At 38.7% G+C, this 143,008-nt stretch overlaps 15 protein-coding genes across 20 annotated transcripts; 12 read left to right on the top strand and 3 right to left on the bottom strand.

Annotated features, from left to right (window-relative positions):
- Positions 1 to 1,991: 1,991 nt before the first annotated feature.
- Positions 1,992 to 8,179, top strand: tmem45b (transmembrane protein 45B). 3 transcript variants are annotated; one of them, XM_026938872.3, is made up of 7 exons: positions 1,992 to 2,099; positions 2,502 to 2,636; positions 4,421 to 4,649; positions 4,747 to 4,950; positions 6,422 to 6,606; positions 6,749 to 6,891; positions 7,205 to 8,179. In XM_026938872.3, exons 3-7 carry the CDS (start codon positions 4,460 to 4,462, stop codon positions 7,320 to 7,322), a joined length of 840 nt encoding a protein of 279 aa, XP_026794673.1. In that variant the 5' UTR covers positions 1,992 to 2,099; positions 2,502 to 2,636; positions 4,421 to 4,459; the 3' UTR covers positions 7,323 to 8,179. The 3 variants fall into 3 exon arrangements, with proteins under 3 accessions (XP_026794673.1, XP_026794671.1, XP_026794672.1); XM_026938870.3 differs by lacking the exon at positions 1,992 to 2,099 and adding an exon at positions 2,111 to 2,213; XM_026938871.3 differs by lacking the exon at positions 1,992 to 2,099 and adding an exon at positions 2,124 to 2,217.
- Positions 8,180 to 8,319: 140 nt separating this feature from the next.
- On the bottom strand, positions 8,320 to 25,431 carry nfrkb (nuclear factor related to kappaB binding protein). Of its 2 annotated transcripts, XM_026938859.3 has the most exons (27): positions 25,290 to 25,431; positions 24,529 to 24,665; positions 23,256 to 23,457; positions 22,082 to 22,209; positions 21,806 to 21,977; positions 21,254 to 21,358; positions 21,066 to 21,139; positions 20,717 to 20,801; positions 20,435 to 20,609; positions 20,225 to 20,336; positions 19,523 to 19,649; positions 19,346 to 19,423; positions 18,804 to 18,883; positions 18,603 to 18,649; positions 18,412 to 18,472; positions 18,100 to 18,274; positions 16,526 to 16,632; positions 16,307 to 16,430; positions 15,422 to 15,501; positions 14,398 to 14,609; positions 12,786 to 13,065; positions 11,428 to 11,637; positions 10,557 to 11,291; positions 9,869 to 9,975; positions 9,425 to 9,560; positions 9,137 to 9,311; positions 8,320 to 8,627 (listed from the first exon to the last, which is right to left on the bottom strand). In XM_026938859.3, the coding sequence occupies exons 2-26, from the start codon at positions 24,652 to 24,654 to the stop codon at positions 9,183 to 9,185; spliced, it is 3,867 nt and encodes a 1,288-aa protein (XP_026794660.2). In that variant the 5' UTR covers positions 24,655 to 24,665; positions 25,290 to 25,431; the 3' UTR covers positions 8,320 to 8,627; positions 9,137 to 9,182. The 2 variants fall into 2 exon arrangements, with proteins under 2 accessions (XP_026794660.2, XP_026794659.2); XM_026938858.3 differs by lacking the exon at positions 8,320 to 8,627 and having other exon boundaries at positions 8,799 to 9,311.
- A 145-nt stretch (positions 25,432 to 25,576) lies between these two features.
- On the bottom strand, positions 25,577 to 42,243 carry st14b (ST14 transmembrane serine protease matriptase b). 3 transcript variants are annotated; one of them, XM_026938862.3, is made up of 20 exons: positions 42,014 to 42,243; positions 41,766 to 41,835; positions 39,579 to 39,744; positions 39,358 to 39,488; positions 38,632 to 38,702; positions 37,763 to 37,950; positions 36,812 to 36,847; positions 36,493 to 36,721; positions 35,790 to 35,932; positions 35,603 to 35,700; positions 35,363 to 35,472; positions 34,028 to 34,161; positions 33,788 to 33,892; positions 33,132 to 33,239; positions 32,932 to 33,048; positions 31,579 to 31,701; positions 30,500 to 30,677; positions 29,233 to 29,510; positions 26,991 to 27,124; positions 25,577 to 26,899 (listed from the first exon to the last, which is right to left on the bottom strand). In XM_026938862.3, the coding sequence occupies exons 2-20, from the start codon at positions 41,811 to 41,813 to the stop codon at positions 26,735 to 26,737; spliced, it is 2,562 nt and encodes an 853-aa protein (XP_026794663.3). In that variant the 5' UTR covers positions 41,814 to 41,835; positions 42,014 to 42,243; the 3' UTR covers positions 25,577 to 26,734. The 3 variants fall into 3 exon arrangements, with proteins under 3 accessions (XP_026794663.3, XP_026794664.3, XP_053096206.1); XM_026938863.3 differs by having other exon boundaries at positions 41,766 to 41,821; XM_053240231.1 differs by lacking the exon at positions 42,014 to 42,243 and having other exon boundaries at positions 41,766 to 42,007.
- Positions 42,244 to 56,698: 14,455 nt separating this feature from the next.
- LOC113541430 (odorant receptor 131-2-like) lies at positions 56,699 to 57,734 on the top strand. Its single transcript, XM_026938393.2, has one exon. The coding sequence runs from the start codon at positions 56,699 to 56,701 to the stop codon at positions 57,668 to 57,670; it is 972 nt and encodes a 323-aa protein (XP_026794194.1). The 3' UTR covers positions 57,671 to 57,734.
- A 1,145-nt stretch (positions 57,735 to 58,879) lies between these two features.
- LOC113541429 (odorant receptor 131-2-like) lies at positions 58,880 to 59,894 on the top strand. The gene has a single exon (XM_026938392.3). It carries the CDS (start codon positions 58,880 to 58,882, stop codon positions 59,849 to 59,851), a length of 972 nt encoding a protein of 323 aa, XP_026794193.1. The 3' UTR covers positions 59,852 to 59,894.
- Positions 59,895 to 62,859: 2,965 nt separating this feature from the next.
- LOC113541428 (odorant receptor 131-2-like) lies at positions 62,860 to 64,233 on the top strand. The gene has a single exon (XM_026938391.3). It carries the CDS (start codon positions 62,980 to 62,982, stop codon positions 64,048 to 64,050), a length of 1,071 nt encoding a protein of 356 aa, XP_026794192.2. The 5' UTR covers positions 62,860 to 62,979; the 3' UTR covers positions 64,051 to 64,233.
- A 10,568-nt stretch (positions 64,234 to 74,801) lies between these two features.
- Positions 74,802 to 75,799, top strand: LOC113541427 (odorant receptor 131-2-like). The gene has a single exon (XM_026938390.3). It carries the CDS (start codon positions 74,831 to 74,833, stop codon positions 75,797 to 75,799), a length of 969 nt encoding a protein of 322 aa, XP_026794191.1. The 5' UTR covers positions 74,802 to 74,830.
- Positions 75,800 to 81,271: 5,472 nt separating this feature from the next.
- LOC113541426 (odorant receptor 131-2-like) lies at positions 81,272 to 82,240 on the top strand. Its single transcript, XM_026938389.3, has one exon. It carries the CDS (start codon positions 81,272 to 81,274, stop codon positions 82,238 to 82,240), a length of 969 nt encoding a protein of 322 aa, XP_026794190.3.
- A 6,079-nt stretch (positions 82,241 to 88,319) lies between these two features.
- Positions 88,320 to 89,357, top strand: LOC113541425 (odorant receptor 131-2-like). Its single transcript, XM_026938388.3, has one exon. The coding sequence runs from the start codon at positions 88,389 to 88,391 to the stop codon at positions 89,355 to 89,357; it is 969 nt and encodes a 322-aa protein (XP_026794189.3). The 5' UTR covers positions 88,320 to 88,388.
- Positions 89,358 to 99,231: 9,874 nt separating this feature from the next.
- LOC113541725 (odorant receptor 131-2-like) lies at positions 99,232 to 100,197 on the top strand. The gene has a single exon (XM_026938869.1). It carries the CDS (start codon positions 99,232 to 99,234, stop codon positions 100,195 to 100,197), a length of 966 nt encoding a protein of 321 aa, XP_026794670.1.
- A 9,039-nt stretch (positions 100,198 to 109,236) lies between these two features.
- On the top strand, positions 109,237 to 110,540 carry LOC113541424 (odorant receptor 131-2-like). The gene has a single exon (XM_026938386.3). It carries the CDS (start codon positions 109,306 to 109,308, stop codon positions 110,269 to 110,271), a length of 966 nt encoding a protein of 321 aa, XP_026794187.2. The 5' UTR covers positions 109,237 to 109,305; the 3' UTR covers positions 110,272 to 110,540.
- A 7,499-nt stretch (positions 110,541 to 118,039) lies between these two features.
- LOC113541421 (odorant receptor 131-2-like) lies at positions 118,040 to 119,451 on the top strand. Its single transcript, XM_026938375.3, has one exon. The coding sequence runs from the start codon at positions 118,245 to 118,247 to the stop codon at positions 119,208 to 119,210; it is 966 nt and encodes a 321-aa protein (XP_026794176.1). The 5' UTR covers positions 118,040 to 118,244; the 3' UTR covers positions 119,211 to 119,451.
- A 4,125-nt stretch (positions 119,452 to 123,576) lies between these two features.
- Positions 123,577 to 124,542, top strand: LOC113541420 (odorant receptor 131-2-like). The gene has a single exon (XM_026938374.3). It carries the CDS (start codon positions 123,577 to 123,579, stop codon positions 124,540 to 124,542), a length of 966 nt encoding a protein of 321 aa, XP_026794175.3.
- A 4,228-nt stretch (positions 124,543 to 128,770) lies between these two features.
- On the top strand, positions 128,771 to 131,644 carry LOC113541387 (odorant receptor 131-2-like). The gene has a single exon (XM_053240137.1). It carries the CDS (start codon positions 128,944 to 128,946, stop codon positions 129,907 to 129,909), a length of 966 nt encoding a protein of 321 aa, XP_053096112.1. The 5' UTR covers positions 128,771 to 128,943; the 3' UTR covers positions 129,910 to 131,644.
- A 409-nt stretch (positions 131,645 to 132,053) lies between these two features.
- ppme1 (protein phosphatase methylesterase 1) lies at positions 132,054 to 141,593 on the bottom strand. Its single transcript, XM_053240136.1, has 14 exons — positions 141,317 to 141,593; positions 139,963 to 140,054; positions 138,718 to 138,812; positions 138,500 to 138,557; positions 138,296 to 138,347; positions 138,055 to 138,209; positions 137,710 to 137,800; positions 136,875 to 136,940; positions 136,661 to 136,787; positions 134,785 to 134,914; positions 134,274 to 134,318; positions 134,096 to 134,160; positions 132,590 to 132,657; positions 132,054 to 132,480 (listed from the first exon to the last, which is right to left on the bottom strand). Coding segments are annotated over exons 1-14 (1,131 nt in total). The 5' UTR covers positions 141,403 to 141,593; the 3' UTR covers positions 132,054 to 132,479.
- Between the last annotated feature and the right edge of the window lie 1,415 nt (positions 141,594 to 143,008).

Raw genomic sequence — 143,008 nt, 5'->3', positions numbered from 1 at the left:
TTTTGCAGTGCAAACATGAGTGGCTGTACTGTGTTTGTATCAAATGTCTGCTCTAGAGGGTTCGTTTTTCACTTTCTGATCTTTCTTTCCTACATTTTTCAGTTCCTTATGCATACTTAATCATGAAATTAAATTAAGTCAGATGAGTATTGTTCCTATCAAAGATTTGTCTTCTAAAAATGATAACAGGATGTGTATTTTGGCCAGTGACGGAAAGTGTTACATCAGTGTCAAACTCTGACGTGGCATTACATCAGTGTGGGATGTAACACAGTCCAACAACTGAACTCACAGTAAAACACAATGTCAGTTTAGTTCATTTGTATTTGATTAACAGGTATAGGAAACTAGGCCTATATTTATTTTAAGAAACAAATGTCATGATGTAAAATGAAATTTTATATGAAATTTGAATATTAGCTTTTATTAGCTACACAAATGTTGTTACACACAAAAACATGGTATACTAATGTGTATGTCTCAGGAGATACAGGAACCTGACACAGTTAATGTTTTCACAAGGAATCAATGGCTAGTAACAAATACAAGTAGTTTAGAATATACGCTCTTAGAAAAAAAAGGAGGAAGGCTTCCTCAAGCTTCTCTGAATATTTAAGCATTCTCAGCTGATAGAGACACTCTGTTGTAGGGTTCTGTAAAGAACCTTTAAAGATGCCACTAGACATACAAACAAGAAAACACTTTCGGATTCTATATTTGACCTTTTTAAGAGTATATAAAAGTGCCAATACATATTTTACATCTGTTAATATAGCTTCGACTGGTATACAGAACAACAGATGAGTGATACAGCTGTCCTTTATACGAGGACAATCATCACAAATGTACACCATGAATTTTCACATACATAACATCAAAACTAATACTGTGTAAAATGGATTTAATAGCCACTTTAATAGGAACACCTGTATCCCTGCTCATTTATGCACTTATCCAATCAGCCAATTGTGTGGCAGGAGTGCAATGCATAAAATCATGCAGGTAGAGTTCAAGAGCTTCAGTTAAACAAAACTGGACAGTTGAAGATTGGAAAAAGATCAGTCGACATTTTTTTGATCTTCACCCATCCAATTTTGGTGAATCTGTGCCCACTAAATGCAAAAAAATATCCAAACTTGAGGTGGATGGGCTACAACGGAGTAGATCACATCATGTTCCACGCCTGTCAGCCAATAATTAAGGATTCCTACTCTTGGCTAACAGGAGTGAAACCTGATGAGGTCTTCTGCCTTTGTAGCCCATCCCCCTTGGGTTTGGACATTTTTTACATTCTGAGATGCTTTTCTTCTCACCACAGTTGTAAAGAGTGAGTTAGCACAGCCTTCCTGTCTGCTCGAACCAGGCTGGCCGTTCTCCTCTGATCTCTCTCATCATCAATATGTTTCCATCTGCAGAACTGCTGATCACTGGATGTTGCACCATTCTGTGTAAACTCTAGAGAATGTTGTGTGTGAAAATCCCAGGGGATCAGTAGTTTCTGAAATATTCAAACCAGCCCGACTGGTACCAACAACCATGAGTCACTGAGATCACTGAGATTTTTCCCCTTTATGATGGTTGATGTGATAAATAACTCAAGCTTTTGACCTGTATCTGCATGATTGTATGCTTTGCACTGCTGCTACATGATTGGCTGATTGGATTAAAGCATAAATGAGCAGGGACTCCAGGTCTTCCTATTTCTATTAAAGTGGCCATACTGCAAATTGCACATGATTCATTTATTTTTCACATTTAATGCATGAGATTTTATTTTTCACATATGATCGCATAATTTTATTATCAAATCTCACACCTGCAATTTCAGGGAGCTTACTGGTGAAATGCACCCTCATATGTTTGTCACGTGATCACATATTACTCTCCTTAGCGCATGTGAAAAACGTGATCGCATGTGATTTGTTTATTGAAGGGATATTTAAAAGAGAGAGAGAGAGAGAGAGAGAGAGAGGTTTTCCAACTGTCTTTGAAGAATCAAGAAGTAAAAGGCGTCGCAAATCTACTGAGGAGGAATTTATTCATCTATGCGGGAGGTGACCCAGGGTCAGAGAGGGCGGGCTCGATGAACAGGTACACAGGTAACTCGGTGTGTTTCCATCCCAGCACACACACACACACACACACACACACACGCACGCATAGGAGCCAGCTCCACTGGTTACTCCAGTGTGTCAACGTGGACCAGAGCACTTGTAGGTACAATTAACACACGCACTACTTTTTTCATTGTTGTTTGAGCGATTTAATGATTTGTAAATAAGAATTATAGTTAATATAACTGAAATATCTAATATAAACACGCGATTGTTTGATCACCAGGCTGCACTTAATCAAAGGGAAGGGTTTAGTTATTGATTAATCACGAGCCAGGGACTGTGAACGCGCGCGTCGTGAGCGCGCAATAGCAACAGTTAGGTTTAAGGAAACCTGTCGCGTCGGTTTGGGAACAGGAAAGAGCCTTGTTTTCTTTGTGTTTACAGAACAGACAGCCTTCTGAAAACAAGTTTCTGCGATCAGCATTAGCAAGTCATCACAGATCTTAAATTAAACTGAGGGAAAGGTTGTGTTGGTGATGCTGGAGATCTGCTGTTGAGGAAGTGCACAAGTGTACACAGGTAAGACTGTCATCATCATCATCATTATTATTATTATTATTATTATTATTATAAAAAGATAAAAAAGTATAGTGGGAAGTGTGTAGTTTCTGTCTAAAGCCAACCTTCATCATAAAACCAATGATGCAACTTTCAAAAAACACTGAAAAGTTTGGGCTGTAATAATAAAAACTTTTATACTTTAAACTTTTATACCACAATTTTTATACCAAATTATCCTTTCTATAGTAACATCTCATTCACAGGGAATTGAATAGCCAGTGCTCCACATAATCTAAATAATACATGAATTAAAAAACGTTATTTAACCAAAAAAACATATAATCTTTGACATAGTGAAGCGTTTGGTTCGGAGATGTTTATTTAATTATGGAAGGAGTCTCCAGTGTCAGTGCTTTGTAACAGTACGTAAGTGTTCTGCCTGAGAGTTTGACAGAAACGTTTGTGCTTTGTGGTTTCTCACAAGCGTTTTTGTCATATTGACTTCAAGAGACGAAAAGCAAGAGAAGCTTTTTTGAGAAGCTTTCTGTCATGTTTTATTCCTTATGTGTCATATGTTCATATGTAATCATATAAATGACTGATAGCTGAACATCACATGACATATGTAAACCAGTAGGATTGGGAAAATCTGAAAAATAAAGCCTAACCCAGGTATTCTCCTTAACTATTGTAAAATGGCCCAGATAAAGCTGGTGTGTCCTGGCTCTTTAAATGTGCATAGTCCATTGCTAAACCATCATAGGGTATTGTTGCCACAACAGCACATTACAGGTAGTAGATGAATTGACTGGTGTGGTATTGTTGATATGTACATGACTTTGCTTTTTGTTTAGCCACAGCGTGTAAACAGAACATAGTGACGTGCTAAATTTAACTACAGGGTTGATATATTAATAACATTGCAAATAACATTGCAAAGAAAATTGTCACATGATAAATATTTTGATGATGATGTTATATGAAAAAAAAGACAATTAACAGTATTTTTAGCTTAAAAAGTAGCCTTTCATTTTAGCTAAAGTAGGCCAATTTATGAATTTATATGTATTACTTTAAAAATCTATTAAAATTTTTTTAAAAGACTGAGAAGAATAGATAGGTCATTCATAGTACATAAAAAAAAAAAATAAAAAACACACTCACAACCCCACCCCCCCCCCCCCCCCCCCCCTTTACACATTCACACATTTTTCTCTTTTATATGTACACAAATTGGTCTTTTTTATGTAAGTGTTGAATTTTAACATGTTTATTGTATTTTAATGTAATTATACCTATAATACCTTCATTATTATTTTGAAATAGTAGCAAATTGTAAAAACGAAGAAACCCCTTCTATAAGCAAGTGTGTTTTTGGCTGATTTTGTACAGTATGTAATCTTTTGTATGTAATCAAATGATCTTTTACAGAATTGTCATTTTATAACTATCTTACCAAATAAATGCACATAGTTCAGAGTGTGGCAGTGGATAAATGGTGACCTGAGATTCTTATCACTTTGGAGAACTTTATCACTCTGCTGTATTAGTGAACAATTTTAATTCACCAAGATAAGAACTTTGACCTGTCTTGTGAAAGCTGATAAACAGCAATGTAAGTATGTATGTATGTATTTTAAGACAGTTAGGAGGGAAGTGAAGTGCAGATTGTGTTTTTCCATTGTGTGTCAATAATTAGGAAATGCCACAGACGTCTTTGATATTTGTGTGGTTTATATTTGTTCTTGATTTTGAATCATCTTTCATTCTCAAATGATTTTCTTTCTTCATGTTTCATGTAGTGTTGTGTTGAAGAAAGGACTAGAAGCAGATCATAAAAGATGGCCAACTTCAAAGGACATGCACTGCCTGGCACTTTCTTCTTGCTGTTTGGTTTCTGGTGGTCTGTGAAATATCCGCTGCGACACAGCTGGAAGAAGAGACAACATGGCACTAGGCAAAGTCTGCCTCTGTTCTTTAACAGGATAGACCTCATTGAGGGGAGCCTAAAGATCTTTTTCGCTTTTGTTGGTGAGTAATGAACTCACTCTCATGAACATTAGTGTTTGGGTTTTGATGTGTATTTTGAAGAAATGAGATCATGTTTTGGCGTTTACTTGTGTTCCAGGCATCATGGCCGAGCAGTTTGTACCTGACGGACCTCATGCTCACCTTTATAATGGGGAGTGGGTGAAACTAATGAACTGGCAACACAGCACCATGTACCTCTTCTTTGGCATCTCTGGCATTGCAGATGTTCTCAGCATGTCCTCACTTCCTGTCCCAGCTGGCCTTGACCGACTTGGCCTATCTGTCGCTCTCTTTGTAGAAGGTACAACTAGTCAAACAAACATCTCTCTCTCTCTCTCTCCTTCTCTCTGTCTGTCTAAGCTGTCAATTAAAAGTTTTTTAAAAATATTTCCATTTGACATATTTAATCTGATGTTCCATTGATTTGCTTGCCTTTCTTGATGTTGCACAATCTTGGGGCAACATGCTAACTGCTCCACAGAATTATTATTATTGCAGTGGCCTAGTGGTCAAAAATAAGAACTGCAGCAAACACTAACAGTGTGTTGGGGGCAGGAGTCATCCTAATAAAAATCTAAATCTAATAAAATTCCACAAACAAAGGCATTGTGTAAGTGCACACAGTGTGTCTATGGTGAGCAGAAACATTTCTATTGTAAGACATATTGCAAACACTGAGAGAGGGAAAGGGGGGTTATGGAGTGGATAATGTCTGTATATCAGAAATGCGTGTGCACCATGGTGACCTTGTTTCCCATTCAAAGACTGAGAAATAGAAGAAAAATGTGTCTCCAGCTTTCAGTGCATGAATCTTTGGGCTAGTTCCAGGTCTTTTGTGTGGTTTTTGAGATGTTTTGGGCTAGAAATTTTGCTGAAACCTCCAACCCTGGTCAATAATATTAGCTCTTTGAGACACACACCTGCTGTATCAAACACTCAAAACAAGCTGCTAGACCGTATGCTGGACGACTGTATGTTGTCATCTCTCTCAAATAAGTCAAGTGTGATAGGCTCTTAACTTAATGTTGTTTGAGGCTATGTTGTTATTAATGTCTTCCTGCTCCACCAAAATCTATGATCACAAGCTGCTGCTGCTTCAAAATTATTATGCTATATTATGCAAAATGAAGAGAAACTAATGTGAAAGGATAGTTTCTTCTGATTCATTTTCCTCCTCTGGTTCTCTGCTATCACTGAGGTTGACTTGTATGCACACTGCTAGTCTCCATTTGGTCTCTGAATGTTTTTCAATAATAGCACATCCTGAAATGTTTTATTTCTCTTATACCACAGCAATTTTCCAACAATTACATTTTTATTACACATCCGATTTGGATTCCATAAATTGTGGGTAAAGAACCATTTAGTATTTTGCAAACATTTTGAGGTGCAAATAATTATTTGGAACAGCAAAGAACCTTTGCAGGGTTCTTCAGGTAGAAGGTACCTGGAACTAAAATGCATCCAAATAACCCTTGATGAACCCTTCTCTCTCTCTCTCTCTCTCTCTCTCTCTGTGGCTATTTTGAAGAACCTAAGTCAATTTTCATGCATTTTTTTCCAGTACCTGCATAATGTTATTTTAAAATTTTGATGTCATCCCCTAAATATGGAAATTAGTACAATTGATAGGTATCTAAACTGGTAGTGAATATAATTAGTGTATATATAGATTATAGATGCCCATATGAACTGTTCTTACCTAGACTGGGAATATTGTCCATCAGTCATGAATGGAAGCTGTAATAGTTTCCCTGTCCTCTCTATTCCAGGGTTCCTTTTCTATTTCCATGTACACAATCGGCCTGCTCTAGACCAGCACATTCACTCGTTGCTGCTAGTGGCTGTATTCGGTGGGGCAGCCAGCACAATGCTTGAGGCCCTCCTGCAGGATAACGCTCTGCTTGAGGTGTTCAGGAGCAGCCTGGCTATTCTGCAAGGCACCTGGTTCTATCAGGTATGCTCAGTGTCAAAGCACAACTAATTCACTCTTCATTTTACCTTCTGGTCCAATGGAGTTGAATAGAGGAACTCTGATCACTGAGAATGTAGTTTATTACCTTTTAAGGCTCTGAGCTGACAGTTATTTCCTACGCCAGATTGGTTTTGTGTTGTATCCTCTAAATGGAGAAGAGTGGGATCTGGAAGACCATGGCAACATCATGTTTATTACTATGTGCTACTGTTGGCATTACGCAGTAGCATTGCTGATTGTGGGCGTGAATTACAGCACAGTGTGGTGGTGAGTGCAAATCATTCTCAAATCTGGCTCAAATCATTATGTGAAGTACAAAGATGTCAGGAAACAAAGAGCTTGACTGAATATCAATGCTCAACCTGGTGCTGGAGTTTCCCTGCCCTGCACACTTTTCTCTGCTCAAACACACCCTCGCCCACTCAGGATTGTCAGGTTAATTAGCTGAGTGGTTAGATAAGGTGTGTTAAAACCAGGAAAACACTACAGAATGTGAGGCAGAGGGCAGTTGGGAATCACAGCTGTAAATCATTAACCTGTATAACTGAAAGGAATAAATACTTTTTCCATCATCTTCCAGGATCACAAACAGGTACAGAGGGAGGCAGAGGACGGATTTAGAAATCTCCCTCAGGAAAACCACTCACTCGGACTCTAGTTCCCAGAAGGCTTTGCTCCAGGAATCAGATGAAGAATAGACTTCTGCTCACTAGCATGAGAAGATTTCAGTTGATATCAATGAGAATAGTAGAGATGTGAGCAGGAATTCTGACAAGTCCCACCTATTCCTGTAGGAATTTTGACCAATCCCGCTTGCTCTTGCATTTTTGTTTGTACCAGCCTGCAATATTTTCTGCCTAGTTGCGACCCTCACCAGGATAAAGCAGTTATTGTGGACAAATTAATAAATATTAATAATAAATACATATTTAAATTAGTACAATAATATTTAGGACTTTAGGATATTTAGGATTTTATTTTATTTATTGGCATCATAGAGCTTTTTATTCCTGAACTTTCCCCTGCACACATCAGGTCCAATTATTTATAGGTTGACATTTCTTTTTAAGTTATTGAGGTTCTGATTACTCATTCAAGTGACCAGCCAAATAGAGTACTAATTATAATAAGTCAGTAATTAAATAATGTTGATAATGGTGAGTTGTTTCTATCACTCTTTTAAAAAAAAAAAAAAAAAAAAAAAAAAAAAAAAAAAAAAAATTACACACCTCTGTAGCGACCACTGCTTTAGAGTACAGCACAAAATACATAGAAACAATGCATACCTAACACATAACTAATTAAAAATAGTTGAACTGCTTTATCCAGTTTCATTAGAATAGTATATATGTTCATAATGAACAAATCAAACATCAGGAAGTTTCCTATAAGCCAAATTAAAACCACAATAATGTGTTATCAAAAAACAGTTTTGAATCTGAAGTCAGAAAACTGTGTTGTCAGTGCCTAGAAGCCATCTTTTGTACTTACAGTCTTGCAAGAAAGCATTATTTCTTGAGTGTGAGAACCTGTGAATAAAGCAGTTTTTTTCTAAGTGGTGGTGAAGTGCTTTGTCTTATATTCAGCACCCAGAATAACTTGAATTTCAGGCTGATTTCTCATCAAGCTTCTAAAATAGATACAACACCTGCAGCAAATGAGACAGACCTGCTTCTCCCATGAGAATGTAATTGATAAGTCAATACCCAGGTGTACATGCACATAAGCATTCATGTGTGTTTACATTATTACAATAATCTATAGTCTTAGAACATGTAATGAATAAGGAGTGATTCATTAAAGGTATTGTCCTTCAGGTTAATGCAGTGTATATTCAGAAACATTGCTCATCTGTGTATTCTGTATAACATGAATGAACAGAATGAATGAACGTATGACATAAACAGAAGCTCAGGGTAAGCAGACCATCTATCGTCCAGATCAGGGCCATAACCAAGATCGAATTGTCAGTGAGGTCCAACCAAGGAAGTCTTGGCATCTTCCTGTTAAATATGGAACCAGCATAAGAAATATATATAGTATATGTATATAGTAGAAAATGTCAATTTCACCATGTGAAGGTTTTTGGCAGAGCTGAAGTTGATTCATGACATGGTTATAATTTTACTGGCAAACTGAATAAAGTGCCTTGTAGTTTTAGCACTGCAGAAATGTTAAACCAAATAAACATTATTTATTTAAGATGAAAAAATCCAAACTTCACAACAATAAAGTGTTTTTTTTTTTTTTAGTAGACAGGAAACATATTAAACACTATCTGTCTCTGTATACACAACTTATAAGAAGGAAGCCATTCAATTCACAAAACAGGAGGTCTCTTTACTAAGGATAGAGTCATGGTTCAAGGTGAACTTATATTTGTGGTGGTTTTCTACCTTTTCACCCAACATGGAACACAGAAACAGTGGACTCTATACTATACTGAACAGCAGCTCCTTGTCAGGTGGAAGCCAATATTTCAAACTTTCCCAGAGCTCCGGCAAACACTGACCTCCCACAGAATGGCCCTGGTACTCTGATTTAAGATGCTGGTGCCATCACTGTGGGTCAGGGGTTGTTTTGGCCGAGGGGGCAGTGGACACCACCACAGTGGACACTGTAGATTTAGGGGAGCTGGATGCTGAGTGCTGCTGCAGTTGCTGTGCTGGGACAGTCTGGATACGGACCTGTAGAGGAGAAGGGGGGGAATCACTTAAATGTTTTAACTCATTAGGAAGGTTCAGACAGGAGATGTCAGTGGAATGTTTGAGTAGTGTGGGTTAATTGCGAAGATACTGACCTGTGTGGCCTGGCCCTGTTGCTGCAGCTGCTGCAGCTGCTGAGCTGTAACGAAGCTGACAGGCTTATTCCCGGCGATGAGCTTGGTGCCTGCTGGCATGCTGGTCAGGATAATATTCCTGCCAAGATTACCAATACTGCATACAGAACACAGAGAGTGTTGCATCAGCCAGCCAGCCAGCTATGGGAACATTAAGCTGCATCATAGCTAAAAAACATATGACCAGCAGCTTTTTTTAAATTCATGTTAATGAATTAAAAAATTTCATCATTGACAAATATCTGTGGTACAAGAGGATTAAAACACTTATTGGAAAATAACTTCAGGGTGGTTACAATAACTCTGCTTTACACCACCCTGTCATTGATTATTTTCCCAGAACAGCACACCCCATCATGTTTTACTATTTATTTTACCCTAAGTGGGAATGGAAAAAAAGCTCACTTAGTACTGATGTTTCCTTTCAGTATTGGTGTATTGACTACACTTTTGCTCTTCAGAGGCTGACTAAGAACGGACAAAGGCACCGTGATCCTTGCAGGTAACTTCCCCTGAGGAGGAAAAGAGGCAGTTATACTAGCAAGTGATAATGGAATGTCTATAGCTTCCATTTTAACACTGTGCATCCTGCATGACTAAATCATCACACACCACTTCAAATCACTACACGTTTCCCAATCTCAAATCCAGTTGCTGAAGTGGTTTCTGAAAAAAAAGGTGCCATAGAGATGCCAGAGAGGTTAAAACAAAAGTCAACACAGACATCTTGAAGAGCTTCTTCCTCAGAAAATTTGGTGTCACTTTATGTGAGGCTCAGACTCAGGTTGGAAATGTAGCCCAGTTTGAATACACTATATATATATATATATATGTATACTCACATTTTCATTTTTAAAGATGGACTGTAAGATAGAGTATGTGATAATTTCGACATGCAGTCTGCACAGGGGTATATATATGCAAAGCTACTGAGCAGATGGTTGGGAATTCAAATCCCGGCATTGCCAAGTTGCCACTGTTGGGCCCTTTAGCAAAGCTCTTAACCCACAACTGCTCAGTTGTATCCTCTCGCAATTGTAAGTCGCTTTGGAAGCGTCAGCCAAATGACGTAAATGTAAATGTAAATGCTTACTGGTTGTGTGGCCACCACTGTAGCAGTGACAGGCACTTGTCTCACTGTGGCTGCAGCAGTGCCCAGAGAGAGCGGCGAACCCACAGCAGGAGTGCCTAGCGTCACCCCTTTAGCCCCTGCCACTCCACTGGTTGCTATGGTAACCGTGGCTGCCCCTGAAGAAGCAGTGCCAGGCTTGGCGCTTGTAGTGGTGGTGACCGTCTGACCCTGTTTCTGTGGTATTACACCCAGGCTGGGCACAATGCGAATGGTGGTCCCACCAGCTTTTGAGTCCGAGGAGGTGACGGTGGAGAAGGTACGGGCTTTGGGATCTGCCATGGTGACGGCCAGGGCGGGCATGAGGCGGATAGCAGTGTCACATGTGGCCTTCACCAGGGTAGCGGTGCCTGGTGCTGGCAGGGAAGAGGAAGCTTTGGCAGTCAGGGCCTCAGCGGTGGCTGGGGCAACAGGGTTAGATGAAACAGTGGGAGGGGCTTGCTGTGGGGTCACGTGCAGGGTGGCAGAAATGCCCTTAGCAGTGGTGCTGCTGGCACTGGCCAGCATGTCAGGGGTGAGTTTGAGAGTAGCCATCATGTCCGGTGTGATGCGCAGCACCGTCTGTCCCTTGGCGTCGGTGGTGATTGAAGAGGGCGGCAGGCGCAGCACATCTTTACCCTGAATTCGGAGGTTGGTGGCAGTCAGTGGGATGCCTGCTGGGTTCTGGGCTTTCACACCCAGCTGACCAGTAATTGCAACCTGGAGTTTTTGTAGGAACAAAGAAGATTTCTGAGTTGTTTTTATACATATAGGTGCGCACATTATTATAAGATACACACATCTACATAAAAGATATTGAAAAACAGCTCATGCTAGTTTGTGTGCAAGTTTGTACCTGTTTGATGATGTTCTGACTGGTGACCCCTTGCAGCACTGCAGGAGATGGGGTGTTTTGAGCAGGGCTTCCTGGCGAACTGCTCTGAGCTTTACTGACAGCAAGAGCAGAAGCCAGGCCTGGCACAGAGATGCCAGTTTGAGCTCTTGATGCCTGCACCTGGATAGGACTTCCTGTGGACTGGCTCCTCAAAGGCAGAGTCACCACAGCCTACACACATGACAAAATACCATATCATCATACAAGAGTAATGATCATAGGGATCTTTTGAGTTAGAAGAAGGTATTCTAACACATTGGCATGTTCTCAGAGTGGGTTCTACAAAATGTAACAGATTAAAATCTATCCTGACTATTTTAAACATATGTTTAAATTATATTCCTTGGCTAATGCACTTTATTACCTATACTGCCCCAGTGCACGACTATTGCACATGAAGTTTGCATTAAGTGTCATTTTTATGTAATCATACCATTGCAAATTTTAGTTGAATACCAATGTATAGTGGTGTAAAGATACATCGTAACACAATGCATCGTGATGCAAAAATGTGGTGATGTGCATCCTGGAAATGTGCAATTCACTTTGTGGAAATCAGCATTCTATTAATTATGCATGTAATGCAGCTGCACTGTCTAAACATCAGGGGTCCCAATCTGCACAACCCATAGAGTTAAAATATACAGACAGCACAGTGGTCACGTGATTGTGATTCTATTGTGAAAAGCCTCGCAGATCATCTGTGCTTGTGTCCAATAGCCCGATAACTCGGGCTAACAATGTCCAACACATAATACTCCTTGTACAGTTACCCGACCACTTTATAACAGTTAAAAAGAGCTCTTCAGTAGCTTTTAAACACCACCAAAGTTGCCGGACATCAGGCATTTTAGCCGACTTTGGAGCTCTATATATGATACGGAGCTCATTATGTTCCAGTCGATCATTTTCAAAGTCTCCAGGTCAGACACTTTGTTTATTCATTCAACATTTCTGGGATCATTTATGTGTTTATTTATTTTTAAGATATGGTGAACCTGTATTCATAGTATTTGATTTATTTATGCATATAAAAATGCACATTGTTTTGCATTGTTTATGATTCAGAATTGAAAAAGTAGTCTTTTCACTCATAATATTTCTTCATTCAATTTTGTTCAAAATATATTGAGAATCAAATCAAATCAAAAACATGAAGCCAGTATCGTAAATCGAAATGAATTGGGAACGGAGTGTATCGCTACACCCTACCCCTGTAGTAAATAGCGTACGTTTTGAGTGAGGAAGTGACTTTAGATACAGTGTTAAGCATTTACAACATTCCTAAAATGACAAAACCAATGCAGTGCTGATCTCACCTGGGCAATGCCCTTACTGTGGGCCACAGTGACAGGCAGTCTGATATGGTGAGGGGTCTGGTGGTGGATCAGCGTGGCTGCCTGGCCTGCAGAAACAGCAGGAAGGCCGGTCTGCGCAGTAACTACACGCACCTGCGGCAGAGACCCTGTCGAAGCCGAATGAGCTACCACTCGAGCTGCAGGCTGCACCGAGGCCTGCTGGGAGGCCTGAGGAGCGACCTGAGCGGCAGACGGCAAAGTGCCCAGCTGTGGCACGGAGGGAGGAGACACCAGCAGAACGCTGCAGAGAGCATGTGCAAATGATCAACACACTTATTATCTCTGCACAATAATGTAATTGTAGCAGATGGGGGTGTGGTTTAATGTGGATCTGCACTGGGAGGGAGGTGTGTGAGGATGAGCTAGAGGGATAATGACCAACGTGGCACACTCTTAACTCTCTGCTCAGGTAGATAGAAGGATCACAGAAATAAACATGGGACAACAACGCTCAGGTGTGCCATGTTAGTCATTACCCCTTTATTTAACCCTTTAGTCATTACCACCTTCCTCCCAGTGTAGACCTATACTGAACCACGCCCCCACCAGTAATACAACAGTAATATAATTAAAGGAATACTCCAGCAACTACAGCACATGAGCTTACCTATTTTTTAAGAACCAGTATTAAGACGTTATCTCGTCTTAAGACCCTTATTGTTAGCGTGTAATTGTATTTTAAGTAGAAGCTTTGAATTTGTATTTTTGAATATTTTTGACAATTTTCAACAATTGCCCTTCACTGCATCCATCTATTTATACACACACCATCCACTAATAGGAACACCGGTACACCTGCTCATTTATACAGTTATCCTATCTTTCAGTCATGTGGCAGCAGCACAATGCATAACATCATTCAGTTAATGTTCACATCAAAAAGAATGGCGAAAAAAATGTGATCTCTTTTACTTTAACCATGACGTGGTTGTTAATGCCAGATGGGACGGTTTGAGTATTTCAGAAACTGCACAGGATGGTGCGAAAAACAAAAAAACATCCTGTGAGCACCTTGTTGATGAGAGAGATCAGAGGAGAATGACCAGACCATTTTGAGCTGACAGGAAGTCTATATTGACTCAAATAAGCACGCTTTATAACCATGATGAGCAGAAAAAAATGTGGGTGAAAATCCCACGAGATCAGAAGTTTCTGAAATACTCAAACCAGCCCCTCTGGCACCAACAACCATGCCACAGTTAAAGTCACAGATCACATTGTTTCCCCAATTCTGATGAATGAACATTAATTGAAGCTCTTGACCTGCATCTGCATGATTTTATGCACTGTGCTGCTGCCACATGACTGAATGTTTGGATAACTGCATAAATAGGCAGGTGTACAGGTGTTCCTATTGAAGTCAATGGTGAATGTAAGTGAGTTTTGAGTAAATGTTCTTATCTTAGTACAGGGAAACCTGTCAAGTCTTGACTGTAGTAATAACCTGTGCACAACAGATGTGGTAGACAGAAATTAGATTTAAAGAAAGAGAAAGAAAATGTTAGAGTTCCCCTTTCAAACTAAATACATTTAGATAATCAGATTTAGTAAGATATTTGTAAGCATTAGCAACCTAGGACTGGTTTTGACTGGATCTGGCACCCCTGCTTTGGTTGGTGTAGACACTGTAGGGGGTAGTGGAGATTTTGGTGTGCCTGGGGTGCTTGGTGTTGGTGTGCTGGGGGGTTGAGGTAAGCTGACAGCAGGTATAGAAACCCCTTCAGGCGCTGAGCTCTGGCCCTCTGTAGCACTGCTCTTCACAGCTGCTTCCTTGTTTCCAGACTTCTGTCGCATACAAATATGAGAATATGCAAATCTTCAGCCCACTGATGTTTATGTGAATACTTTAAGATCATAATCTAAAAAGATATTATGACTGCAACATGTAGTTGCATAGCAAAGTGCTTGTACACTATGATACTCAGTTTACACCAACATAAAGCAACATACTCATATAAACATACTTTAAATGATTCATTATTCGACTGTGTCATGTAACATTCTTAGGTGAATGGATTTGTAATTACAGTTGGCAGATCGCTATGGAAAACACAAGCTTAGTAATGAGGGCAGGAGAGCAAAAAAGACTTAGCAATGTAAGGTCATATTTTGGCTTTTTTTTTTTTTTTGACAGTTATGATAAAACATTTATGTAGTTACACACTTGCGATGAGAAACAGATGAATGTAACTTGTAAATGGGAAAATTCGATCTGTGCGTGGTTGTTGGTGGGGGATTCTTGTGGCTACTGAACTAGACTTTATATGATTAATTATTAAACAATAAACAGTTAATATCTCTCTCGAAACAAAAAAGAAATCACTGGAAATGTAAGTTCACCTACACATAACTGATAATCAAATGCTGGAAACAGATTAATGTTGGTCTCTGGCATTATTTCTTTTGATTTAAAAAAAGCAAACAAAAACACTGTTTCTCTATTCCCACTGGTGCATCTACAGAATTGCAAGCATAATGAATTAGACAAAAGGATTTTTGAATTTGGACAAAAGGATCAAAGTATCGGCACTGAGTTCCTCAGTACAGGAACAAACCCCTGCATGAAAATATATATACTGGTGCGCAGTAGGACTTACGGGCTTGGGGGTTGGTTTGGGTTTCTGCTGCAGAGCTTTGCGTGCCTTAGCAGCGGCCGCTTGAGCCTGGTGGATCCTCTCTGCAAAGAAACAGCACGTCATCAGCAATAACAAGCTAATGAACCATGACAGTCAGACAAACTAGAAAGGAAATAAAGCAAGAACACTGCAGAGAAACAAAACGCTAATCGAAGGTCAAACATCAGCTACTGTCCCAACTCACATGTAGGCTTGACATTTTGATATGCCGAAAGGATGATATGAATACTTCTAAGACATTTATATGATACACAGTATGGATCATGATATTTAGGTTTACTAATAAAGTACCAGTAATACATTATAGCCACATGGGCATGAAGTTGGAAATCTTGGGCCTCACCCTTTTCAGGCTACCCCTCCTGTCACATATAAAAATACAATGAAAAATATCAGTGTTGTGGTCGCTATATGATTTTAATATACCAAATCATGTAAGGATTATTTTTCACATTCAATCAGTAATTGATTTGTTATTCTGAGTACCAGTGAAGATGGTCAGTGGCATAAATGATACCAGCGATGGAAATTATCACAGTATAAATATCATATTTTCATATTGCCTAACCTTAGTAACTGGTAATAACACTACACTATGCCACTATCATCATTTTAATCTTGTTGTTTGTGGCTACTTGCTTTTCCATTTAGTTGTTATACAACATCTATCTGCTCTGTAAATCTGACTGTCCCTCTGCAGGATGATTAATGCACACAGTCCTCTGCTCACAGTCTTCTATTCATTTACATTTGAGGCTCGGAGGGACATCCTGTTGTCACATTTCATCTGCACTCTCACATTGCCCTCGGTGCAAAAACATTGTTACATATGTTTTTAGGGATTACCAAACTCCTCCTGACTCCGGTCTCGGTGCAGGTAGATCCACAGCTTGCGCCCAATGTCGTATTTCACGCATGGGTCCTTCTCATAGTGCAGGCGGTCGAGTGCACCGCTAACAACTGTATTCACCTGTATGAAGCATAAAGTTGGATAATTTAGATCTATAATCAAAACAAGAAAAGAAGTATTGAGAGCAAGGGAGCAGTTTGGAGTAGGGTTGGGACCTGTGCACTGGTGACATCAGGAGCCAAGAACTGGGAGTCTTTTAGCAGCTCGCAGATCTCAGCCCGGGTGCCTTCACCATTAGGCAGTCTGGCAGCTGCGTCCCGCACTGACAACACAGAAGAGGCAGGGTCAACATAAATGAAAAACTAGAGGCATTTTTAATCTAGTTAATTGAACTTCCATGCAAGCGTAACATGGAGATGGATAGTACATTAGAGCTTTTGCTTTACTCTAGGGCTAGCTACTGAAGTTATGAATTTAGTTATGATCTGAGGTCTCATTTATCAATCATGCATATGCATAGTTTTGTGCATACACCATGCGTATGCACATTTCTATGCATTGAAAGGAATTTATCAAGTTTTGCCCATTCGTGAGGATGTGTATATATTTCCGCACACTCCTGACCATGCGTATGCAAGAACCCCTAGGGGTAGAAAAGTGTAATAGCATGTGAACTGACTATCCTGTGCTTCTATATCATGTACTGTCTATCAGCATAATAGAGAGAGTAATTACTGATTTCTGGGTGCTCACAAGATGCAGACAGATGACATAGATGGACTGTAAAGTAAACTCTTCTAAAAGGAACATTTAAAGATTGATTGAGATTATGCCTTGCTTGAAGATTTGGCTCATGCAGCTTGGGGAAGGAATGTGTTTTTAGCACCACTGGAAACTCAATGCTGTGAGTGAGGAATGGATCTTCAGTCAAGTTCGTTTGTCCAGAGCAGTTTTGGTTGATCTTTTCTTTAAGGCTTTTAGCTACAGTACATTTGAAAGAAAACTGGAGAGGAGATGTACTGGCATTTCCCAACCAACTATGAGTTGAATAATGACACATCTTACCTTCATTCGTGCCACTCACATAAGCACGTTACATGGAATACATTACATTTCCAAAACCAAGAGTGGAAAAGGCAGCAAAAATTATGAATTTTCATGCCATCACAGGGTTTCTAAATGTAATTGGGAAAATAGAATGCACACACATGCTCATAGATATATTTTTAAATCGTATTTATTTATTTATTAGACATACTACTATAAAACTGCCAAATAAACCATTTTTATTTTGCTCTTCTTCATGCAACAGTATCTTTGTCAGTGAAGTTCATATTCTTAGACCTTTTGGCATGTTCAGTGTCACCTGAAACAAGCAGCACTGCGAGCAGGCTACTGTGCTTTTTAAAGGGAAGCTGTTTACCATACAGTACATGGAGATCTGAGGGCGTTTCTTTATGCAAATGAGTGTGGCCGTGCATGAGCATCAATTTAGAATGTGTGGGATTTATGAATGGCCATTGTGTTCAGCTGTGTGTACATACATGTGATAAATATAAATTTTCTTGTGTGTATGGATGGGTCTTTATTACAAATTATAAATTATTATTAAAAATTTAGTATTTGTTTTACACTCACTCTGATAAATGAGGCCCCAGATATCCAGAGAACTAAAGAAATTTCTAGATGAAGGGGCAATATAGACTACATTCAGTAATTATGGTATGACATTTACTGATGTGACTAAAATTTTCAAAGCAATGAGTGTACAGTTTTTAAGCCATATTACCCAGAGAGAGGATGGTGACGTAGGCTGGACGGTCAGAGCGCAGCAGTGAGTGCTCACGGGCTTTGTTGAGGGAAGTTTCCTTATCAAAAACACCCTTGACTGGCCCCACCACAGACTCAAAGCCATGCATGCGGAAGGTGAAGGCCTTGTGAGGCTGATCATAGCGTTGCTGCTCCTTTGTCAGAGACATGAGTCAAGAGTCACATTCCAAACACTTTCAATTCATTGTTTTATTTGCATAGCTACATTCTTCAAGATTTTGAAGCACCACACCTTGAATAAGCAGAGGATAAATCACTCCTCAGTACATACCTGCTCTTGAAAGATGTGCCGCTCCTCTCCTGTGCTGGGCCTCACCACATAATCAGTCCATCTGGCATAAGATCAGAGTAGCCATTTAAAAAAAAGCAATACAAAAAGGTAATGAAATGTATTTTGTTTCAACACAATAAATCTACATGATAAAATAATAAAAAAGAGGCTGTTGCTGAAAGCTCACTCACACTCTGGGAGCTGGAGGAGTCAGTTCTGCTGCTTCTTCTCCTTCTTGCTGTTAAAAAATAAAATCACACACAGCAGATACAGTATACTGAGATTCCAGGGCCATTCCAATGTGTGTACCTGGACTGGTACCAAATGGAAAATGCAAATGTACAGTATTTGAGTGCCAAAAGTTCTGGTACTGGTGGTACACATAAAGATACCTTGACTACAACATGGTCCTTTGACTCTAGCCAAAGTATGCAAAGAGCATTGAGATCCTTTTCACTGTCCTGAGTGGGTCCTGAAAAGATGAGCAGAAAACCACAAAATAAAAAAAATCAGGAAGTGGATCTATGCCACGAAAAAATTTCACCCAATATGTCAGCCAAAAGTTTCAGTTGTTCTGATGTTTCATGACATAACAGAATATGTCTGCATTAAAAAAAATCAGTATATGAATAAAGTTGAAACTATATTATTAGCTAAATAACTTCCAACATATAATTTCACTTATAATTTCTTTGGAAACTTAGGAAACCAGACTCTGATGGTTGTGCGGAGTGATGCCAGGGAAAGAAAGTGAGTTCATTTTTAAGATTGCTGCATTGTAGCTACAATCAATATCTGAGATTATTGAATGACTCTTGCACAATGTAGTTTTAATATTTTAGTAAAACTATACCTAGAAACTTTTTGCCACTGTTACAATATTTTTAGTAGTTATTTATAATGAAAAACAAAAAAAAAAGAAAAATCATCTTACCAATCCATTTCCACTGCTGGGTGAGCTCTCTGAATTCCACATACGGAGTGAAGCCACTAGGTAGAGCCATAGAGCCAGCTGCAAGAGATCCAGCAAGAAGGGAAAAAATGCTAATTACCACCACCAGCAAGCTCATGAATTAATAGCTTAAAAACACAATCCTCTGTGTGACCTTACTTTTACTCTCCCCAGCTAAGAACTGTAGAGCGGGTGCTATTAGCTCTGACCAACAAGGGGCCATGGAGAACCAGGGGTTGAGTGCACTAGCAGCAGAGGCCTGCCACTGCTGGACCTTCTCCTCAATCTGCAAGACAAGACATCAAAGCGGGTTTTACACAACAACATAACACGTCTGTCAGGCATATGCTGTAATTAATGAGTCAATAATGAGCCTGATGGCATATATGGTACGTTTTTCCATCACTGTTTTTAATGTTTCAAGTCATGGATAAACAGACAGGTCAGGAAACTGGGGGGATGTTTCCTAATATTCAAATTAGCACACTTGATTGACAACTTCTGTTCGAGACTTCCAGACAGCCATGCCACTCAAGCATAAGTAAGCGCAAAAAAATTTATTTTATTTTTTAAAGATATCCACGATATCTCAGAAAAGCATATTGTGACATAATTTACCATGATTTTGATATTTAATTTCAGATTTGAGTGCGTAATGTCAGATTTGAGTGCGTAATTTTACTAAAAGCTTAAAATTATGACTAACCACTTTAGACTGAAATTATTTATACTTTGAACTGCATGCCCAGAAGACCAACCAGAAAGCAATGCCTGACTTTTCCACCCTGTATTGTTACCAGTGTAGTAACTGTGCTAATAAAAAGCAACAGCGGTTGCTCAAAGCATTTTTAGTGAGTATACCAGTGAAGAGGACACCAGATTGTCCTGTCTAAGGATGTCTTCCAGCAGATGAAAGAAGCTAGTGGTTATTTCCTCCACCATGTCAGGGCTGTTCTGGGACTCCTCCATAGCCCTGTAGTGAACACAAAACACATTAATCAGTCTGTAAACTTAGGCTGCAAACTCTGGTAATTGTGTGTATGTGTGTGTGTGTGTGGAGGACATGCTCACTCTTCCTTAACGCTCTGCAGGAGAGCAGGTGTGCTGTCGCTAATGGTGGCAGACAATGAGGCCGCTGGTGTCTGACCCTCACAGCAGTCGTCGGATTCGGTTTTAATGGGTCGCATCTTCTTCCTCCTTTTCTCTTCCCTCATCTTCTTCTTAGACAAGGCTAAGTCAATTAAGGCTACGTGCACGAGAAATAACACACATACAACCATTACAGAAATTGCCTCAATCCATGAGACTAAGAAAATTTTACATTTTACAAACAACTCTGCTCATAAATCTCACCCATACTGGATCCTTTTTTGCCTATATTTACTCGCGACATGATGTCACCAAGGTGCAAGTCCGATGTCATCAAGTCAGGATGATCCTAAATATTTTATTAAGTGGAGAAAATAATTACTGTAATGGAAGCTGCTTTGTGAATGTAGTAGGTGCTGATACTGCTTGACATTTAAAAGGAAATGTACCTAAATCAACTGAGATTTTTGCTAAATTAGGTGGTTTTCTCCATACTGGCTTTGTTAGATAAGATTGCCCACCTCTGCTACACAAGCTAACTAACAGAACATTTCAGATGATGTGTTCTAGCCATGGTGCAGATGTAGTGATTAAAAGGTTTAAATAAACTAACTGGTTGTCGTTTCCTCTTCTCTCTGTGTCTTCTCAGCATGGCCCTCAATTCCTTCTCTCCCAGCTCTGGCTTATCTGTATGGAGCAAAAAACAAACAAAAACAAACAAATAGATAAATAAATCACTTCCCTCAATCTGCCAATATTAGCTGATATGAGATGGGAGTGGATATAGGATATGACACTGACCTATAGTTTTCATGTCCTGGGTGGAGAGACTGGGCAGAACCCTGAGAGAGACTGTCGGTGTTGGAGAAGATGGGGATGGAGGCGTTGACAGCCAAGAAGCCGTGTCTAAAAGAATGACAAACAAATTTCTAGTGTTCTAATTCTTCTAATAAGTGTTCTAATCCTACCAAGGGTGTTCTATTTCTTCTAAGATGTATGATTCTTCTAAAAATTCTTCTAATGAGTGTTCTGATTCTTCTAATTAGTGTTGTGATTCTTGTAATGTGTGTACTAATTCTTGGAAAAAGTGTTCTAATTCTTCTAACAAATTCTACTACTAAGTAGCGTACAAGTTCTTCTAGCAATTCTTTTAATGGGTGTTCTGATCCTACTAATGAGGGTTCTGCTTCTACAAATGACTGTTCTGATCCTTCTAACTTGTTCTGATTCTTGTAACAAGTATTCTAATGCTTCTAACGAGTGTTCTGCTTCTTCTAATGTGCTCTGCTTCTTCAGACCCCTACCTGTAGCCTCTTAGCAAACACATGGTAGAGACTACTTTTGAAGACTCACCGTCTTCATCAGAGGACACGTTGCTGTCCCCACACTCGGTCTTCACCTCCCGCAGTATACGGTTCACTCTGCGCCTCACACGCTGCTCTCGCTCCTCTCCGTGGGAAGGAGGAGGGTAACGCCGTTTCACTGCCAGCTCGGGCCCACTGCGAACAGCCATATCCAACAACTCCTACCCAGAAATAAATCAATGACATCACACATAGAAGAAGGAATATTAATTTAAAATCAATTTCATTTAAATATCTTTTTCTATTGTCAGCTTGTTTAACATACCTTTCTGGAGATGAGGATTTGCTTGAGCAGTTTGTGGTAGTACTGCTGGAGAGAGTAGATTTGACGCTTTTTCTGGGACTTTGTGCAGAGTTGCCTGTACTTGACCACTTCTGGGTTAAAATAGCCATCTAAAGAGCAGATTTTTAAGCGATGTTATAATTTACTTTACATATGACTGGCTGTGTACAAAAATTTCTGTCAATTCAAATGAACAGGATGAGATTGCTTTACTCATATTTGTAAATTAGTGTGTGAATGTGAAAAATCATTTAATGGCACTAGTGAAAGTGATAAAAATCCCAGAACTACTAAATACCACAATTAGGATAAAAACTACACCTTCTACAGCTACCCTTGTGCACAAGTAATGTTTTGCACTACAGTTGGATGTTTTTGGCCTCTTTCCATCCAACTAAGAATGTGTGAAAAAGATTAGCAGTGATTAGTGGTAGCAGTGAATTTTTTTTTAATTATTTATTAAAGAACACACTTTTTTGAACATACTTTTTATCCATTTGCAGTTACATTTAATGTTGTGGGACATCCATGAAACAAGTTAGCTCCTGTTCCTGCTTATGTTAAACAATTACTCCAGAAAGCATAAACTCCTCTGTCTTGAAGACTCTCCTGTGGAAGAAAACCCACCGACTGCTACAAAGCACTGACGCTGGAGACTCCTTCCATAAATGTTCAATAAACATCACCTTACATAAAACTACAACATTTTAACAATTACAGGTTATTCTTCGTTAAATAACAACACTTTTTTAATCTGTTTATGTGGCGTGTGCCCGCTATACAAGTCCCTGTGTATGCTGTTACTATAGAAACGATAACGTGTTAGAACAAGGGCATTAATATAATCCTGTCAGTTGACAGAACTACTGTCAGAGCTGCTGTTATAAAAAATGAATCAACACGTTCAGATTTAAGAACCAGTGCTTTGGTATAATTTATATTAATATAAATTTAATTAACTAACTGTGCACACTAAACTGCAGTTTTTACTATTACTACATTTTATTGCCGAGGTATATGTGTATGATTTTTTCCCCCCATACATTTAATTAATGGCTGTTTATTTCTTGCCAGTTTTATTTTCTATCAAGCAACCTCAGCTATTGCCACTGGTCTGTGAAAGAGGAAGTCTTATCATATGAAAAGCATCCAGTACCTCTAAATAGCTTCTGGGCAAGGTGCACGGGGTTTCCAAAGCAGAAGTTCTGGCCGTTGAAGAGGTCACTAATGACTCTGTCCTGCTCTGAAACGTTATTCTCTGGAAAGTGTGGTAGGAGCTGACGGAGATGTTGTCTCTGTGCATCAGTCAGAACCTCAGACCAGGTGCTTTCACTCATCACAGAGAAGAAAATGTCTGGCTGCTCAGATACACAATATAACACAAACACACATGCTTTAATGACAAGAATAAATATTTTTTAAAATATATAAACATTACAATTCTACTGAGTATTGGTGGTGATTATTGGCCTGAAATGCTGAATCAGTAGTGGATTGGACTTCATATCCACAGCATACTTTCTAAACCAATGCACTGACATATTTATAGGAATCCTCCACCCTGAAACACATTAAATGTGTTTATATTGAAATATTTATGATGTGTTTAGTGATTCTACTTGTAATATGTTGGTTTATGATTTACTTTTATTATTCCCGTGAGAAGTTGTCTACCTGGCTGACATCACAGGGTGCCATTGCTAGTACAGTTACAATGGTATCTAATAGGTTTAAAAAATTTCAAGAACTTCAAACATGTGAGATAATGATCATTTTTCATTGTTACCTCATTAAAAGAAAAGAGCAAGAGCTTCTTGTCTCACTCACCATTTTCCAGCAATGCTCAATATCATATGAGAAATGCAACATAGAAGTAGCAGGGACAGCAACCACCGGACTCAAAGTTCCAGAGTGTAGTGCAGCTATACGATACAGTTGCAGAGTTACAGCAGAAACTCAGCCTGGTTAGTTGATGGCAGTATTAGCATGAAAGTTGAAGCTTTGGAAGCTGCTCTGTTTGAGTAGAGTGTACAGATGAGGAGGTGAGAGAGATGGACTGACTAAAGGACTAAAGCACTGCTGCATCAGTTCTTTCAGGTAGAGATGATGCGAAAGGTGAAATCCCACTGGCTCCACTATTTAGCAGGGAGTCAAACTGCATTGTGGGCAATGTAGGAAAGCATCTATAAAATATGTAAGTCTTTGACGGCATTGAAGATCACATTTAAGTTAATTATAAAGATTAATACGCAAGACTCTCAGGGTGGATTTTTCCTTTAATGCCACGAATGTATAATATTGGCAGGCAGGACACTGATCATACGAGTGAACACAGGACTTAATTTGTACTAAAGCACACCACTGTTGTGTCTCTCTATTGTGTTTGGTATATCCATGCATCTCAAACTCTGGGATATGATGTTACTCACATCTTCTAGAAAATCTTCTGGTATCCGAACTCTGCAGTTTCCCAACATGCACTCCTCCATCACACAGCCATCGTAGCCCATCCCTGAGTCTAAAGGGTCTGTTAACATATGATCTAAAGAATCCATCTTTCAGAAACCTTAAAAGGAAATACACAATGTGAGATTCTTCACTACTGGGAAAGTTACTCTAAACAATATACATATATACACACACACACACATATATATATATATATATATATATATATATATATATATATATATATATGACAATATATATTGACATATATATATATATATATATATATATATATATATATATATATATATATACATATGAAATGACAAGTTGCAGGGTGACACATTGACACATATTAATTCTAGTTATGTAGCTTATATTGGACAAACCTACTGCTAGTTAGATTCAGGAGCAAACAGTAAATGGGCAACATTAAACGTGATTCACATTATTCTTGCAAATATTTCTGTTGGCCAGCTAGCAGGCAAGCAAACCTCCAATGCAATCACATTTACAACAGTTAAACTTTACACTAAATATAAACTTTACACTTATACACAGAAACACACAGTTTATGAGTTTAACTATAAATATTCACTGAGCATACAGCAATTAGACAGCTCATTTAGCTTACTGCTGACTTCTTCTTTTAACTAGCTTAGCTTTTCAAAAACAACTTTAGTCAAAGTCGCATCATTTATTTCTTTACTCCACTTTATATTCGATGTTCACACCAACTTACCAGACGTAAAGAAAAGGAGAAAAAAGATGACAGCTAGCTAGGTTAGTTAGCTAGCTAGCTAGCTAGCCAAACCTCGAATTAGCATCATGAAAGACGGGTAGGAACAATAACACCGCTGCACCGTACTGCGTTTCCGGCTCTACTTCTAAATGGTGCCGACTTTGTTTTTATTCCCCTTCTCAAAAATATTGCTACCTCAGAAAAAATGTCTAATGTTTTGTAACTCAACACACTGATAAATGTAACTAAAAACAAGAACAACACGCACAAACAAGTACAAAACTATTAATACATTTATTCTGTAAACCAAGAGTCATAATAGAAATAAGGCACATTGTGGGAATGCAAACTGAGGTGAATGGAGTCTATACATCTTCAAAAAACAAAACAAACCATTTAAAAATAATTATATATTGGCTCCCAAACACACAGTACATCCTCTAAACTTATATATGTATATATCATATATATGTATGTATATATATCATATATATATATGTATGTATGTACACACACACACACACACACATATATATATATATATATATATATATATATATATATGCCTCTTGATGAGTATGAGCTTACTAGGTCCATCAACCATTTTTTCTCAAAATCCAGTGGTTTTAATGATTTCCTCTCATTCTTAATCCAGGATATATATAGTGTGTGTATTTCTATATTTGAATTGTAGTATCTTTTTAAGCCATTTGCCAGTTCAATCTACAGTAGCTATGCATTATACAAGCGTTTTCTTGTTGTCTTATAGATAAATACAGAGAAATACAGAATTGTTACTGATGTTATATCAAAGAAGTCCATCACCATTAAATCATCATATGCCTTTTACCACAAGATCACCTTCAGAGACCAGGACCTGTTTGACTTGCAATCTAGACCCATTAAACATATCACAAGTTAAACCATTAGGAGACTTCACAAAACTGCAATTGTTTCTATGACATTTTTCTTCACCAGTGAAAATTAATACCAAAATTACTAAACTAAAATTAACTAACTAAAATTAATAAGGTTTTTTTAGTAAGTTAAAGATGGAAATGAACATAAATGCACATAATACAGGAATTTACTCTTCTGTTACTTTTCACATAATCTACACATTGCATATTACATTGTACATTTTAAGACATGTAATCAGCACTAATTATAACATAGACCCTGAAAACATAACTCATTTGAAAAAATACAGTGCTATATAAAACATTTATCATCTTATCATTCAATAAGAAAAAAAAAACCCCAAAAAAACAAATAGCATTCATATATACAAATAAAACAACCAGATTAAGCGAGCAGATTAAAAACTCCTTGGGGAGCAGGTGGGATTGGTCTGAAATGTGTCTGTGGAAGTGGGCGAGATTCCTCCAGGAGCGGGCAGAGTGGGATTTAAAAAAACAGTCTCACACACACCTCAAATGTGCATTTTATACCCCACTCTCCTCTCGGATCCAGCTGCGGTACTTGGTGACCCGTGTGTAAATGCCAGGCTTTCCCTTTCGGCCACAGCCTTCACCCCAGCTCACGACCCCGACTAGAAACAACCGGCTGGTTGCTGGGTCTTCGAAGGACATGGGCCCGCCTGAGTCACCCTGAGGATGGAGAGAGGAATACTTTTATAATAAGAGCAGATTTAATGAACATAGAAAAAGCAGTAAGGGAGAAAGCAGTTGCTTTATCTACCTGACAGGCATCCACTCCTCCTGTCAGAATTCCTGCACAGATCATCTGTGGCGTGATCTCATCTTGTATCAGCTGACTACACACGGTTTCGTTGATGACACGCACCTCTGCTTCCTGCAGCACTGTCGCTAAACCTGAGCCAAGAACAAACACAAAGTACAAAATTTATTTGAAGCACAATCCCCCTAAACATAAACTTAATTTTCCCTTTAAAGTATAAATGCAACAGCTGTTCTTGTGTGCATTAAATGGAGCTAACATGGGAAGTTACTTAAGTTTGTACAGTGAGCAAATACAGCTGTGGAGAACAATACTGTAGTAAATAGAGTTGAGTGCGAAACTTAAGAAGACAAATACATTTAACTGATAAGATATTTAGTGTGTTAGGTTTCGCAACTATTACAATCATGGTCAAATAGTGTAAAGATCTTAATAGCATAAAAAATGATATCAGTTCAAAAGTTTGCATGTTCCTTTTTGAATATGATGCCCAACTTTTGCCTTTATAACTGTCTCCAACCTTATTAGTATCCTCTATTTTTGGGGATCCAAAGAAGCTTTTGGATCCTTTCTATTCCTTCATTACCTTGCTCATTCTTCCTGACAAACCTGTTTTACACTCCCTTTTTCGTATCAGTTCTGGAGAGGGAGAGGCTCAGTTGTTTTTTCCAAGCAATTTTGGGGTTTATTTTGCCTTAATTATGGGACTGTTTCCTTGTTGTATGTTTACAAGGAACAGGATTATCAGAATTATCTTGTTGCAGGACAACCGCAGTACAATCCTGATCAGGATCAGGGTGAATCCAGAGTTTTGCATGTTTCCTCTGGGTTTTCAGTTTCCTCCCACCTTCCAAAATAATGCAGGTAGGTGGAAGGTGACTCTAAATTGCCCATAAGTGTGAATGTGTGTCCATTGTGCCTTGTGATGTACTGGTGTCCCATCCAAGGTGTATTCTCGCCTCACATCCAGTATCTCCGGGATTCACTGCAACCCTAACCAGGGTAAAGTGGTTACTGAAGATAAATTAATGAATGAGATTTGGTCCTTCAACTTTTTACTCATGTGCTTGTCCACACAGTTTATTGGTTAATGTGATCATCATTGTTAAGGGTTTAAAGTAGGGATTCCCAAACTCGAGTTCACGACCCCTCACAATCTCTTTTGTTTTATTCATTTATTTTACAAATTATTATTAGAAACATCACTCTAACTACAAAGCTGGATTTTGTGTGCTAATATTTTAAATGAAGAGTTTTATACTATTTATTGAGTACTAACACTAGCCCGTTTTCTCATTACAGTTAGTGTTTTTAGTGAATTAACCTCTCATGTAGCCTTCAAACCTACATACTGAAAGGTCTGTTTAACATACCTGTCTTCTGTATTTTCTACATTAGTAAATACTTTTGAATGTAAGGTCAGAGTTTTCGATTTGAGGCATAGCTCATGGCAACAATCATGATGGCAGCACTAAGTTTTAAGAGAGACAGAGCTTGTCAGTGTGTTTATCTCTCTTGTTTAAATCTCTATGCATGATATCGCTAAATATTTTACAGTTTGACTTGGAAACCTGATCGACAGCAATGTTTTGACTATGACATGCCATCGAGTGATTGCCACATTTAATCCTCCAGATGTAGGTCAGATGTAGTGCACAACACCGGTTGCGCAGCCGCTGCTTCTGCACATGCACGCAAAGTCATGTGTCACGTATAAACAGGCTCCTTTACTTTGTGGGAGGCTGTATCACACCGGCCTGGCCTGGGTTATTTTCCTATAACAACATGCCCTGTCATGTTTTATTTCTTATGTATCATTCAAAGCTGGAACTGACAGCAGACAGAGATGCACCTATTCAAACACACCTCTTGACTTTTTGAAAAGGTGTGTTAAGAAATGCAAATTCACTATTCCCACTAGACTGGTAGATCAGTGTGAGGAATGTTCCTTTGGTTTTTAGTCAATTATGTTGCACAAATTTTACTGATAATAAAATGTTCAAATGTTCAAATGTACAGTAGTTTTAAATTATATATCTGGAATTAAGTGTAGGGTGGTGAAAGCTTGGGGTCACAGAAAATGCATAATGTCCATTTGGAGGTAATTTTACCCAAAATGTTCCTTAGTTTAATAAGAAATAAGACTCTAAGAATCTGTTCGCTCCATTGCGTGCATATCTTCCTTCACCTTATTAGTTTTCATAGACAATAAAATTCTTTCCCTTAATGTATTCATACTTACTTCCCTCCTCTCTGATTTTGCCCCAACCTGTGATCCAGACAGACTGGCCTGCAGGTAACACGTATGTGGCTGCAGGTAGGCAGATAGGCCAAATATACTGGCTGAGGGTCACAGGGCTGTCTAGCTCCATCAGAGCAATGTCATTATCATAGCTCAGGGGGTTGTACTCAGGATGACATATGATCTGCTTCACTTGCTTCAGCACTGTGTTGGCTGTGTTAATCTGATTCTGAGAGTGCAGCCCCAGGTAGACGTCCCACTCGTCTGGCCCAGAATATCTGCTCAGATGTACAGACATACAATAATGTTTGTTATATGTTAGCATTTACATAGTAATAGCTTATATACAGCAACTTGTATGGTAGATGCTCCACAAAACCAAATTTAAAAAATATGTGTAATTTTTGATATTGTGAGGAAATGTTTATTTGTAAATGTTTATTTAGCATTTTTGTAAGGAGTCTCCAGTGTCAGCACTTTAGTCAGAGGTAAAACTTTAACCATGTTTCCCTGCATGAGAAAGTCTTTAGAACAGAGGAATATCAAGCTGCATTTTTTTGTCTTATTAACTTCAAGAGAGAGAAAAAAGAGACACTGGTGAGAGACTGTTCATAGTGTCTATAATGTAAGTCATAACATTAAAAAAACATACATTTATGGCATTTGGCAGACATCCTTATCCAGAGCAAATTATATTTATCTCATTTATACAACTGAGCAGTTGAGAATTAAGTGCCCAGGGGTGGTAGCTTGGCAGTGCTGAGATTTAAAGTCACGACTTTCTCATCAGAAGCTCAATGTCTTAACCACTGAGCTACCACTGCTTTTTTTGGAGACATTCCACAACATTAAACACAACTATAACTGGATCAAAAAAATTATGCCATGTCACCTTTAACAAATAAAAATTGTTAGCGTTGGCAGATTGCTGTGTGTAAGAGGAATAAAACACAAGGCATGCTGTTATTTGAAAATTCAATAACTCCACTCAAGCTGCTTCACATCACCCTGTTCTTGATTATTTTCCTATAATATATCTTATCTATATAATAATAATTCCTCCATATCTCTATTCCTTACTTATTTAATTCTATTATTTATAATCATTTCTGCAACCCATTCTGATTTCTTCTTATTTTTTGTTAATATTTCAAAGCTCCTCTAAAAACAGGACTAATCTCATTAGGGCTTTGCTGCTTAACAACAAATAAACGAAATAAAATACAATTGAATCAGCAAAAATAAAAGCAAGATGAAGTATACGTACCTGTTAGTCTCTTGTATACAGTGTGCAGCGGTGACTAGCCAGAGGTTGCTGATTAGGGTGGCTCCACACACATGAGCCTTGCCATTTAAGTGAAGGCTAACCTGCCAGGGCCAATAGCCTTCCTCGGCCTCCTCACCACCCACAATCCGAGAGGACTGGTAAGGCCTCGTACCACATTCTGCAGAAAAATCAGCACAATCACATAACTATTCAAGGCACATGGTGAGGTACTACTTGACATGAACACAGCAGTATCCACAGACAGGCAATATTTCTGATATTTTGTTTTGTGTTCTGTTGAATTCTTGATTCTGATTGATTAATTTTCTGCTGCTGATTTATTTTCTATAACAGCAGCTCTGACAGTAGTGCTTTCTGTGAGGTTATGTTAATTTACAATTTATAGAAGGAGTCTCCAGTGTCAGTGCTTTATACCAAATATATACCAAAGGGAGGGAAAGGAGACTCCTTTCTATCCAGCATGTTGTTAAAACCAGTTAAATAATCAATATTGTCAATTGTTATGCATGATACATTTCTCTATCTAGCAAGCTGGATGCTAGCTAGCTAGCTAGCACAGTTGCTATGATAAAGATAGTATGTGAAGCTCTCGGTAACATACAGAAGAAAAATATAACATCTGATTAACATTATTTATACAGAAGTACTTTTTATATAAAATAGATATTATGAATGATTGTGCCTATAATTTAATACAGACCACCAGTGTGCTTTCTGAACAATACCTAGTCTTAGCATCAATGTGTAAGCATAGCCAATATATCTATTGGCTGTGGCTTTTGGGAAGTGGGAGGGAAACCAGAGAACATAGAGAAAGCCCATGCAGACACAGCGAGAACATGCATTGACATTAACCAGAGGTCAAGATCAAACCGGAGACCCCGGAGCTGTTTAGTACAGTACAGTATTTTTCAGGGCATTTGTTGCATTAACAACAATTTTTAACAATAATTTGGGGCATTTTATATACAGTATGTATAACAGTAACAAATGTGGGTGGCACTGGAGTAGTTATGAATTATTCAAGTTGCTTAGTAAAGCGATTAAACTAAGCTTACCGCAGCCTTCTTCATCTGAACCATCCTCACAATCTTTGTGCCCATCACATTGTGGGTTCTGCTTGCTGATGCACATGTTGTTCTTACACTTGAAGGTAAACTCAGAGCAGGTGAGGACTATAGCTAAACAGAAAATACAACAGGTAAAACCAGCTCCTTATTGTTTACCTGTAGACACTGAATCCTTGAGACATGCAAGCTGCAGACAGAATATATAATCACACAGTCTTAAAAATAAAGGTTAACTATTTACTATTTCTGGTTCCCTAAAGAACATTTTAGTTCATAGTTCTTTTTCTGGTCACAATAAACTGAATAATGTCCCCCACAAAGGTTCTTCCACATAGTGCCATTTTTTAGTTCTCTGTAGCACCAACAAAAATGTTCATGATCCTAACTAACCTTTCTGGCACCTTTGATTGTCTTGAGCTCATAAAATACATCTATGTTTTATTATTACATTTCTGAATAAGCTGCTCTGATAGAACATTAAACATGTCTAACGTGTCACGCTATACTGTCCCAAGTCCCACTGTAGAACAGGCAGCGGAACAACACATTCGTCCTTTCTACCAATCTATACAGTAGTTGATAAAAGAAAATGGCCACAATTGACAAACTGGGGCTTTTCTAACTCGTTCAATATCAAAAGCTTCATAGGAAACATACCAGAATTCTTTCATTAAAGAAATACTACTGTTTTGACCCATTTCTGCCAGAACTGTAGCATATATGTGTGATCACCAAGGACACTAATTTTGCTGAGAAAATGATCCTGTTTAGTGAAACATGTTCATTCACTCATTTGGTTTCCTTCCACATATCCTATTGGGGGTTGCATTGCCAACAGGCTGGGAAGGTCAGTCCAGACAACTCTATTCCTGGCCAAAGATTCTAGCTAGTCCTGGTAAATAGTTCTTCCCAAGCTAATTGTGAAATATAATCTCCAAAGGGTCCTGGGACTGCCCTGGGGTCTCCATTCAGTAAGATGTGCCTGATACTAATGGCAGTTGACCAGGGGGCATTCTTCTAAGGTGCCTGAATCATCTCAACTGGCTCCTCTAAATTCAGAGGAGGAGCAGCTCTACTCCAAATCTCTCCCTGAGCTCCTCACCCTATATCAAAAAAACCAAACCCTATAACCCTGTGGAGAAACCTCATTTCTATTGCCTGTCCACTTTGGAAGGTGCCAAGAGAACAAAATCATCTACACAAATAACAGCGAGGTTACCTCTAGTCCCCCATACTCGACGCTTCTGTAAATGCTTTAATGAATTCTCCAGTCAAAAAACAACAACAACAAAAGAAGCTAAAAGAGTCGAAAATGCTTATGGTTGTGTTGGGAGGACTCACATTTAGCGCACTTGGATTCATCTGTACCATCCTCACAGTCGTTATGGCCATCACACTTCTTCTGCTCAGAAATACAGCGGCCGTTTCGACAGGCTATTTCCCCAGCTTTACAATATCCTGCAGACAGGGCAAAGGTTTACTATTAATTCTCACCAAACTGTAAAGTTTGTGTAGAATCAATGTTTCAGTTCCATTCTTACCACAGTTCTCCTCGTCTGTATTGTCACCACAGTCATTCACCCCATCACAGTGCCAGTATTTGGGCTTGCAGAAACCATTCTTACATTTGATGTAAGACTCATTACAGACTGCGTGGATAAAAGGAGATGTCAGGTGACAAACGTCTTGCTGCATCATTACTAAACATGGTTTTGTATCATATATTGGTAATGCTGTACATTACATTTCCCTTAACTAGCATTATTTATTGCATTAGGTAACAGCAACAAATCATGAACTTCAGAATTAATAATTCATAAGTAATTTGGCCATTTTAAAGTAAGTCACTTTCTTTCTTAGCTCATGGTTTGTCTCTGTAAGGAGGTGTAGCCCAAACTTTGAAGGCAGAATTATATTTTAGAAGTGGTTCAAATTCTAACATAGTTACAATTAGTTCCTCATGTTATTACTGATAGATATTACACATGATCCATACAATGTCTTTTAAGAAAAGTGTGTGATTTAAGCAGTGTTAAACTGGTAGCTATAAAATATTGTTAAAAGATCAGCCTCATAGCTCCTGTGCTAAACTAAAGAAACAAACTTCAGATACCAAAGATGTCTTGGGTGATCATGAACATTTCATTTTTTGCCTCAACTCTTCCTTTAAATTTATAAGTGATGTATCTGAACGGACCGCAGTTCTTCTCGTCGCTCATGTCTCCACAGTCATCATAGCCATCACATCTCAGCTTCTGAGAAATGCAGGCATCATTTTCACAGTGGAATTTTTCAGAACAACCTACACATTAAAAGACAAGCCTATTTATATCATTATGACTATTACATTAGCATGTTCATATGTTTTTTTTCCCATGCATATTATTAAATGTCATTTCAGTCAAAAATACACATTTAGAATAATCAGTGAACATACGATCAAAAGATTCAAAGGCTTCAAACTCTGCAGCGAAGCCCTCGTCTACATAGGACATGTCAGAGTAGAATGTGATATCTGTCTTATTGGTCTTGATGACGAGACGTATTTCTTCATATTTTTTTCCACACATCCTTAAAAATAAAAAATGAAATACATTACCTCGCAGAATTGTGGAAATGTTTATGCCATTATGTTCATTGGAAAAATAATTTGTGAATGTGATGACATCACCATTTTAATGTGTTTAGATGAACTTCAGCATTAATACACGGTAAGTAACATTAACAAAGTAACTGACACTGGTGTTAATTGGTATTTTTCAACTAATAAACCAAATATGCCAAACAATAACCACTTGCATTAACATGTTCACGGCATCAGTGAGTAAATTTAAATCGACCTAAATTGTGGTTATTAACTGGCAAAATTTAGATCTGAGACTGAAAAGCAAATTTCAATATTTACACTTGAAAATCAGAGTTCAGGAAGTTTTAGGGCATTTAGTAACAGGAAAATGCTGTAATTTATATTTTGCTAATTTATTTTATTTTATACCATAGAGCTGTTGAATTCTACAACAGCAGCACTGACAGTAGTGCAAAGTACATTTTATATCAATGCACTAATTTTAATACATTAGTGTTTCTATAGTAACAACTTACATGGAGACTTATAACTGATTAAAAAAAACACGTATAATTGTGCATGTGTGAGTTTTCTGTGAGAAGTTTTCTGTGAGAAGATGATTTGTAACGATCAGACGTAAAGCTGTAACTTTAAGTTTAATTTGTAACTCTTAAGACTTCAGGACAGGGAGCTTTGCACTTTGCGATTACTCTGTAACATGACAAGGTGCATTTTTCTGCCTGATTAACTTCAGAAGAGAGAGAGATACTAGAGGCTGGTGAGGGAACAACTGTTTTATGGCTGCAAGTATGTAAGCCATAACAGTGAAAACCTGTTTCACAGATGTTCCACAACATTAACTGTAACTATAAATGGAAAAAAAGTATGATCTTTCATTCCTGAAAAAATTTAAATTGTTAGCGTTGGCAAACTGCTGTGGAATAAGAAGAATAAAACACGTTAGGATATGCTGTTATTAGAAAATAATCATCAAAATAAATTTACGGTGGTAATGCGCCACATCACACAACCCCATCATGTAACTTAATTTTTACTTTAACATTTATTATGTTTATTAATGCTGAAGTTCCTGGTTTGTTCATGTTAACTAATCCAGTTAATAATGCTCACTCACTCACTCACTCACTCATTTAATCACTTAATTAACCTATATAAAAATAACTTTGCCTTTCGTAAAGGTCTAACCTGTTGCCATTAACCTCCAGGTAATCTTTAGTACAGTTGTCTGGGCTCTGTCCTGGATTAGCCAGTGAAAACTTGCTGAAGTTTATTATGATGTGCTTTCCCTCTGGAACCTGAGAGAGGGCATACAGATGGATTAACAGAAAAATGTGGGGGAAAAACCAACAAAAATGTGTGTCATCCAGTGACCCAGCAAAATGTCACATCCCACTTAAAAAATTTTTTTACAAAGTAATTTGTTACTTTAATGTTCCAAACACATTGGATCTGGGGAGGATAACTGGAGGGAAAGCCTGGAGACCTAATGGTCCCTTTCATCCCTGTTAGTTTCCCACCACACCCTGGAAGAAGAGATGAAAGAGTTTCTACATTGTTAGGACTTTGCAATATAATCCAATGGCTCTAAGAGTTCTAGACTTTGTAACTGTACCTTGGATTTCTGCAGGTACCTGAGAGTATTTTGCACTGAAGCCTGTGGAACTGTGCTCTCCGTTTGTGACCAGAGTAACTAACATGACATTTCCAGAGGACAGGAAAACCAGCTGTTCATTTTGGGTATAGTGTCCACATTTCCTGCAAGTATATGTAAGGAGTGGTGACAGTGATGTTTCACAGAATTATTACAATTATTGTAATTACTAAATTAAACACAGTGCAGTCATAAGCAAACATTTAAACAGCCATATTCAAATTACATTTGATTGATTTTCCGAGTAGATACATTCTCTGCTAGATACATAAAAATGATGTTGCTGATGATTTCATGAAGTCATACAAGTAAAAAAAAAAAACTTGTAATAATCTGATACCTTATTTTAAAAAAAAACCCATGTGTTTTGCAATACTGCCATGCACTGACTTTGACGAGTTTCTTTATTTAAAACTTCTATTTATATTTTCCTGGCCCAGAAAGTAGCATTTGTAGTTTCAGCAGAGAGGGTGTGTTCGATTCGGGAAAAGGGAAGACTTGTCAAAGACTTCTTTAAAATTAACTAAGCAGGGAGCAGAAGGATCTAAAAATGACAAACTGCACCATTTCCTGATTAGGAAAACAAACATTTGGTGTGTGAAAAAGTTTTCATTCAGTATCTTTCATTCAGTTCTATTCCACTGAACACTGAAGGAGCACTTACTCTGCCATGACCTGAGTCTCACTGGGGACAAGAGAATCATACACTCTAATGAAGTCATTGTGGCAGTCATTCTCCAGGTGTATCACTGTAAACTCCAGCCGAATTCTGTGGTTGGGGTCGGCACGGAGCTGCCACTCAGTGTTGGCAGCTTTGGAAGAATTAGGAAAACCTGGAGACTGGATGATGCCCATCTCACCCGCACGAGAGTGACGGGATTCCTTATGGTGACCTGACATTAGTGACAATATTAGTACATACCCAAAATCATATGTGAAAGTTAAAAAAAAATGGAATAAAAAACAGAGTTTCAGTATATTACCTTTCTGGGTTGAAGTAACCAAGCGAGGATCTACAGCTGTGACAATGGATTTAACCCATTAATAAAAACAGCCCAAATTTCTTAGGACAATGTATTGTTATACACAGCAACCAACCACAAATTTAATTATTTTAAGGAAGAAACTTATGTGCGGTGGTCTGGAAAAACCCACAGGATGTGGCTGAATTCTGGAAAACAGTCAAAAAAGACAAAAAAAATGGGACCAATTGTGAGGAGGCATAACTCATTTCCCAGTGTAAACGTATAATTCTTTAAAATTTGGAAATAATATTGTTTTAGTATGCATAGATTAGGTTATTAATGTAGAGGTAGGTGGAGCATCTTTCATTAGAATAGGAATGAAATCTTTAAATGCATTTTAAAACTTTTCATTTTTGTAAACCAGAACATAAACTTCTGGTTGAGATACAGTCCCCTCCGAAAGTACTGGAACAACAAGGCCAAATCTTTTGCTTTTAAAAACTGAAAACATATAGATTTGAGATCAAAAGATGAATATATGATGATAGATCAGAATTTCAGCTTTCATTGCTTGACCTGTTGTAAGTGTTTTTATTTTAAGACTATCTGTTCTAATACTTTTGCTCTCCTATTAATTGGGTGGTCTGCCACCAAAAGTGCTATGTTCTAAGTTTTATAACACATCTTGTTGTAAACTGAAATTCTGATCTATCGTCTCATATTCATCTTTTTTGATCTCAAATCCAAATGTCTTCAGTGTATGGCCAAAAACAAAGAACTGACCTCGCCATTCCAATACTTTTGGAGGGAACTGTATATGCCAAAGAGAAATGTGATTTAGTTCAGGAAAGCCTGTAGTTTTTAGAAATATATATGTCAAAATTTGACCATGTGAAGGGTTTTCCCAGGAAACCACACATTTACGAAAAGGAATGAAAGTAAATTAAGTATTACTGATACCAGTTTTACCTGCAGACATCATATTGTTGATCAGCAGATCATTGGTGGGCTTGAGGTTCAGGCTCAGCCGCCGTGTTTGTCCTGGCCCCACAGTACGCATGAAGGACACAATGTCTTCATCCACAGCAGATACCTGAGCCTCTGGTACACTGAACTCAGACATGTAGTAGGCTATAACACTGCCATCACTGGACTCACTGAAACAGAAAGTAGCCTTTTGTTATTATTCTGAGGTTCAGTGTTTTGTAGGTGAGAAAATCTAAAAACCATTTGCATTGAGACAGTAAAGATAAAATTAATTATTGTTCCATAATTTGCTTCTAGTTAATGTTTTTCACTTTAATTGTGTCAGAACAATGTTACTTGTCCTTAGTCCCCCCAATTTCATCAAGACAAATAAATGTAAAGCAATTTTTTCCAATTTAGTTTTTTGCTCCAGTCTACCAGACCTTTAACAGCTTTATTCAAGTTTCTTCAATCCTTAAAAGCAGGTTATTTCAGTTGGTACTTTTATATGGGTTTTCCATATTTTCATTTTTTCCAATCAATGAAATACATGGCATACATGTAATAAGTGGAATTACAGGATGGGTTTATAAAAGGGGCAAATATGTTCCAGATGGGGGTAGAACTAATTTCTGAACCAGAAAGAAATAAACACGCCTTAGCTGAAATTTGAAATTATATGATTATCAGAGGTCTTGGAACACATTTAAACAATACAAACTGCATTTTTATTGTAGACTATACATATCGTTCTAAATCATGCCAGTTTAAAAATTGTGATATGGTAATACAATATGGTTCATTTCATAACTTGCTAATGAACTCAGTGTTCAATAATTAGTACTAAGAAGCAAGATATGTAATTTTCATACCTGAAGGCTTGAACACTGGAGCTGATGTAATATCTGGACAGTAATGGCACACTACTGTACATATTTTTCATCTGAAAGACATAAATATAGCTTGGATGTTAGAAGCATAGGATGGTGATGCAGTGGGTAGTGTTACAGCCTCACAACACAAGGATCCCTGGTTCAAGCCTGAGTTCGAGTTACTGTCTGTGCTTCACATGTCCTCCCCATACCCTTGCGAGTTTCCTCTGAGTTCTCCAGTTTCCTCACACCTCCAAAAAACATGCCAGTAGTTGGACTGGTGTACCCCTAGGGGTGAATGTGTGTGCATGGTCCCTTGCAATGGCCTAGGGTACCATTCAGGGTATACTCAAGCCTCACACCCAGTGTTCTCCGAGTTCACCATGACCCCAAACGGGATAAAGCAGTTAAAACTAACCGTTTTTGTTACAGCACTAACTCATTGTAGGAACTCCTCTGTGACTGAGCTCAACTTGATTGTATTCTTAGACCCTCACCAATTTGTACTAGCATGAGGATATGTTTTTTGATAATGACTACCAAGCACTTCTGCAAGTCACCTTAGATAAGGGTGATGTCTGCTAAATACTGTAAATGTAAATGTAAAAAAAAAAGGGTATCAGCACAATGAAATTGGTATCATATCAAAATGAATAATTTTAGGAGTCTGGTAGGTGCTTAAATAATACAGTAAAATGAAAAACTAAAATGTCATACATGACTCACTTGTTTTGAGAGTTGAGAGGCCAGCTCTTTAAACTGAGCACTGCCGCTATCCTCATAAGAGTCTATGAATCTCCGATTGGCAATCGTCAGAGAACCACTGAAGACCTTTTTTATTCTTACATCTTTTCTCACTGTATAAGACAGAGAGTCAAACTTTTGAAAAATACAGTACAATCAGTGATTTTGTATGGATCTGCAAATTGTCTAGAGTGACTACTCACAATGAAAGTTCCACACTAGAAGCCCTACTATCAGTGCAGTGATTGCTGCCAGGATGATCGGCACGATTACAAAGATGGTTCTCAAGAATAATTTCTTCTTCTTCTTCTTAGCCTTCTCAGCATCAGACTCTGGGAGAAATTGCAGTGATGGGTCCAAGAGGTCATCCTACAAAGGTGTAAAAATTGCAGAAATATTTTTTAAAAATAAAATAAAGAGTAGTTATGCAATTTATTTTTATGCAAGAAATTAAATAAATAACTAAAAAGATGCATTATGCAATTTAGTACTGAAACCAATGCATGGCAACATATTTACAATTAACTGCAATATAAATAAAAGACATCTCAGAAAAAACACACAACATCTTACAGAAATAATAAAAAAAACTTTCAGTTTCATAATTAGGAGGTCATCCTGTGCTCCCAGCCACAGCCATATAACATAATAGAAAACACACGTACAAGTTCACACACACACACACGTGCACACATCAAAAAAAAAATTACTGACAAGTATGTTTTGAATCCGCCCCCTGTTTCTTCATTCTTGTCATGTCAGTTTTGTTTTTTTCTCTTCTACGGGAAACATGTTCTACGTTGCATATTTTTGACTCTAAATTTATTGACAATTTATTTTGTGAACATAATCCAACTATTCAAATATTAGCCTCATTATTGAAAATATGTTCCATAATATTTTGCCTTTTTCATTAGAACCATAGAATTTTTTCCCTTCCTTACATTCCCACTTCATTTTTATTAAAATTGTAATTAGATTTAAGTTCATATTATTCATCGTTCTTGTTTTTAGTTATTGAGGTATGGATTGAACCATCAGTTCAAGTGACCAGTCAAATAAACTAATAACTCAATAATAAATATACTTAACATAATAGAAATATACTAAATGTAATAAACTTTGATAAAGCTGGCTTGTGATTTCTACCACTGTAACAAATTTAAAAATCACATATCCCTGGGGGTCCCTGCGCCACACTTTGATAACCCTGAGTGTATACAAGGTGATGGTTAATAACAAATGTATAATATACCAACAACAATGCTGACCAGAACTGGACACCAGTCGAATGTCATTGTTACGGTATTATCAAATAATATTATTCAAAACAATTAATACACAATACATCTGTAAGATCTGTACTGTGCAAACTATATCAAAGCTTACAATCTGTATTTGCTCGCAAACTGTATTTATCACATTTTAAGTGGCAAGGTTATAGAAGTTATAAGCCTATGAAATATAATTTACAGCTAAAATTATTGCTGGCTGAAAATAAACACTGTGTACTTGGAAACTTTACCCCTTGGATTAAAGCATGAAAATATCTTCCTATCATTCAGAAGCCTGCAATCCCAAAACACAGGATTTAGATGCATGAAGGCATCTTTAGGCTGGTCAGCCTTAATTTAACAAACTTTTTTTTTTTTTTTTTTATTGCTTACTCTCAGAAATATAGGGGTAATAAACTGTACCACTTCTTGTCACTGGGGTGTTACCCTCAAGGGTACATCTTCTGTTTATCTTTTACCTGGAAAGGTCCCTGTAGTGTACACCTTTAAATTATTATTCTAAAAGCTAAATAAAGGTACAAAAATAGTCCTCAATGTATGTCCAATGTATGGTGTTAATGGTGTGTATCTTTTACACTGTAATGTGAAATACAACCTAATAATCGACTACATAACAATGAATAAATTGTCTGCCTCAATCAAAAATAAAACTACCAAAGTTAACTCTATTTGGACACCACTCATCACCTACATACACCAGGGATTCACTTCACAATAGCTAACAATATAGTCCCTCCAGAGAAACCACACAACCAAAGCCATACCACACACCTCAAGCATAATGCCCACAAACACACACAGCTAAATTACACACACATGCACCCCACATTGACAGAAACCACACCTGGTGTTATGCATAGGCTATTAATGAACTCAACTGACATTCCAACTACTAAAAAAAGAGAAGCAAAAGAAAGAAAAGCTACACACTACAGGTACAAAAGATAATATTGAGGCTACTAGCCCGGTGACAATAACATAATGTCGTACTGTAAGCTGCTGAGTTTAGAAACAAAGCTGAAAGGGCTGGTCATTATCATGACAGTGTGTTAACTCTAGCATTAAATGAATTCGGTGCAGTTGAGTGAAGCATACCGTAGGTTTCAGGCTGTCATCAATTCCATTCAGTTCCAGAGACTCCATTCTATTCTCTGGATGCAGAAGGCTTTCAGTGTTATAACAAGCGATATTTCATAGAAAAAAAAGACAAGATATCAAAATAGTCAAAATAGTACAAAACTTGTTATGTAACACTACCGGTGGCGTAGGCTACTACTTTGGTACACTATTTAGTAGGCTAAATTGCGGTTTGAGTGTACCCCCGGTCTGTTGCGTCGACTTACTGTGAACAGGTGTCTGGAGTTAGCGAAGTCAAGGCACGACGAGAATCCAGTACAGCTTCAGACAGCTCCTCACAAAGCCGTCAGTGTGAACCCAGAGCAATTATAAAATCGAGTAAAACAAGAAGTTTCTAGTTAGTTCCGGTCTACAACTAGTTCTTTTCTGTTATGAACCTGTACAACAGGTGAAGGTGTTGCTGTAGCGCGTCTCTAATGAACCTGTACAGCAGGTGAAAGTGTTACTGTATGTGTTCTCTAATGAACCTGTACAGCAGGTGAAGGTGTTGTTGTAGCTGTTCTCTAATGAACCTGTAGAGCAGGTGGAGGTGTTGCTGTGGCTGTGTTGTTGTAGCTGTTCTCTAATGAACCTGTACAGCAGGTGAAGGTGTTGCTGTGGCTGTGTTGTTGTAGCTGTTCTCTGATGAACCTGTACAGCAGGTGAAAGTGTTGCTGTAGGTGTTCTCTAATGAACCTGTATAGCAGGTGAAGGTGTTGCTGTAGGTGTTCTCTAATGAACCTGTACAGCAGGTGGAGGTGTTGCTGTGGCTGTGTTGTTGTAGCTGTTCTCTAATGAACCTGTACAGCAGGTGAAGGTGTTGCTGTGGCTGTGTTGTTGTAGCTGTTCTCTGATGAACCTGTACAACAGGTGAAGGTGTTGCTGTAGCGCGTCTCTAATGAACCTGTATAGCAGGTGAAGGTGTTGCTGTATGTGTTCTCTAATGAACCTGTACAGCAGGTGAAGGTGTTGTTGTAGCTGTTCTCTAATGAACCTGTAGAGCAGGTGGAGGTGTTGCTGTGGCTGTGTTGTTGTAGCTGTTCTCTAATGAACCTGTACAGCAGGTGAAGGTGTTGCTGTGGCTGTGTTGTTGTAGCTGTTCTCTGATGAACCTGTACAGCAGGTGAAAGTGTTGCTGTAGGTGTTCTCTAATGAACCTGTATAGCAGGTGAAGGTGTTGCTGTAGGTGTTCTCTAATGAACCTGTACAGCAGGTGGAGGTGTTGCTGTGGCTGTGTTGTTGTAGCTGTTCTCTAATGAACCTGTACAGCAGATGAAGGTGTTGCTGTGGCTGTGTTGTTGTAGCTGTTCTCTAATGAACCTGTACAGCAGGTGGAGGTGTTGCTGTGGCTGTGTTGTTGTAGCTCTTCTCTAATGAACCTGTACAGCAGATGAAGGTGTTGCTGTGGCTGTGTTGTTGTAGCTGTTCTCTAATGAACCTGTACAGCAGGTGAAGGTGTTGCTGTAGGTGTTCTCTAATGAACCTGTACAGCAGGTGGAGGTGTTGCTGTGGCTGTGTTGTTGTAGCTCTTCTCTAATGAACCTGTACAGCAGGTGAAGGTGTTGTTGTAGCTGTTCTCTAATGAACCTGTACAGCAGGTGGAGGTGTTGCTGTGGCTGTGTTGTTGTAGCTGTTCTCTAATGAACCTGTACAGCAGATGAAAGTGTTGCTGTAGGTGTTCTCTAATGAACCTGTATAGCAGGTGAAGGTGTTGCTGTATGTGTTCTCTAATGAACCTGTACAGCAGGTGAAAGTGTTGCTGTAGGTGCTCTCTAATGAACCTGTATAGCAGGTGAAGGTGTTGCTGTAGGTGTTCTCTAATGAACCTGTACAGCAGGTGAAGGTGTTGCTGTAGGTGTTCTCTAATGAACCTGTACAGCAGGTGTAGGTGTTGCTGTGGCTGTGTTGTTGTAGCTGTTCTCTAATGAACCTGTACAGCAGGTGAAGGTGTTGCTGTAGGTGTTCTCTAATGAACCTGTACAGCAGGTGGAGGTGTTGCTGTGGCTGTGTTGTTGTAGCTCTTCTCTAATGAACCTGTACAGCAGGTGAAGGTGTTGTTGTAGCTGTTCTCTAATGAACCTGTACAGCAGGTGGAGGTGTTGCTGTGGCTGTGTTGTTGTAGCTGTTCTCTAATGAACCTGTACAGCAGATGAAAGTGTTGCTGTAGGTGTTCTCTAATGAACCTGTATAGCAGGTGAAGGTGTTGCTGTATGTGTTCTCTAATGAACCTGTAGAGCAGGTGGAGGTGTTGCTGTGGCTGTGTTGTTGTAGCTGTTCTCTAATGAACCTGTACAGCAGGTGAAGGTGTTGCTGTGGCTGTGTTGTTGTAGCTGTTCTCTAATGAACCTGTACAGCAGGTGAAAGTGTTGCTGTAGGTGTTCTCTAATGAACCTGTATAGCAGGTAAAGGTGTTGCTGTAGGTGTTCTCTAATGAACCTGTACAGCAGGTGGAGGTGTTGCTGTGGCTGTGTTGTTGTAGCTGTTCTCTAATGAACCTGTACAGCAGATGAAGGTGTTGCTGTGGCTGTGTTGTTGTAGCTGTTCTCTAATGAACCTGTACAGCAGGTGGAGGTGTTGCTGTGGCTGTGTTGTTGTAGCTGTTCTCTAATGAACCTGTACAGCAGATGAAGGTGTTGCTGTGGCTGTGTTGTTGTAGCTTTTCTCTAATGAACATGTACAGCAGGTGAAGGTGTTGCTGTAGGTGTTCTCTAATGAACCTGTACAGCAGGTGAAGGTGTTGTTGTAGCTGTGTTGATGTAGCTGTTCTCTAAATTACCCCTTACAGTGGGTGAAGGTGTTGCTAATGCTGTGTCGCTGTAGCTGTTCTCTAATGAGCCTGTACAGCAGATGAAGGTGTTGCTGTAGCTGTGTTGCTGTAGCCATTTTTTAATGAACCTGTACAGCAAGTGAAGGCATTGCTGTAGGTGTGTTGCTGTAGCTGTTCTCTAATGAACCTGTATAGCAAATGAAGGTGTTGCTGTAGTGCTTCTCTAATGAACCTGTACAGCAGGTGAAGGTGTTGCTGTAGCTGTGTTGCTGTAGCTCTTCTCTAATGAACCTGTACAGCGGGTGAAGTTGTTGCTGTAGCTGTGTTGCTGTAGCTGTTCTCTAATGTGAACCTGTACAGCAGGTGAAGGTGTTGCTGTAGCTGTGTTGCTGTAGCTGTTCTCTAATGAGCCTGTACAGCAGGTGAAGGTGTTGCTGTAGCTGTATTGCTGTAGCTGTTCTCTAATGAGCCTGTACAGCAGGTGAAGGTGTTGCTGTAGCTGTGTTGGCGTAGCCATTTTTTAATGAACCTGTAAAGCAGGTGAAGGTGTTGCTGTAGCTGTGTTGCTGTAGCTGTTCTCTAATGAACCTGTACAGCAGGTGAAGGTGTTGCTGTAGCTGTTCTCTAATGAGCCTGTACAGCAGATGAAGGTGTTGCTGTAGCTGTGTTGATGTAGCTGTTCTCTAATTTACCCCTTACAGTGGGTGAAGGTGTTGCTGTAGCTGTTCTCTAATGAGCCTGTACAGCAGGTGAAGGTGTTGCTGTAGCTGTATTGCTGTAGCTGTTCTCTAATGAGCCTGTACAGCAGGTGAAGGTGTTGCTGTAGCTGTGTTGGCGTAGCCATTTTTTTAATGAACCTGTACAGCAGGTGAAAGTGTTGCTGTAGCTGTGTTGGTGTAGCAATTCTCTAATCAACCTGTACAGCAGCTGGAGGTGTTGCTGTGGCTGTGTTGTTGTAGCTCTTCTCTAATGAACCTGTACAGCAGGTGAAGGTGTTGCTGTAGTTGTGTTGCTGTAGCTCTTCTCTAATGAACCTGTACAGCAGGTGAAGGTGTTGCTGTAGCTGTGTTGCTGTAGCTCTTCTCTAATGAACCTGTACAGCAGGTGAAAGTGTTGCTGTAGCTGTTCTCTACTTAACCACTACAGCAGTGTGGGCAACATGGGACCTACCGAAATGAAAGCCCAAAACCACATTTTTAATGGCACATTAAATAATTTATTTCCAGTTATACCACAGGCGTTACTTAATTTTCTATTACAGCAGTTCTGACAATACCACAGACTCCATGGCAAATGTTGCTGGCCACTTTATGTCGTCACCCCCAGGGTGCCCTCATGTCTGTGTTAACTTCCGGCTCTCGATTTTAGTTATGCTGTCATAGCTAGTCTTGCCGGAGTCTTACAAAGTATAAGCCTACATCTTCTTAAACCATTACAGGACATTAGCATACTTAATAATCTGTGTTCTCTCTCTCTCTCTCTCTCTCTGTGTAGAACTACACGTTACTCCTGCTGCCTGGTGAGATACCAGTGATCCTGACTCCTTCTGCATCTATTTCCACATACATCTTCACAAGCACAATAAACTGAGCAGTGTGTGTTTGTCAATCCCACTACCACCCTCTCCTGAAGAACTTCTGACCAATCCTAGAGACACTCTTCCCACAGAATCCCACAGAAAGTTTCACAAATCCCACCCACTCCCACAATTATTAACTGCCCACGATACAATATATATAAACAATATAAATATAACAAATTAGTAATTTAAACCACAACAACCCTGACCAGGATAATACAGTTATACATTTATGAAGATAGTCCCGATGCACACCTCTACTATAGACTGCAGATTCACATCCTCACTCAGACCATCCAGAGACAGAAAGAGAGATCAGCAAAACTAGAAGTCAACACCAAAAATTCCTCCCATGGCAAATATAGTGTGGAATTTTGTTCAACAGATTACATTTAAATTAGATTAACTTAGACTCAATTTTATTTAATACCATTAGAGGGCAGTGGATACCATTTTTTTGTCTACTGTATCTCACTTTCTACTTAGGATGTAATTCTGGAAAAGTTGCCTAAGAAGATGGTGTGTACGCAGGTGCAGATGTACAGGAACTTTGTAAGACGGACAGAGGATAATCAGAGCCTACTGCAGATGCTAACAAGCACTGAGGAGCAACTGGGAGAGCTGCTTGAATGCACTGAGACCAGTACCAAGGGATAAACTGCTGATTGTGCAATGTATCCGGTTAGGATTTGCAGAAAAACAAACCAACACTAGTGTAAACTGAGTTGGCAAGTTTAACCTGTAATATTGATTCACATCATGAATATTCAGTTACTGATCTCCTATCTGTTGCTATGCACAAGTTGTCAGCCCCTCCTCTACCTCCTCTACCCCCATCAATTCAAAGGGACCACCACTGGACCACAGCTGATCTAATATTATTTTGGTTTTTGGACCATTCTCAGCACAGCAGTGACTCTGAAGTTGTAGTGTGTGTGGTTCTGGAGCAAATATATCAAGCACAGCAGTACTGATTAATTTTTACACATCATGACCTCAGTATTATTGAGTATAATCTGGCATTTTGACCATCTACATAAAGTTCATCCTTGGGGGCTATTTTATTTATTTATTTAGTTAGTTATTTATTTACTTACCCACTTACTTACTTATTTATTTAAGTTTTTGGGTTCCAGGTTCCCAGTTTGATTTTGAGATATTGCCTCACTACTGTTTTTACCACCACCCCAGGTAGTCAACGTCCCCACAGCAGCATCTAGTCAGTGTATTAGTCAATAGTTTATGTACACTCACAAATCCAATTTGTATCAATTGTAAAATCCCACATAGTGAGATTTTAAAAATCTGTAAGCTTTATTTTATTTGGGAAAGAGACTAATGTGGCAGTCACATCCACAACTAAAATTGCAGAAGGTGAACAAGGAGGAAGCCGAACTTGAGAAGAAACTGACAAGTGCAGTCAGGAGCTAGCTTTGAAAGAAAAGAGATTTGAAGCCACAGAGTGATGTGTCATTTTTAAAACACAAAGGATTTTGTATAATAATATAATTGATACCTATGTTAAAAAAGCTTTTTGACATGTATCAGACATATATTATTGTAAGAATAATATATAATAATCTAAGAAATAAAAAAGTGTTTTTGGGAAATTGTTGACAGTAAGGGATACAAGGCCTAACTGCAACAAACAGAGTTATTACTAATAAATGATCTTTATAGAAAACCGACATAGAAATACCATCTAATATATGACAGTTGATTGTTAGGGCTGATCATTTTTCAAAATCTTCAGTATGTTCTTGCTTCACTGTTCCTGACGGTAGCTAAAGATGCGGACAGTGTGCGCAATGCAATTTTACAATGAAATTTTTTTTTTTAGCCGTCCTCATTCGGGACAACAGATCAAAGGAGTCATTTCATGCAATACTAAAAATGTTATTTATATGATTAAATGTCCTTGTGGTTTGGCCTATATAGGAAAAACTCAGAGATTAAAAACACGGATTGCTGAACATAGAAGCAACACATGCTTAAATGATCAAAAAATCCCCATTGCTATCCACTTTAATCAAATGAAACACAATTAGTATTTAATTTAGATTTTTTTGTGAAAACAGTATGCGACATCACAGCCTCACAATATACAGTCGTGTGCAACCCCACTACTGCCTCAGCAGCTACCCATGTCAACCCAGTATGCAACTCAGACATCACACTACGCAGCCCCACAGCTTTATCATTAAGAGTACACTGGGCTACCACAACCGTACCCTAATCGATTTTCCAAGCCTTGTCCTTCACGAGCAAGACAATTTTATTGCTAGATAAGCATTTTTTTTTAAAAATCATTGTGACATTACACCCACAGAGAGCAAATTGTTACCTATAAAATAGTTTTTCATAATAAAAGATATATTCACTATACAAATTTCCATGACTTTTCCCAGCCTGGGAATCCCAATTTTAAATGTCCTGCTATGTCCAGGTTTTCCATGACTGTGGGAACCCTGGTGCAGGCCCCAGCAGCCAGGCACCGGCTGCCAGCAGCCAGATCCCCAGTAGCCAGGCACCAGCTGCCAGCAGCCAGGCACCAGCCACCAGCAGCCAGATCCCCAGCACCCAGGCACCAGCCGCCAGTAGCCAGATCCCCAGCTCCCAGGCACCAGCCGTCTGCAGGCAGATCACCAGCAGCCAGATCCCCTGCAGCCAGGCATCAGCTGCCAGCAGCCAGATCCCCAGCAGCCAGGCACCAGCCGCCAGTAGCCAGATCCCCAGCAGCCAGGCACCAGCCACCAGTAGCGAGATCCCCAGCAGCCAGGCACCAGCCGCCAGTAGCCAGATCCCCAGCAGCTAGGCACCAGCTGCAAGTAGCCAGATCCCCAGCAGCCTGGCACCAGCTGCCAGTAGCCAGATTCCCAGCAGCCAGGCACCAGCAGCCAGGCACCAGCTGCCAGCAGCCAGATCCCCAGTAGCCAGGCACCAGCTGCCAGCAGCCAGGCACCAGCCACCAGTAGCCAGATCCCCAGCACCCAGGCACCAGCCGCCAGTAGCCAGATCCCCAGCTCCCAGGCACCAGCCGCCTGCAGGCAGATCACCAGCAGCCAGATCCCCTGCAGCCAGGCATCAGCTGCCAGCAGCCAGATCCCCAGCAGCCAGGCACCAGCCGCCAGTAGCCAGATCCCCAGCAGCCAGGCACCAGCCGCCAGTAGCGAGATCCCCAGCAGCCAGGCACCAGCCGCCAGTAGCCAGATCCCCAGCAGCTAGGCACCAGCTGCAAGTAGCCAGATCCCCAGCAGCCTGGCACCAGCTGCCAGTAGCCAGATTCCCAGCAGCCAGGCACCAGCAGCCAGGCACCAGCTGCCAGCAGCCAGATCCCCATAAGCCAGATCTCCAGTAGCCAGGCACCAGCCGCCAGCAGCCAGATCCCCAGAAGCCAGATACCCAGTAGCCAGGCACCAGCAGCCAGGTCGCAAGTCACCACATCCCTGTAGTGGGCACCAGCTACCAGGGCACCACCGCATCTAAAAAAAAAACGCAAAGAAATATTATCCATTGTAAAAGAAAAAAGAAAAGATGATGATCTAAGTAGCTTCCTTAACTGCATTCAACCAGCACTCTCATGTCTACCCAGGGAAACCAGAAGTTCACTGCAAATAAACATAATGCAACTGATACATGAGGCAGAGTACAGTTCCTAGGCACGTGATCCTTAGTGGGAATTATGTAGTTTTAAGTGCATTAAAAGAACAGTTCACCTGTAAAATTCTGTCATTTTTACTCATTTACTTTTTTACATTTTTACTCAGTTACCTTTACTCATTAATTTACTCACCCTCACATCCCAAATGGCGTGAAGGTAAGAGTAAGAGTAAACTATGACAGAATTTTCATTTTTGGGTGAACTATTCCTCAAAGATGTGGTTTACAAAAAAGTTCTAGTGACCGTTTTTATTTATCATTGTTCTGATCTTCACCTGCTGTTACCCTGAGAATGATTCTTTTTGGTGGTCACAGAAAATGTTAATGAAATTGATACAAACAGTAAAATTGGAAATTGAATGTTTTTGTGTTCTCCAAATTCAGAACTTTGTCTTGTTGCCTAGAATGTCACAGTGAGTACATGAAGAGGTGGAATAAAGGAATGCAGGAGGCCCATGAGATTGCCAGGGAACATGCGAAAAAGGCAGCTGAAAGAAACAAAAGGAATTACGATAACAATGTGAGATGCACAGACTTATACCCAGGAAGCAGAGTCCTTGTGAAAAATCTGACCCCCAAGGGGGGCCCTGGAAAACTCCAGAAATATTGGGAAGACCAAGCCCATGTGGTTATGTGCCAAGTTGCTGATGATGTGCCCATCTATGAAGCGAATCCTGAGCAGGGTAAAGGGAGATCAAGGGAGTTACATCGTACTCTTCTCCTGTCATGTGATCACTTAGCTCTTGATATCGAACCAACACAGAGCCCCAAAACACAGCAAAGGCATCAGTAGAGAAACACAAGAGCTCAGCCCACTGGAGAGAGAAACGAGTTTGAAGACAAGAATGACAGCGAGAGTTAAGATGAGGACTACTACCAGGTGGAACCCTACCAGGTGAGACCACAGCCAGACGGTTATAACCTTGGAGGAGTGGATCCTCCAGCACCCCCTGAGGATTTGTCACATCCTCCTGAGCTGATACCTGAGCCAACATCATAGCCACCTCCAGCTGAGTCAGAACTAGATCCATCAGAACCTATCCCTGCACCTGCAAAAGAGATTTACACGAACACCCCGAAACTGAATCAACATCAGATCCAGTCTTAACAGATTTACATCTTACCACAGATTGTTTTTTGTTTGCTGTTAATGGTAAAAGAGTGTTGCAAAAACAACAGACTGTTACCAGGCCAAAAAAGGGACTATAAAAAGGCACTGGAATAAAAATGGACTGTTGTTCAGCTTACAGAATATGGACTGTTATAAGGCCTAAAAACTGAGGACACTTTGAAACTATTTTTGAAACATTGCTTGGAGACTTTTTGAATCTTTGTGAATTTTGTTTAGAAGGCTATGGCCAGGACTGAATAGCCATATTTGCAGATTTTCGGCATCTTTGCATTTGAATGGATTGTTCTCCCAAATGGATACTTCGTGTGTAAAACCTATTCATCAGATTGCATGGTTTTATTGTGATGTTTTTATGTTCTTCTATGGGTTAAGATTGAAGATTGAATATAAACATGATTTGTCACAATATTGATGGTTATGGGTGTGTAAATGTTATTTTTATGCTTTTTATGTTTTATCAGTTCATTGCATTGGAGCACATAGTTACCATTGATGTCCCATGATTAGCGTGCTATGCTGAGATATGTGCAAAACGGTAAAGATGGATGTTTATTTTCATAAATTCAGTGTTCTTAGTGTATGTTTGGGGGATATATGTAGTCTTTAACCTGCAAATTAGGGGGCAGTTGTGGCCTAATGGATAGAGTCGGACTTGCTACCCAAAGGTGAACCTGAAGGTTGTGGGTTTGAGTCTCAGGTCCAGCAGGGATTGTAGGTGGGGGGAGTGAATGACCAGTGCTCTCTTCCACCCTCAACATCACAACTGAGGTGAGACCCTTGAGCAAGGCACCGAACCCCCAACTGCTCCCCGGGCGCCGCAGCAAAAAAAGGCTGCCCACTGCTCCGGGTGTGTGTTCACAGTGTGTGTTTGTGTTCACTACTGTGTGTGTGCACTTGGATGGGTTAAATGCAGAGCACAAATTCCAAGTATGGGTCACCATACTTGGCCACAAGTCACTTCACTTCACTTCAAATTTGGTGAGTTTAACCCAACTTATGTTTGTTAACCTGAGCTGTGATGAGTAACATACAATCTACTGAACTTCAGTGTTCAGGTACAGTGGATTGAATGTATTACTGGGTAAAGCAAATGTTTTATTTGACAATACTGATATAGTTCTCCAAATTATATTATTGAAAATATAGTTTAACCAGGAAAAATATTTTCATTGCTCATGTCTTCCAAATGACATGTTTATGCATCATACTTGATGGAAAGTCTTTAAATTTTAAAGTGCATCTGCCTGTTAAATTTCCCAGGTAAATGTCAGAAACAAGCACATAGCCCTAATGCTATTTTGAGTTTTGAGAAGACACAAATTATTAGCTTTTAATTATTTTTTATTTTTTTGGTCTCTTTTGGGGGCCATTCTAGTTTTAGGGCATCCACTGCCCTTTTGCACAGGAGCTACCATTAAGATAAAACGAGGACTAACACTAGGCTTCCTTCCTAACATGTGACCCCATCATATCTTTCCAACCTTCTGCTTTATAAAGTGTTATATGGCACTTTGATAAGAGTGCTAACTGCCCTCTTCCATATACACAAATTAACATGACCACGATTGGTTAGTGTCACTTAGAATAATGGTCTCAGTTACAGGTTGCTGGCAACTCTGGATCTCTGATGGCATGAACACAGTTTCTGGTAATGCCTCAGAAGCTGGTCTTCTGTTATTCAATCTTGCCACCAACAAAAATACATAAAGAGCTAAAGGTCATGGGCAATTAATGACTTCACCCACCTCTAACCCCTCAAACTATCAACTTTCTGGTTTCCTACCACTTCCACACCATTAATACCCGGTATGTTAGGCTTCTAACATTCATTATTCCACTCTAGTTTGATACTCTTGGGTGCAAAATGATGACACACTTCTGTAGAGTAAATATTTTTGTTTGTCAAGCATAAGTGAGTGAAATACAGCAGGGTTTTTTTAAAAACACCCAAAAGCATAATCAGTAATGCATTAATTATTCATACACTGTCTTACAGCAATTTATGGCTCCTGCATCATGCAGCTGAAAAACAAGAGTCCTCTGTGGGAAGACAATAATGATACACTTGAGACTGATGCCATGCTGCTCTTTCAAACTTATTAATCTTTAAAAGAGTAGTATAGAATAGAAAAGTGTACCATGACTCAGCGATGCATGGGATTTGGTCTCACCTTTGTTTCAAATTTGTGTCTAGCTATGCTTAGTGTTTGTGTATCAGGACAACATGTTCCAGAGGTTTTGTTTTTTAAAGATTTGTCCACAGGGTCTTAATACACCATAGTTTATGGCCCAGGAGACAGTGTGTTTTCCATAACTATGACAGGATAACATACATTATAGACAATTCACGGATAAATATTTCATAAATGTAGTGTAATGAGAGCACAAGGGAAGTGCTGGGATTTGAGAGATAGTTGATGCACCTATACCCATGAGATTTGGTCTATCCATCAAAGCTTTTTTAATCTTGCTGCTTTAACTGGGCAGTCTGCACTAGTGAATTAGAAGGGTTTTGAGTTCAAATCCCAGGGTTGTCAGAACGACATAGTTTTGCTCTTAAGCGAGGACCTTAACCTTCACCTGGCTGCCCCTACACTCTGACCGCAGCATCATTCCTAATTGGGTTATGCAAAGAAAGTGTTCTATTGTACTGTACAGACATGCGGCTATGCAGTGGTAGTGTTGCCACTTCACAGCTCCGGGATCCCTGGTTCAGTCCTGAGCATGAGTGCAAAGTTTCTCCCTGTGTTCTCCCTGTGTCTGCATGGGTTCCCTCTGGGTTCCCCAGTTTCCCCCATCCCCTCCCTGCTACTCCCATGCCAGCAGGTGAATTGGCTACTCTAAATTAAATGCATGTGCATGGTACCCTGCAGTGGACTGGCCTCCCATCCAGGGTGTATTTCTCTCTCTCACCCAGTGTTATTGGGATAAGTTTGGGATCCACTACAATCCTGACCAGAATAAAGAGGTAACTGAAGATGAATGAATGAATGAATGAATAAAGAATGAAGAAAGAAACCATATATACTAATTAGAAAATCTTCATTCCAATTCGATATTAAGCAAATGAACATTTTGGACACAATATGGAAAGTCATTTGTCCCTTGAATGGGTACTTGAGATTTAATTGGGCCTGTTCCAAATGCATTGTTGCCTTGGCGTGTTAAAATAAAGTATTTCCAAGAAAATAAAATGTAGGAAAATATTGAAGCGTTGGGGTGGCATATAGTACCTCATACAAGTGCAGGATTATCTTTTTCCATGGTGAAACAAATGAATGATAGGCTATCCTTATTAAACCTTTATTCCATTTCCCAACCAAAAGGTCAAAAGTAAAAAGTAAAAAAAAAACTGATGACAAAGTTGATATATTGAGCTTTAAATTAGCATACACTGAAGGTCACACACGCATTATATACAGTATATATGACTAATCTCAAACCATTTTCACAGTATACTTTGTGGCGTGTAATGTCCAATATTGTAGCTAGACTGAGAAAAATACTTTGTCGATTAGTGCCCCAAAACTAACTATTGTATAAGAATAAATGAAATAAGAACAAAAGAATACTCTAACTAACTAAATGATATTAGTTAAACTGGCTAGATATTGCTTCACTACACTATATATGTAACAGAGTGTTTCTCTATCAAAAAGGTTCAAAGAAGAGATTTAGTAAGAAGAGATTTAGTAAGTTAAGCGAGCTTAACTATACAAAGAACACCTTAAATACTGTTGCTAGGCTAGATGCTTTATTCTTTAGGATATTTATACTTTAAATATCATTATCATTAACAGTTGTGTGTACTTGCTCCTGCAGAATCCTCACATCACCTTCGGATAATGTAACCAACATCATTAACATTTTCAATAAAGCCGAAAACACCAAGTCATACCAAAAATAATGCTTACAGAATCCTCTTGGTTTTCCAGATGTCAGACATAATCCAAATTAGTCCCACATAAAGAAGAACTCTAGTCCCTTTAATATGTGCATTTCTTTAATGATTTAGTGTCTATTAGCAATTAGTGACTTAAATATTACAGATTTTAAGCAATAATACTTATGTATGTATTCAATGTCAGTATTACATAAAATATGGCATATGGACGTCCACAAAGACATATCTGGTTTTTACTGTTCTACCTTTATTATTTATTGAGACGTAAAAGTTCAAATATCTTTGTAAATTATCCATATTGTTATAAATAATAGCAATTCTTATAAATCGCTGACACACATACGCACACAAAACACACACGTCTCTCACTTTGCACTCCCATAAGGAATGATGAATGGTCCTGTGGATGCTACATAAGTCCAGAGATGCAAGGCTCCTTCCTGTTTTGTAGGAGACCAGCAGCTGGAGCACATGGAACCTTGACAGTCTGTGGTATTTTTTTCAACCTAAAACCCAGGTTCGTATCTTACACACGTCTAAAACATTTTCAAGATTGATATCTATCTCACAGACACATGAATATAAATATTATGAAAATAAATATAGGTGATTCCATGATTGAGGTTCCATTTAGCCATTGTAATTAAAGTTTATTTTTTTAAATCATTTTTTCAACATTAAATCTAGGAAAACATGCATTCAAACATTCAAAAAATGCTTTAACCCATTTCACATAACAGACGCTCTCTCTCTTTCTCTTTTTTTTCTTTTAAAGGGTTTTTTTGCTGACAGTGGCTACATTTTGCTCTTTAAAAGTAACAGCATTGAGGATTTGTTTATCTTTTTTTAATCAGAGAATTAGAAAATACACAAAATGTGAAGTAGCATCCATAATTATGGATGAATGGTTCACTAAATGATTTATTTAAAATGTATTATTATTTTTATAAATTAAAAATTTACATTTAATCTTTAATTTAGGTAACAGGGCTATACTTTGTAACCTCATCAGTCAATATCATATCAAGTGAAATTATCAGTATCAACTCAAAATAATGACTTGTGACTTGTGTGTATTCCAAATACGCTACATGGTCAAAAGTATGTGGACACCTGACTATCACACCCATATGTGGACCTTCCTCAAACTGTTGCCACAAAGTTGGAAGCACACATTTATCTCAAATGTCTTTGTATTCTGTAGCATTAAGATTTCTCTTCACTTAACTAAATGGCGTAAACCTGTTCCAACATAAATTGCTCCTGTGCACCAAGTGAATTCCATAGAGATATGGTTTGCCAAGGTTGATGTGGAAGATCTCAAGTGGACCAAGCCCTGACCTCAGCCCCACTGAACACCTTTGGGGTGAACTGGAAAGCTGACTGCACCAGGCCTTCTGAGTTGACATCAGGTCCCAACTGCTCTTGTGGCTGAATGAGCATATGATCTGGCAAAATGCTGTTTTCAAAGAGTTTTCAACCATTCAAAAAATGTATTACCCCATCTCAGATAACAATAGATAACAAAGGTTTCTTTGCTGACAGTGGCTGCATTTCACTCTTAAATGAGTAACAGAGTTGAAAGTAACAGTGTTGAGGGGTTTTCTCAAATCACAAAATTAGAAAATACACAAAAAGTGCTTTTGTTGGTTTTATTCATGTTTTACGTTATTCATCAGAAACGTGCACATACTGTGAAGGACAACCCTGCTTAAAATGTCTTTTATCTTTAATGAGCATACATATGTGTATATGTAATGTCATTGGGACACAAATGGTACTTTATTCATGGAATCACCCATATGTCTACCTGTTTTTGGAAGATTTAGTACGAAATCTCATAAGCCTTTTTTCTGTTTGCCTGCAGCATATGGCGACAATCAACATCACAGACGCCAAGCTGTCATTCACCTACGAGCAGGTCTACAAGGTGGACTTTGATGCTGCCACTGTGACTAAAATTGTGGTAGCAGTTCTGATGTCTCTGTTTTTTGTCTATATAAACTGCATCATGCTTTTTGCTTTAAGGAGTAAGTCCGTGTTCCATGAAACCCCCCGGTACATTCTGTTTGCCCACATGCTTCTCAATGATTCTGCCCTTCTCCTTGTCACAACTGTAATGTATGCCATGTCTCTTGCCCTTGCCAATGTAGCCAGAGCCATCTGCTCACTGTTAGTCTTGATCTCCATTTGTACTTTCCAGAATGCTCCTTTAACCCTGGCTCTGATGTCACTGGAGCGCTATGTGGCTATTTGCTTCCCTCTTAGGCACTCCACTATTGCCACGCAGAAAAGCACAGGCATTGCTCTAGGAATCGTTTGGTTCATCAGCTCACTGAATATTGTGACAGACATCATGTATGACTTAGCCACTGATCCAAGCCAGTTACTTAAGATAACATTTTGCACGAGAGAGAAACTTTTTGTAGCCAAGTGGCAGGCCGATAAGGCTCAAGGTTTTGATATTCTCTTTTTTGTATCAGTGACTGTGATCATCCTTTTCACTTACGTCAGCATTATGATCACAGCCAGGTCTATTTCCTCTAATAAAGAATCTGCTACAAAAGCCCACAAGACTGTGCTGCTGCACCTCATTCAGCTAGGCCTGTGCCTCACTTCATTTCTATATGCCACCATAGAGAGAACACTTTATATGATGAGTGGAAGCAGCAGCTCTCTTTTCATACACTTGCGCTATCTGAACTTCCTCACTGTCTTGATTCTGCCTCGCTGCTTGAGCCCGCTCATCTATGGTCTCAGAGATGATGCAGTGCGACCCTTATTCAAATATTATTTTTGTTACAGAACTCACAAAATAAAACCTGTAGTCAATATTGTTTGAGCAGAGGTGCAAAAGTGTATGGCTTATAAGCTAGTGAGTCAGTGATTATCAAACTGCTTCGAATTAAAACGTTATTCCGAAAAGAACATTAATGTTTTTTTTTTATATATGTTTAAAGTGAAGTTTTCCCAAATTCACATTATGCTCATGTTCCCAAATATGCCAGACACCACTGAGAGAATCATTCATGATAATGTTTACAAATATTAAGTACGTTTTTTTTTTTTTTTTTTTACCTCTACACATTTTTATTCAAGCATTCAAAATATTTTATAGGTTGTAGGTACAGGTTATACTGTATATATTGTCATTCTCAAAACTCAAAAGGATTAAACTGTTGTGTAAGATAATCCAAGAAAAGGTATGGCTCTTTTCCATGCATGTGTATCTGTGCATTACCATTCAAACAAAATGAAGGCCATATGTGAAGAAAAGCAAGCAAGAATAATCTACAGACTGAAATTCAATTCAGTTTTATTTTTAACAATAGTTATTTTCACAAAGAGGATTTACACAAATCTGGATGTAGATAGATTATGTCAGACAAATTCATCTTTACCCAATAAAGGAAGAACTCGTTTTAATGATTAATTACACATTACTGGAGATGGCTTTGCCAACAGTTATTATTATACAGAGTAGTTCAGATTTTAGCTGTAATACTTCTGTATGCAGTGTCAGCGCTGTTAAATTTGTTGCTTGTTTGAGCTTGTTACACAAAACATTGTATAAATATAATATACTGTGTTTACATTACTGTTTTCCCTATACCATTTATGACTAAGTAAAAGTTCACGTCATTAATTAGTTACATATCTGAAGTTATCACTGTGGTTAAAAATAATGAACATGCTATTAACTTGCTGACACACACACACACACACACACACACACACACACTCGTTGCTCACTTTGCATTACCACAAGGGAGGAAGACTTGTTCTGTCCAGGCTACAAAAGCCCAGAAATACAAGGCTCTTTTCTGCTTGATGGGAGACCAGCAGCTGGTGCACATGGAAACCTGACAGTCTGTGGATTTTTTTCAACCTACAACCCAGGTTTGATATCTATGATGCAAGCACATGAAAGTAAATGTCTTATATGGGTGATTCCATGAACTTCAATTCATGGAATCACCCATATGTCTACCTGTTTTTGGAAGATTTAGTACGAAATCTCATAAGCCTTTTTTCTGTTTGCCTGCAGCATATGGCGACAATCAACATCACAGACGCCAAGCTGTCATTCACCTACGAGCAGGTCTACAAGGTGGACTTTGATGCTGCCACTGTGACTAAAATTGTGGTAGCAGTTCTGATGTCTCTGTTTTTTGTCTATATAAACTGCATCATGCTTTTTGCTTTAAGGAGTAAGTCCGTGTTCCATGAAACCCCCCGGTACATTCTGTTTGCCCACATGCTTCTCAATGATTCTGCCCTTCTCCTTGTCACAACTGTAATGTATGCCATGTCTCTTGCCCTTGCCAATGTAGCCAGAGCCATCTGCTCACTGTTAGTCTTGATCTCCATTTGTACTTTCCAGAATGCTCCTTTAACCCTGGCTCTGATGTCACTGGAGCGCTATGTGGCTATTTGCTTCCCTCTTAGGCACTCCACTATTGCCACGCAGAAAAGCACAGGCATTGCTCTAGGAATCGTTTGGTTCATCAGCTCACTGAATATTGTGACAGACATCATGTATGACTTAGCCACTGATCCAAGCCAGTTACTTAAGATAACATTTTGCACGAGAGAGAAACTTTTTGTAGCCAAGTGGCAGGCCGATAAGGCTCAAGGTTTTGATATTCTCTTTTTTGTATCAGTGACTGTGATCATCCTTTTCACTTACGTCAGCATTATGATCACAGCCAGGTCTATTTCCTCTAATAAAGAATCTGCTACAAAAGCCCACAAGACTGTGCTGCTGCACCTCATTCAGCTAGGCCTGTGCCTCACCTCTTTTCTATTTGCCACCATAGAGAGAGCACTTTATATGATGAGTGGAAGCAATAGCTCTCTTTTCATACACTTGCGCTATCTGAATGTTCTTATCATCTTGATTCTGCCTCGCTGCTTGAGCCCGCTCATCTATGGTCTCAGAGATGATGTAGTGCGACCCTTATTCAAATATTATTTTTGTTATAGAACTCACAAAATAAAACCTGTAGTCAATGTGGTTTGATCAGAGGGACAAAAGTGTAAGAGTTTAAGAGAGTAAGGTAGTGAGTCACTCACACAATGACTATCAGACTGCATCGATTTAAAAAGGTGTTCAGAAAACAACATTAACATGTTTTTGATACTTTAAAAGTGAATATAATATAATTTTCCCATATTCACATTATGCTCATGAGAATCATTCAAGGTAATGTTTCCAAATATTGAAGAAGAAGCTGCATTACTTAAATTACACCAAACACATCAACCTTTTTTTTTTTCCTCTATCCAAGCATACAATATATTTCATAGGTTATAAGTACAGGTTATACTGTATACACTGTCGCTTAAAAGCATTAAAACTGTTGTATAAGATAATCCAAGAAAAGATGTACATGCATGTGTATCTGTGCATTACCATTCAAACAAAATCAAAGCCTTATGTGAAGAAAAGCAAGCAAAATAATGTACAGACTGAAATTCAATTCAGTTTTATTTTTAACAATAGTTAAAATGTTGTCACAAAGAAGCTTTACAGAAATCTGGATGTAGATAGATTATCCATCCATTTTCTGTACCACTTATCCTACACAGGTTTGCAGGGAGCCCAAAGCCTATCCATCGCTGGGCACAATCGCACACACACTCACATTCACCATACAATGCATGTCTTTGGACCGAGGAAACCCCTGAAGCACGGGGAGAGCATGCAAACTGGGTGGAGGTAGGAATCGAACCCCCAACCTTGGTGGTACAAGGTACGGTGGCACTAAGCCACTATGCCCTCTCAAGAGATTATGTCAGACAAATTCATCTTTGTCCACTAATAACTGTATTCTTTAATTCAGATTTTAGCTATAATACTTCTGTTTGCAGTGCCAGAGTTGTAAAATTTGTTAGTTTTTTTAGCTTGTTACACAAAACATGGTGCATAAATTTCCATAAAGACTTATACTGTATGCACATTACTGTTCTCCCATTATTATTTACAAATAATAAAAGTTTACCTATCTTTAATTTATAAGTTACATATAAATTAAAATCACTATGGTTAAAAATGATCAACATGCTTTTGACTTGCTGACACACATACACACATGTACACTTGTCGCTCACTTTGCACTCCTACAAGGGATGAAGTTTGGTCCTGTGGAGGCTACAAAAGTCCAGAAATGCAAGGCTCTTTTCTTCTTTATGCAGCCAAAACCATCTGCTCACTGTTTGTCTTAATTTCTACTTGTACTTTCCAGAATGCTCCTTTGATCCTGGTTCTGATGTCACTGGAGTGCTATGTGGCTCTCTGCTCCCCTCTGAGGCACTGCACTATTGCTAAAGGTTCGCAACAGCATACACTATATGGCCAAAAGTATGTGGACACCTGATCATCGCACCCATATGTCAGCCTTCCCCAAACTGTTGCCACAAAGTGAAAGCACAGAATTGTCTAAAATGTCTTTGTTTGCTGTAACTTCACAGCAAAATTCCAAAATATAGTGGAAAGCCTTCCCAGAAGAGTGGAGGTTTTTATAACTGCAAAGGGGGACTAACACTGGAATGGGATTTTCAACAAGCACATGTGGGTGTGATTGGTCAAGTGTCCACATACTTTTGACTATATAGTGTACAAAATATTAACAGCATGTTTGCCTGTCCCAGCCCATTTTAACTTCACTTTACCATGAAAATAACCATAAAAATTATTTTTTTCATTAATATATCCATCCATTTATCATCTGATGCTTGAAATATACAGTGCTTTTCCATGAGTTATTCATTGTAGGTTATAAAAAACAACATTCACTCAACCCTCAACAAGTAACGTGTTCATCAGGATGTTGCATTATCTGAATGCCCTGAAGATCCTTGGATGGATTTCCTTTTTCTTGATTTTCAGTGACAGTGATATTGACTCACAGGGTCACTTTGAAAGCACAACTTACCCAAATTATAAACTGATATTGAATCATTTATTTATAATTTATAATTAATTATATTTATAATGTATTTATTTATTAATTATAACTGATATTAATTATTTAACTTGTTAGAATGTCCTTACTTTCCATGGCCATAATGACATAAGTATATGTGCTAGTTAAGCACATTTTATGTATTTCCTAATTCTATGTTTTAAAAAACCAAACTATGTTACATTTAACCGTGTTACTCATTCAAGAGCAAAATTCAGCCAGTCAGAGGAAATTTGTAAAAAAAAAAAATGAGATGCCTGAGATGGGCTGAAACATTTTTGAATGGTTAAATGCATGTTTCCTTATATTCAATGCTAAAATAATTTTTAAAAAGTTTATTTTTTAAAAGTTAAGGATTTAAATGACATCCCATTATACTGTAGATTATTAATAATTTTGTAGGTTTTGTATTATAATTTTCAGATTCATATCCTAGCAAGAATTATGTATATCATATAGTGACAAAATGTACAGTGGGGTCCAATAGTCTGAGACCACTAGTGAAAATGCTTATTTCTCATTTGATACAGCAGTTTTCATTACAAATGATATTACTGATTATATGATTAAAAGACAATTTTTAAATATTCTATTATTGATTATTCATTATCTCTAAACTCTGAATTTCAGAGTTTCTTAGTATTTGGTATGTCCCCTTTTTGCTTTAATGACATTGTGCACTTGAGCTGGCACAGACTCCACAAGTTTGTGCAAAACCTTGTATCCATTTTAGATCAAATCCATCAGAATGTCTCTGAACACATGCTTCAATAGAAGAGATTAGGCATGAGGAAAATCTGATCTTTTGTACAAAGCAGTTAACGTGGTCAATATCACAAATTTGCTTACATTTGAATAGGGACAAGTAATCTTGAATATTAAATAACTAAGATATTGAACATTTACTTTCTTTAACTATTTCAAAATTCTAAAATCTTCTGTTTATTTCCTATTTTTTTTTTCATGAAAAAAAAATCTCATATTTTCAATGTGGTCTCTGACTTTTGGACCCCACTGTATATGGTATTGTATATGGTATTGTATATGGAAACAGACCAAAGAGGCGTGATCAGGGCAGACCTGGTGTCATCATCTCTCCCTGTGGCCCACGTGGTGCCAGGTCTCGGCTAATATATGAAAGTGGGATTCTGCTGCAAAGGACATACATGCACATTATTTGTAAATGATATCTATTGTTTTTGTAAATCTGATCTGTAAGGAAGTGGTGTTACTTTGTAGTGGCTTATCTTTTACTTCTGTTTTACTTCTGTCTACTATTTTGTATTATATTATGTCAGTTACTAATAATAGCAGTGTAGAGATTTTGTTTGTACAACAGACATTTCAGGTTGTGCTGACTGAGGGACCAATAATGAAAGTTATTTTTGCAACATTAATGTCTATATTCTTTATTTATTTGAATGCTATCATGATCTACACTCTTTGGAGCAAGTCTGTTTTTAAAGAGACTCCACGCTACATTCTGTTTACCCACATGCTTCTCAATGACTCAATTCAACTTTTCTTCACCTCCATGCTGTACATTTTCAGTCTATCCTTACTCAAATTAGTCACGGCTGCTTGTGCTTTTGTAGTTTTTGTTTCAGTTACAACGTTCCGTAATGCACCTTTAAACCTGGCTGTGATGTCACTAGAGCGTTATGTGGCCATATGCTTTCCTCTAAGACATGCTGAAATAGCCACTCAGAAAAGAACTCATATTGCTATTGGAGTCATTTGGTTTATTGGTTCTATAAACTTTGTAATCGACTTGCTTTATGTAGCAGTATTGGACCGTAACTTTTTAACCTCACAAATATTGTGCGTAAGAGAAAGACTCTTCATAAAGCAATGGCAAGCAGATGCATTACAAGCTTTAAGCATATTCTACTTTGTTTTAGTGTCTATGATCATCCTTTTCACATATATCAACATTGTGATCACAGCCAGGTCCATTCCCTCCAATAAAGACTCTGCTGCAAAAGCTCATAAGACTGTGCTGCTGCACTTCATTCAGCTGGGCCTGTGTCTTTCCTCTTTTCTCTACAGCTTCATAGAGCGAGCTGCAGCATTGGTTGTTAACAGTACCCTTATCTCAGACCTGCGTTATTTAAACTACTTGTTTGTGCTGATCTTGCCACGCTGCCTAAGCCCACTCATCTATGGACTGAGAGACAATGCTGTACGGCCCTTATTCATCTACTACTTTTGGCATGCCACAGGCAAACGCAGGTCTACTGTCAACGTACACTGATTTAAAGATATCAGATGCTTGCCAGCCTCCATGTGTAATGTTTCGGTGTTGTGGAACATATATAAAGAATGGTTATGCATATGTTGTAATCCCTCTCTGCTGGGGGTTTTGTTTCAACTCTGTAAAACCCAACTCTGCTCTCATCCACCTGCTAAACTGAATGCATGAGACTGTGTACCCACTCAGAAACCACCACTTCACTGGGACATTTCTCACAATTAAAATTCCCTGTTTAAGTGATTATGTTCTGCCTATGTTCTACTGAACAGCTAAAATAAAAAAAACAAGTAAATGCAAAATAAAATTTAAGGTCAATGAATTTATTTTATCCATTTTTTTCCTCTCATGAAAACTTCTCAAATTTTGTCATAATTTAAAATAAATTAAAAAGTCTTAGCATATGCCTACAAGCACCATAAGAGATTAATTAAAAAGATTAGACTTTTTGGCCAAGATCTTAATCCTAAAAAAACTAATTAATGACTATGCAAATTTAATTTCTTATTTCAGTATTAGAAGATTAAATATATTCATTTGTCATCACATGTGATTCTAGCTTATAATTGTGTTAAATTATGAAATGTTTTAATTTGAAGTGTTCAACTAATAGCTTAAGCTATGATTATAAAGTTTTAGGCACGGCCTCTTTTTTTGTGAGGAGATGATCAAGTGCAAATCACTTTGCAAATAGAAAACAAATAGAAACGTTTCAGAGAAAAGAAAAAAGAAAAAGGAACAATAACCTGGTTGCACAAAGTGTGCACATGCTTTTATAATAGGCCATGTTCAAAAGTAATTATCGTACACTTGTCATTGTAGTACTGAAAAGAAGTATAATAGCAAAGATTAATGACGAATTAAAGATGAGCACTGCAGTGTAGACTTTCTTAACTCTGTATTTAACATTAATGAAGCACATCACAGGCGCGCCACCTATCGAGACGTGCAATGACGTCATGACGCAGGTATACCAAAGAAACATAACTAATTTTCAAAATGCACATAACACTTTTTTTTCATGTAATGCACAAATAAGCAATTAAACATTCTTAACAATATTAGAAAAATAACATTAAACAATTTTATAATGAATTTAAAGGAAAATTGTACAACCAAGAACATAACTTGTATTCAATATATCACACTCTCCCCTACAGACGAAGATGTTGTCCCGACATCTGCCAATGTCCTTATTTTTTTTTCCACACACTAGTACAACAGTAACTGATTACATACTTTAGCCTCTTTTTTCTTTTTAATTGCTTATTCAGTCACATACTCTCTTTAACGACATTAGATTTTCAACACAGTCCTGGTCAACTGGTTGAAATCCTTTCTTGACCCAAATGCGATAGATTATGCCCCATCTAAAAAAAAAATCAAATCCAGGGACTTTATCCCGTGTCCAAACAATAACAAAAAAAAACACAATAGTCCATCTTAGTGCACAAAAAAACAAAAAAACACATTTTAAGCCATATAGAAAAAAAAATGCAAAAAGAATGATTCAAGGTCTCTGCAAAAAAAATGTTTCAAAACATTTTCAGAATGGTCACTTAATGTTTTTATAGGCCTTGCAAAACTGTCCATATTCCCTTGGCCTAGAAACAGTCCAGTGTATGTATACGTGTGTATATGTATGCAAACGTTCACTGTTTTGTTCCTCCACAGTCCGTAAGAATAATTAGTGTATACGTGTGTGCAACAGTTCATTCTTAATAATAAACAGAGTGTGGTCTCGGGTAGGAGAACACCATTCGCACCCAGGGCATTGTAGCAGGTGTCCACATATTAGGAGAAGGCAGATCACATTCGCGACCAGTTACTTGGATTTTGTAACAGGTAGGTGTGCCCAGACTATCATACGTGAATTTTTTTGGTGGCCATCGTTGCCTCACTGAATGATGATATTGCATCTCCCCAGGCCTGTCACTTGACTCCACTGTTTCGACCGATTCCTTCACAGGTGAGCATTCACGTGCACTCACTGGACTGTTTTCCATTCGCATTTCAAGCAGTTCAGACCTGTTCTCCTTCCCAGGTACATTAGAAGGTATTGGAAGATCTTGTCCTGCCTCAGCTGAAGGTTCTAGTTCAAGCTCTAGTAATGCAGAATTATCTGATGCATTCTGATGAGCAGGCAACTCAGGGGGAGCAGGTTGTGCTTGTACTAATTCTTGTCTCTGATCATAACTCCTTGGCTGTTTTCTCAACTGGCCACGCTCAACTGGTACATAATACTCAGAGTCACTTTCACTTTCCAACTCACTCTCTTCCATTCTATTTACAGGTACACTGGATGTCTCCTGTGACTGTTTCTGCTTGGGTTTGGATCTCTGCATTGGATCGACTTCGAGAGGTAAGTGATCACATGGCATCAGGATGTTTCGATGTAATACTCGTGACCTCCCTTTCCCTTTTTCAGGCTTGACCTCATAAATTGGCGCATCCTCTGCGACTCTACGTACTACAACATAGACTTGCTCTTCCCAATAGTTCCGAAGTTTACCTCCTCCCCTTGGGGTCAAATTCCTCACAAGGACTTGGCTGCCTGAGTCAAGGTCAGTGTATCTCACTTTCTGGTCATAATTTTTTTTATTCCGTTCACTTGCCTTTTTTTGCATGTGCCCTTGCTATCTCTTGTGCTTCTTGCATCCCTCGTTTCCATGCTTCCAGGTAGTCACTTTGGCTGGTAGATGGGTTGCCTGTCTTAAGCCCGAAGAGCACATCAATGGGAAGTCTTGGGAAGCGACCAAACAAGAGCTGAAATGGGGAGAAACCAGTCACTTCACTTTTTGTACAATTGTAGTCATAGATCAACTTGTTCAGTGAATATTTAAGTTGATTTCTGTTTTTCAGTCAGAGTTTTCAACATTTGCAACAATGTTTGATTAAATCTCTCCACTTGCCCATTACCTTGGGGGTGGTAGGGAGTAGTTCTCGATCCAGTGATCCCACTGTACTGTTGCAGTTGCCCAAACAGCTGGTTTTCAAACACCCCCCCCCCCTTTATCGTGGTGGATTCTCAAACGGAATCCAAACTTGAGGGCAAAGTCGTTAAAGAGTTTGTCTGCTACAGTCTTGCCAGATTTTGATGTTGTAGCAAATGCTTGTGCAAATCTTATCGACTATGACAAGGATCTATTGGTATCCTCCTCTACATTTTTCCAGGTGAAGGAAGTCCACCGAGACGAGTTCGAATGGGTAAGTTGTCGTGATTGGCTTAAGGGGTGCTCTCGTCTCTCGACACGGTTTCTTCTGCTTAATGCAGGAACAGGTCCTTAACACATAATGCTCAATATCTCGCTGCATATGGGGCCAGAAGAAACGATCTCGAATCAAACTTGTGGTTGGATCGACACCCTGGTGTCCCATTTTATCATGCAATTTTCAAGTGCAATTTTCCTGAATTTTACTGGCAATACAAGCTGAGTTCTCTGTGCTGTTTTCCTTTGCAGAATACCGTCCTCGTCCAGCATCAGCTTATCCCACACTCTCATCATTTCTTTAGCTTCTGAGCCCGCAGACCTCCACTGCTTGGGAGAAGGTTGTAAGTGATGAATTACAAACTCTATGTCTTTGTCCTCCCTTTGACCACTCCTTATCTCTTCCTTTGACAGGGGTTCTCCTGATGCTGTACTTGTTCCTGCACATGTTGATGAACTCTGACAAGCTACAGCAAAGGACCATGGCTATAGAATCCGATGAAAACTCCACTGTGTACTCTGGTATGTTTTTTTCTGAGAGTATTGTCAGCCTGGATAATGCATCGGCATCAATGTATTCCTTTCCAGGCCGATATCGAATAGTGAAGTGGAAATCAGCGAGCTCCGCGACCCATCGGCATCCCGTTGCGTTCAGCTTGGCGGATGTCAAAACGTAGGTAAGGGGATTATTGTCGCTATACACTGTAAAAGTTGGTGCATAGTAAAGATAATCTGTGAACTTCTTCGTGATAGCCCATTTGAGAGCCAGGAACTCCAATTTTCCACTGTGCAAATGGTAATTCTGTTCTGCTCTTGTCAATGTCCTTGATCCATAAGCAATCACTCTCAGTTTTCCCTCTTGATGTTGATACAGGACAGCTCCCAGTCCCAGATTTGATGCGTCAGTGTGCAGTACAAAGGCCTTTGTAAAATCTGGGAACCCCAACACAGGTGGCTTGACTAGGCACTCAGTCAGTTTTTCGAGAGTTTTCTGATGTTGCTCCGTCCACTCAATCAACTGACTTGATGAAGCTACGTGACTCTTGAGGTAAGTCCCTCTTTTCCCTTTACCTTTTGTTTGTACCTTGTTATTGTCATTTTTCAGCAGGCCATACAAGGGGCAAGCAATCCTCGAGAAGTCCTTAATGTAAGGGCGGTAGTAACTTAACAAGCCTAAGATCTTCCTCAACTCCCCTACTGTGGTGGGTCTCATGTCCTTCAGTGCTGTCACTGCTACAGTGTCTGCTGGATCCATCCTGCTCCCTTCTTTCGACACTATCCTTCCCAGGTAGCAAACCTCCTCCTTGAACAGCTCACATTTCTTGGGCTTCAATTTCACCCTGTGTGACCGCAACCGCTGTAAGACTTTTCTTACTGCCTCAACGTGCTCGTCAAAGGATTTTGTGAAGACCAGGATGTCGTCCAGGTAAGGGACACAAATGTCATCTCGTAGCCCTTCCAAACATCCTTCCATAAATTGCTGGAATACAGCTGGCGCATTCATGAGCCCGAAGGGAATACGGATCCATTCATATAACCTCCACGGGGTACTAAAGGCTGTCAATGGCCGGCTTTCTGTTGTCACGAAACCTTGATGGTACGCCTTCCCTTGGTCTAACAGAGAGAACCATCGATTTCCTCCCAAGCCATCCAGTATATCCTGCACTCTTGGAATCGGTTGGTGGTCAGGCACTGTCTTCCGATTGAGGTCCCTGTAATCGATACACAACCTCAGGCTGCCATCTTTTTTTCTGACGCACACAACTGGGGATGAATAAGGCGAATGAGATTTTTCAATCCACCCCTGGAGGTAATCTTTCATTTCTTGGTACAATGGATTTGGAACAGATGTATACGTTCTCACAACAGGTGTCTGATCTGTCAGATTGATGCTCAACTGCAGGTCTTTGACACACCCGATGTCCTCATCTGACTTCGAGAAGGAATGCCATTCCTCTCACAGCATTTGTCTGACTTTCTGTTGCTGTTCCAAAGACAAATGGGTCACATCCACAGGTGGGTCCCACACACCTTCACTCATAGTCTCACACACACTTGCTGATTTTACACTTTCATTAACACAGGCTGTTGTTACACAAGATGATGCTGTCATTGGTAACACTTACTTTACTGTTTGTATTGTCCCCAGTTCCGTTTTTCCCACCAGGAGGATGTCATGGTCGGTCACATTCTGAACACTGATCTGAATCACAGGTTGGCTTCCCTTTTTTAGAGTCAAGAGTGTTTCAAGGCGTTCCAGTCCATCAGGATACTCTGGGTTGACAGATGGTTCAAACAACATGACACTATCCTGCTTTATACATGGTGCTTTAACTTGAGACTTGACTTGCACAATAGCATGTTTCGGCACGTTGATATGGTCTTTTGTCACCTTAACAAAATACTCGCCTGAACTCTCAGCTGTCACCAAGTTAATGAATATTTGGACTTCTCCTCAAACTTGGGAACACACATTTAACAGCCTTGCTCAGAAATCGTTTGCTTGCATCACTCTGTCCCCTTTCTTCACTCTGTCTCATTACCTGCTCAATTACATTGTAACCAATAATTGGCTTGGACAACTGCTGGCCTTTTAGAATGAGTACAGGAATGACTAATTCTTTCCATTTGTTTGCAGGAGGGGCCAAACTGAACAGGATCCCATCCTTCATAGGGCATGCTGGAACCATTAGCTGCAACAAGATTCAAGTTGTCTGTGGCCTCTGTCGCTTCAGAAACATCCCTTAACCTTACTCCAGGTATGTACTGATCTCTCCACTGTTGATCCACGATGCACACTTGGGATCCTGTGTCCCATAATGCCTCCATTTTGTGTCCGTTTAGATAACATGTCACTAAACATTGTTTACCCACCAGGGAAGTCACAAGTGAATGTTTGTTGACTTGACACTCAGAAATTAGGTTACACTCAAAGGGGATAATCTCTGGCTGTAATCCCATTCTTTCAACACGCCTTGAATGTGGAGGGGACAATTTCACTTGCTGGGTCACTCCCAGTCCCGTGGTGGCAACCCTTCTCCATTTAACTTACTCTGTGATCAGGCACCTCTTTCTTTACAACCCGCCAGGAAGTGTTCGTTGCTGCCACAGCAGTAACAGTGAGTGCACAGTTCCATCGATCTTGCTTGCTGACAGGGAAAGCACTGTCTTGCCCTTGAGGGGCGCAGTTGTCGGTATGGCTGGAAATATCGTGACCGTGGTGTTGTGGCATGCAACGGTGACTCTGCATGAAACTGCTGTGGATTGAAACCCTGAGCTGCATACTGACTTGGCTGGAAATACTGCAATGGCATTGGATTCATCCGCCGTGGATATGTCTGCAATGTGAACTGAGAAACTTGAAATGGGTACTGCTGTTTCTGCCCTCCATTCTGACTTGATCTCCAGACCTGGTTTTGTGGCACCTGATTCCCTTCTGGGATGGAGTGATGGGCTGCTCTTAGGGGTGAGACATCACTGTTAACAGCACAGCATTGTTGCAGCGAAGCTGAAGGTTGCTGCATTGATTTTTTGATCTGCATGACTAAAACTTTTCAATTGTGCCATCAAATCAATTTTTGGCTGCTTTTGCTTACTTTTTGACTGAGTCGGTTCACTTAACTGAGTAACATTCACAGCTGCATTTCGTTCGCTCTTTCGTTTACTTTGTCTCTCAGCTTCATGGGCACATGCTACATTAAATTTTTCCAACAGTGTCTCGTCTGTGACTGTGGTGTCTGTTAGATACGGTTGGAGATCGCTCTGGATACGATCACTCTGTAGACCTGTTAACACAGTGTGAAGAAACACAAGTGCAGGGTCATATTTCAAACCTGACTCGTCTTCTTGTGACGCAAAGAGAATTTTCTGCCTCATGTCAAGCACACGTATAAGGAAACTTTGAGGTGTTTCTTTTGCACGTTGTGATTCTGCAGTCAGCTGCTTATACAACTCAGTTGCATTCTTTTCTTGGTAATGGGAACGAAGGATTCATCTCAACATTGGTAGCGTCAAATCAGTCTTTCGTTCTAAGTAGCTACGTAATTGAAGGCCTGGTGTAATGGCCAGAATAACTGAATCAACAATCTCATGTTCTGGATAACCCTTATTCAGTCCGCTTTCAATTTGACGTGCCAGACTCGAAAAGGTTAATCTCTCTCTTTGGCCAGGCTCCCTGTGCCATACAGTTGGTATCATTTTACTCTGTGGGGGCAGCGGAGAGTTAACTTCTATCCTGTCTGCTGAGGCTGGCACCAATCTTGTGCTCTGTGAAACAGTCAGATTCTTTTGCACAACAGGAAGTGAACCAGATGTCTCCTTAATTTCTCCTGTTTGTCTTTGTACTACATTCTCTCTTTCCCCTATCGGTCATGGGGCTGGGCTTGGTTCACTCACATTAGCATCAACAATCATCATTTCGCTCAATTTCTCATTTATGCTTAATAGTTCAGCCATACCTCCATCCTCTAATTCCTCCAGCTCCCTTCGTAGCAGATAACTACTAAGAAGACTAACTAGGGACAGGTGTGTGACATTTGCTACATCTTCTGTGTGAATTTCAAGGAACTGACTCAATTCAATTAATTTTCCCCTTGGCAATGTACACAGTCTCTCACCAATTTCTTCCAGAAGGCTGTGCAATGCATCTATCTTTACTGTAGTGTTTCACAGTTTCGCATGTGAACCCTGACTTATCTGACTTAACGCTCCATTCAGTCAGCTCTGCCTGGTCACTTTACTCAACTGCTCCACATCCAGGTAGTTAAGGGATGAATATTGATGGGCAGTTGCTGGCAATAAAGAACGATGACCCATCCGACATAGATCCCAGGGGTGCCTCCAAAATTGTAGTACTGAAAAGAAGTATAATAGCGAAGATTAATGACGAATTAAAGACGAGCACTGCAGTGATGGCTTCCTTAACTCTGTATTTAACATTAATGAAGCGCATCACAGGCGCGCCACCTATTGAGATGTGCAATGACGTCATGACGCAGGTATACCAAACAAACATAACTAATTTTCAAAATGCACATAACACTTTTTTTTTCATGTAACGCACAAATAAGCAATTAAACGTTCTTAACAATATTAGAAAAATAACATTAAACAATTTTATAATGAATTTAAAGGAAAATTGTACAACCAAGAACATAACTTATATTCAATATATCACATCATCACTGAAGTGATTCTGATTAACCCCAAATAAAGATTAACGATAAAGTTTTTTTTTTTTTTGTAGGATTTTCTTGACATGTTCTTGGTTTCCTCTGACTGCTGAAGCTATCCACAAAGAGCTTACAAAGCATGTATGGGATCTCACTGTTGAAAGGTATCAATTAGGAGAGGGGTACAAAAGAATTCCCAAAACATTAGCTGTACCATGAAACCCTGTCAGACTACAAGAAGGTCCTGTAAATCCTATCTCATGTATCTTTGCAGACTGTTTTAGATGCTTTAATTGCATGGTTTAGTAATGAAACTTATGAATGAATGAGAGACGAGATGACAAATAAAGCTATGAAGAGCAGTTGCTTTAATCTCTGATGTTATAGCATGGCCTTTATCCATTAGCCTAGCTGCAGAAAGCGCTACCATTCAGCACAATTTCCAAACTGTCTCAGAACGATTACATATTGTCTGACTGGGGCAATGACGCAGTCGATTAGTTGGTCCTTCGCTGCTGTCCAGGATGAATTGAGACACATTTGCATTCACACTACAAATGTGATGTGCCCATGTACCTCCCAGACCACCTCCGAATGCGGTTTGAGGGGTCAGATCACAATGTGTCTTCAACATGCATTTGACCCTGTTAACACCTGTTTTTACCTGCTTAACAAGTTTTCCAGTTTTAGATGCAAAGCAAGATAACAGAATCATAAAGCTAACCAACTTCATAGAAAGTTCAAGATCTCACTGGAGTTACTGCTTCCCTAGTGTTGAGTTTAAACACTTGGCATTTTTGGGTGTTTTTACACTTGGTCTGTTCCAGTATTCAAATGGTCTCAGATTGATGATTCAGTATTTTTTTGTGCATATGTGAATGCTTCTTTGCATTCACATGCATTCACATGTAGCAAAAATGCTTCTTTCACTTCAAATTTGTATTTCACTTCAATTTGTTTTGCCTGTTCTGTTTTTCATCCAAATCATAGCATTTCAGCAAATGATAACATCATATAAAGCAACCATTTTGAATGACACTTCAGTGTTACACAGCTATTACACTACAGTAAAAGAGTCATGGTGTGAACAAGTTGTCTGAGATCTCATCAGTGCTAAAATTTCCAGAAAGAGAACTGAGTCCCCTTTTGAGTCCACTTGCAATGTGAACACCAAAAGCACTGAGGCCATTTGCAGCTACTTCCCTTTCTGATCCACTTTAACAGGACCGAGTGTGGTTCATTTTTAAAGAACTATATGTGAAAACATTCTAAGTCATGGGCTGAATCTAAATAATTAGAAATAGCTGAGTCATTACGCACAGAAATGGGTGGAGTTAGAATACTGAATTTAAAGCCATACATGCCTGGTTCAGTTTGGGTAGGTAACATCCAAAAAAGAGACTTAAACAATTACTGGTCAACTAGTAAATATTAACCCTAATATACTGTATATGTTTTCCAAAAATGTTTTCTAAGTCTCCTCTTGTCTTTATTCTCCTTCAAATTTCCTTTTTCAACATATTTTTGGTCTCTACACTAGGGGATACATTTTGGGATTTGGCTTCAACCACTGAATCACACTAAACGCCCAATATGTTTCTCTTTTTTTATATGCAGGCCAGACTTGCACCAAATGTAGCAGATAGGCATTGACGTTAAACAGGGTTTCAGCCCTGTGAGATGCATACACACTTGCAAACAGAATGCAGGCAGTGACTATGCTAGTCTGGTGTGAATTCTAGATCTTACTGTTCTAGTGTGAAAATGTTGAGAAGTAGTTACAGGCTGTTTCAATATTGCTTTTCAATAAGTTTTTATGGGCTGAATGAAATAAGGCCACAGACCTGAACCTCTTCCAACAGACAGCTTTGATTGGCTCGTGGATCAAGATGTCTCTCTCTGAATGTAAATAAGTAAAAGTAGTTTGTTTTTTATCCTACAGATATTGATATTACAGATATTGACTGCTATACTATGTTGTTTATGAAAGAGGTTTACAGTGCAGACTAAAGAATGACATGTACATTAATAAATCTTTTCATGAAATTTCTAATTTGTCTATGAAATACACCACACAAATCATCACTTAGGGAAACTGAATAACAACATCCAAGGAATAGATGAACACAAAGTCTACTATGTACCCTCAGAGATGTGTCATCATCTCTCTCTGGGGCTCACATAGTGCCTATTATAACTGTCAGCTCACAACTATATTACTCTTCGGAGCTGGGGTAACATATGAAAGTGGGGTTCCGCACCAGATATAAAAGATTAGTGTAAGCATAAAATGGATAAATATTGTCTTCTCTCTTTTTTACGTTGGAAAAATCTGATCTATGAGGAAGTGGTGGTGATTTGTTAATAATATCTCTAATTTATGGTTCTCTTTTGTATCATATTATGTCAGTTACTAATGATAGCACGGTTGAGGTTTTGCTTATATATCAGCAAATATTCCAGGTTGCACTGACTGAGGGACTAATATCAAAAGTTAGTTTTGCAATATTAATACCTCTGTTCTTTATCTATTTGAATGCCATCATGGTCTACACTCTTTGCAGCAAGCCTGTTTTTAAAGAGACTCCACGCTACATTCTGTTTACCCACATGCTTCTCAATGACTCAATTCAGCTCTTTGTTACCTCTTTGTTGTATATTTTTAGTCTCGCCTATCTCAGGTTAGTAATGGCTGCTTGTGCTTTTTTAGTTTTTGTTTCAGCTGCAACTTTCAATAACGCACCTTTAAACCTGGCTCTAATGTCAGTAGAGCGTTTTGTGGCCATATGCTTTCCTCTAAGACATGCTGAAATAGTCACTCCGAAAAGAACTTATATTGCCATTGGAATTATTTGGTTTATGGGTGCGATACACTTTATAATTGACTTGCTTTATGTAGTGCTGATGGATCCTAAAATTTTAACCACACAAATATTTTGCACAAGAGAAAGGCTTTTCATAAAGCAATGGCAACTAGATGCTTATCAGGGCTTTAACATATTATACTTTGTGTCAGTGACTATGATCATCCTTTCCACATATGTCAGAATTTTGATCACAACCAGGTCCATTTCCTCTAATAAAAACTCCGCTGCAAAAGCGCACAGGACTGTGCTGCTGCACCTCATTCAGCTGGGCCTGTGCCTTACTTCTTTTCTTTTTAGCATTATAGAAAAAGCTGCAGCAATGGCCAGCACCAGCAGCAGCCTCTTCATGGACCTGCGTTATCTAAGCTATGTGTTTGTGCTGATCTTGCCACGCTGCCTAAGCCCACTCATCTACGGACTGAGAGACGATGCTGTACGGCCCTTTTTCATGTACTACTTTCGCTGTGCCACAGGCAGACGCACGTCTAATGTCAATGTACACTGAAAAAAGGCCTGTGTTCTCACTTTAAGGGGACTGACCACTACTTCATTTGGTCTGATATTAAAATTGTCTAATGTTTAACATATTTAATTAAATCATGCCCATTTTACAGGTTTGAACAGGGCCTATTAGACCTTAATACAAATGTTCTAACTATATTCTGTTGAAAAGTAGATACACAGTAAATTAAACTCACAATAGTAGCTTTTAATGTTTAGTAGGGAATAGTGAAAAGGCCAAATTAAAGAAATGCTTGTAGATATTGTGTTTGCTTATATCTAGGTTTCCTCTCTTGAAAACCTTTTCAAGTTTGTGCTTATTCATTCTGGAACAAACTGATCTTTGTCTCATCTGTCCATAGGATTTTGTTTCAGTATGTATGAGATTCGTAGTTTTTTTTTTTTTTTTTTTTGAAAGCTCCAATCTGCTCTTCCTGTTTTTGAGGCTTATCAATGGTTTACATGTTGAGATATACCCGCTATATTTACTGTGGTGAAGTTTTCTCTTCACTGTTGACTTTGACACAGATATGCCTACCTCCTGAAGGGTGTTCTTGAGATGGCCAAATGTTGTGAAGATGTTTTTCTTCCAGGGAAAGAAATCTTCTGTCTTCTACCACAGTTGCTTTAAATGGTCTTCTGGGCCTTTTGGTGTTCCTGAGCTTACCAGTGTGTTCTTTCTTTTTACAAATGTACCAAATAGTTGATTTGGCCACACCTAATGTTTTTGTTATGTCTCTGATGGGTTTGTTTTGATTTTTCTGCCTAATGATGGTTTGCTTCCCTGGCAGTGACAGCTCTTTGGACTTCATATTGAGAGTTAACAGCAACAGGTTCCAAATGTAAAAGCAACACTGGAGATCAGCTCTAGACATTTTATCTGCTTACTTGTAAGTGAAATAATGAGGGAATAACACACCCCTGACCATGAAACAGCTGAATATCCTATTGTCCAATTTCTTTTGGTGGGGGAACCACATAAAATGTGCTGTAATTTCTACACCATTCACCTCAAATTAAAGCTGAAAGTCTGCAATTTGTGCTCATATACAATATTTAATTTCAACTCCAATATACTGCGGTAGAAAGCTAAAATAACAATAAATTTGTCAATGTTCAAATATTTATGGGCCTCACTGTATATGTTTTCCAAATATGAAAAATATATACTGTTAAGAAAGACAATTTTGGAAGAACTCACATGGGCTTGCACGCTAAGAACATATGCTAAGTCTCCCATCATTCTTACCTTTGTACTCCTTTACATGTATGTTTTTTTTTTTTATAAAAGGCATTCTAAATCCTACCCTACCCTCAACAATGGACATTGTCACAAAGCAACTTAACAGAAATCCAGATAGTATATTGATCCATAATGAACAAGCCAGAAGTGATGATGGCAAGCAAAATCTCCCTGAGACAACACGAAAAAGAAACCTTGAGAAGAACCAGAATCAAACTGGAACCCATGCTCTTCTGGGTTGTACCAGGCAGTGCGATTATGAGTCATTACTCATCCACAACCTTAAACTATAGAGTCAAACAGTGCTAAGTGTGTTGAAACGATCTTCAGTATAAGTATCAGGCTCATTTTTGATTTCATTAGAGTTTTAGCTTTAAGTCTATAGTATCCAAGTTACAGTAAGTTATCCACTGTATAATGAAGGAGACTTGAGCATAAACTGTTTTAACAAATGCAAAGGCTATCCAAGTGAGACCATCCACAGCCATCTTTAGGGTATCCATATGGTAATGTGACCGAGTGAATAATAAGAATGGTGTGTTGGGCGGGGCGTATGTATTTATTTTGCCCTATAAATAGCGCAAAGGGCAGTAGATTGTGTAACTTCCTTGCGTTTTGACTTCCGCCGTCTCTTTCCAGTGTCGTGACTCTGGAACGCCATAGTGAGGTATGAGCATGGCCTTTGCTTTGATGCTGTAGCAAAGCTCGGACAAAGATGTTTCGGTTCTTCACATTGTTTATTCTTTGTTAATCATAGGGAGGTAACCCTCAATATGAGAGTGTGAGTATGTGAGATGCTGATGCGGTTATTTTCGGAGCTGGGGACTCTGCGATTAGCCTAGAGCAACGAGCCGTGTTACACAGCGGTTTTATTCCACTCTATTATAAAGTTGCGTTCCACTCATGGATTACGCCAGAGGTATGTTTACGGTGGATTTTTGGTGTTTGTCATAGTGAAAATATTGATGTGGATTTTGTGTTTCTTTACACTGTGTTCCACATTATTATGCAAATTGTGTTTAAAGGTCATAAAGGTCATTTTTTTGTCTGTCAGTTTAAACACATGGATGGGAATGTGTGTCAGGGCTCTTCCAATCACTCCAATCAATCTCAGACACCTGTGCCAATTAGTTTGCAGGTGAGTCCAATTAAAGGGAAAACTACTTAAGAATGGATGTTCCACATTATTAAGCAGACCACCATTTTCCAGCAATATGGGGAAGAAGAAGGATCTCTCTGCTGCCAAAAAGCGAGAAATAGTTCAATGCCTAGGAGAAGGTATGACAACTTTAGATATTTCAAAACAACTTCACCGTGATCAGCGTACAATAAAGAGATCTGTAGCCGATTCAGAACACACACAGGTTCGAGCAGATAAAGGCACAATGAGGAAGATTTCTGCCAGACAAATGCGTCAGGTTAAGAGAGCAGCTGCTAAAATGCCACTGCAAAGCAGCAAACAGGTATTCGAAGCTGCTGGTGTCTCTGGAGTGCCAAGAACATCAAGGTGTAGGATCCTCAAGAGGGTTGCAGTTATGCATAAACCTGTCATTCAGCCACCCTTAACCAAAGCTCAGAAGCAGAAACGCCTGCAGTGGGCCCACACGTACATGAAGACTAATTTCCAAACAGTGTTGTTCACTGATGAGTGCCGTGCAACCCTGGATGGTCCAGATGGATGGAGTCGTGGATGGTTGGTGAACGGCGACCATGTCCCGACAAGGCTGCGACGTCAGCAACGAGGTGGTGGCGTCATGTTTTGGGCTGGAATCATGGGGAGAGAGCTGGTCGGCCCCTTCAAGGTCCCTGAAGGTGTAAAAATGACCTCTGTGAAATATGTGGAGTTTCTGACTGACCACTTTCTTCCGTGGTACAAAAAAAAGAACCGTGCCTTTCGTAGCAAGATCATCATTATGCATGACAATGCACCATCCCATGCTGCAAGGAATACCTGTGCATCATTGACTGCTATGGGCATAAAACAAGAAAACCTCTTGGTGTGGCCCCCATCCTCCCCTGATCTCAACCCTACTGAGAACCTTTGGAGCATCATGAAGCAAAAGATCTATGAGGGTGGGAAGCAATTCACATCAAAACAGCATCTCTGGGAGGCTATTCTGACATCCTGCAAAGAAATTCCAGCAGAAACCATCCAAACACTGACAACTTCCATGGATGCAAGAATTGTGAAGCTCCTATCCAATAAGGGGTCCCATGTCAAAATGTAATTTGGCCTGTTAAGATATTTTTGATTGAAAGAGCTTTTGATTTCAGCAAATATAACCTGCAAATGCTTGCAGTTTAACTAATGACCATTTTCAGTTGGTTACAACAATAAAATGTTTTAAAACTCTATTGTGCGTAATAATGTGGAACAGTGCATTTTAAGATTTAGATTTTTTTTTTAAAAAACGTTATGATTTGGAGGTTCGTTCGAAAACAGTCAAGTTATACTCTAATGCTTGATGACTTGAAAATTATGAGAACTATCATTTTTATAGATTATTTAGAAAAAAAGAGAGAAAAATTACATTTGCATAATAATGTGGAACGCAGTGTAGAGTTTACGACACTGCTGCTTTAATCTCTGATGTTATAGCATGGCCTTTATCCATTAGCCTAGCTTTGGGTGTTTTTACACTTGGTCTGTTTCAGTTTCCAAATGGTCTCAGATCGATGAATCAGTATTTTTTTGTGCATATGTGAATGCTTCTTTGCATTCACATGCATTCACAATGCAAAAATGCTTCTTTCACTTCAAATTTGTATTTCACTTCAATTTGTTTTGCCTGTTCTGTTTTTCATCCAAATCATAGCATTTCAGCAAATGATAACATCATATAAAGCAACCATTTTGAATGACACTTCAGTGTTACACAGCTATTACACTACAGTAAAAGAGTCATGGTGTGAACAAGTTGTCTGAGATCTCATCAGTGCTAAAATTTCCAGAAAGAGAACTGAGTCCCCTTTTGAGTCCACTTGCAATGTGAACACCAAAAGCACTGAGGCCATTTGCAGCTACTTCCCTTTCTGATCCACTTTAACAGGACCGAGTGTGGTTCATTTTTAAAGAACTATATGTGAAAACATTCTAAGTCATGGGCTGAATCTAAATAATTAGAAATAGCTGAGTCATTACGCACAGAAATGGGTGGAGTTAGAATACTGAATTTAAAGCCATACATGCCTGGTTCAGTTTGGGTAGGTAACATCCAAAAAAGAGACTTAAACAATTACTGGTCAACTAGTAAATATTAACCCTAATATACTGTATATGTTTTCCAAAAATGTTTTCTAAGTCTCCTCTTGTCTTTATTCTCCTTCAAATTTCCTTTTTCAACATATTTTTGGTCTCTACACTAGGGGATACATTTTGGAATTTGGCTTCAACCACTGAATCACACTAAACGCCCAATATGTTTCTCTTTTTTTATATGCAGGCCAGACTTGCACCAAATGTAGCAGATAGGCATTGACGTTAAACAGGGTTTCAGCCCTGTGAGATGCATACACACTTGCAAACAGAATGCAGGCAGTGACTATGCTAGTCTGGTGTGAATTCTAGATCTTACTGTTCTAGTGTGAAAATGTTGAGAAGTAGTTACAGGCTGTTTCAATATTGCTTTTCAATAAGTTTTTATGGGCTGAATGAAATAAGGCCACAGACCTGAACCTCTTCCAACAGACAGCTTTGATTGGCTCGTGGATCAAGATGTCTCTCTCTGAATGTAAATAAGTAAAAGTAGTTTGTTTTTTATCCTACAGATATTGATATTACAGATATTGACTGCTATACTATGTTGTTTATGAAAGAGGTTTACAGTGCAGACTAAAGAATGACATGTACATTAATAAATCTTTTCATGAAATTTCTAATTTGTCTATGAAATACACCACACAAATCATCACTTAGGGAAACTGAATAACAACATCCAAGGAATAAATGAACACATAAAGTCTACTATGTACCCTCAGAGATGTGTCATCATCTCTCTCTGGGGCTCACATAGTGCCTATTATAACTGTCAGCTCACAACTGTATTACTCTTCGGAGCTGGGGTAACATATGAAAGTGGGGTTCCACACCAGATATAAAAGATTAGTGTAAGCATAAAATGGATAAATATTGTCTTCCCTTTTTTACTTTGGAAAAATCTGATCTGTGAGGAAGTGGTGGTGATTTGTTAATAATATCTGTAACTATTTTATGTTTCTCTTTTGTATCATATTATGTCAGTTACTAATGATAGCACAGTTGAGGTTTTGCTTATACATCAGCAAATATTCCAGGTTGCACTGACTGAGGGACTAATATCAAAAGTTAGTTTTGCAATATTAATACCTCTGTTCTTTATCTATTTGAATGCCATCATGGTCTACACTCTTTGGAGCAAGCCTGTTTTTAAAGAGACTCCACGCTACATTCTGTTCACCCACATGCTTCTCAATGACTCAATTCAGCTCTTTGTTACCTCTTTGTTGTATATTTTTAGTCTCGCCTATCTCAAGTTAGTAATGGCTGCTTGTGCTTTTTTAGTTTTTGTTTCAAGTGTAACTTTCCGAAACGCACCTTTAAACCTGGCTCTAATGTCAGTAGAGCGTTTTGTGGCCATATGCTTTCCTCTAAGACATGCTGAAATAGTCACTCAGAAAAGAACTTATATTGCCATTGGAATTATTTGGTTTATGGGTGTGATGCACTTTATAATTGACTTGCTTTATGTAGTGCTGATGGATCCTAAATTTTTAACCACACAAATATTTTGCACAAGAGAAAGGCTTTTCATAAAACAATGGCAACTAGATGCTTATCAGGGCTTTAACATATTTTACTTTGTGTCAGTGACTATGATCATCCTTTCCACATATGTCAGAATTTTGATCACAACCAGGTCCATTTCCTCCAATAAAGACTCTGCTGCAAAAGCGCACAGGACTGTGCTGCTGCACCTCATTCAGCTGGGCCTGTGTCTTACTTCTTTTCTTTTTAGCATTATAGAAAAAGCTGCAGCAATGGCCAGCACCAGCAGCAGCCCCTTCATGGACCTGCGTTATCTAAGCTATGTGTTTGTGCTGATCTTGCCACGCTGCCTAAGCCCACTCATCTACGGACTGAGAGACGATGCTGTACGGCCCTTTTTCATGTACTACTTTCGCTGTGCCACAGGCAGACACACGTCTAATGTCAATGTACACTGAAAAAAGGCCTGTGTTCTCACTTAAAGGGGACTGACCACTACTTCACTTGGTCTGATATTAAAATTGTCTAATGTTTAACATATTTAATTAAATCATGCCCATTTTACAGGTTTGAACAGGGCCTATTAGACCTTAATACATATGTTCTAACTATATAGTAGATATAGTAGATAGAAAAGTAGATATACAGTAAATTAAACTCAGAATAGTAGCTTTTAATGTTTAGTAGGGAATAGTGAAAAAGCCAAATTAAAGAAATGCTTGTAGATATTGTGTTTGCTTATATCTAGGTTTCCTCTCTTGAAAACCTTTTCAAGTTTGTGCTTATTTAAGATAAAAGTCATACATGCAACATAGGAGCTTACTAGATATTGATTTACAATAAACCTTTTAAGCCTGGGACAATGTTAACTATGCTTTAAGTATTGGGTTGCCTCGAGTCATTGTCTATCTGCAGCGTGAAGCACTGTACAATGGGTTTTGAAATATTTGGCTGAATTTGACAGATAATATAGCCCTATTCACTTCAGAATTCATCCTGCTTCTTCTGTCAGCAGTCACATCATCAATAAATACAAGGGAACCAGTTCCACTGGCATACATGCCGACACCATAAGTTGAGGTGGTATGCCTCGGATATTGAGCAGTTCCTTCCCTTATCCATACTTTCTTCCTCCTATCACTCTGGAACAAACTGATCTTTGTCTCATGAAGGATGTTGTTCCAGTATGTATGAGATTTGTAGGTTTTTTTTTTTTTTTTTTGAAAGCTCCAATCTGCTCTTCCTGTTTTTGAGGCTTATCAATGGTTTACATGCTGAGGTTTGACACAGATATGCCTACCTCCTGAAGGGTGTTGTGAGATGGCCAAAAGTTTTGAAGATGTTTTTCTTCCAGGGAAAGAAATCTTCTGTCTTCTACCACAGTTGCTTTAAATGGTCTTCTGGGCCTTTTGGTGTTCCTGAGCTTACCAGTGTGTTCTTTCTTTTTACAAATGTACCAAATAGTTCATACATTAGTATCAATACAATAGTGCTATTTGCAAAAGCTTGGTCTCATAGGCCCCATTCACTCCTGGCATTAACATCCATCCTGGGTGATCAGACTACAAGAAGGTCCTGTAAATCCTATCTCATGTATCTTTGCAGACTGTTTTAGATGCTTTAATTGCATGGTCTTGTAATGAAACTTATGAATGAATGAGAGATGAGATGACAAATAAAGCTATGAAGAGCAGCTGCTTTAATCTCTGATGTTATAGCATGGCCTTTATCAATTAGCCTAGCTGCAGAAAGCGCTACCATTCAGCACAATTTCCAAACTGTCTCTGAACGATTACATATTGTCTGACTGGGGCAATGACGCAGTCGATTAGTTGGTCCTTCGCTGCTGTCCAGGATGAATTGAGACACATTTGCATTCACACTACAAATGTGATGTGCCCATGTACCTCCCAGACCACCTCCGAATGCGGTTTGAGTTGTCAGATCACAATGTGTCTTCAACACGCATTTGAGCCTGTTAACACCTGTTTTTATCTGCTTAGCAAGTTTTCCAGTTTTAGATAAAAAGCAAGATAACAATCATAAAGCTAACCAACTTCATAGAAAGTTCAAGATCTCACCGAAGTTACTGCTTCCCTGGTGTTGAGTTTAAACACTTGGCAATTTTGGGTGTTTTTACACTTGGTCTGTTTCAGTTTCCAATGGTCTCAGATCGATGAATCAGTATTTTTTTGTGCATATGTGAATGCTTCTTTGCATTCTGTTATGGGGCTAGGCGATAAGGTGTTCAATAAATGTCGCGCAGGCCCTGCTTGCCCGAGAGGACAATATATATGGTTTGAGAGGAGCCAAGTGCGGAGACGGATCAAAAGACTCCGCCTAAAATGCAGCTGCCTAAAGCGGGATACAAACCGGAGAGATTGTGAACCGCAAGCCATAACGTTACCCACTGAGCTAATTTTATTAAATGGGATTTGTGAGTGTTGCAGTGCTTGTGAAACTGGATCGGGAGGCTCAAATCTAACGGCTGAACTCAAAGCGCCGCAGCGCGGCGGAAAAACACAACTTAAAACGGGCCCTCCTTCTGGCCGAACTTAAAGGCACCAAATGAGACAAAATCTCTAACTTAAGATGGCTGAATCTTTATCTGGGAGTGAGGACTCTCAGTCTGTCCTCCTCTTTAGTTTTGTGCCACTTCCTCTTTAATCCTGAGCTCCCTTTTCTTTCTTTCCCTCAATAATTTCTCTTTTCTTCACTTCTTTTTTTTTTACATGTCAAAATCACCAATCAGAGAAGCGTGGTGCTGCTCTGTTACCTGGCACAGATCTATGTCCGCACGCAGAGTGAGACAATCAGAGGGCTTATAAAGAGGCGCAACCAGGTGCTGCACGTTTACGCTGATTACCTTGTTGAGATCGCCGCGCTATAAAAGCCCGTGAAGGTGGCCGCGGATCTGCCTGAGAAGGCACCTGCCGCGTTACACATTCACATGCATTCACAATGCAAAAATGCTTCTTTCACTTCAAATTTGTATTTCACTTCAATTTGTTTTGCCTGTTCTGTTTTTCATCCAAATCATAGCATTTCAGCAAATGATAGAATCATATAAAGCGACCATTTTGAATGACACTTCAGTGTTACACAGCTATTACACTATAGTAAAAGAGTCATGGTGTGAACAAGTTGTCTGAGATCTCATCAGTGCTAAAATTTCCAGAAAGAGAACTGAGTCCCCTTTTGAGTCCACTTGCAATGTGAACACCAAAAGCACTGAGGCCATTTGCAGCTACTTCCCTTTCTGATCCACTTTAACAGGACTGAGTGTGGTTCATTTTTAAAGAACTATATGTGAAAGTCATGGGCTGAATCTAAATAATTAGAAATAGCTGAGTCATTACGCACAGAAATGGGTGGAGTTAGAATACTGAATTTAACCCCATACATGCCTGGTTCAATTTGGGTAGGTAACATCCAAAAAAGAGACTTAAACAATTACTGGCCAACTAGTAAATATTAACCCTAATATACTGTATATGTTTTCCAAAAAATGTTTTCTAAGTCTCCTCTTGTCTTTATGTTCCTTCAAATTTCCTTTTTCAACATATTTTTGGTCTCTACACTAGGGGATACATTTTGGGATTTGGCTTCAACCACTGAATCAAGTCAAGTCAAGAGGCTTTTATTGTCATTTCAACTATATATAGCTGACGCAGTACACAGTGAAATGAGACAACGTTTCTCCAGAACCTTGGTGCTACATAAAGCAACATTGTCACCTCACACAACATAGAGTTACAAAACACAGAGCTGAGGACTAGACTAAGTTGTCCTAGCCACATAAAGTGCATCGTGTGCAACCTAGTGCAACAGTGCAAAACAAAACAGTGCAGAACAGACAACACGAGACAGTGCAGGACAAGTACTGTGCAGGACAAGTACTGTACAGGACAAGTACACAAACACAAAATAGCAGTAACCCGTAACCTACTGTATATATATCTATATACAGTGCAATGTGCAAATTTACAAGTATTAAAGTGGCAGTGCCAGTGATGTGCAAAAAGAACCAAGCAGAGCAGCAGTAGCAGTTGTGGAATGTACAATGTAAACAGTAGAACAAGCCAACTTGTTTGTAATAACTTAATGAATGTATGAAGTTGAATGAGTGTGAGTGTGTGTGTGTGAGTTTAGTTCCAGTTCAGTTGTGTGTGTTGAGAAGCCTGATGGCTTGAGGGAAAAAACTATTGCACAGTCTGGCTGTGAGAGCCCGAATGCTTCGGAACCTCTTCCCTGATGGCAGTAATGTGAAGAGTGTGTGAGAGGGGTGTGTGGGGTCATCCACAATGCTGTTTGCTTTTCGGATGCAGTGTGTGGTGTAAATGTCCGGGGAGAGAGAATCCGATGACCTTCTCAGCTGTCCTCACTATCCGCTGTAGGGTCTTGCGATCCGAGACAGTGCAATTCCCAAACCAGGCAGTGATGCAGCTGCTCAGAATGCTCTTGATGGTCCCTCTGTAGAACATGGTCAGGATGGGGGGTGGCAGATGGGCTTTCCTCAGCCTTCTTAGGAAGTAGAGACGCTGCTGGGCTTTCTTGCTGATGGAGCTGGTGTTGAGTGACCAGTTGAGGTTCTCCGTCAGATGAACACCAAGGAATTTGATGTTCTTCACGATCTCCACGGAGGATCCATCGATGTTCAGTGGAGAATGGTCGTTCTGCGCTCTCCTAAAGTCAACAACCATCTCTTTAGTTTTGTCCACGTTCAGAGATAGGTTGTTGGCTTTACACCAGGCTGATAGATGTTTCACCTCCTCTCTATATGCTGACTCGTCGTTCTTGCTGATGAGACCCACCACGGTCGTGTCATCGGCGAACTTCATGATGTGGTTTGTGCTGTGCATTGCTACGCAGTCGTGAGTCAGCAGAGTGAACAGCAGCGGGCTGAGTACGCAGCCCTGAGGGGCTCCAGTGCTCAGTGTGGTGGTGCTGGAGATGCTGTTTCCGATCCGGACTGACTGAGGTCTCCCAGTCAGGAAATCCAGGATCCAGTTACAGAGGGAGGTGTTCAAACCCAGTAGGCTTAGCTTCTTGATCAGGTACTGAGGAATGATTGTGTTGAATGCTGAACTGAAGTCAATGAACAGCATTCGAACGTATGTGTCTTTGTTGTCCAAGTGGGTGAGAGCCAGATGGAGAGTAGTGGTGATGGCATCGTCTGTTGAACGGTTAGGACGATACGCAAACTGCAGTGGGTCCAGTGAGTGTGGAAGGTGGGATTTGATGTGCCTCATGACAAGCCTCTCGAAGCACTTCATAGCGATGGGTGTGAGTGCAATGGGACGGTAGTCATTGAGGCAGGAGACTGAAGACTTCTTAGGCACTGGGATGATGGTCATTGTCTTGAAGCATCTGGGAACAACGGCGCTGCTCAGGGAGATGTTGAAGATGTCAGTAAAGACATCTGCTAGCTGTTCTGCACATTCCCTGAGCACCCGGCCAGGGATGTTGTCTGGTCCAGCAGACATCCGTGGGTTGACTCTGCGTAGAGTGTTCCTCACTTCATCTGTGGTTAGACAGATCACCTGGTCGTTGGTAGGAGGTGTGGTCTTCCTTGCCATCACGTTGTTCTGTGCTTCAAACCGGGCGTAGAAGTCATTCAGCACATCTGGGAGGGAGCCGTCACTGTCACAAGCAGGTGATGTTGTCTTGTAGTTTGTGATCGCCTGGATGCCCTGCCACATGCGCAGAGTGTCTCCTCTGTCCTGAAAGTGACCGCGGATTTTCTTGGCATGTGCGTGTTTTGCCTCTCTGATGCACACTAAACACCCAATATGTTTCTCTTTTTTTATATGCAGGCCAGACTTGCACCAAATGTAGCAGATAGGCATTGACGTTAAACAGTGTTTCAGCCCTGTGAGATGCGTACACACTTGCAAACAGAATGCAGGCAGTGACTATGCTAGTCTGGTGTGAATTCTAGATCTTACTGTTCTAGTGTGAAAATGTTGAGAAGTAGTTACAGGCTGTTTCAATATTGCTTTTCAATAAGTTTGTATGGGCTGAATGAAATAAGGCCACAGACCTGAACCTCTTCCAACAGACAGCTTTGATTGGCTCGTGGATCAAGATGTCTCTCTCTGAATGTAAATAAGTAAAAGTAGTTTGTTTTTTATCCTACAGATATTGATATTACAGATATTGACTGCTATACTATGTTGTTTATGAAAGAGGTTTACAGTGCAGACTAAAGAATGACATGTACATTAATAAACCTTTTCATGAAATTTCTAATTTGTCTTTGAAATACACCACACAAATAATCACATAGGGAAACTGAATAACAACATCCAAGGAATAAATGAACACATAAAGTCCACTATGTACCCTCAGAGATGTGTCATCATCTCTCTCTGGGGCTCACATAGTGCCTATTATAACTGTCAGCTCACAACTGTATTACTCTTCGGAGCTGGGGTAACATATGAAAGTGGGGTTCCGCACCAGATATAAAAGATTAGTGTAAGCATAAAATGGATAAATATTGTCTTCTTTTTTTTACTTTGGAAAAATCTGATCTGTGAGGAAGTGGTGGTGATTTGTTAATAATATCTGTAACTATTTTATGTTTCTCTTTTGTATCATATTATGTCAGTTACTAATGATAGCACAGTTGAGGTTTTGCTTATACATCAGCAAATATTCCAGGTTGCACTGACTGAGGGACGAATATCAAAAGTTAATTTTGCAATATTAATACCTCTGTTCTTTATCTATTTGAATGCCATCATGGTCTACACTCTTTGGAGCAAGCCTGCTTTTAAAGAGACTCCACGCTACATTCTGTTCACCCACATGCTTCTCAATGACTCAATTCAGCTCTTTGTTACCTCTTTGTTGTATATTTTTGGTCTCGCCTATCTCAAGTTAGTAATGGCTGCTTGTGCTTTTTTAGTTTTTGTTTCAAGTGTAACTTTCCGAAACGCACCTTTAAACCTGGCTCTCATGTCAGTAGAGCGTTTTGTGGCCATATGCTTTCCTCTAAGACATGCTGAAATAGTCACTCCGAAAAGAACTTATATTGCCATTGGAATTATTTGGTTTATGGGTGCGATGCACTTTATAATTGACTTTCTTTATGTAGTACTGATGGATCCTAAATTTTTAACCACACAAATATTTTGCACAAGAGAAAGGCTTTTCATAAAGCAATGGCAACTAGATGCTTATCAGGGCTTTAACATATTTTACTTTGTGTCAGTGACTATGATCATCCTTTCCACATATGTCAGAATTTTGATCACAACCAGGTCCATTTCCTCCAACAAAGACTCTGCTGCAAAAGCGCACAGGACTGTTCTGCTGCACCTCATTCAGCTGGGCCTGTGTCTTACTTCTTTTCTCTACAGCATTATAGAAAAAGCTGCAGCAATGGCCAGCACCAGCAGCAGCCTCTTCGCGGACCTGCGTTATCTAAGCTATGTGTTTGTGCTGATCTTGCCACGCTGCCTAAGTCCACTCATCTACGGACTGAGAGACGATGCTGTACGGCCCTTTTTCATGTACTACTTTCGCTGTGCCACAGGCAGACACACGTCTAATGTCAATGTACACTGAAAAAAGGCCTGTGTTCTCACTTAAAGGGGACTGACCACTACTTAATTTGGTCTGATATTAAAATTGTCTAATGTTTAGCATATTTAATTAAATCATGTCCATTTTACAGGTTTGAACAGGGCCTATTAGACTTTAATACAAATGTTCTAACTATATTGTTAAAAAGTAGATACACAGTAAATTAATAGTATATTATTTATTAATAGTAAATTAATAGAATAGTAGCTTTTAATGTTTAGTTGGGAATAGTGAAAAAGCCAAATTAAAGAAATGCTTGTAGATATTGTTTGTTTGCTTATATCTAGGTTTCCTCTCTTGAAAACCTTTTCAAGTTTGTGCTTATTTAAAATAAAAGTCATACATGCAACATAGGAGCTTACTAGATATTGATTTACAATAAACCTTTTAAGCCTGGAACAATGTTAACTATGCTTTAAGTATTGGGTTGCCTCGAGTCATTGTCTATCTGCAGCGTGAAGCACTGTACAATGGGTTTTGAAATATTTGGCTGAATTTGACAGATAATATAGCCCTATACACATCAGAATTCATCCTGCTTCTTCTGTCAGCAGTCACATCATCAATAAATACAAGGGAACCAGTTCCACTGGCATACATGCCGACACTGTAAGTTGAGGTGGTATGCCTCGGATATTGAGCAGTTCCTTCTCTTATCCATACTTTCTTCTTCATATCACTCTGGTACAAATTGATCTTTGTCTCATCTGTCCATAGGATGTTGTTCCAGTATGTATGAGATTTGTAGTTTTTATTTTTTTTATTTTTTGGAAAACTCCAATCTGCTCTTCCTGTTTTTGAGGCTTATCAATGGTTTACATGTTGAGATATACCCGCTATATTTACTGTGGTGAAGTTTTCTCTTCACTGTTGACTTTGACACAGATATGCCTACCTCCTGAATGGTGTTCTTGAGATGGCCAAAAGTTGTGAAGATGTTTTTCTTCCAGGGAAAGAAATCTTCTGTCTTCTACCACAGTTGCTTTAAATGGTCTTCTGGGCCTTTTGGTGTTCCTGAGCTTACCAGTGTGTTCTTTCTTTTTACAAATGTACCAAATAGTTGATTTGGCCACACCTAATGTTTTTGTTATGTCTCTGATGGGTTTGTTTTGATTTTTCTGCCTAATGATGGTTTGCTTCCCTGGCAGTGACAGCTCTTTGGACTTCATATTGAGAGTTAACTCTCTCTAGACATTTCTAGCTCTAGACATTTTATCTGCTTACTTGTAAGTGAAATAATGAGGGAATAACACACCCCTGACCATGAAACAGCTGAATATCCTATTGTCCAATTTCTTTTGGTCCCTTTAAAAGGGGGAACCACATAAATGTGCTGTAATTTCTACACCATTCACCTCAAATTAAAGCTGAAAGTCTGCAATTTGTGCTCATATACAATATTTAATTTCAACTCCAATATACTGCGGTAGAAAGCTAAAATAACAATAAATTTGTCAATGTCCAAATATTTATGGGCCTCACTGTATATGTTTTCCAAATATGAAAAATATATACTGTTAAGAAAGACAATTATGGAAGAACTCACTTTTTTTGCTATCTCTCTGATGGATTTATTTTTATTTTTCTGTTTAAAGATGGTTTGCTTCACTGGCAGTTACAGCTCCTTGGACTTGATCATTCTGAGAGTTAATAGGAACAGATTCCAAATGTAAATGCCACTGTAGACCTTTTATCTGCTTACTTGTAAATGAAACAATGAGGGAATACCCCAATAACCCACACCTCGGTATGAAACAGCTGAGCAGCTAATTGTCCAATTAATACTGATCCACTGAAATTGGTGGTATTGGTGGTGGTGGTGTGGTGGGGAAGGGGGGTGGGGTGTAAAAGGCATTCTAATTTCTACCCTACCCTCAACAATGGACATTGTCACAAAGCAACTTAACAGAAATCCAGATAGTATATTGATCCATAATGAACAAGCCAGAAGTGATGATGGCAAGCAAAATCTCCCTGAAACAACACGAAAAAGAAACCTTGAGAAGAACCAGAATCAAACTGGAACCCATGCTCTTCTGGGTTGTACCAGGCAGTGCGATTATGAGTCATTACTCATCCACAACCTTAAACTATAGAGTCAAACAGTGCTAAGTGTGTTGAAACGATCTTCAGTATAAGTATCAGGCTCATTTTTGATTTCATTAGAGTTTTAGCTTTAAGTCTATAGTATCCAAGTTACAGTAAGTTATCCACTGTATAATGAAGGAGACTTGAGCATAAACTGTTTAAACAAGTGCAATATTTAGGCTATCTAAGCAAGACCATCCACAGCTATCTTTAGGGTATCCGTATGGTCACATCCACAGCAATCTCACGGCAAATTTTCTTTATATGTCATTAGTAGTATTTTATAATCAATCAAAAATTTCACTGGGAGCCAATGCATTGTAGATAAGATTGTATTCAAATCTTCTGTGATGTGATCTTCTGTGAGTGATGTATTCAAATCTTCTGGTTCTAGTAAGGCGTCTGGCTGCTGTCTTTATTAAATCTACAAACTGATAACAATTTATAGGGGCAATCGTGGCCTAATGGATAGAGAGTCGACTTGCAACCCGGCGGTGAACCTGAAGGCCGTGGGTTCAAGTCTCAGGTCCGGCAGGGATTGTAGGTGGGGGGAGTGAATGACCAGTGCTCTCTCCCACCCTTAATACCATGACTGAGGTGAGACCCTCGAGCAAGTCACCGAACCCCCAACTGCTCCCCGGGCGCCGCAGCAAAAAAAAAAAAAAAGAAAAAGGCTGCCCACTGCTCCGGCTGTGTGTATGTGTGTATGTGTGTGTGTGTGTGTGTGTGTGTGTGTGTGTGCGTGCGCGCGCACTTGGATGACTACCATCCCGTTCACACCCATCATCATCATTTCATCATCATGAAGTGCTTCGAGAGGCTTGTCATGAGGCACATCAAGACCCTGATCTGATCATCAAGGCCCCCCCCAGACCAGGTGTACCTGGTCTGCAACACTGTTTAGGTGTGGACAGAGGTCAGCATGGGCACTCTGACATGCACAGTGCGATGCACTGTGTGTCCTGACACCTTTCTATCATGGCCAGCTTTAACTTTTCAGCAATTTGTGCTACAATAGCTCTTCTGTGGGATCAGACCAGATGGATTAGCCTTCACTCCCCATGCGCATCAGTGAGCCTTGGGCGCCCATGACTCTGTCGCTAGTTCACCAGTTGTCCTTCCTTGGACTACTTTTGGTAGGTACTAACCACGGCATACCGGGAACACCCCACAAGGTCTGCCGTTTTAAAGATGCTCTGACCCAGTCATCTAACCATCACAATTTGGCCATTGTCAAAGTCTCTCTAATCCTTACGCTTGCCCATTTTTCCTGTTTCCAACACATCAACTTCGAGAACCGACTGGTCACTTGCTGCCTAATATATTTCAACCCCTGACAGTTGCTATCTCTGTAATGAGATAATCAATATTATTCACGTCACCTGTCAGTGGTCATAATGTTATGGCTGATCGGCATATGTCAAACAGATGAGTCACAGGCATTTTTCAGTCTGGTCAGTCCTTCAGTGTCAGTGTACTTTTAGCTGTGCCATTTTACAATGCAGTTAATGTCCACAATGAGGCACAGTGCCACATCCCAGGCATTGCACTGCCACGGTGTCCACATTTTCTTTTTATCCACTTTTTGGCAGCATTCACAGGTTCTGTGTCCTTGTGGGGCCTTCTTGCTTGTGTCTATGGGGTTGGCAATGGTCATCGGCAGATGCTGCACTGTCTATCTCATGTCTGCTGGGACTCCCAGCAATCTCTGTCCAGAGATTATGACAGAGTAGATATGGTTCTCCATCCAGTAATCCTGGATAAGAATAGAGGAACCATTGATGAATGAATTTGTAGAACACTTCTACAGTGACACCAGACCACATATACTTTTTGCCCTTGGCCAGGTTTGTAGCTGCCTGATTGGTGGTATTTGTGCAAAGTGTCTGCAAAAAAGCCTTTGAAAGGTACAGTGTACCAGGTACAGCGATCCAGTGGTATAATGTATAGTTATACTTCTGTAATGCATCAACCTGGACTCCAGGAGTTCTGCATGGCTGAGCCCAATGAAGTACAAGTGCAAAGTCAGTTTCCCTTTCTGTTTTCCAGGGCTGTGCTGCATCTGGGGCTGTCTGTGTTGACTGTGAACATTTTGTTTGTGTCGTCTTCGGCTAGAAGTTTGGAATACGGGGATAAAGAAGAAGCCTTTATTTGTCACATACACCAATCAGCCATAACATTAAAACCACTGACAGGTGAAGTGAATAACATCTTGCTACAGTGGCACCTGTCAAGAGGTGGGCTACATTGGACATCAAGCAAACAGTCAGTTCTCAAAGTTGATGTGTTGGAAGCAGGAAAAATGGGCAAGCAGAAGAATCTGAGCGACTTTGACAAGGGCCAAATTGTGATGGCTAGATGACTGGGTCAGAGCATCTCCAAAACTTCAGCTCTTGTGAGGTGTTCCCGGTATGCAGTGGTTAGTAACTACCAAAAGTGGTCCAAGGAAGGACAACCAGTAAACCGGCAAAAGGGGCATGGGCGCCCTAGGCTCGCTGATATGCATTGGGAGTGAAGGCTGCCCCGTCTGGCCCGATTCCACAGAAGAGCTACTGTATTACAAATTGCTGAAAAAGTTAATGCTGGCTATGATAGAAAGGCGTCAGAACACACAGTGCATCTCAGCTTGCTGCGTAGATGCAGACTGGTCAGAGTGCCCAGAGTCCCAGTCTAATCTTGCTTCCCCAAGATCCTTCTTCTGGGAATGACTCAGTTCTGAGCAAAACAGTTCAGTCAGGAAAGGGAAAATAATATGTACAGTCCTGCCACCCTGTTGATCCTCAAAGCTCAGTCCTTATATGGGCATGGCTCGCCAGTTCCTGCACGCAATGACACCTTTTAACGCGAAGCAGGGACAGCTCAAGTTCAAAATCCTCTGAAATCGCCCAGTGTCAAGAAAAAATTTAGAAGCATCCAACTCAGGGGGTGGTGAAAAGGGAAAGGATAGGGGGAAAAATGTGAAAAAGTCAAAAAACAAAAGAAAAGACCCAACCTTGCAAAAGACAAGGCCAGAAATACAATTAGGCATTTCTTTGCAAAATATACATCATTACAACAGTAGATCTGTAAATAAAGCAAGATTCAACATACTTAACTCCATCTTTATCTAACATTACACATTGAAACTGCATAAATGTGTAAATAACATCTTCAAATGACGCGTTTAGGCCTCATCTGCCCGTATCACATGCGTCACGATTAACAATTAGCTCATAGCTCAATAACACGACGTAACAATTAAAATAGCACTCGTAAACTTTTCAAAAGTAGCTTTCAATCTTGAAACATTAGTTATTTGGCACAGTCACATAATATTCTTCCCATTTTGAACAGAAGATTAACTTTTATATATCTTTTACATTCAACATGTATATAACACTACAGCATTTAATATTTGAACACTATTTACCCAATGTTCACACAAAAACATGAGTAATTGAGAATTCATTTACTTCACTTACCAAGAGAATTCGATTTTCACTTAGAAAGACCTGAGAACGGCAAAAGCTCCAACTTTAAGAAGTGTATTTTTCCACCTTTGTAGCGCTCACGCTAACATCCACTCGTGGTCACTGACTGATGGCGTTCAATCCGTGCTTCTATCTCAAAATCTCTACTATTTCTCTGATACAACTGTTAGTTATGCTTGCTTACTCTGTTTTTTTTTTCCTCTTCTTTTTCAGAATCACCTAATCACTGCATCAGGAGCAGATTCACCAGCCGTTTTTTTTTTCTGGCCAAAGAACATTCTCTCTCCGTCTCTCCTGGCACCGGCCCTTCCACATGTTCAATTAAATAACTATTCTAAATGAATTTTTTTTTAACTTTATGCATTTTCTTTTAAAAAAAAAAACTCACTAACTTCACAGATAATAAATAAAAAAATAATAACTCTGGCATATCTGTGAATGCTATTAATACTCTCTCTTTTTTTTTCTTCTTTTCTTTCAGCTTCAATAGGACTTGTGGTAACCTGGGTTACACCAACATCCATGAATATGCTTGTTTTCTTGTTAAATAATCTTAAACTGTGATGTATGTCAGACATATATAATCTTGTTGCTTTGTTTACATGTATAAAGAGTGAATGAATGAGTTTTTCTTTGCACTAATAGTTTACTTTATATTCAGTCTCAGCAGTAAGATTAGAATCAGACCCTTTTTTGGTAGGGAAGAATGTATTTTTGTTACTGTATGCATTTGTACAAGACTTGAAAGTTAATTTATTTAATATTACTGTTTTAAAGGTAGATTTAAAGTACAGTTATTGTACTGTACGTAAATCTAAGATACAGTCAGGTCTGTAAGTATTTGGACAGTGACACAATTTTTGTAATTTTTGCCTCTGTACACCACTACAATGGATTTGAATTGAAGCAATTAAGTTGTTACTGAAATGTAGACGTTTGGCTTTAATTCAAGGGGTTGAACAAAAAATACTGCATTACCAGTTTAGGAATTACAGCCATTTTTTTTACATAGTCCCTCCATTTTCACAGGCTCAAAAGTATTTGGACAATTGACTGATAAGCAGTTTCATGGCCAGGTGTGGCATGTTTCCTTATTATTTCATGAAAATTAAGGAGATAAAAGGTCTGGAGTTGATTCCAAGCGTTGAATTTGCATATGGTAGCCTTTCACGGGAAATCTCAATATGCGGTTCAAAGAGGTGTTGATGCAAGTGAAGGAGGCCATCATTAGGCTGAAAAAAACCAAAACAGACCTATCAGAGATACAGCAGAAACATAAGGAGTGGCAAAATTGACAATTTGGTACATTCCTAAAAAGAAGGAATGCACTGACGAGCTCAGCAACACCAAAAGGCCTGGAAGGTCATGGAAGACAACAAAAGTGCAGAATTCTTTCCTTTGTGAAGAAAAACCGCTTCACAGCATCTAGCCAAATCAAGAACACTCTCAAGGAAGTAGGCATATCATTGTCAAAGTCTACAATCAAGAGATGCCTTCATGAATGTAAATACAGATGGTTTACCTCAAGATGCAAACCACTGGTAACACTCTAGAACAGAAAGACCAGACTAGACTAGACTTTCTTTAAAAAAAAAAAAACTCTAAAAAAGGTTTTTTTTATGCATTTTTAGGCCAATTCTGATGCAAGATTAATTTGTACCAGAATATAGAAGAGTATGGAGAAGGAAAGGAAGGGCTCATGATCTAAAGCATACCACATCACCTGTCAAACATGTGGAGGCAGTGTTATGGCATGGGCATGTATGGCTGCCAATGGAACTGGGTCACTGGTGTTTACTGTTGATGAGACTGCTGATAGAAATAGCAGGATGAATTCTGAAATGTATAGACATATACTGTCTGCTCAGATTCAGTCAAATGCTGCAAAACTGATAGGACAGTGCTTCACAGTACAGCAGGATAATGATCCAAAACTTACCGTGAAAGCAACCCAAGAGCTTCTTATGGCAAAGAAATGGAATGTTCTTCAATGGCCAAGTCAGTCGCCTGATCTCAACCTAATACAACTTTCAACTGAAGGTGGCTGCAGTAAAGGCCTGGCAAAGCATCTCAAGGGAGGAAACTCAGCATGTGGTGATGTCCATGGGTTCCAGACTTCAGACAGTTATTGACTGCAAAAGATTTGTATGCAAGTATTAAAAATAATCCTAATACACAAAAAAAAGGTGCACAATCTAATATTTTGTTGCACTGCATTTAGCTTTGATTACGTGCATTCGTCCTGGCACTGTTTCAACAACCTTATGCAACTTCACAACATTTATTTCCATCCAGAGTTGCATTAATTTTTGGCTGACATCTTGCAGTGAGGACAGGTGAGTCTAACCACTCCGTAAAGTCTTCTCCAGCACATCCCAAAGACTTTCAATGGGGTTAAAGTCAGGACTCTGTGGTGGCCAATTCATGTGTGAAAATGATTCCTCATGCTCCCTGAGCAACTCTTTCACAAGTTAAGCCTGATGAATCTTAGCAATACAGTAGGCACTATGCATGACGGGTCAATCACTTCATGCATTTCCCTTCTTACCCTGACATGCCCATTGCTTTGGAATAGGGTAAATCTGATTTTATCAGACCACATGACCTTTTTCCATTGCTCCACAGTCCAGTCTTTATGCTCCCTAGCAAATTGAAGTCATTTTTTCCGATTAGCCTCACTAACAAATGGCTTTCTTGTGGCCACACAGCTGTTTAGTCCCAATCCTGTAAGTTCTCATCACATTCTGCATGTGGAAATGCTCTTACTTTCACTATTAAACATAGTCGTGAGTTCTCCTGTCGATTTTTTTACGATGTGACATCACCAAGCGTTTTAAAGATCTCCGAACACGATCATTCAAGATTTTTTTCCAACTACATTTCTGTTGTAAAGTTGATGGTTCAACAATATCCTTCCAGGCTTTAATAATGCACTGGACATTTCATAACCCAGTTCCAGTGATTTCAGCAATCTCCTTAGTTGTTTTCTTTGCTTGATGCAGGCCAACAATTTTCCCCTTCAGTAACATCTTTTCCACGACCATGGGATACGTAATCTGCCATGGTTGTTTAAGAAATAAGAAGCTACACACTGCATCAGTTAAGGTTAAAAGAATTGTTGCCAGCTGAAACATATTAATCACTGCAGTAATGATCCAATCATAGGCTCTTAAGTATTTGCTTATTTAAACCCAAACAGCAACCTTTTTTTTGGCCAGGCAGTGTATTTATGATTGTTAGTTTGTCCAATTACTTTTGAGCCTGTGAAAATGGAGGGATTCTGTAAAAAATGGCTGTAATTCCTAAACGGAATATTTTTGAAACCCCTTGAATTAAAGCCCAAAGACTACACTTCAATCACATCTTGACTGCTTCATTTTGAATCCATTGTGGTGGTGTACAGAGGCAAAATTATGAAAATTGTGTCACTGTCCAAGTACTTATCGTCCTGACTGTATACTAAACATGTGGCTATTTATTTGTCTATTTATTGTATTGAAATTTGCAAAATATGATTACATATATTAACAGTGACAGCGACAGATAATGACTCATCCTGTACTCCAGTTCATGTCAAATCAAATGCCCTCTAGCACACATGTACAGCTGCTGTAAACAAACTGTGCATATCGCTATACGAGAGTAGAGTTAGCATTAACCATTGGTCATTTATGTAGTTTTGGTCATGCAACTTCCCACACATTCTCCTTCCAAACCAACCTTGGTGTGTTGAAAACTTGATTGTAGTTTATAGTTGTGTGTCCTCCAAAATCATGATCTGGTATCAAATGCCTTTCAGCAAAGTCACAAAATGATGGCTGACAAAGTATTTTCAATACATATCACCGTCATACAATCATTTTTCCCTGAAACTTTCTCACCAAGTTCTTGCCATGTCAGCATTTGTTCTGAATGACAAGGATGAATTGAAACACATTAGAACTGACCTACTTCTGAAAGTCTCTTCCAGCAAGCCCAGGGGAACACTAGCGGTAACTGCCTTCAGTATCTCTCTCTAGGGCTTGCACGGTGTCTATTATAAACAGTGTCTATTATCAGCTCACATCAACATTATTTCTTAGAGCTGGGCTACAAAACTGGGGTTCTGCACCAGATGTAACAGATTGGTGCAAACGTTTCATTTGTAAAGATTGTCTCATTTCTTTTTTCTACTTTCTACAGAAAAATCTGATCTGTGAGGAAGTGGTGGTGATTTTTAGAGACTCATCCTTTTTAGTGATATCTCATCCTTTTTAGTGATATCTGTAAATATTTTATGGTTCATTTTGTATCATATTATGTCAGTTACTAATGATAGCACAGCTGAAGTTTTGCTTACACATCAGCAAATATTTCAGGTTGCACTGACAGAGGGACCAATATCAAAAGTTAGTTTTGTAATATTAATGTCTCTGTTTTTTACTTATTTGAATGCCATTATGGTCTACACTCTTTGCAGCAAGCCTGTTTTTAAAGAGACTCCACGCTACATTCTGTTTACCCACATGCTTCTTAATGACTCAATTCAGCTCTTTGTTACATCTTTGTTGTATATTTTTGGTCTCGCCTATCTCAAGTTAGTAATGGCTGCTTGTGCTTTTCTGGTTTATGTTTCAAGTACAACTTTCCGTAACGCACCTTTAAATCTGGCTCTAATGTCAATAGAGCGTTTTGTGGCCATATGCTTTCCTCTAAGACATGCTGAAATAGTCACTCAGAAAAGAACTTATATTGCCATTGGAATTATTTGGTTTATGGGTTTGTTGCACTTTATAACTGACTTGCTTTATGTAGTACTGATGGATCCTAAATTTTTAACCTCACAAATATTCTGCACAAGAGAAAGGCTTTTCATAAAGCAATGGCAACTAGATGCTTATCAGGGCTTTAATGTATTCTACTTTGTGTCAGTGTCCATAATTATCCTTTTCACTTATATTAGCATTTTGAACACAGCCAGGTCTATTTCCTCCAATAAAGACTCTGCTACAAAAGCCCACAAGACTGTTCTGCTGCACCTCATTCAGCTGGGCCTGTGCCTTACTTCCTTTCTCTACAGCATTATAGAGCGAGCTGCAGCAATGGCCGGCAGCAGCAGCCTCTTCTTGGACCTGCGTTATCTAAACTACTTATTTGTGCTGATCTTGCCACGCTGCCTAAGCCCACTCATCTACGGACTGAGAGACAATGCTGTACGGCCTTTATTCATCTGCTACTTTCACTGTGCCACAGGCAAACGCAGGTCTACTGTCAGTGTACACTGAATCACGGCCTATTTTCAGGTGTTTTGGGATAATTAAATCTGTTTGTCATATTTATTGTTGTAGAAACTCATGGAAAAAATATAGTCTAAATTGTCATTCACAATTACCTTGTAATCCAGAATTCCCATTGCTGGGGGTAAAACACAACTGACACCACTTATCCATGTTTTTCAGTTAAAGCCAAACACTGATTGCTTGCATGAGGCTGAAACAAAGTCCTATATTCTCACTCAGAGGGGACTGACCACCACTTTATCTGGTCTGAAGTTTAAACCACCTAATGTTTAACCTCTTTAACTAAATCATGTCATTTATACATGCTTGAACAGGGTCTAATAGACTTTAATGTAAATGTTTTGACTATATTCTGCTTACCAGTTAACACACATTAAGTAAAAAAAAAAATAACGTGGTCATTAAACATATGGTAGCTTATAATTAAAGCTTAGAAAAGAATACTAAAGAAAACCTCATTAAATGATGCTGATAGATATTGTTTGTTTAGGGGTTATGTGTTTACTATATCCAGTTTTCATCTCCTTTTGAAGTTTGTGCTTATTTAATATAAAAGTCATACGAGCAGCATATAGGTTTACTAGATTTAAATTTACAAATTGAATTTAATTTTATTGGCATTTATTGCATTTATACAAACACATTTACATGGCATCATATGGTACTCAAATCTGTAAGTACACTGGGGCTGCATAAAATATGGTATGTCTGTACTTTTACTGACAGCTTTCATCACTGTGTTTTTAGACATTGTTTGTTGTTGGGAAAATGGTCAAGTGAAAAAGAATTTTGGCTCCTGGATTTGATAATAGATTTATATGAAGCTTTATAGAAGGATCTAGAATGCAAGGAGATTTCAACCTCACTCCCTTTTTATCCTCATATACTGTGTGTGTATGTACAGTCATAAAAAATATTGCATTAACCCTTTAGGAATTACAGACATTTTTTTTTGCAGAGTCCCTCCATTTTCACAGGCTCAAAAGTAATTGGACAAACTAACATAACCATAAATAATAGGATTATTTTCAATACTTGGATGCAATCCCTTGCAATCAATGACTGCCTGAAATCTGGAACCCATGGACATCACCAAATGCTGAGTTTCCTCCAATGAGATGCTTTGCCCGGCTGCCTTCAGTTGCTGCTTTTTTGTGGGTCTTTCTGCCTTCAGTTTTGCCTTCAGTAAGTGAAAAGCATGCTCAATTGGGTTGAGGTCGTCGGACATTTAAGAACATTTAAGAACATTTAACTTCTTTGCCTTAAAAAGCTTTCACAGCATGTTTTGGGTCATTATCCATCTGTATTGTGAAGCACCATCCTATCACTTTTGAAGCATTTGACTGAATCTGAGCAGAAAGTATAGCTCTATACACTTTAGAATTCATCCTGCTATTTCTATCAGCAGTCACATCAACAATAATCACCAGTGACCCAGATCCATTGGCAGCCATACATGCCAACACCATAATACTGATCCACCATGTACTTGACTTGGCTCGATGTTGTGAAGGGGTTTTTCTTCACCAAGGAAAGAACTCTTCAATCATCCACTTTTGTTGTCTTCCGTGACCTTCCAGGCCTTTTGGTGTTGGTGAGCTCGTCAGTGCATTCCTTCTTTTTAGGAATGTACCAAATTGTCAATTTTGCCACTCCTTATGTTTCTGCTGTATCTCTGATAGGTCTGTTTTGGTTTTTTTCAGCCTAATGATGGCCTCCTTCACTTGCATTGACACCTCTTTGAACCACATATTGAGAGTTCCCATGAACAGCTACCAAATGCAAATTCAACGCTTGGAATCAACTCCAGACCTTTTATCTCCTTAATTTGTCATGAAATAATAAGGAAACACGCCACACCTGGCCATGAAACTGCTTATCAGTCAATCGTCCAAATGTAAAAAAATGATAGTAATTCTTAAACAGTTAATGCAATATTTTTGTTCAACCCCTTGAATTAAAGCTGCAAGTCTACACTTCAGTAACATCTTGATTGCTTCATTTCAAATCCATTGTGGTGTTGTACAGAGGCAAAAATACAAAAATTGTGTCACTATCCAAATACTTACAGACCTGACCATATATATATATATATATATATATATATATACACACACTCCTGAACAAAATCTTAAAACCAGGGAAAATCTTACAAGTGGATCGTAACCAGGTTGAAGTGAAGTGACGTGTGGCCAAGTATGGTGACCCATACTCAGAATTTGTGCTCTGCATTTAACCCATCCAAGTACACACACAGTGAACACACACCGTGAACACACACCTGGAACAGTGGGCAGCCTTTTTGCTGCGGCGCCCGGGGAACAGTTGGGGGTTCGGTGACTTGCTCAAGGGTCTCACCTCAGTCGTGGTATTGAGGGTGGGAGAGAGCGCTGATCATTCACTCCCCCCACCTACAATCCCTGCTGGACCTGAGACTCAAACCCACGATCTTCAGGTTCACCTTCGGGTTACAAGTCCGAGACTCTAACCATTAGGCCACGACTGCCCCCAGTACTTCTTCAAAATGCCAAAAGAAGAAACAAGAGCAAGAGATAAAAAAATAGAGAGTAGGCAATTTACTGTAAACTGCATTTAAACTCAAACAGGCTGGTCATCAGCTGATCAAAAGTTTAAAACCATAGCCTTTAAAAGTTAAAATCTGTGCAAAAATATGGCTTTAATGTCATTGTCCTTCAGACAGTCACACTGTCATGATCTCCTGATGGCAAAAGCAAAAAGGCTTTCTGTTTTTAAACGTGGCAGGATTGTTGAGCTGCATAAGCAAGGGCTCTCGCAACGCGCCGTTGCTGCCGGGTTGGACGCAGTAAGACAATCATTTTAAATTTCTTAAAAGATCCTGAGAGTTATGGGACAAAAAAATCAAGGGGTAGACCCAAAAAAAAGTTCACCTGCACTGAGCTGGAGGATCCAATGGGCTGTCCGTGAAGACACAGGCCGATCCTCCACCCAAATTAAGGCCCTTACTGATGCTCACTGCAGCCCAATAACCATAAGACGGCATCTGCGAGAGAAGGGCTTAAAGAACAAAAAATGTCTTCGAAAGCCACGTCTCCTCCCACACCAGAAACTTGCCCGTTTGGAATTGGCAAGGGAGCACCAAACATGGGACATTGAAAGATGGAGGAAAGTTTTATTCTCGGATGAGAAAAAAATTTAACCTGGATGGTCCTGATGGCTTCCAACAATACTGGCATGACAAGGAGATTGCACTGGAGATGTTTTCTACGCGGCACAGTGGAAGAGGCTCCATCATGATCTGGGGTGCTTTTTCCTTCAATGGGAAAATGGAGCTTCAGGTTGTGCAGGGGCGTCAAACGATGGCTGGCTATGTGGACATGTTGCAGCAGGCATCCCTCTTGACTGAGGGCCCTCATCTGTGTGGTAATGACTGGGTCTTTCAACAGGACAACGCTGCAGTTCACAACACCCTCCTGACGAAGGACTTCTTCCAGGACAATAACATTGCACTTCTGGACCATCCTGCGTGTTCCCCTGATCTAAATCCCCTTGAGAATGTTTGGGGATGGATGGCAAGGGAAGTTTACAAAACGGACATTAGTTCCAGACTGTGGATGACCTTTGTGAAGCCATCTTCACCACATGGAGCAACGTTCCCACCAGCCTCCTGGAAACAGTTGCATCAAGCATGCCGAAACGAGTGTTTGAAGTTATCACCAAGAACGGTGGGGCTACTCACTACTGAGTAATTTTTTGACACTTTTAGTTCTGTTGTGGGTATTTTTGGGCTATGGTCTTAAACTTTTGATCAGCTGATGAACAGCCTGTTTGAGTTTAAATACAGTTTTCAATAAATTGCCAATCTCTGTTTTTTTGTCTCTTGCTCCTTTTTCTTCTTTTGACATTTTGAAGCAGTTATTACAACCTGGTTATGATCCACCAGCGCGAAATGCGAATACTTGGAATGTTTCCCCCGGTCTTAAGATTTTGTTCAGGAGTGTATATGTGTGTGTGTGTGTGTATGTGAGTGTCCCCGATCAGCCATAACATTAAAACCATCTGCCTAATTTTGTGTAGGTTCCCCTTGTGCTGCCAAAACAGCTCTGAATCCATGAGGCATGGACTCCACAAGACCTCTGAAGGTGTGCTGTGGTATCTGGCACCAAGACGTTAACAGCATATCCTTTAAGTCCTGTAAGTTGCGAGGTGAGGCCTCCATGAATTGGACTTGTTTGTCCAGCACATCCCACAGATGCTCGATCAGATGGAGATCTGGGGAATCTGGAGGCCAAGTCAACACCTTGAACCCTTTGTGATGTTCCTCAAACCATTCTCAAGCTATTTTTACAGTGTGGCAGGGCACATTATCCTGCTGAAAGAGGCCAATGCCATTAGGGAATACTGTTGCCATGAAGGGGTGTGTTTAGGTAGGTAGTACATGTCAAAGTAACAGCCACATGAATGCCAGGACCCAAGGGTTTTCAGCAGAACATTGCCCAGAGCATCACACTGCCTCTGCTGGCTTGCCTTCTTCCCATAGTGCATCCTGGTGCCATCTCTTCCTCAGATAATGACGCGCACACATGGCCGTCCACATCATGTAAAAGAAAATGTGATTCATCAGACCATGGCACCTTCTTCCATTGCACCATGGTTCAGTTCTGATGCTCACATGCCCATTGTAGGTGCTTTCGGCAGTGGACAGAGGTCAGCATGGGCACCCTGACTGGTCTGTGGCTACGCAGCCCAATACGCAACAAGCTGCAATGGACTGTGTCTTCTGACACCTTTCTATCATAGCCAGCATTAACTTTTTCAGCAATTTGTGCTTCAGTAGCTCTTCTGTGGAATCAGACCAGATAAGCTAGCCTTTACTCCCCACGCACATCAGTGAGCTTTGGGCGCCCATGACCCTGTCCATCAGTTCACCAGTTGTCCTTCCTTGGACCACTTTTGGTAGGTACAAACATCTTCGAGAACTGACTGTTCACTTGCTGCCGGATATATATCCCACCCCTTTATAGGTGCCACTGTAACGAGATAATCAGTGCTATTCACGTCACCTGTCAGTGGTTTTAATTTTATGGCTGATCGGTTGTATATGTGTGTGTGTGTTGAAAAGATGGTTGGAGTTTATATTTGTGTGTCCTCCAAGATCTTGATCTGGGCTAAAATGTATATAATATCAGTCCAAAAAAATTGCATGCTGCACTCATCACAGGTAATGTGAGAGTGACAGGGTGCATAGCAAAGCTAATGTGTTTGGGTGACCAAAATATGGAGTTATATCATGGAGTTATATTTATGGCATTAGATATCATAAATAAAAATCTGAATTTGATTATTATTATTTTGAATTTGTATCATAAAATCTGAAATTGAATTTTGTGGTTTACAAAATAGCAAGCAAATGAGTAGTTATGTTTCCTGAAATTCAAGAAAGAAATGATGACACACATACACACCATCAGCAATCCTATCATCTATGGCAGGAGCCAGTACTGCACATAGTGGCCTGGCTGAATTCGACTGGTAAGTGCAGTAATGTCTGCATTCTCAAGGAATCTAGCTTGCCAATTAAGTGTGTCTTGATTTAGTGTGACGGAGCTCTTTTGTGTGCTCATTGTGAAACCAAGTGCTATAAGATAAGCATGGACAGTGGACAGATTGGATTGGAAATGCCTGACCTTTGAAGGAAAATCTCAAAAATGGTTGGTGGGAACATGGAAATAGGCATAGCACTGATCCATTGACATGAACCAGTCCTGTGACTGCATGGCATGAATTACATCTTGCAGCTTACCATTTTCATTCTGTGTTCAGTTAAGTGATATGGCTGGCTGCATAAAAATAGGCAAATGTTCTAAGGTACTATCACTATATATTTCTGTTTTTATCTCTCTCTCTCCTTAGAAAGTGTTACACTGGGAAGTTAAGTTGATTGACTTACCCAATAAGAATACAGATTCTTGTTTTCTTTTGTTGTATTTTTCACTTTCCTTTTCTGCCACGTTTTGCTTTTCTCGAAGAATACTTTTTTTTGTCTAAAGACTGCAAATGAACAACAAGTCTTTGACTAAGGTAAATTTAACATTCAGTTTGTTCAGTGTGTTGAGTACAGGATTTTCTGTCATTCTTCCTCCATCATCAGTGATAGCTTTATTTGTGATAAGTGTATATTAACTAGCTCTCTGATAGAGAAGATTACAGCATTAGAGGTGCGCATCCAGACACTAGAGGGGGTTAGTGAGAGTGAGAGCAACATAATTTCTGTAGGGGAAAGTATGGATGCCTTAGGTGGTGTTAGCAATCCCCCAACTCCTGCATTAGATCCCTCACAGTGGGGTGAATGGGTGATGATTTGGTGGCATAATCACAAAGCCAAAGCTAACGCTAAGGCTCGCCCACAGGAGCACCACTCCTCTCCACTCCATTCCTCTTCACATGTCTAACAGGTTTACTATCCTCAGTGAAGCACCTGCTGAGAAACCTGAAAGAGTTCTGATTATAAGATACTCTATCTTAAGAAACATGAAATTAGCTAGGCCTTTAAGGGTAGGCCTTTTAGTTAGGAGTCGTCGCACAGGTTCCACTATATTGCTAGTGTCTGTTCCCCAAGCTAAACAAAAATGTAGAAATACTCAGAAAGTTTGTTTTAATAACCTAATTAAAATAAATTAATTAAATTAGATTAATTGATATAAATTTAATTAATATAATTAATATAATTAAACTAATTAATATAAAATTATATTGACTGCACAGCCAGCACCTTTGATCTGAAGCTATGACTGTTAAATATCTCTTACATCTCTTACATCTAAAGCACGTATTGTTAATGAAACTATTACTAATCAGGAGTTTAATGTACTTTGCATTAAATGAAACTAATCCTCCTGGATACAGTTATTTACACCAGCCTTGTTTAACTGGCAGAGGAAGAGGTGTCAGTTATTTATAATGATAATCTAGGCATCACACAAAAACCTGGACATAAATTCAAGGCATCTGAAGTTCTTTATAATAACATATGTAGCCACAAAAAACAAGTCTACCCAGTCAATTCCACTAATTATTATTTACAGACCCCCCCAGGGAAGTATTCTGAATTTTAGTATTTCGTGAATTTGTGGAGTTCATCTCAAAGCTGTTTGTTTTTTTTAGACAAAGCATTCATTTTTGGAGACTTTAATATTCATTTTGATAATGTGAGAGCAGCAGTGTCCATTCTAGATTCAGTAGGGGTTAATGAGAACGTCATAAGATCCACTCATAATGGTGGTCACACTCTTGAGCTAATACTAACATTCAGGTTAAATATAGAAAATACAAAGATCAGCCATAACATTAAAACCACTGACAGGTGAAGTGGATAACATGAATTATCCTGGTGTCAAGATAACTTTAAATTTGAAACTTGATACTTATGCTCATGCCTACATAGGAACATTCATGAAATCTTTCAGTCAGGATTTAGGCCTCATCATACCACAGAGACAGTGCTGGTTAAAGTGGTAAATGACCTACTACTGGCCTCTGATCAGGGTTGTGTGTCCTTGCTTGTGTTGCTTGACCTTGGTGCAGCTTTTACACCATTGATCATACTGATCTCCTTGACTAGAAGATGTTGTTGGAGTTAATGGAATGGTCCTCTCCTGGCTTGGGTCTTATTTTCTCTATATTCTGCTTTTTTCTCTATATGTATGCTACCTCTGGTTAAACTTATTCATAAGCATGGTATTAGTTTCAGATTTTGTGCTGATGACACACAGTTGCATGATTCAGCAAAGCCAGATGAGAGACATAAAGCCGCCTCCAATAAAGTTGAGGAATGTGTAAAGGACATTAGACACTTGATGCTTATTAACTTCCTTCTACTCAATTCTGACAAGACAGAGGTACTTGTACTAGGAACACATGCAGCTAGAAGGGAGCTTATATAGTACATAGTAACTCTGGGTGGCTATGCTCCAGTTAGTCCAGAATGCAGCAGCCAATGTCCTTACCAGAACCAGAGGATATGACCATATCACCCCTATCTTATCCACACTGCATTGGCTCCCGATCAAATTTCGTTCACTGAATATAAAATACTACTTTTGATCTATAAAGCACTTAATGGTCTTGTGCCATAGTATGATCTTGGTCTTTTATGATCCGCCACTCCTACTTTGATCAAAATGTGCACGCTTTTTGTTTGTACCTTGAATAGTAACGGCTACAGCAGGGAGCAGAGCTTTCTTTTACAAAACCCCACAGTTATGGAATAGCCTTCCAATTAGCGTTCAGGACTCAGACACAGTCTCAGTCTAGGCTATTAGTTTAGTCAGACTATATTAGTTTAGTCAAGCCTTTTGTTAATAGTTTTTTTCTTAGGTAAAGGAGCAGATCTGTTGAGCTCATGGGCTCAGAATGTTTTGGTGAACTGGGGTGTTTGGATGCTGTTGCCCCCGCTCTCACACATTCACTTAGGTGTATTGACAGTGGAATGGCTGGCTGCTTTATGTCTCAGGGCATCTTCATATCTATGTTGAGTAGTAAACAAAACATGTTGCTCAACAATATTCTATAGGGAATTCATTAGGGGAAATCATCTAACCTCATTGAACAGACAACCTCATGGGAGACCAATGCTTTCTCTCTCTCTCACTTAAATAAATAAAAGCAGTTGTTTTGTTTATTATCCTACATTGTTATTGCTATTACTGATAATAACACCTATACTATCTATTTGTTGTCTCTTTTGTCTATAAGAAGGTTTTACAGTGCAGAGTGAAATGGACTGACATGAACAATAATAACATTTTCATGAAATATCTAATTTGTCTATAAAATACATCACTGAATGACGACATCCCATTAATGCTTGATCATCACATCAGGTTTATTATTACCACTCAGAGATGTGTCATCATCTCTCCCTGGGGCTCACATAGTGTCTGTTATAAACATCAACTCACCTATGAACGTGGGGTTCTGCAACAGATTAGTGCAAATATTTATAAATATCAAAAAATCTGATCTGTGAGGATGTGGTGGTGATTTGTAGAGGCTCATTGTGTATTATTAGTGATATCTGTAAATATTGTATATTATATTTTGTATTTGTATATTATGTCAGTTACTAATGATAGCACAGCTGAAGTTTTGCTTATACATCAGCAAATATTTCAGGTTGCACTGACTGAGGGACCAATATCAAAAGTTAGTTTTGCAACATTAATGTCACTGCTCTTTATCTATTTGAATGCCATTATGGTCTACACTCTTTGCAGCAAGCCTGTTTTTAAAGAGACTCCACGCTACATTCTGTTTAACCACATGCTTCTCAATGACTCGATTCAGCTCTTTGTTACATCTTTGTTGTATATTTTTGGTCTCGCCTATCTCAAGTTAGTAATGGCTGCTTGTGCTTTTATAGTTTTTGTTTCAGGTACAACTTTCCGTAACGCACCTTTAAACCTGGCTGTGATGTCAATAGAGCGTTATGTGGCCATACGCTTTCCTCTAAGACATGCTGAAATAGTCACTCAGAAAAGAACTTGTATTGCCATTGGAATTATTTGGTTTATGGGTACGATGCACTATGTAATTGACTTGTTTTACAGCACAGTGACGGATCCTAAATTTTTAACCTCACAGATATTTTGCACAAGAGAAAGGCTGTTCATAAAGCAATGGCAAGTAGATCTTCATCAGGGCGTTAACATATTCCTCTTTGTATCAGTGACTATGATCATCCTTTTCACATATGTCAGCATTTTGATCACAACCAGGTCCATTTCCTCCAATAAAGACTCTGCTACGAAAGCCCACAAGACTGTGCTGCTGCACCTCATTCAGCTGGGCCTGTGTCTTACTTCTTTTCTCTACAGCATTATGGAGCGAGCTGCAGCAATGGCCGGCAGCAGCAGCCTCTTCTTGGACCTGCGTTATCTAAACTATGTGTTTGTGCTGATTTTGCCACGCTGCCTAAGCCCACTCATCTACGGACTGAGAGACGATGCACTACGCCCCTTATTAATCTACTACTTCCGCTGTGCCACAGGCAGACGCAAGTCTACAGTCAATGTACACTGAATTAAGGCCATGTTTTCATATGCTTAGGGATATTTAAACATGTTCAATGTCTTATTTGTTGTTGTAGAAACTCGTGGAGACAATATAGTATGAATTTTTATGCACAGAATTCCCACTGCTGGGTAAAACACAACTGACACCACTTATCCATGTGTTTCAGTTAAAAACAAACAAAGTTCTGTGTTATCACTTAGAGGGGACTGAACACCACTTCATTTGTTTTTAAGTTAAAACTGTTTAATGTTTAACCTATTTAACTAAATCATGTCATTTATACAGGTTTGAACAGGGCCTATTAGACTTTAATATTCTGATTATATTCTGCTGAAAAGTTGATAGACACTGAAATAAAATAAAAGAAAAGAAACACTTGTACATATTGTGTGTTTAAAAGTCATACAAGCCACATATGAGCTTACAAGATGTAAATTTACCATAAACATTTTGACTTCAGAAAGAATTAATGACTTAGTACACTGAATTGATCATTATTGGGATTTATTGTATTTATACAAATATATTTATTTGGCATTAAATGTGAGTCAAAGCATGTGACAGTGTGGTATTCTGATGCCTGTGCCTTTACTTATTAGCACTGTGCTAAAGCTTTTAGCTTTTAGGCTAAGAAATTGTTTCTCTTTGGAAGATGGTCAAGTGAAAATCACTTTGACTTTTGGCATTTGGATTTAATAATTTTATATTTATATGAAGCCAGGGAATCAAGTATGTGTAGTGGGCATGAAGTCTGAGATTATGTAGTTGTGAGCAAAATTTGGTCACTCCTGGCCAAATTACATGTTTTGTATGTAAAATATCTTTTTCTGACTTGAAGAGAAGTAAACACAACCTCTGCAGCAAACTGTGTAAAAAACAGTTAATATATTACTTGACAATCATTATTAAATATAATGGTAATTGTGGCATATGCAAATTTTTGAACAGCCTACTAAGAATTAATAACACCTCCTTTGGCAGATATCACAACTGCAAAAGCTTTCTGTAGCAAGCTAGTTGTCTTTCTGTTCATATTTAATGAATTCTGACCCACGTTTCCTTGCAGAATGCTTCTAGTTCTGAGATTTTCTTGGGATATCTTGCATGCACAGCATGTTTAAGATCTACCTACATGGTTTCAATGATGTTCAAATCAAGGGACCATGAGGATCATGACAAAAGCTTGAGCTTGTGTTTCTTGACATAGTTAGTCTTACTTGATCTTAGTGCTGCATTCGACACCATAGATCATAACATTCTCGTAGGTCGCTTACAAAATCACACAGGTATTCGGGGACAAGCATTAAAATGGTTTAGATGCTACCTGTCTGATCGATACCATTTTGTAGATTTAAATGGAGAACTATTCAGTGAAATATACATCTCATCAAAACCAGATGAAATAAATAAATTGTCTAGATTAACTGAGTGTGTTAAAGATATAAAAGATTGGATGACTGATAATTTTCTGTTGTTAAATCCTGATAAGACAGAAATATTACTTATTAATATTGATTATTGAGTGGCGGATCATAAAAGACCAATGATTACTGGTCCAAAAACCAGTACACAAAAGCTCTCTCAATTCAACTTGCATTTAGAAGGATGTTCTATTACTACTAGCTCGACAGTGAAAGACCTGGGCGTAATATTAGACAGCAGCTTGTCTTTTGAAAATCATATTTCCAATATTACTAAAACAGCCTTCTTCCACCTTAGAAACACTGCCAAGCTTAGGAACATTTTATCTGTATCTGATGCAGAAAAGCTAGTTCATTCATTCATGACCTCCAGACTAGACTATTGTAATGCATTGCTAGGTGGTTGTCCTGCATCTTCAATAAACAAGCTACAGTTAGTCCAGAATGCAGCCGCCAGAGTTCTTACTAGGTCAAGAAAAAATGATCACACAACCCCATTATTACCATCCCTGCACTGGCTACCTGTTAAGTTTAGAATTGATTATAAACTAGCACTACTTATGTACAAGGTTCTAAATGGTTTAGCTCCCACGTATCTAGCCAGTCTTCTAACACATCACAATCCACCACGCTCCTTAAGATCTCAAAACTCCGGACTTCTGGTAGTTCCCAGAATATCAAAGTCTACAAAAGGAGGTAGAGCGTTTTCGTATTTAGCTCCTAAACTTTGGAATAGCCTTCCTGACAGTGTTCGGGGCTCAGACACAGTCTCCCAGTTCAAATGTAGATTAAAGACATATATCTTTAGCCAGGCACACACTTAATACATACCATAACCTTGTACTTCAGTACATCTGATTAATTGCAAATTATGATTTAGGGCTTACTAATATTTGAACAGCAGCTACGCTAATTCTTTTTCCACTTGTTTCCCTTCTTCTACCCATCCCGAGGCACACAGAGATTGTGCCAGCTCCAGTAGACGAAGCCAACCCTATGAGGATCCTGAGGCATCCAGAGATGGACCTGCTCCAGCCGGTTTCTGCCTCGTGAGGATTTGGGTGTTCAAAGCAATGCTGCCAACCCTATGTGGACTTTGAGGACTTTGAGGAAGACAACAGCCTACATGACTATAAATAAATACAGAAAGGACATTGTTCATATCACACTCTCCTGTGTCACCCAAATGAGGATGGGTTCCCCTTTGAGTCTGGTTCCTCTCAAGGTTTCTTCCTCATATCATCTAAGGGAGTTTTTCCTTGCCACAGTCGCCTCAGGCTTGCTCACTAGGGATAATTCTGTCTAACATCTAGGACTGTTTGCATGTTTTTGTTTCTGTTTGCATGCTTTTTGTTTCTTATGTTCTGTAAAGCTGCTTTGTTCATTGCTAAAAGCGTTATACAAAATTGAATTGAATTGAATTCATGGTGGATTTTGAGGTATTTATTGGATCATTGTCCTGTTGTAGAACCCAATCTCTTTTCAGTTTCAGTTTCTTGACTGACTATGTTATATCTTCTTCCAAAATTTGCTTATACCTACTCAAACTCCATTCTTGGATGAAATCTGTCAACGTACCTTTTATGATTGTGGCCAAACAGTTCCATTTTTACTACATCAGTCTACAGTACTTGTTTCCAAATGGAAATCTAGATATTCTTTTGCATACATTAGACATTCACTTTTATGATGAGCTTGCAGGTAAGGTTTCCTTCTGATTACTCTTTCAAGCAGATCATGATTGTGCCACCAATGCTGCACAGTAAAATGGTTCAACACCACTCCTATGTCAGCTAAATCTCCCTGCAGGTCGATGGTGTCATAAGGGTGTTTTCCTTTGTGTTTCTGTCCAGCATACAGGCAGTTCTATCTGAGAGATGTCTTGGCCTTCCAGATCTTTCCTTGACTTTCACATTGCCATTTCATAATGACATTTCAGACAGTGAAATCTATTTATAGACTTCTTCTGCTTTGTAGGCATCAATTAGCTTCATTTTCAGATTCTCAGACAGATTCTGGGTACCAAATTTGTGATACCTGGCCTGAGAAAAGTTCAGAATGCAAGGGAAATTCAACCTTACAAAATTCATAGGATACAGTGGTGTCTTGTGTCTTAGCTTTCCCCTAGTGAAAAAAAAAATATGCTAAGTATACTTGCAGCCAGACTAATTGTCAGTATACTTTAAGTGTGTTAATTAGTTAACTTGAAGTGTGCTATTTTGGAACAACTAATTTTGTGCTAAGTATATTTTAGTTGCAATTAAATTGCAGTAAAGCAACTTTAAGTGTATTTCGTGTACTTTTATGTGCTAAATTGGAACAACTTCAAGTATACTTAGTACGCTTTAAGTATATGCCTGTACAGTGATATTAAAGTGTACTTTTTTGTACTACAAGTACATTACAAATTAATTAAGAGTGTCTTCAAAACACACAAGCAATATACCATAAAGATATTATGTTTGAGTAAAAAATATGCTAATTTTTATCCCCAATGCTGAATGCACTTTTTGTCACGGTCATTACAATAAATAACATGTAACTTCAATAACAGACATCCGTATTTGAACCCAGTGGCATGACAACACCGGCCCTCGCGGTCAAACACAGACCGACCCCCCGGGAATCCTCCCGCTGCTCCCGATTAGCCAACCCGGGCCTGTACCACCCGTCACTTACCGCGCTCCTCATCACTGACCAACAATTATTACTGTCGGGTTGTTCACCGAGTTTCTGCCTCTTCTTTTCCCTGAAATCTCCATCGTACCCTTTTCCAACATCGCGGGCATCTCGAGGCACAGCACCGAACTTTAGTAACGTCTCTCTCTCTCTCCCTCTCTCTTTCTCTCTCTCACTCACACGACTAGCTAGCTAGCTAACAGGCTAAGCTAACTGGAGACTGAGATGATGGCTAATTCGCGGCCTCGCTGTCAAAAACAAGAAGTGTGAATAGCAACTTTAAAAAATGCACAAATCCCCTCAGACAAGAGCACAAACAGTTAAACATCAACTACCAAGTGTGTAAACTCCAACGCTGCCTTTATAAATAGCTAGCTCTATGAAGTTAGCAATACCAAGCCAACTAAGTTCAACGAACAATATTAAGTCTATCGGATTAGCTAGTAGGCTAACTGTTAGCACTCTAAGCTTCAGCCACAGCACTGATAGCGAGCTAAACAAAATAGCATAGGCTAATGCTAATTTAATTGCTCATTTCGAAATTCATCTGAAACATTTCAAAAACACATTCGATAAAAGGTTACTTTCCTGTAGAACACATTTTCTTGTGTTCGTATGGTGTGCTGTTGGTATAAAATTAGTCATGGATTGATGTTTATACATTGGACTTCTCTGTGACATTGTATAAATTTATTAAAATACTTAAATCACAATTACAACAGTTGCCATTTGTGCAGTGATTTAAAAATGTTTTAAATGGGCTTTCAACGCATTTATCATGTTTTATTACTTTCTAAAAGCAGTAATGAAGTGAATTGCAAGCATGAGGAAGTCCACTTAAAAATTACTCCAAATTTTAACTTAAAGTATACTACAACTTATTTATTTAATAATGTATAATTTAATAATGTACTTTGAAAGTAAACTTTCAATGCATTGTTACAATGGTCATTTTCAGCACACAGTTAAAAATAATACTAAAATATATTTACATAAAGTGCAAATAAATACACTTTTAAAAAATAAACTTTCAATTCAAGTATATTTTTGTAAAATATATTTTTAGAAAATATACTAAATTATAATTATTTTAAAATGTGTTAAAAGTTGTATGGTAAAAATAAGTAAAAGCATGGTAGTAATACACTTTATATATCTTTAAAATTAGTACAATTTTTTTTGTTAGTACATTTGCAATGTACTACTGAAACAGGAAATATATTACAAATACAATAAAGTATACTTTTTTTCACTAGGGTCCATTTTCAACTGATTCAGCATTCAGCATAGTACAGTAATTTAAATCTAATAAGGACATGTTTGTGTAGTGATTGTGTGATCCATTTAGATTCACTGAACAAAACAATGGAAGGTATCAAAATTAAACATGACTAATTAAACTTTAGCTCTCTTGCCAAGTTAAAACTGGTGTGATTCTCAACAAGGCATGCAGGAGCAGCTTGTGACCATAGATTTTGTTGGGGGAATACAACATGAAATAATGACATAGCCTCAAACAAAATTAAGTCGAAAGACTATTACACTTGACTTATGCTATAGGCTACTAGCAGCATTTTTTGTATCTTTGATCACTCAAATGAGGTAATTAAGGTTTTTAATGGAATTTAAATTGCATGCGGTTGTAATGATTCCAGACTAACATTAGTTTAAGGACTGATATACACTCATTGCCCACTTTATTATGAACACCTGTACACCTGCCCATTTATTTGATTATCCAAGTAGTTAATCATGTGGCAGCAGCATAGTGCATAAAATCATGCAGATACACTTCAAGAGCTTCAGTTAATTAAATTAAACACCAGAATGGGGAAAATTGTGATCTTAGTTACTTTGACCATGGTATAAATCAGCTAAATTGGCTTCTTTGAGTACATCAGGAACTGCTGATCTCCTGGGATTTTCATGCACAGCAGTCACTAGAGTTTATTACAGAATGGTGTGTGACAGCGAGCGACAGTTCTGTGGTCAGCAGAAGAGCACACTGGGTCCCTCTCTTGTTAGCCAAAACAGTAATCTGAAGCTACATTGGACACAAGTTCACAGAAACTTGACAGTTCTGCATCCACTTGATTTTATGATCTGCATCTGTGTGAATTTATATTGAAGGATACTGAAGGATAATCTACTCAAGGCTCAAGAAAAGAAAAATTAAATCTGATCTTTTCTTAGCTCAAATAAAAAATTAGGTATCCATGTTGAACTATAGTAAGATGAATTACACTGGCATGACAGAAGAGTAGCAACACCAAATTTGAAATGCCTGTAACTCTACACTTAACTCACTGGCCCGCTCTCTTGGCTATTCAGCGCAGCCCCATAGTGACTCCAGGTGGAGAAGTGCAGGACCACACACACAGGCTATACATACATACATACATATATATATATATATATATACACACACATATAAATCTGGACTCAGAAGCAGTTTTTTTCCCTATGGCCATCACTGAACTGAACTCTGCAACATTGCCCCCCCCCACCCCCATTATTTTAAAACACAGCTAGTGCAATACTGTTCATATTAAAGTTGTTTTATTCCATAACTACCTACTTATTTTTATTCACTTATAGTATATAGTATTGTTCCTTTTAAATGTAAATTTTATGTGTGCCTGTATTTTTATGTGTGTCAAAAAAAACATACTAGGAGATGCAGACTAATTTTCATTGTACTGCAAGGTCTAATGACAGTAAAGGCATAAATATATATATATATATATATTTAAAAAAAAATATATATATATATATATATATATATATATATATATATATATATATTAAAAAAAAAGTATTCAGCTTGTGGTGTTGTCGAGCAGTTTGCTCTGTTAGTCATATGTTTCTGCATGAGGGAAGTAGAAAGATGACCCCAAATATAAGTACAAGTCTAACTCCATTTACATGGAAACACACATTTTAGGTAGTAGAGTAAATGTTTTATTTGATCTCTGCGTTATCCTGTAAATGGTTAATAAAAAGAAACAGCATCCTATAAGGGGAGATTTTTTATGATGCAGATTTATGATATAGTAAAAAAAAATTAGAACATGAAAGATCCATTTTGTCTGTAAGCAAAGGTTTGGTTAAATTTTTACAATTAGATCTAAAGGGTGTCCCAAAATTCTCCATACGTACGGGACTAGGCACGCCAGCACCATGTCGGTTGTGCCTTCATCAGTGGATGTTCATGGACGTCCACTTCTCGGTCGGTCCACAACACTTCCAATCTTTTTGAATTTGTTCCGATCCAGCGATGAGAATGATTTCAATACGTTCTTCTTTTGTCAAAGGCATTCTTAAAGGCTGTCTGGAAAAATATATAATATAAACTAAGAATGAAAAATTTTGGAAGACATTTTGCTAATAAGTGTTAATTTCCCCTATGTATGGAGACTTTTGGGACACCCTGTATTTTAAATATTGTTATATTGTGCCTTCCATTTTGGTTAGGTATTACCAATTAATTTTAATACTTATGGTCGAACTCTTATTCAAATGTGACTAGACATTTGTGGAACCTATCACTTATCAGGGATGCATAATTACTTCAGTTTCCACTCTGAGGTTTGTCATCATCTCTCTGGGGCCATCGTGTTGTTCTTTATAAAGATGCGTTCATAACTGTCCTACTCTTCAGGGCTGGGCTCACATCTTAATGAACCCCTTACATCTCAGCTCTCCAGCACTGGACATACATTTATTCATGCACATAATTTGTACTTTGTTATAAAATGTCTTTTCTGTTTGTACTTTGAGAAAATCATGATAATTTGTAGTGTCTCGTCCTATTCTGTTAGTCATATCATTGCATTTGTTCTGTAAATATCATTGTATGCTCATGGTTTATACAAAATTATGGCAGTCACTAACGATAGCACAGCTGAGGTTTTGTTGATATATCAACAATTGTATCAGGTTGCACTGACTGAAGGGCCGATATCAAAAGTTAGTGTTGCAACAATAATGTCACTGTTCTTTACTTATTTGAATGCTATCATGGTCTACACTCTTTGGAGCAAGCCTGTTTTTAAAGAGACTCCACGCTACATTCTGTTTACCCACATGCTTCTTAATGACTCAATTCAGCTCCTTATTACCTCCTTGTTGTATATTTTTGGTCTAGCCTATCTCAAGCTAGTCATGGCTGCCTGTGCTTTTATGGTTTTTGTTTCAGCTACAACTTTCAATAACGCACCTTTAAACCTGGCTGTGATGTCACTAGAGCGTTATGTGGCTATACGCTTTCCTCTAAGACATGCTGAAATAGCCACTCAGAAAAGAACACATATTGCTATCGGAGTCATTTGGTTTATAGGTTCCATAAACTTCATAATTGACTTGTTTTATGGAGTTGTGATGGATTCTAACTATTTAACTTTACAAATGTTCTGCACAAGAGAAAGGCTATTCATAAAACAATGGCAGGTAGATGTTTATCGGGGCTTTAACATATTCTACTTTGTGTCAGTGACTATGATCATCCTTTTCACTTATATCAGCATTTTGATCACAACCAGGTCCATCTCCTCCAATAAAGACTCTGCTACGAAAGCCCATAAGACTGTGCTGCTGCACCTCATTCAGCTGGGCCTGTGTCTTACCTCTTTTCTCTACAGCATTATGGAGCGAGCTGCAGCAATGGCCGGCAGCAGCAGCCTCTTCTTGGACCTGCGTTATGTAAACTATTTATTTGTGCTGATTTTGCCACGCTGCCTAAGCCCACTCATCTACGGACTGAGAGACGATGCTGTACGGCCCTTATTCATCTACTACTTCCGCTTTGCCACAGGCAAACGCACGTCTACAGTCAATGTACACTGAATTAAAGCCATTTGTTCAAATGCTTAAGCATACCATTTGAATGTTATGTTTACTGTTAAGGAGACACATGTAAAAACACATTGTAAGAGTGGTTATACATAGTTCCCTTGTAGCTCAAAGGTTCCACTCTGCTAGGTGTTGTGGTTCAACTTTGTCAAACACAGTTAATACTATTCAGCCATGTGCCATGTACATAAAGCTGAACACTAAGTGTCTGCATGAGAATTAAAAAAGAGCTGTGTGCCCACTTGGATATCTGGCCTGACACTGGCTGCTCAACTAAGCCATGCCATTTATACAGCTTTAAAAATAAGACCTTAATACAAATAATCTAATACTTTCTGCTGAACTGATCATTTAATGATTAGTATGTAATGAATTTAATGAATGTATGTCAAGTACAATAACAAATGCTAAAGCAAGCTTAGAAACAAACAAATGCTAGTAGTAAATATTGTCCATCTGGGGGTCTTTTAGTTGGGGTGTTTAGTTTTTCTCTCATGAGTATTTGTCAGAATTCTGCTAATTTAGAATAAATGTCTTGCAACACAATGCTATATGTGCTAACTCAAGATTATTTTACAAGAACAGACTTTTTAAAAAGAGGAGAAGGCTAAACTGCAGCATGAATGAATAAATGAGTGACTAAATACAACTAATTGATCATCTCTGCATTAAGAGATGGAATCTATTCATTTGGCATCAAATCTGACTCTGATTGCATCGGGGCAGCATTAACCAATTTTTTTTTTTTTTTTTTTTTTTTTTTTTTTATTACAGATAATCCTCCTCTGTGCACTGCAGTTGTAGAGGTTGAAAATATAAAGCTTTTAGGCTGAAATGTATCTTTGGGGAAAGGATAGTGGCGTGCAATCACTTTAGCATATAAATTTATTTATTCTAATAAGAGAACATATTTGTAACGATGAGATGCAAGTACAGAATGTTTTATAAGGCAAATCCATTAGATTTTGGCATGAAAATCACAGGCAACCAAACAAACCAAAGCACAAAGGCAAGGGAAACAAGTAAACAGCTCACAAATGTATACAGTCAAAAGGCTTCACAAATAAAATGGCAAACTGCAAAGATAGTCAACTTAGAAAAATCTGCACTTGCCTTACACCCAGTGGTGGAAAGTGTAAAAAAGAGAGACATACTGGCTTAAGTAAAAGTACTAATGTAGTAATAGGTCACTTGAGTAAAAGTAAACTTAGTCATCCACAAAATGTCTACATTTGACACTAATCTGAAAATGTTCTTTCTTTTCTGTTTTTATGTTAACTAACCAAGTGAGCTATGCTGAAGTGAACCTTGATTACCTTAGCCAAATGCTGTTGACTTCGTCAATGTCCAAATATTTATAGACCTGACTGCAAATAGATGTGGTACAGATCCATTGACATGAATCAGCCCTGTGCTTGCATGGCATGAATTAGATCTGGCAGCTTTAGGACACTTAAGAATCAGTTCAGCCCTCTCAAATCTAGAATCAGACAAAAGCAGACAAACAAGCAGATGTAGTGCCACAGAAGGATATTGCACAATATCTTACCTACAGGATTGAAGTTTTTCCACCGCAAGTAAAAATTTAGGTATATGTATTATTTAGATTCTCAGGATATTAGAGAATGTTCATGTTCACAAGGGTAGCCTGAAGAGATGGTGTGGACTTCTGAAATCAAGAATGTCTTCTGCCCTCTTCTACAGTGTAATGTCTTTAATTAGGTTATGGAGGATGGAGAACCAGGAACAGGAATACAGTTCAGTTATGTATTTTGAACTTTTGTAAAAGAAATGATCTTGGCATAACAGTACAGTGATAACACTAAATTTTAAATGCCTGTAGCTCTGTATTTACTGGCTCTCACCTTTGGCTATTGTGTGCAGCCCTATCAGAACCTTACATCATAACCTTTACAGAAATTAGCAAACCTACACACACATCCATTATATATATATATATATATATATATATATATATATATATATATATATATATATATATATATCACAACACCAATCAGCCATAACATAGCTCTGACTTATGAGGCATGGACTCTACAAGACCTCTGAAGGCGTGCTGTGGTATCTGGCACTAAGATGTTAGCAGCAGATCCTCCAAATCCTGTAAGTTGTGAAGTGGGGTCTCCATGGATCGGACTTGTTTGTCCAGCACATCCTACAGATGCTCAATCGGATTGAGGTCTGGGCTATATGGAAGCCAAGTCAACACCTTGAACAATTTGTCATGTTCCTCAAACCATTCCTGAACAATTTTTGCAGTGTGGCTGGGTGCATTATCCTGCTGAAAGAGGCCACTGCCATTAGGGAATACTGTTGCCATGAAGGCGTGTACTTGGTCTGCAACAATGTTTAGGTGGGTGGTACATGTCAACGTAACATCCACATGAATGCCAGGACCCAAGGTTTCCCAGCAGAACATTGCCCAGAGCATCAAATTGCCTATGCCGGCTTGCTTTCTTCCCATAGCGCATCCTAGTGTCATCTCCTAGTGTCATCACCCACCCAGCCATCCACATAATGTAAAAGAAAATGTGATTCATCAGACTAGGCCACCTACTTCCTTTGCTCCATGGTCTTTCTGTTGGTCACATGCCCATTGTAAGCGCTTTCGGCAGTGGACAGGGGTCAGCTTGGGGACTCTGACTTGTCTGGGGTTACACAGCCCCATACGCAGCAACCTGCGATGCAGGTGTTCTGACACCTTTCTGTCATAGCCAGCATTAACTTTTTCAGCAATTTGTGCTACAGTAGCTCTTCTGTGGTATCAGACCAGATGGGCTTGCCTTTACTCCCCACGTGCATCAATGAGCCTTGGGTGCCCATGACCCTGTCATCGGTTCACAGGTTGTCCTTCCTTAGACCACTTTGTGTAGGTACTAACCACTGCATACCAGGAACACCCTAAAAGACCTACAAGAAATCAGCTCACCACCACCTCTATCTTTAACCTGTGAAACCCCACTGCAAATCACTGCATCCAACTCAAAAAGACACCACACTGGAGTCCACCGCACCCCAAGTGACACTGCCTGGGAGAAACCTAAAAGAAACAAACATACAAAATGTCACCTTCAGATTCACATTCATCATAATCCACTCTAGTCTAAAAGCTCAAACATTTTACAATACCATGATTTTACCCACAGTACCTATTCAAGGGCATACATTGTCACTGACAATGATGAACAATGATATATAGCAACAGTCATCAAGTCACTGGTATGCCAAAACAAATTGATCCAACATACTCCATTCCCTTAAACACACACAAATCAAACAGAGGACTAAAGTTCTAAACAATAGATAGTAATTGGTGCGTTACCCTTCTTTAATCAGTTCACTTTGCCAACAAATATAACCAGCCGTGCTACAGATCCATGAAGGAGCCTATATTCCCACTCGCATAATTAGGGTTCTGACCCTCCATTCTCATTAAAATACCTTACATGCACCTGCCGTAATTTGTTCATTAACTCCTACCAGCAGCTTGCTTCTGCTGGGTCCTACACACTACCTGTTGCAAACCGCACATAGCTGTGTTTTTTTTTGTCCTAGTGCCCTACTGCGCCACACACACACACACACACATATATATATATTTATATATATATATATATATATATATATATATATATATATATATATATATATATATATATATATATATATGTATATATATATATGTATATATATAGTACACAGTACAGTATACAGTACAGTAAACAGTATGTTTTGTTTGATCTGAATTATCCTATCCTTGATAGATAGTAAATTTATTTTGCACACCACACATAGTTGTGTTTTTTTGTCCTAGTGCCCCACTGCCCCACACACACACTGACATTGACATCTGAAGAATCCATTTGTTCATAAAAAATATATTCCATTCGTTCCATTTAGACAATTTTTATAACTGTTACATTGTGCATTCTATTTTAATTACATGTTACAATCTTCCTTTTTTAATTAGAGTTGTTAGTCACATGTGAAAAAGCATTTCTGGAAACTGTATGTCTTAGCAGAGATGCATAATCGCATCAGCACCCTCATTTCTACTCAAAGATGTGTCGTCATCTCTCTCTGGGGTCACTATGTTGTCCATTATAAAGATACGTTCATAACTGTCCTACTCTTCAGAGCTGGGCTCACATCTTAATGAACCCCTCTCAGTTCTCCAGCACTAGACATTTATTCATGCACATATTTTGTAAAATGTGGTCTTTTCTGTTTGTACTTTGAGAAAGTCATGATAATTTGTAGTGGCTGATTCTGTTCTGTTAGTCATATCATTGTATTTGTTCTGTAAATATCGTTGCATGCTCATGGTTTGTACAAAATTATGGCAGTCACTAACGATAGCACAGCTGAGGTTTTGTTGATATATCAACAATTGTATCAGGTTGCACTGACTGAAGGGCCGATATCAAAAGTTAGTGTTGCATTAATAATGTCACTGTTCTTTACTTATTTGAATTCCAGCATGGTCTACACTCTTTGGAGCAAGCCTGTTTTTAAAGAAACTTCACGTTACATTCTGTTTACCCACATGCTTCTTAATGACTCGATACATCTCCTTGTTACGTCTTTGTTGTATATTTTTGGTCTGGCATTTCTCAAGTTGGTCAAGGCTGCTTGCGCTTTTATAGTGTTTGTTTCAGTTACTACTTTCCGTAACACACCTTTAAACCTGGCTGTGATGTCACTAGAGCGTTATGTGGCTATATGCTTTCCTCTAAGACATGCTGAAATAGCCACTCAGAAAAGAACTTATATTGCTATCGGAGTCATTTGGTTTATTGCTTCCATAAACTTAATAATTGACTTGCTTTATGTAGTAGTGGTGGATTCTAAATTTTTTACCTCACAAATAATGTGCACAAGAGAAAGGCTATTCATAAAACAATGGCAGGTAGATGTTTTTCAGGGCTTTAACATATTCTACTTTGTATCAGTGACTATGATCATCCTTTTCACTTATATCAGCATTTTGATCACAGCCAGGTCCATCTCCTCCAATAAAGACTCTGCTACGAAAGCCCACAAGACTGTGCTGCTGCACCTCATTCAGCTGGGCCTGTGTCTTTCCACTTTTCTCTACAGCATTATAGAGCAAGCTGCAGCAATGGCCGGCAGCAGCAGCCTCTTCTTGGACCTGCGTTATCTAAACTATTTGTTTGTGCTGATTTTGCCACGTTGCCTAAGCCCACTCATCTACGGACTGAGAGACGATGCTGTACGGTCGTTGTTAATCTACTACTTCCGCACTGCACTCGGCAAACGCAAGTCGACAGTCAATGTACACTGAATTAAAACTATTTGTTTAAATGTCATATTTACTGATATGGAAACTTATATAGAGAAAACACTGTAAGAGTGGTTATGCATAAAATGTTCCACTCTGCTGGGTGTTGTTGTTCGTCAAACACATTTAATCCTATTTAGTTATGTGCTTTACATAAAGCTTAACATTGCATAAGAGTAAAACAAAGACCTGTGTGCCCACTCAGAAATTGTTCTAAAACTGGCTGTTCAAGTAAGTCATGCCATTTATATAGCTTTAGAAATAAGCCCTTAATACATATTGATATCTAAACCTTTCTACTGAAATTATTATTTAATGACACTCTGAAATATATATTATATGTTACAATAGCAAATGCTTAATACCATACACCTAGGGGTTGATATATGTCTTTTTTTAGTTTTTCTTTTATGGGTATTTGGCAAAATTTTGCTAGTTTTAAATAAAAGTCTTGCAGCTAATTCAAGATACTTGACAAGAACATACTTTTTAAATAGAGGACTTAATAGAGGAGCAAATTAATGCCTAAAAACACCTAATTGATCATCTCTGCATTAACAATATATCTATTCATTTGGCACCAAAGGTGACTGTGATTATTTTGGGGCAGTGCTAAATAGTGTTTTTACGGATAATCCTCCTCTGTGCATTGCATAGGTGGAGAGGTTCTAAACTAAAAACTAAACTATATTAATTAAAATATTAAACTGCAAGGAAATTCAACTTTCTTAGAAAAACCTGCACTTGCACACCCAGTGGTGGAATGAGAAAAAAAATACTTGAATAAAAGTACTGCTAATGTAGTACTTTTAAACTCAACTAAGAGTAGTACTTTTAAACTAAAAAAAGAAAAAAAAGAAAAAAAAAACCTCAAGTAAGAATGAATAGGTAGCCTAGTGAAAAACTGCTTGGGTATTTATTTTACAAATAACATTTTTTGTAACTAACTAACATGTCTACAATTGACACAATTCATCTGAAAATATTCTACTTTCTGCTCTGTTCTTATGTTAACTAACAAAGTGATTTAGGCAGAGGTGAACCGTGATTATCAACAGTATACAAAGAAAGGTAAAAAAGTAGCAGGCCCAATTGTGTTGGGGTTTGAGCAGTTGTACCTATACGCTGTAGTAGCACTTAGATATTTTTACCACAACAGGTAATCACTACTGAAAATCGAAGTGACATTAAGCTTAATATTGATGCTTATCTGTCTCCACTGTCTCAGACATTACTGCTGCTGACTAATCATTTGGCATCCGAAGTGTAGACTTTCATCAGGAAACTGCTATATTTTGATTTGATCTCAAAATGGAATTATGTAAAATTTGTGCATACTGACTTAATTGACTTATCATGTCCTGGGATTAAAAGCATTATTATATTTTACTCTGTAACAGAAATCAAAAATAAATGTAGCAAAGTTAAATATTTAATTAAAAAAAAACATGAGTAAAAGGACTATGATTTAAAAATACTTGCAGTTATAGTACAGTTACAGTGAACTATGTCATCAGGTACTGTAACAAAAGTACATGTAGTTTGTTACTTTCCACCCATCCTAACACCCTAATGTTGCTTGCAATGTCCAGCACCCTGGCTGCTGGTATACAGCTAACTATAGCTTCTAGTGCCCCTAAAGGCCCAACTAATTTCACATGCTGTGGAATAGTCTCTCATATAACCAGAGCACTTTCAACAGGCTTCTCAACAAATGAGGAAAACCTGTTGCAGACTATGCCACTTAGTCGCCATTTGGCCTGCCATGTGGGTTTAATGCTGGAGTTGTGGGCTCACAGTTATGGGCATCCAGAACTTGCTCTACTGAATCTATACTCCTCTCACTATCACTAGTCCACTCTACCATCTGGATGTACATTTCTAACCCTGCAGGTGCATAGCGAATGCTCTTGTCATTTGTGGGTGGGCAATGTCCAGCTGATTAGCAAAGCAAGCTAACTGTACTAGCTATGCACCCTCACCAATGGCACCAATGATCTCTGGTACTTCTTTCCAAGTATTATTTTTCTTTGTAACATCTCTATACACATTCAGTCAGAGCTTGTATATGACAGGATAAGATAAACCTACAGGTTTCATAGAAACCACATATAATTTCAATTCAAATGTCGCTTGTTACTGTCACTGAAATCACAGCTCTGCTCAACATACATAGAAAATCAATGATTGCATGCACTTTGTCACTTGCCAGTGTGAACTCAGGGTAATGCTCTGTCAGAATGTCTACTAGTTTATACTTGAGGTCATTAGGTTAGATATGTAACACTGTTCTATGAACATAGAATGTTTCAACAGCTGGATACCTTCTTGTGTGCATGTGCTGGATCTCTTCTCATGTGACACTATTTAACACATCAGTATTCCATTTGGAACCTTCTCATTGAGTGCGGCTTAGGGTCTAATTGATGGGGAACCCTGGCAGTTAGCCGGTGTTCATAGAACAGGGCTATATACATAACCTAATATTCTATTTCACCCCCTCTAACTGCCAGGGGTGGTGTTTCAGCACCTGGATAACCTATACCAGCCCAGGATGCAACAGCCTTTACTATACAAAAGCAGCCTCCTTTACTAACAAAGGAAGCCCCCTGGTCAAAGACAGATGCAGTGACGCATGCTCATTCATTGGCTGGGTAGGTGGGGGTAACATCCACCATAGTGTGGATCTTGCCCCAGACACCACTGCCAACCTCAGGAAAATGTTTGACACACTATGAACTGACAACCAAGCAGATGTATTGCCACTGAAGGATCGCAAAACATAGTACATGCGCTAAATTTAATAACTTTCTACTCTGGAGGTTGCCACATGCATTCGTTAGTTTCATAGAATATTACAGATGGTTCACTTTCACAAGGCTGACCTGAAAAGGTAGAGTAGTCCCCTGGATCCAAGCGTGCCTTCCACCCTCTTCTATACTGTAACATCTTTAACTAGGCAATGGAGACAATGGAGAACCAGAGGCAGGGATACAGTTCAGTTATCTACATATGTTGGACTTTTGTAAAGGAATTATCTTGGCATAAAAGTAAACAACACTAAATTTTAAAAGCATGTAGCTCTGTACTTATTCGCCCTCACTCTCTTGGCTATTGTGTGAAGCCCCATCAGAACCAAACATCATAACCTTTACAGACATTTGCAGACCTACTAAGATACTCATCGCCATATAGATGTACATTCTCTCTTTTCTCTCTCCTTAAATATTACTCTGGGGGTGTTCAGCCATTGTTCTGTTAGTTATATGGTTCTGCATAATGACCCCTAAGATATGTCAATTTACATGGAAATGTATGTTTAAGAGTCCCAAACAGGGTGGCTGTGGCTCAGGTGGTAGAGTGGGCTGTCCACTAATCGCAGGGTTGGAAGTTTGAGTCCTAGCCCCTCCACATGGTGATGTGTCCTTGGACAAAACACTGAACCACTGAAGTTGCTCTTGATGGCAGGCTTTGTAGAACCACTAAGGTTAAAAGGTGCTATATAAGTGCAGACCATTTGCCAAATGTTATCTTCATCCAACACTTCCTGTATCTTGAGGAAGAACCCCATGAGAGTACAGCTTTTTATTTTGTCACTGAATGCCAAAATGGACATACAGTGGTACAGTAACTGCTTTGCTTTATCTACATTATCCTATACCTGGTAGATGGTAAATAAAAAAAGATAGCTTTCTATTAAAAATATAGAATGGTGCATATTTATGAATATCATGCATATCATTGAAAGGTTAATTTTGTTTACAAAAATAACAGTGATTTTTTTACAATTTTTTTTTTTTAAATATTGTCTATGTTGAACTTTCCATTTTGGTTAGGTGTTACAATTTTCAAATTTATTTTAGATCTATTATTCATATGTGAACAAGTATTTGTGGATACTGTATGACTACCAGAGATGCATAAACACATCATTCGTCATCATCTCTCTCTGGGGTCAAAATGTTGTCTAATATAATGATCAGTTCATTACTGTCCTACTCTTCAGGGCTGGGCTCACATCTTAATGAACCCCTTACATCTCAGCTCTCCAGCACTGGACATACATTTATTCATGCACATAATTTGTACTTTGTTATAAAATGTCATTTCTGTTTGTACTTTGAGAAAGTCATGATAATTTGTAGTGTCTGATCCTGTTCTGTTAGTCATAACATTGCATTTGTTCTGTAAATATCATTGCATGCTCATGGTTTGTATAAAATTACAAAATTTCATCTCAATTCTCTAGCACTGGATATTTATCTATGTACATAATTTGTAAAATGTTATCTATTCTCTTTGTACTTTAGAAAAGGCTTGTCTGTGAGAGAGTCTTGGTAATTTGTAGTGACTGCTCCTGTTCTGTTAGTATTATTACTGTGTGCTCATGGTTTGTACAATATTATGGCAGTCACTAATGATAGCACAGCTGAGGTTTTGTTTATACATCAACAAATGTTTCAGGTTGCACTGACTGAAGGGCCGCTATCAAAAGTTATTGTTGCAACAATAATGTCACTGTTCTTTACTTATTTGAATGCTATCATGGTCTACACTCTTTGGAGTAAGCCTTTTTTTAAAGAGACTCCTCGCTACGTTCTGTTTATTCACATGCTTCTTAATGACTCGATTCAGCTCACCGTTACCTCCATGTTGTACATCTTCAGTCTGTCATTCTTCAAATTAGTCACAGCTGCTTGTGCTTTTCTGGTTTATGTTTCAGCTACAACATTCAATAATGCACCTTTAAACCTGGCTGTGATGTCACTCGAGCGTTATGTGGCCATACGCTTTCCTCTAAGACATGCTGAAATAGCCACTCAGAAAAGAACTCATATTGCCATTGCAATCATTTGGTTTATTGGTTCCATAAACTTCATAATTGACTTGCTATATGGTCTAGTGATTGATTCTAACTTTTTAACCTCACAGATATTTTGCACAAGAGAAAGGCTTTTCAAGAAACCATGGCAAGCAGATGTTTTGCAGGGCTTTAACATTTTCTACTTTGTGTCAGTGACTATGATCATCCTTTTCACTTATATCAGCATTTTGATCACAGCCAGGTCCATCTCCTCCAATAAAGACTCTGCTGCAAAAGCCCACAAGACTGTGTTGCTGCACCTCATTCAGCTGGGCCTCTGTCTTACTTCCTTTCTTTACAGCATCATAGAGCGTGCTGCAGCAATGGCCGGCAGCAGCAGCCTCTTCATGGACCTGCGTTATCTAAACTATTTATTTGTGCTGATATTGCCACGTTGCTTAAGCCCACTCATCTATGGACTGAGAGATGATGCTCTACGGCCCTTATTCATGTACTATTTCCGCTGTGCCACAGGCAAACGCAAGTCTACAGTCAATGTACACTGAATTAAAGCCATTTGTTTGAGTATACCATTATACCATATACCAATGGCATATCATATACTTAAGTGTACAATACAGATGTTGTATTTACTGTTAAGGAACCCTATGCAGAAAACATATTAGGAGTGGTTATACATTGTAACTCAAAGGTTCAACTCTGATGGGTGTTGTTTCAGCTTTATCAAACACAGTTAATCCTGTTCAGCCATGTGCTTTATGTATAGCTGAACAGTGAGTGTCTGCATGACACTCAGTGTTCAGAAACTCAGTCTTTTGACTAAAACAAAGGACTGTGTGTCCACTCAGACATTTGGTTTGAAACTGGCTGAAACTAAGCTGTGACATTTATTTAGCTTTAATAATAAGCTCTTAATACAAATTGTTGTCTAATCGTTTCTGCTGAACTGATCAAAGCAAGCTTCATAAAACCACTCCTAATAAATTTTGTCCATCTCGGGGTCGATATATGTATTGTTTAGCTTTCTCTCATGAATATTTGTCAAATTTGTGCTAATTTAGAATAAAAATCTTACAAATGGTATATGGACTCAAGATTATCTTACAAAACCGGATTAAGAGAAAAAATCCATTAATTTGCCATCAAATATGACTGATTCATTGGGGCTGTGTTAAAAAGTATTTAAAAGTAAATAGTACTTTTACTGATAATCCTCATCTCTGCAGTGGAGTGGTAGAGAATGTAAAGCTTTCAGGGTGAGCTGTTGCATTTCTTTAGGGAAACGATGGTTAAGTGTATTCATTTTGGCATATGGCTTGAGTTCTTTCACAACATGTGAAATTAGCTAGTGTTTTAGGGGCTCCAGCAGCTGTATTTAGCTGTATGCCAGGAGCCAGGGCACTGGACATTTCAGGTAATATTAAGGTGTTAGGCAAGCACAAGTTGAATATCCTTGCAGTTTAGCATTTTATTTGTCTTTATTTTTCTTTTCACTGTGCATTTGTAAGATATTTATTTGTTGTTTCCTTTGTAGTTTCTCTATCTCCTACTTCTAAATAATTTCCCTTCTAATAAGATTTCTAATAAAAATTCCTCTTCTCTATACACATATATATACACATTTAATAAGACATTGCATATGACAGGATAAGATGAAATCATGGTTTCAACCACAGAAAATCTAATTTTACAAATGTAGTTGTTTCTGAAATCACAGCTCTGTAGTACATGTACATAGAAAATAAATGGCTGTTTTGTCATTTGTTAGTGTGTGACTAGTGGGTCCTGCCCACAATCACACTATTCATCCTAAAAAAAAAATGGAGGTAAGTATGATAATGCTCAGACTCTTGTGTGGACAATGTCTGGGCTGTAAGAGATGCCCAGAGGTGGACATCAGTACTGTATTTGATGCATCAGAGGCAGTTGTTAGAATAGACATTTTATGCACAGAATGCACTGCCAGTGCTGACAAGGCAACACACCATATGACTTTGTATTAAAAGTCTCCACATGTGTGCGCATGCACACAACAAGGTATCCAGCTATTGAGACATCACCTCTGGCAGTTATCCAGAGTTCATGGAACATGGTTACACGTGTAACCTAATGATTTCCAGGAGTTACTCCAGCTGTTTCTTTATGACAGTGGTACGCTTTGTTTAAAAAAAAATGGAGCATAGTTACTGTGCTTATATTTGAAATCTATAAACTAGCATGTTAGGTTTGCATAGTTAATACAGAGTTACACTACAACATATCCCAAGTTGTAATACAATGACTAACTCTTAATTCATATCAGATAAACAGAAGGCTTATGGGTTAGCTATAAAACTGACAATGAATCAGACACTAACCAATACCTAATACATCAAATAATATCAGTAACTTGGTAAGGTTGTGTGTAAATGTTTTCATAGGGCAACCCAAACTTAAAAATTCCCACCAGATTTACAAATGTTTCAGTAATGCTGATTTTCTTAATACTCATTTGTATATTTTGATAAATGGGAAATGAGAAATGAATTTATTTACAAATAAATCTGTTCATGTCCAGTTTGTTAAATGTGTCCGATTGTAAGTTGATGTGTGCAATATTCTATAACCTTTTTTCTTGTATGTGAGCAACTTGTACATACATGACAAAATTCCTGAAATGTACATCACAGAGAAGACAATGTACAAACTGTTCAAACATCCTTTTTTATTCTTCCATCTTGAAAATTGACAATGAATAACACAGAACACATGACACAGTCATCCTAATTTTAACAACAAACAAGCAAGGCATTGGATGAAATGCAAATGAAGAAAATACTTATAGAAGAAAATAAGAATAAATAACTTCTGCCAGTTTCAGTGATCTTACAATGTTGGCGTAAGATCTACACATCTTACAGTTATGATCATAACAATAGCAATCATAACTAATTTCATAAAAATTAACAAAAAATATTTAAGAATGAAGTGCTAAGAAGGATTTGCAGCAGAGATGATGGCATGTTGGTGGTAGTACTGTTATTTCCGATGAAGAGCGACAGAGATGAGGAGGATGGTTTTCATCACTTTCATTACACCAAGCTGATGGATGAAGGCTAGCAGAGACTGTACATCGTCTACACCACAAACACAGAGGAAAGGAAAAACAATCCCACTTCAGTAAACAGATCACTGTACTTACTAAGATCAGAATGTATTTACCTCACCAAAGCCATAATTACTTACCAGGGGAAGTCTTCCTTGAATTCAGTGAACTTATGCCGCACCATGAAGGTGGCTAAAGCATCAGCTACCTGTTAAAAAAGGATTAAGCCACTGAGAGAAGGTACACAAATATAAACAAATGCCACATAAGTTAAAATTATCCACAATGGGCTTCATTTATCAATCATTTAGTAAAGTTGTGTGCTGGTGTTTTCGTAGGCCTAACTAAAGATTCTTGCCAGATTTAGAAAAGTTTCAGGAACGATGATTTTCTTCGTACTACCGTGAGTATGTTAATAAATGGCAATCACCTTTAAATTAACAAGTACCTTCATAGCACAGCTGATTTGCATTTAGTGACACCCATAAAACTCACAGAGAGCTCAAAATGACAAAATGACAACTAAACTGTCAACATGCAGCACTGAAGTGTGGCATGTGTGCTAGATTTTTCCAGTAATGCAGCTTAGCCATTGAAGAGCGTCAGCTGCCATAGACACACAGAAACGCTTCATCCTTATATAGGACGGCATTACCTTTTTCCTAATTGTATAGCTTGTCTTATTGTCTTAATTTATTAATTTCTTTCAGATTGAGTTCTTTCAAGTCATTTATATTGAACAACTCCAGTTCCAAAAAATTTTCGTTAAATTTGTGTGTGCAACTTGTACAGGAAAATTGTAGCAACTCAGGTTAATTATAAAGTTTTGTAGCTGATCAGTCAAGGTTTACATTACATTACATTACATTACTGAGTCTCCTTATATGCATTCACTGAATACCACATTTCTTGTGTAAATGCACCTGCAGATGATTTCTGAAAATATTTGTTTGTATCCAGTTTGAAAAATGAGGCTCAATGTTTTAAGAGTGTATGTTAAGCAGTTTGTGCTCATTGCAGAAAAGAATAATATCTATGAGGAATTTCAAAACCCTATTGACAACTTTGTAAATTTTGTATTTTGAATTATGTAAATGGGTAAAGAAGCACAATATGCGCAACACGCAATGACTACATTTACATGCATATCGAATTCCATTTAAGGTCTATATTCGGGTTGCAGCCATATTCTGAATACGATTTTTATATCCACACAGGCATAGTATACATGGTTGTTGTAAGTAAGTACATTTTCACACTAAGTTAATTAGGACTCTAACACTTCTCACCATCAAAAATGCCCAACACCACCACCTCAAAATGGAAAGGGTCGGGTAAGCATCTGTTAAGCTAAGCATCTGTTAGTACCCACAATTCCTTGCAGACTGAGTATGCACATATATCTCCTTTCAGTGGATTTTCTGAATAAGTTGTTTACATGCAACAAATATCCAATTAAAACAGGCATATTCCAGGGATGGGAATTGGAATTTTGGGAATCAGAATATTGTCTTAATCTGAATCGGGCAATCAGACTTTGGCATTTACGTGACTCAATACTAAATAGAATACTGCCAAATTTGGATTAATATCAGAATATTGACGTGCACGTAAACATAGTGACCACAAGAATAAAAGAAAAATACTTTTTCAGGTGCATCCTCATGAACAGCATGGCCACACTGTGGGAGGACCTGCATCTGGAACTTTCCTGCAAATAAAAAAAAAAAATCATGAGGCACACCGAAAGAAATGTACAGATCCAATAGAAACATTTTAATACCACAGCTAATTTACTGTGTTTTTTCCTTACATAAGACTTACCCTGCATCTGTCCTATGGTAAGGTCTTTATCCAGTCGGTCAATGCCTAGAGAAAACACACATATACACTGTAGAATACTTGAATCCTCCATTCACATTTGCACATTTGAAGTGGTAGCCAGTTATTTATTTTCTGTAGAAGTTCACAAGTCAAAGCTGTGATTTTGGCATCAGCAACAGGCAACACGAAATACAAAATATGTCCTGTGTTTGATATATATATATATATATATATATATATATATATATATATATATAGCCACTGAGGTCATTTTGAAGCTGGAATGCTGTATAGTCGGGAACTGTATAGTCCATTTTTAAAATTAAGCATTTTTAAAATAATACGGTTTAAAGTAACAATAATAGAAACAACATTATCATTTATATTTTAAACCTAAGTGACAGTGCTGTGTATCAAGTATACAGTAACAAAGTCTTAAGCTAGATTTTCTTATTTCTTATTAATGCATACATAAGTCTAGAGTGAGATAAGTGGCTTTTGGTCTGCTCACCAGCCAGGAGCAGTAGCTTTGGCACAGGGCATGTGAGGAAGAGAGAGGACAGGCCTCTGAACCAGCCCTCCCAGTACTTCTCTGTCTTAGACAGCTCAATGCGCCAGGTATACAGACTCTCTTTCTTTACCTAAGGACCAAATCCACAGTGATTCACATGATAGCACACAGAACCCTCTCCACTGACATGCTGGTGCTGGAAACCTGTAAATACTTTCAAGAATGTGCTTAGGGTTCCAACAGTTACAAGAGCCGTGTTATATGGGAGGTGAACAGCATACAATTTTTTTTTAAACTTGTACTTCTAGTGCCACACAGAGGCAAAGCCTTCAGCTGCAATATACTGCCACATATTCTGTTTCAAGTGCCACTGAAAAGCAGGACAGGGTATTCATAGTTGTGCCATTCATTTCGCTAATTGAAATCACTCAAGGTGTTGCCATGGAAACAAAATCATGCTGCCTTCCAAGCCCTTGGTGTCCCAAGTTCTTCATTCCAGATCGGCTCTGTTTTGAAGCTTGTACTATATGGAAAAGCACAGAACAGTTCTAGGTTAGGCACCGGCACCAGCCCCTTGTTAGTGGAAAAGAACTAACAAAAACATGTACATGTCATTTGTAAGCAACTGTTTTTGGCAACACTAACAACTAGCTTGCTGCCCTGATCCCAGACTTGTTTGGTAATTGTGATTTTAATGGTGAGTTAAGGAATTGTTCATGATTTATATGAACTATTTAAAGAAGTAGCTGAATGTGTACATAATAGCAAACTAAACAAGATCTCTAATCTGGAAACATAAACTGATATCCAATTTAATAAACCACCAAACTGTGACTGAAACACTGAAAGTATCATGGTACTATTATTTATGTCAAAATCAAGAACTGGCTTACTTTCTATTATGGGTTTTTCCATTATAGAATTGTTGAGTAATACATTCAATAATGGCGGCTGTGAGGATGTTGACTCGTCAGGGAGGTGGATAAAACCAGTACTGAGGCAGTCAAAAAAAAAAAAAAAAAAAAAAAAAGATGGGTAAATGTAACACCTTGTAAGTCTGAAAACGTTATACGAGATGAAGCCAATTCTACAGTAAACTGCAAAAAAAAAAAAGCCTCTGTTGGGAATTTTTTTTTTTTTTTTAATAAATGTACCTATCACTTTTATAGTGAAGTGTAGAATTGTACGCAGGATTTATTTAAAACTCATTCAAATGCTCACCCGCACTTATTTTTGTTATCCTTCGAGGCTAATTATAATTTAATTAAAAACATTGCACTGTGACATTCCATGGTGTCCAGTGAATTCCATGGTGACCCGAACTGTGTAAAAGAGCACATTCATTATTGCAGGTGGCATGTCATTATCCTTTCCCACTCTGCTAGTTTAAAGACTGCTAGCGGTAATAAACTAGACTACCCAAGCTTGATTTTTGAATGCTACTTTGGCCATATTTGAACATGGTGGTTCACATCCTGGGTTATTATCAACTGGACAAAACCTCCCATAGCATCCTCCATCTAGACATGGCATTCTCCATCCAAGGAAAGCTGGTCACTGAGCTACAAGGAGGGCTCTGTTGTGGGACACAAGCTTCTGCGCTGCACACTCTCACTTCTAGAATCAACAATTTAATCCGCAAGAATGCATTTTAGCAATTAGTACATCCTAATAGTGTAATATGATACACAGACTTATTATCTTGCACATTTATTGAACTGATTTATTTGGTTTTGTCTTTAACAGCATAGTGTAAATAGCACTAAAGTTGGAAATGTAATTTTTAGCAATTTATATGCTAAAATATGCTAAAAAGTATATAACTGCACTAATAAAACAGCCTAAAATAGTGATGTCTTGAATCATCAGTTGTTACCTCTTGGTCGTCTTCTTTCTTCCTTTTGTGGTTGGACTCGCCATCTTCCTCCTCTTCCTCCTCTTCCTCAATGATCCCTTCACTGATGCTCTTAGAAATGCCAGGACTGCTCAAAGGCTCATCACATCTAAAAACAAAAACTAATTTTACACTGCACACATGTATTTCAGTAGCTCTTTTAAGAGTATGGAACATGAATGTAAGAAGCACTTACTTTTTTACTTGTCCAACCATAGATACACGTGCAGACTCGATATTCCTGATCTGTCCACTCTTCACACTTACATTAATATACAGAACAATTAGTGAGGAAATCCAAATGGCCATACGAAAGAGCCATTTTCAATATTTTCTACATGGTTGCCATTAAAGATGGGTAATCAGATATTTATTATATAATGACAGCAGCCAGGCAGCGCAAGCTCGGAGACAGAAACCACTGAAATTTATTAAGCATAACACAGTATATCAAACGTAAATGCACTTGTTCTAAAAGATTATCATTTCTATAGTAACAGCTAATTCACAGGTACTTACGTGGATATACCACATAACTGGATTTTTTAAATCATGATATTAAGTTTATAATAGATAATGAAGTTTTATGTGTGGAGATGTTTATTTAGGGTTTTTGGAAGGTGTCTCCAGTGCTTCAAGAGAGAAAACAAAGAGAGGCGGGTGAGGGAACAATTCTTAATAGCTGCTATAACATAAGCGATAACAGAAAATATCTTGTTTCATGGACATTCCACAACATTAATTGTAACTATAAATAGATGAAAAGTATCACATCGTTTTTAATAAAATAAAAAAACTGCAGTTATTGGCAAACTGATGTGGTATAAAATAATCAGCTTTGGGGTGGGTCCAGGCCCTGTCTTGTTTTATTCCTTATATAATTTAATCATGTATTGAGATACACACTTTACCTTACTGGCAGGAGTAATATACCCCTTGATAACAACACAATGCATGTTTATGTTCTAGAGAATATGTTTCAGCCAGAAAGATGCCGATATTCTTTTCTAATTGTGAAACCAGTAGCATACCTCCATTCAATGGCATTCTCCACTGACTTGAAAGTTTTTGGTCGACTCCTTAAAAAATTCTGCATACTATTTAAGGCATCCATCGCTGTACCTAAACAGAATGTTCAGAACAAATACACAATGAAGGGAGTACATATAATTGCACATATAGCAAATATGTAATGACACTGCTTTTCGAATGCACTTTACTGTATTGAACATAAATACAGTTAACAAAATAAAAAGAACAAGAAGACACCGTGCTCCAATTTCCTGAAATGCAGTACTATGTTTTGACCAGTAGTGGGAAATAGAGTCATTCTCTAAAAGAACATAGGAGGAAAGGAACGGGGGAAAAAAAACTACCTTCCACTACATCAATCACACACAGGCCAAGCAACGATGGCACGTGATTGGCTGCGGCAGTGTGGACTGCTATTGCTCCACCCATGCTGTGACCGATCATCATTATTGGAGGTGGGTTTTCACCATAGAGAGCTTCCACAACTTTTCCAACATCCCTGCATGATGATACAGCTCAAATATTAGTTCACAGGAATACACAAGTTCCCACAACACTCTTTTAAAAAATGGTCTAAGGACTCACTTGGCCATTGTTTCGGCTGACAGGTCTTCTGGGTTTTTCACTTTTGTGTCTCCTACAAGTCATTAAACCAAAACAGTGCATGTGGAGAGAAATCATTTACTGCATAATGGAAAACTTTACACAGTTTATAGGCAGTCAGTATAAGACAAGAGATTAAAGGAAAATTGTATTGTATTTTAGTGAAAGGGACTAGTCATCACTCACCATGTGCCCTGAGATCCATAGCTACAACCCTGCACTTAATCCTGCTACATATCACGCCCTGAAAAAGCAAATAACCAACAAACTGAGATTTAACCTTCATTTTCGATGCCACCTCACTGTAATACTACACAATGAATAAATGAGTCACTGATTTATAAAGTACATCTAGAGTATAGCATAGGTATAGAAGGTTTATATGAGATTCTGAGGACACTAACAGTGAAGACGGCCCAGGAGAGAGCAGAGTGGCCTCCTCCATGAAGCAGAAGCAGCACCGGACCCTGAGAACCACTGCTATAGATCCTGAATGTGTGCACAGGAGTCAGGGAATGGTGAACAGGCCAAAGTGGACAACAAAGCATAATGCATCAATGACACCTTGCGGGTCTAGAAACTATCGAAGTCAAATGCAACTTTTTCTCCAATCTATGAGTACATTCTAGTTAATAAATGAATAGAGCCTGAATATGAATAAACAGGGATGGAAAATCACTAGCCAAGCAGATTGTGTGTCAGGGCTGTTAGTTTTCAATTCATAGCTGCTCAAAAGACTATAGGTTTAGTAAAAATGAAAAGTTAGATATTGAGGTTTTTAAGAAAGCAGTTACCAGTGTCTGTTTCCCGTCCATCAGCGAGATATAGAAAAATATCCTAGTGACTTCTGGAAAGCATTTTTAATTTAATATTTAACACGTTCCTGTTGGTTCATCTGTTTTATTAATATCTTTCAAAGATATTATCAGGAGAGGAGGAGGACTACGGGTACACAACACTGCCCCTCCCCAAGAATGTGAATATTCACTTAAATAGATTGTCTAGTTAGCTAATGTTAGCTGACGTTCACTGGACTTAATGAATTTATAATGTGTCTACCCCTGATAAAACTCACTGCAGGAAAAAGGAGCTAGCTTATAGTAAAGCTGGTCAACACAAAGATATAACAATAGTATTGTTAAGTTACAGTACACTTGTTCTTAGTTATTGTGGGTATTGTCAGACTGAGCGGCATCTAGGAGGGTGCAATATGCCAAAAAAAATGTAAAGACATTTTCATGACATACAACATGCGTCAAGATATTTAACTTTCACTGAAGTTTTGACTTCAAAGTGCCAACAAATCAGCAGTGTTACAGACATTTTATTATTCAGCATTTATGAAAAAGTCAAGTATTTAATGAGGAAAAGATAAAAGTTGTCTAAGAGTTTAAAAAAAAAAAAATCTGACGATACCCAGTAAATATTCAGAAATCTGCATCATGATGTCAAAATGCTGGAAAATATCTACGTATATCATATCGTCACATCTCCCAACCTTACTCACTTTAACATGTAGCCTATGTATTGATATATTTAATGTTTTATTTTTCCTCCGTTAATGACTCAAGACCTTATATAAAAGTCTCATTGAACCACATCATATCACATCACAGCCAAACCACACTGATGTTAAATAAAGGATATGTCTTTGCTGTTGTCATTGTCCACTTCCACATCTTCCATGGTTTCAAAATACTGACTCCAGGGCAGGGGAGAGAAGTCACGCTTTCTTCCAGGTCTGGGTGCCAAAATAGGGAAGAAAAGTACAAGTGTCATACGGGATTATAGAAACTCTTAGCAGCTGAGGACATTTATTTTGCCTGCACTCCATTGCAGGATTGTAGGCTTAAGATGGAAGCTTCTGAAGAGTTGATGTGTCCTGTGTCAACTGATCTACACCTACGCTGAGGGAAGGAAGGAAGTGGTTCAGTGTTCTCTTAGTTCGAGGTGTCAGTGATTCTTATGTCTAAATGCTGCCCAATGTGCCAGAATATTCACTTTGGGATTGCTCTGAATTCAATGAATCTCAATGGGGACAATATGTAAAGTCAGAGAAAAATGTGGAGGGAGGACTGGTTGTGGTGACATGGGTGGCGAGGATTGTCTGTTCTGCAAAGAGAACTGGAGATACAGTGCAAAAAAAAAAAAAAAGTGTAGCTATTTTTATACTGTGCACTGCCAAGAATCATGTTGTGTTTGTTTTTCATTTTTGCTGCTCCTAACAACATGTTTTGGTTCGTCATGCCAAATAAATTCTTACAAAGGCTTTACTATTGTGCTTACATTTTTCCCTCGCACTCCCACACAATCAGATGCTAGAACTGGATTCAGGGATCTGCTGCGCATGAATCTGATTTCCTCCCACTCTCATTGGCTGTTGTTTATCGCTGATATTACAAAAATATCATATCATGATGCTTGAAAGACATTTCTATGTACATGATATGTATCGCAATGTACAGGTTTACTCCCAGCAAAACTGTCTGATGTTCAATGGTACGTTTTTATTGTCTACAGAAAGAAATTATCACTAAAGAGGAGGGAAAAAAAATCCATAAAAAACGCTTTACAATTTCAAGGATTCAAAACACTACAAAACATCAAATATTCTGGTTCCAACCAGTTTACAGCCTAATTTTTATCGTGTTTAAAAAAAATTAATCATGATATCGATATCGTGATATCTCGGAAAATTGTACTGACATAATTAATCATGATATCGATATTGTCATCATATCGCCTAGCTCTAGATATAGCACACACACTTACTTAGCTTGCAAGATAGATAGATAGATAGATAGATAGATGCTACGTCCACATTGTGCTAATTTAACTAAAGTCGTGACATTAGTGTTTAAGAGGTTGACAGTAGCTGGCTAACGAAGCTAGCTAACGCACACACACGATAAACGCGCCGACATTGCTAGCTTAGCTAGCTCCGTTAATAAATGTGCAAATGTTCATGTCTGTGTATTTATATTACTTAAACTACAAACTCACCCCATTTTCATTTTAGAGCCCGACTGTAAACCTCCTGCCATCGGGGGTCTGGAAGCTAACAAATTCAAATGCAACTGTCTCTCCATTCTGTGGTTAAGTTAAACACGTTTCCTTAGCAAAAGCCGCTTGTCGTTGCACCATATAAGTGTCTTAATTTTATAAACTGTATGTCACTAGTTTAAAGCTAGTTAACAGCTAGTTTACAAAGGTAGCTACAGAAATCTAACCAAACCCCACACAAGCAAAAGCCACCACCCACCAGTGGGCTTTTTCAGCGCAGCATTGTGGGAAATAGAGGCGACCAACTGCCGCTTTACTGTATAATCCATACGCGCTGTGGCTGAACGAAAACTACATTTACCATAAAACATATCGCTTGAGGACCGCAAAGACGTAGCGCCCCCGAAAGAAGATGAGGTAATGCTCGAGTGACATGCTGAGCATCTGTTTTTAGACACAGTGGAGAATTTTACTCTGCAGGATGCTAGCTTTACACCTTGATAAGACTGGTCGAGGCGAATGAAAAAAAGTTTGCTTAATTATCATTTTAATTTTAGTATACAAGCATTTATCCTTGATATTGACACAAGAGTCCTGAAAGACTACAGCACAGTGATGTGTCGTTCGAGCGCGAGTCGACTCTTTGAACCGGCTCTTTTATGTGAACTTTGGGAGCCGATTCGGGTGACTGATGAGTCGGGTTTGTTTGTTTGTTTGTTTGTGTGTATGAATGAATAGATAGATAGATAGATAGATAGAGACAGACAGACAGATAGATAGATGGGTGAAAACTTATTTTTAAATTTTTATTTATTTATTTATTGTACAAATTTAGTGTAGTATTTCTATAATTTTGTGGTGGCTTAGTGGATAGCACATTTGTCTCGTATCTCCAGGGTTGGGGTTTGATTCCTGCTTCTACCCTGTATGTGCAAGGGGGTTTCTTCTAGGTACTCTGGTTTCCTCCCCAGTCCAAAGACATGCATTGTAGGCTGACTGGCATCTCTAAATTGTCTATTGTGTGATTGTGCCCTGCGATGGGTTGGCACCCTGTCCAAGGGTGCCCTGAGTTCCCTGGGATAGGCTCCAAACTCTCGGTGACTCTGTGTAGGAATAAGAAGTACAGAAAATGGACGGATGGATGTTCCTCTCATTTGACTCACCTTCACAGATCCTGTGATGCTTGCTCTGAAACCGTATCGGTATTCCTTACAGTGCAAACCGGTTCATATTGGAATGCTTGCTGTTTCTCTGTTTAATTATCAAGCAGCTGTTTTTACATATATTAGTTATAATAAATGCAACTTTTAGAAAGTACTAACCACTGCATACCAGGAACACCCCACCAGACCTGCCGTTTTGGTGATGCTCTGAGCCAGTCGTCTAGCCATCACAATTTGGCCCTTGTCAATGTCGCTCAGATCCTTACGCTTACCCATTTTTCCTGCTTCCATATATACAAAGCTTGCATAATTCGACTATATTTAATTAATAGTAATCTGGGATTGGGATTTAATAGTATAAACTAGCTGCCCATTTATTAAGTAATATGTAACTATACCTATATGTAAATTGGCTGCTCATTGTACATCAAAATATACAAATGACATATTAGTAAATGTTATATATCTTTAAAAAATATTATAAATGATTAAACAAATTAAATATAAAACATTACAAATATTAATAAAT

This window comes from Pangasianodon hypophthalmus, chromosome 15, assembly GCF_027358585.1.
Source record: "Pangasianodon hypophthalmus isolate fPanHyp1 chromosome 15, fPanHyp1.pri, whole genome shotgun sequence".
Classification (NCBI taxonomy): domain Eukaryota; kingdom Metazoa; phylum Chordata; class Actinopteri; order Siluriformes; family Pangasiidae; genus Pangasianodon; species Pangasianodon hypophthalmus.
The sequence above is the reverse complement of the archived record's forward strand: the minus strand, read 5'-3'. Positions and strand labels throughout refer to the sequence as shown.

What these genes read in the sequence shown, in the direction of transcription:
- tmem45b (XM_026938872.3), top strand. Translation starts at nt 4,460, where the DNA reads ATGGCCAACTTCAAAGGACATGCACTGCCTGGCACTTTCTTCTTGCTG. An exon ending in TGTCGCTCTCTTTGTAGAAG is followed by an intron (nt 4,951 to 6,421) that starts GTACAACTAGTC and finishes TCTCTATTCCAG; the next exon opens with GGTTCCTTTTCTATTTCCAT. An exon ending in AAGGCACCTGGTTCTATCAG is followed by an intron (nt 6,607 to 6,748) that starts GTATGCTCAGTG and finishes TTCCTACGCCAG; the next exon opens with ATTGGTTTTGTGTTGTATCC.
- nfrkb (XM_026938859.3), bottom strand. Translation starts at nt 24,654, where the DNA reads ATGGATTCTTTAGATCATATGTTAACAGACCCTTTAGACTCAGGGATG. An exon ending in CAGAAGATTTTCTAGAAGAT is followed by an intron (nt 23,458 to 24,528) that starts GTGAGTAACATC and finishes GTATCTGAGCAG; the next exon opens with CCAGACATTTTCTTCTCTGT. An exon ending in CTGATGTCACCAGTGCACAG is followed by an intron (nt 16,431 to 16,525) that starts GTCCCAACCCTA and finishes TGCTTCATACAG; the next exon opens with GTGAATACAGTTGTTAGCGG.
- st14b (XM_026938862.3), bottom strand. Translation starts at nt 41,813, where the DNA reads ATGGAGTCTCTGGAACTGAATGGAATTGATGACAGCCTGAAACCTACG. An exon ending in TCTAGTGTGGAACTTTCATT is followed by an intron (nt 39,489 to 39,578) that starts GTGAGTAGTCAC and finishes TGTCTTATACAG; the next exon opens with TGAGAAAAGATGTAAGAATA. An exon ending in TTCAGATGAAGAAGGCTGCG is followed by an intron (nt 30,678 to 31,578) that starts GTAAGCTTAGTT and finishes ATTTTTCTGCAG; the next exon opens with AATGTGGTACGAGGCCTTAC.
- LOC113541430 (XM_026938393.2), top strand. Translation starts at nt 56,699, where the DNA reads ATGGCGACAATCAACATCACAGACGCCAAGCTGTCATTCACCTACGAG.
- LOC113541429 (XM_026938392.3), top strand. Translation starts at nt 58,880, where the DNA reads ATGGCGACAATCAACATCACAGACGCCAAGCTGTCATTCACCTACGAG.
- LOC113541428 (XM_026938391.3), top strand. Translation starts at nt 62,980, where the DNA reads ATGATATCTATTGTTTTTGTAAATCTGATCTGTAAGGAAGTGGTGTTA.
- LOC113541427 (XM_026938390.3), top strand. Translation starts at nt 74,831, where the DNA reads ATGTCAGTTACTAATGATAGCACGGTTGAGGTTTTGCTTATATATCAG.
- LOC113541426 (XM_026938389.3), top strand. Translation starts at nt 81,272, where the DNA reads ATGTCAGTTACTAATGATAGCACAGTTGAGGTTTTGCTTATACATCAG.
- LOC113541425 (XM_026938388.3), top strand. Translation starts at nt 88,389, where the DNA reads ATGTCAGTTACTAATGATAGCACAGTTGAGGTTTTGCTTATACATCAG.
- LOC113541725 (XM_026938869.1), top strand. Translation starts at nt 99,232, where the DNA reads ATGTCAGTTACTAATGATAGCACAGCTGAAGTTTTGCTTACACATCAG.
- LOC113541424 (XM_026938386.3), top strand. Translation starts at nt 109,306, where the DNA reads ATGTCAGTTACTAATGATAGCACAGCTGAAGTTTTGCTTATACATCAG.
- LOC113541421 (XM_026938375.3), top strand. Translation starts at nt 118,245, where the DNA reads ATGGCAGTCACTAACGATAGCACAGCTGAGGTTTTGTTGATATATCAA.
- LOC113541420 (XM_026938374.3), top strand. Translation starts at nt 123,577, where the DNA reads ATGGCAGTCACTAACGATAGCACAGCTGAGGTTTTGTTGATATATCAA.
- LOC113541387 (XM_053240137.1), top strand. Translation starts at nt 128,944, where the DNA reads ATGGCAGTCACTAATGATAGCACAGCTGAGGTTTTGTTTATACATCAA.
- ppme1 (XM_053240136.1), bottom strand. Translation starts at nt 141,402, where the DNA reads ATGGAGAGACAGTTGCATTTGAATTTGTTAGCTTCCAGACCCCCGATG. An exon ending in TATGGATCTCAGGGCACATG is followed by an intron (nt 138,348 to 138,499) that starts GTGAGTGATGAC and finishes AATGACTTGTAG; the next exon opens with GAGACACAAAAGTGAAAAAC. An exon ending in ATGGTTGGACAAGTAAAAAA is followed by an intron (nt 136,788 to 136,874) that starts GTAAGTGCTTCT and finishes TTTTGTTTTTAG; the next exon opens with ATGTGATGAGCCTTTGAGCA.